The sequence below is a fragment of the Diadema antillarum genome, unplaced genomic scaffold (genome assembly GCF_040938485.1).
Source record: "Diadema antillarum isolate AM-2024a unplaced genomic scaffold, OU_Dant_1.0 scf00000200, whole genome shotgun sequence".
Lineage (NCBI taxonomy): Eukaryota > Metazoa > Echinodermata > Echinoidea > Diadematoida > Diadematidae > Diadema > Diadema antillarum.
The window spans coordinates 287,463-395,202 of NW_027271089.1; the positions used below are offsets into that span (position 1 = coordinate 287,463).

Here is a 107,740-nt window from a genome sequence, read left to right on the forward strand (position 1 = left end):
ACCTAATCTAGCTGATGTTCATTTTGTGGGCAATTTATAGTGACTGGCAACAAAGCAATCTACCAGAAGTAAAATGCCGGGAATGCCGAGTGGTCAGTCTTTTTGAGTGCATTAATGCACACGTTGTTCTGTCAGACATACTTCTGGTCACCATGATTATTGTGTATTTACGAAGCACAAAGTGCACCTGTGACTACCATGAACTTGGCAGTCTGTTGAGACAGAAAGCCAGTTGGTTTCCTGCAAGGCTGTGGAAGTTTTGTTGTGTCTATTTCATTGTTATTATATTCTAGTTTTTCTCACAGGATGCTATTCAGTATGGTGACATTCTCTCCCGCTTTGATAATACTCCGGAAGTGATATTCACCTTGATGTACAGGATACATGGGAATTCTATGTGTGAGTGCTACAGTGTAGCTCTGTAATATACTTCAGTTGTCATAAACTTCTATCATCCTCCACCACCCTTTTTTTAATCAGAGATGATGAAACATGTTTATTATACTTATCTCTTGCTGCACTATTTAAGTAATTTGTAAGCGTGATAATGTCTCTGTATAGTCTTACAAATGTATCTTTATTGCAGGTATACTTGTACTCTGTTCCCACAACAATTCACTGAAGTTGAGAACAAGTGTCTTATGTGAACAGAGCAAAGCACTAATGTATGAGTCATGAGGTGCAGTTGCAAGTCACAAGGAAGTGTGAAGAATTCTGTTTTTGGCTTGCCGTGGCATGGTGCATGAATGCATGCCATCAACTTTCTTGTTTATTCTGTTAGTGCTCACTGGGATAGATTTCCTTTTGAAAGTCAATATTAATATAATATGGACTGGCCATAAGGGGGATATGACATCTATTGCCTGAACTAGAATTGTTTGGCCCAAGTCGAAGAGGAGGGCAATACGATTCTAGTAAGGGCAATTAATGTCATTTCCCCCGAAAGTAGCCAGTCCACATTATTATTAACCAAGTCAGACATCTAGAGCAAACTTAAAAATATTGACAATGACTACACTGATAATCTCTTCTTCAATTGCATTTCAAAGAGGGGAAAACAGAGACATTACGGCCGTTCTCATTGCAAATTTTTCAAAATTTGGGTCTTTTTGATTCAGCCATCTGGAAAGCTGATTTTATCATTAAGATGAGACATCCTGCATGGTCAAGACTTTGTATTGTTCCAAGTAGTTATGAGTAAGGCACAATATAACAGGCAAACCCTGTAATGACAAGACACGTACGTATTACTGTACGAGCTGAAATTTTCGCGTACAGATATTTTCGCAAATTGCTACTTGGAGGACATTTTCGGGTGTTTTTAATTTCGCGGTTGCAAGGGTCTAACTGAACTTACTTGAACTCTCACAAAAAAAAAAACTATAGTTGTCTAAACTAAAAGTACCTTACACGTGTAAGTACTAGTACTTTCTCAATTTGAAAGTAAAACAAATATCAAAAAGAAATACTTTACAAGGACTTTCAAAATTTGTGCCGGACATCGACAGGCGAACACCAAGAATGCAGCTGCAAGAGAAGACTGAACGCACTTTAAACAGCTATAGCTAGCTGTACTGTGCGACGTGCGTGCACAGTCGACAAGTTGAAGGCTAGCTAGGCGCAGAGCAGGACGGGATATATTACATGTTTGCAAGTGGACATTAAAATAACACGCACGATGAAAATAGATACGTGCTTATAATGCTTATAAAACAAAATTATTATGGTCTACTTACTTTTCTGTTACATGGTAAGAGGATGCATCACGCCAGCATGCTGTTGTAAACCATGCAATGATAATCCACACTGCCTCGGCTTTGCATACGTAGCTTGGTCACTCCTCCTACAGTAGCTGTGTGCTGGATCTGCATATGTAGCTAGCTACGAGTACTAGTAGTGTACTGTACAGCACTATAATTTTGGCGCGATCCTGCAGCACATGGCATGGCTTGATTTTCATTTCCCTGTGTTGTTTTCGCGCGTTTTTGTTTTCGCGCGTTATTTTCGCGTGTTGTTATTTTCGCGGTTCTAAGGCGATTCACGAAATTCACGAAAATAAAACCACCACAAAAATTTCAGCTCGTACAGTAAAACACATCTTGTCAAAATGGAAACCCATAGGATGCTATTATAGATGCAAAATGTGTAGAGATTTTGGCTACACAGCAATTCCCACTTGCAAGGTAAAGTTGTCTTGTTGGCTAGATGTTTGTGTCAAATAAAGAGTATTTCTGTAAGTAGCACACCTGGTTGCGAATCCTTGAAGTGTGTAGTACAGTCGACTCCTGTTATAACAATGTCCTCGAGACCAGCACTTTTCTTTTATGTATCAAAATTTCTTAGTGGAAAAATGAGCAAAGAAAATGGGATTTCATCAGGATTCGAACCCGAGACCTCCGGATTGCTAGCCCGGTGCTCTACCGACTGCTCTATAGAAAGCCCTAGTACAGTGTTTGTCCCAGAAACCCTTAATTCTCAATGCTTGAATGGTCAGAAGCCATTAATAGCAGTGTGTATGTGTGTGACACTCACGCACACACTTGAACCTGACATAAACCCGAAGGATAATTCAACATGGGGATAAATGCAAGGGATCACCGAAGTGATGCAGCTTTTTGAGCATGTAACAAACGCAAACAGTAGGAAACTGACCAGAAATGAATATAATTCATTATTGGAAAAATGAGCAAAAAAATGGGATTCCATCGGGATTCGAACCCGAGACCTCCGGATTGCTAGCCCGGTGCTCTACTGACTGAGCTACAGTTGTATAGAAAGCCCAAGTACAGTAACAAAATTTCGTTACAGCCGAACGAATAAAAAACGTAAAGCAGAGAATGTTGAGGCCTGAATTTTTACTTCGCTATAACCAGAATTTTGTTAAAACTGTGTTCATTATAACGGGAGTGCACTGTAAAGGGAAGCTGGTCATTTTCCCCTTTGTCTCTCTTAAGTGATATGTGACTTTGTGTTTCTGTGCTTGTCTTCCATGATGTGGTATGTGGTTAATGCACTGATTTGGAATGTAACATATGCCTGGACAGTATGATTATATACCAGACAGCAAGTGCTACCCTCTAAAAGACTTCATGACACACAAAGTATTTTGTTAATTTGTTTTCAAATAAAGATATAACCTTGAATCATGCTACTGTGTCTCATTTATTTAAGTCCAAGGTTTTGCTGCTCATTTCCATCGTGTAACGTACATTATAGTACATTGTTTTTGAAATATGCTAGTACTTTGTCACTTATACTGCCCTACTTTGGCAAAAGGAAGCAAGTGACATTTTTATGAATATTGACTTTTTTTTATTGATTTGGCATATTTGAGGCATGCTCTATTCAACTGAAAATCCTAAAGTTACAATTTTGGCCCATTTCTGAGATATTTAGGTGGCAAAAGGAAGCAAGAGCACAAAATTGTATTTAAAAAAATTGGCAAAAGGAAGCAAGTAACAACCCTGTGATATGATTGTCACTTGCTTCCCTTTGCCAAATCATTTATATTTACACACAATCTAAAATACTTTGGCAAAAGGGAGCAAGTAACATCCTTATATGATTGTCACTTGCTTCCTTTTGCCATTTTTTAATGTTTGCTACAAATCTTTAATACTTTGGCAAAAGGAAGCAAGTAACATTCTCATGATGATTGATTATCACTTGCTTTTACCAGATTTGTCATGTTTGCTAAAAATCTGAAATACTTTGGCAAAAGGAAGAAAGTTACAACCTCATGATATGATTGTCACTTGCTTCCTTTTGCCAAATTATTTATACTGTATTTGCACATAATCTAAAATACTTTGGCAAAAGGAAGCAAGTAACATACTCATGATATGATTGTCACATGCTTCCTTTTGCCAGATTTTTCATGTTTGCTACAAATCTATAATACTTTGGCAAAAGGAAGCAAGTTACGTAATGAGTTTCTATGGGAATATCAAAATTCTTCGAATTGTCATAAATGCATCACCATATGACTTGCACGAATACAGACATTATTTCTCATCACAAATTTCCATGTTGAAGGACCTACCCAAAAACATATTTTCTTCATTTGTAGCATTTGTACTCGATGTCACTTGCTTCCTTTTGCCAAAATAGGGCAGTATAGGCCCTGTGTGTAATATAATACACGGTGTAGTAGTTAAGTGTATTTACAACAATATATGTGATTGGTCAAAACTGTACCACACATGAAATTCATGGATTTCATTATAGTTCACGGTGGTGAACTTTACTTTTTGATTCTTGCACGGGGAATCCCCTGTGACACAAATACACTTGTCTTGTAGTATGTAACAAATCAATGTTATAAATACACCTTATTTTCCATTACAATGGATACATGCTCTTTTATGCACTATTCCACTCACTATACACTCCAAATGCATAATTAGCATTAATTATGCATTTGTTGTGCATATAATCTAGTACAGTACAATACATCCAAGATGTACATATTGACAGATAGGAAGGTAGCTTTGGGGAAGTGTTATGTATTGTGTGTTTGTGGTTTTGTTGTGTATATGTTTTCTTTATGTAATGATAAGCCAACAAGGAGTTGCAAAATGAGGATATCAGGTTTTTCAATTTTTCATAAAGTTACCAACAAAAAACAAAACTGCTGCTTGAAGAAGAGACTCTTACGCCAAGAAACACCAAAGAAAGATCACTCAGACGTACTGTTATTTGTGATGTAACACTTTCGTTTAATTAAATGACATGACACGATACTCCCTATGAGAAATCTCTCTCAGAATCAGATCTACAACACAGACCTACATAGTCCTACCTGTACACACTCGACTAGTCCAATGATTTAAAGAAACATAGTTAAATTCTGAGGTACGAATCACATGAACAGTCATAAAAATCAGAATACTAACTCTACATATACAATATGAATTTCCTTCTGCAAGATAGCTATATTATTCAAAGAAAAATAATACAAGAGGGAAATAGGAAAAAAGGGAGACAGAAAAACAGAGGGGAGAAAAAGAAGCGAAGGAGTTCACATGAAAGTAATGAATATAATCATAAGTGCATCAGGTTAAAAGATGATTCTGTACAAAACCCCTGGAGTTGCAGCAACACACAAGCTGCATTCAGTGTGCACAAACATGGGTGCACATACATACCTGTACATACATACATATACATATACATATACATAATACATACATACATACATACATAGGAAACACACATATAAAGCTAGAATAGAGCTGGGGTCATTGCCGCTAAAGCGCAAGATTTGCCTGAGGTAGTCCAACAACACAGAGCCCTGGTCACGACAAAGCGCTGCTTTCCTGGCGATGCGTAACGAAAAAGGTTAGCATTTCACTTCAAGTCTGTTTTGCATTTGCAAGCTTTACATGCTGTGGAGTCCTGGTAACTGAAGCAAAAAAATAATAATGATAATAATACATAAACAAACAAAAATAACCAATCCTTTTTCCTGTATTTTAATTGTGCCTTTATTTCTAGTTTTGCAAACATGATCAACTCTATCAAACGGACCAGATGCACGCACAAGAACAAGACATGGACACATTGGCTAAAACATCAGCGTCAATCTGGACTCTAGGGGGCCCCACAGCATACAAGTCTAAAATGCATGTCTGAAAACTCGCTCTCTGCTGGACATTTTTATGAAGAAAATGTATAGATTGTAGGTGGGGACGGGCTCCATGTTCCTGGCAGTTTTGCGTCTTCGTCTGCATGGCAGTTTTATTCTTTTTCATGAAATGACCATTACCACTGTCCCGCATACCACTCGGGGCACTGTCGCCATCCTTTCATATAAAATCGCAGACAAGCAGTCTAATAACAATCATGATTTCTATCGAGAGAAATAATTGCATCTCAAGTATATGTTATACATAGACTCTATCAATAATTTAGAATAGGATTATCTGTAGATGTCACATCTCAATCTATTTGCTCTTAAAGTCACATGCGACTTCTTTGAGTCGGCACTTCGTAGCTCCGTGGCGTGGAGCCGATTCTCCGCTCCACAGTGACCCCCTCTCCAAGGTTGCCTCTCCTACCCTACATTTCATGTTAGGATCATCTTTGGCGTGTAGAAATGCATGTGTCAATTATGTGTGGTTATCTCAATGGGCCTGCCTATAGGCTTTCAGAGCAAAGAATTATATCGGAACTGTATCGACACTTCTACCTCAACTGCCCGGCGCATATTTTGGTCACCGGGGGATGAATTATTCGCATGAATATTATGCATACACGTATGTAAATGACTAGAATACTGTGGTGGTCATTCACAAAACGGCGAGTTATTCTACACACCCAGCCCCTGTTTTCACTTTGTTTTATGCTTCCCTTGTTCAAATAAACAATGATTTTGCGGTGCATGAAAGTGACTACCAGTTCAAGAGCATAAACACTGTTTGAGCATAGTCGATTAACTTCTGGCGCCTTTGGAACGACAGACAATGAATACACTTTAAAAAATATGTACGGGGTCTTTCCACCAGCACTTGTGTGGTGTATATACCCTGGAACAGGAATTGACTGTCCCTATAACTTTTCAGCAGTTTGAGCATGTGACATTGTTAACGTCCCAATAGTTCTACATTTATACGTGCCACTTGAACAATGGCTACACCGAGATGTCTTACTCTCACTTGAAGCATGATAGTTTGGTTCGGAGCAAAATAAACAATGGCATAAATATTGAAACTGCTTTCCAGATCTTGATAATGGGGCGTGAATATGCGACCGTGGAATGTCACCCAACGGCGAATCCCCAAACTGCTCATACATGCACAGTGACACCCTGATTTACTGGTGTGACTATAGAGGTCAGCAAGGGAAGCTTTGCATTATTAATACAAGCAGAAGAAATTCACTATTTGCGGACGCAAACAAACAGAGATCTTTGCCTTGCTAAATGGCTTTGGTCAAGGGTGACAAAAAAAGTGACGAGGAGCAGCAGCATCTAAGAAAGACGGTACGGCGTAGACTGGACATGTTGCCATTCGATAGGTTCAAAGATTACAAGCAGCACTGGATCCAATTCTACGGACACACACTAGCACGTATATAATTTACTTTGCATGCATGCAAAATTATTTGCAAATCACTAATAACCGGGTATGCAACATTATTATAATCAGGTTTTTTTTTTGTTTTTTTGTTTTTTTGTTCCGCCATCCTAGTAGATTCCTGCAGAAATGTTCTTACGACGTCGTGAGGTAGTATTTCTTTCTGCTAGAGATCAATTTACAAGCTTGCATAAACATGCTATGTACATGTAAAACGTGACGCAATATTACTAGACACGCCTACTGTGATAGAAGCACACGTGCATGCGCTACTCTTGTAGAGCATATTACATTTGTATAATTCATTCGCTCACTCTTTCCGAGCAAAACACAGTGACTACTTCAATCATGTACAACACCTGGTAAAAACACACAAGGTGAGAAATGAAAATGAGTTCCCTCTCTTCTGTGCACGCTATCTTCCTACAGTCACTGATGACGGCAAATTATATATATATGTACACACACACACACACACACATAACTTTTGCTCAACAGAAGAAAACAAGAAAGAATATCACACCAAATATGAGATACAAGAGCTAAAAATGAAAGGTAATCTGGGCATTTTGAATGTCTCACCAGAGATGGGTGCCGCGTGTAACATACTGCAGCAAAGCGCAGACGACAGAGTGAGAGAGAAGTTTGTGTCTAACCATGATATCAGATAGAGAGCACCTTACATCACAATTACTGGCTACAGTGGACTGTGCCACATGATTAGATTTTGAGCTGGTAACATAACGATTGATAATGGGGGGAAAAAAAGAATAAAAGTATTCGCCAAACGATAGAGCAGGGTCCAGACGATCACACATGTTGGCCAATTGATGTGCTCAGAGTGGCTCAAACAAAACTAAATGATGCAATAATGAAAATTAACCACCCCACCCCCAACCCTCATTTGGTCATCAGTATCATGGCAAGTAGGACATTCAAAGTTTGCAAGCAAAAAAGTTAAAAGAGCCCTTTTATACCAACAATTGTGTCCCCACTATTAAAGTACGGGTAAGTTCTTGAGCCAGCAACTACATACAATGTATTGCATAATATGCAGCAACAGTCTTCGAAGGCATCTAAATATTACACCCAACTATTCATCGAGAGTACGGAACAATTACAATACCTTCTTTCACGCCAGAACAAAAAGACAACAGACTAATGATACTGGTAGGTACCGATTTACATGATCTGGGGCACATTCGTAAAAGAGCTGTGGATCAATGTTGTAAGCATGGTATGTATACATATGTATGGCAAGTACAACCTTCCCCTTCTTCCGTACAAGAAAAGGGAGGAAATAAAATGGTGTAATCAGGTGTGCCCCATCATTGGACAAGCTTTCAATGCTTCCTTTAGTCTTTCACCCCTCTAGTGGTTCTTGCAACCTAAAACAAGTATGATATGTTGGGACAAGTGCAGTAAATAAAGTACAGGAAGAGACCCGACTGCATCACTATGTAGTGGTGGGGGCCCTTTAGGACACATAGCATAGCCATACACCAAGACATTATGGATATACTGCACTTGGTTAAGGCTGATCTTAAATACACCATCCTGTAAGCATGACAGTTGTACAGTAGCATTTAGACCCACTGTATAATTATACCTCTTAGAGGCGCAGGCTCAGCTATATCTATCAGGTGCTAAATCTTTTGTGTGGTGTAGACATGGGGGGGGGGGGGGGGGTGTTGTATGTCTCTATGAGGGCCTCGAGTACCAGTCTAATCAACTCGGTGCACACTGTAGCGTAAGTAAACCCTCCCTACTCACGCGACGCATCGATACAAAAGCCTCTGGCCATGGAAGAGAGTCCCACGAATGAAGATATGATCTGATCACACAAAACACAGTTAGAATTATCTTCTTCATCTTACAACGTACACTCGTGCATGTATCGCTGTGTGAACAATCATGCTAAGAAATGTGTATTTATGATGTGTATACATGTATGTTGACACCAACATGAATACCGGTTCATTGGTCAGCATGGGGGGGGGGGGGCAGAAAAATGCGGAATAAACTATTGTTTTCTCTTTTCGACTCACTGCACAGAGAGCCCCAACATAACATACCATAATAAGATGCTTAGCAAGGCTATGAGAGTTGGCAATTTAAATTCTCACACTGCATACACACATTCCTTTGTAGTTCTCATTCCCATGTCAGTATCGTTTTTGTGCAACTGCATGGTTTTGCTGGTTTTTGTGCAACTGGTTGGCAGTTTGGGTAATGGAATAACTGAACTTCTTTTTTTTTTCACCCTTTTCTTTTACATACATGTCACCTGAGTTGGTATAAGTTAAAATGACCATAATTTAATTTTCTGGAATAAAAGGCAACTTTTGGATAAATAGTGAAATAAGAAGAGAGCTGATTAAGTCACACACCAATATAAATATGTGTACACAAATACATTGGCTTGCAGTGACCAGATGGCAAGCGACATATGAATATTCTGTCAATTGTGCCTGGTCCTCATTTGATATCAAAGTGTCAAGCTATACATTTTGTTCATATCAATCAGGATATTACTCCCAGATTTTCACAGTATTGCTCTCAAATTCGAGTAAGCGGGAATCTCGTTATAACAAGGACCTAAAACTCCATGACAATTACCTTGTTATATAATGTTTCTCGCTATATCAGGGTAGAAAAGCAAAGAAATAGAGAGAGTTGGGACCTGAGAAATCACCTTGTTGTTAGAGGGTTTTGATATATTCCGCCTCTTTATGACGAGTACACAGTATAAATCTGATTTAGTTGAAGGGGGGGGGGGGGGGAGGAGTAGAGGATCATACATTAAGAGCATCAGACACACTTGGCCATGGATACACAAAGAAAGATCAACTGAATTTTGATCTCAATGTGGAAATGTTTCCCTCTTGTCCACATATTGTCTTTTGAAACAAATGCAATAAATTTATGAGCTTTATGAAGCACTTCAAATGCAGATCTTTGGGTGGGGGGGGGGGGGGGTGGGGGAACTGATTTTGAAGCATGATTCCACATAAACCAAAAGAGAGACAATTCTCATCCAATAATTTGTTTTTTCTCCTTCACAATAACAGCAATAAAATACATGAGTTACAATTGTATACAAATTGTACCTGAACTCAGGCTGTGATTTCTTTTTCATCCTTCCCTCTGCTGAGAAAAAGAAACAGAATAACAAACTGGTACCAAGGTAATGATAACAATAATAATAAGAACAAAAATCTGCTGTTTTTTTTTTCAACTCATAAATTTAGAAACCCATACCTACACATACCATCAAATGAGAGATAGAGGGGGAAAAAATTATAAGGAAATGCAAGTCTTCGAGTACCCGGTATACAAAATAAATCAGTTGCATTACAGTCATATAAACTGAAAGCTGCTCTTGAACTGTTCTCAACAGCTCGTATGTGAAATTTAATCTTCAGCTGGTATGTGAAATTTAATCTTGTCGGTTATCTAGGGCTCGCAGGAATAGCCGATGCTCGAGATAAACCGACACATGTGAGTTGATTGAGGAGGAGGAGGTAGGAAGACGCAAAACGGGATGTACCCCGTGCACTAGATCACCCCTGAAGCCGCTATTCCTGAGGTAATCACACTTCCAGGTGTACGTGGGCAACCACCACAAGGATATTGAGCGTAATGAAAGATAGGGGGTCGTTGTGACATATTAAAACAAAAAAATAATCTTCTGGTGCTCTGTTGCTTCAAAATATACAGTTCTGAGCATCAGCGCTCCTTCAGCCTGAGGGAATCAACATTCTAAAGATTGTTTTCAAAAAGAAACAAAGAAGAAGAGTAAGATAGAACACAGCAAGAGACTCCGTGGTCCAGATAACCTTTACACCAGTACCACCCTCACATAGCCAAACGACTTTCAATCGAGTTCAGTTCATCATAGCTAACTTTCTACAGCACGCTCTGTCAAAGAGGATACTGGTATCACTGAGCCTCAGATATGGACCTCAACCGCTGCTGCTCATGGTTCATGTCAGCATGGTTGCTACATAGAAACCAGTATGTCACGTAAAACATCGCAGACACGAGGCCGACCAGTCATTGGTTTTGTGTTGGCAAACAAAAAGAAAAGAAAATCATATATATGTATGTCGACCGTTGCCAACTGCGGTTCAATGACATCAGATGGATGTTCCCGTGATCAAGCTTAATTACTAAAAATATACCCATCTCAAAGACTCACAACAGAGCTACATGTACATTGTAGCATTCCTTACCCCTTGCTAATCAAAACTTTAAACCAACACGTGAAAACAGCAGAAACAACCCTCCCACTTTTACCACCAGTATAACCACAGCTCTCATACTGATTGGATTCAGTATTACAGCAGTGTATAGATATACCAAGATGCAAGGGGAACCCGACACAGAATGCCCAATCACATTGGATTATAGACTACAAGCATGAGAGCACTGGCTGAGAATGACCTATGAGAGCAATTCAATAAAGGGAGAATATCGAAATCCATACGAACACTGATTGCCAAAACCATCCTATTCAAATGAAATTTAGTACATCATGTATGCCGATGATGCAAAACCTTTTCTCGTCTCAAAATGGCTTGGTGCAAGTTTGCTCTAGGTTCATTTCAATAAGGTGAACAGAGCAAAGAAAAGGAACTCTCTTATTCTATCATTCTTGGGGGGGGGGGGGGGGGGGGGGGGGGGGGGCAGCCCTGGATCTGCAATTAACAAACTTGGAACTAAAGTCATCAATGTACAAACTCATGATATTAACTTTGCTTTATCATTTCTGGTTCTAGAGCAGAAGATTTTAAATATTCCTTAATGTGGGGGGAGGGGTGGGCCCCCTAGGGGCCCCCCAAGAGGGACATGGTGCCCATTTGAAGGAATTGAGATTCTATCCCCCTAGGGATGCTACCTGCCAAGTTTGGTGAAAATCGGTCATGGGGTTCTCAAGAAGAAGATGAAAATGTACAATTAAGGCTCCATTACAACTGTAGGACTTCTTCCCATCCCTCTCCTGGATCCCCAAGGGGGGGGGGGGGGGGAGTGGGCACCCCTGATTCCGCCATGAACAAACTTGAAACTATGTGTGTCATCAATGTACTAACTCATAGTATCATCCAAGCCCTATCACTTCTGGTTCTAGAGAAGATTTTTAAAGGTTCCTTAATTTTAGGGGGTTTGGGCCCCCTGGGGACCCCCCAGGTAGGCCATGGTGCCCATTTGAACAAATTGAGAATCTGTCCCCCTAGGGATGCTAACTACCAAGTTTGGTGAAAATCAGACATGGCAATCTCAAAGTGAAGATGAAAATGTACAATTTAGGCCCCATTAGAACCCCTCCCCACCCCCCCTCCCCTGGGTCCCAAGGGGGGCACCCCTGATTCCCCCATGAACAAACTTGAAACTACAGTCTTCAATGTACTTACTCATAGTATCATTTAAGCCCTATCACTTCTGGTTCTAGAGAAGAAGATTTTTAAAGATTCCTTAATTTTAGGGTGTTTGGGCCCCCCTGGGGCCCCCCAGGTGGGCCATGGTGCCCATTTGAACAAATTGAGATCCTATTCCCCTAGGGATGCTACCTGCCAAGTTTGGTGAAAATCGGTCATGGGGTTCTCAAGAAGAAGATGAAAATGTAAAAAGTTTACGCACGACGGACGACGGACGACGCTAAAAATTCAGAGGAAACATGCACACACATTTAAAAAAAAAAAAATTAAATAAGAGAACCTTCCTGTTTTTGTTTTTGTTTTCTCTTTCCAAAACTTGAAATTGGGGTTGACTACATATTGCACTGTTGGAAAATTGGAATAGAAGTCACCTTATCATCTCAGCAAATCCTAATTTTACATTGTGCCTGTTTATTGAATATCTCTATTAACAACTTTTAAAGTTTTTTTGTGGGCCCTTAAAATCTGGCATACTTCAGAATAAAAGAAGTACTCTGCATATTATGTATTTATGTGAAAATGAAAAATAAGGGCTTGGAATCTCAGCATATGTACATTATCAAAACACTTACGCCATTCTATTCTACGCGTACATTGCGTAAGCGCATCCTCAGCTAAACTTTGCTTATCTCTGTCAGAATTTGCCAAGCCATGTAAATGTCTGAAATTGAAATATTTGCTCAATGAGTAATCATACTCAACCAACAAGGAGAGTATGTTTGGTCCAGACTTCACACCTCCTCCCACCATCTCCCCCCCCCCCACCCCCCGTAACAAAATGCTGTCTATTCTACCAGCTGACAGGTAGACAATAATGCCAAATACCCTATGCAAATGTTATCTCACAGTTACATAGCAAACGGAACGGCATGTTCGCCAGACGAGCAAACATCTCACAAATCAACGATGCATCATGATGGGTGGGGTGAAGAGAACGGGGCAGTCTGCACGCAGACAAGGAAGTGGTGCACATCTCAAAATGTTTGCCCCACACTACCAACTGTTAGACCACACATAACGCAACAAGTTCGTAACTGCTGAGACGATCACTGATCAGGTGTTCTGTCGCCCAGAGGTTCAATCTCTTTGATGTCGCCACTGCGGCGCTATGTCATCACAATGTGCTTGCCGACGATGTGATGCACCCTGCGATCAACACTGTGAGAAAGTCACCCACGCATGACCTTAGGAGAATACTGGGAACGTCCAACTATTAAGAGCGGGACAGGAACAAAAGCACATCAATGCTGAAAACGAAAGACTTTGTCTACACACCAGTCGTCTGAAATGTACAGTATCTATAGTATACACGTACGGGCCTCACAAACTCAGAGCTGTATTCTCTTTACGTACCTTGCAGCATTTTACTCGAGGATATGCAAATAATAAAATGCATACCAAATACAAGGGCAATTTAAACTTGACCCCTACCTTTCTCATTTCTCACCAAGATGCCCTCCAACTCATGCGGGTTGGCTTCCCTGCATTTCTTCTACTTTCCAAAGTGACATACTCATACAGGATTATTTCTGCTACTGTTCATGCTACTGGCAAAACTCATATAACACTGACACATTCAATGCAGCAGAAATAGGGCATTTGCGAAATTTGTGCTACGTCTACACCCTTTTTGCCTCTTTGACATGTTACTGTACATCACCTTCCCCTGTAAACATGAGAACTATTTAAAATAAGTGGCAAAATGACTACATTTTCTTGCTTTTAAGCTTCCATAATGCCCTCATATAATGCTTTGTGACAGGTGAGCCACAATTAAATCCTCCAATCCATGGAAACATACCTTCATGCGAATTTTGTGATTTTTATCACGTTTTGCAGGAGCTTCATCTCCCCCTTTGAAGGAAAGGAGGAATGCCTACGGAGATCAGACCCACCTCAAATTCCCTTCTCCAGTGTGCTTTTGTTGTTGAGAATCTGTGCACATTGAGCCAAGACTAACTCCTCAGCTTAGTCAACAGCAGAGACCAAAAAAAAAAGAAAGGGATACACTGCAGAGTGTGAGAGAGAGAACAGGGGAGAGAGGAAAAGAGGGATAGACATAAAGAGAGAAGGAAAGATAGACAGAAAGAATGAAATGGAGCAGACTCAATTGAAGTCATTTATGCAGCATTCTATATGTTCTGAGTTCACCTCTTACATTGTACCCATGACTACCTATCCCCCCCCCAAAAAAAAAATAATAATAATAAACAACTATTCTGAAACATGCAGCATTTTTCTTGTTTAACTGTTTGCGTTGCTTCATAATGTTCAGCTTAATAATAGAAATAAAAAGAAAACAAGGTTTCGATATAATGACCGCAACGGCATGTACAAAATCAAGAATTACAGCAGGGTTCTATTTTCGTTACTTTCCTGAGAGGACATGATTTACTGTTTACTCTCCAAAAACCTCCTCCCTGTAGTCTTTGCATTCAAACTTTTGAACAGTCTTGCAAAAAACAAAACAAAACAAAACAAAAACAAGACAAAGAAAGTTAACAATCGGGTGCCACTGAACAAAAGACTACAGAAAATGTATCCTACAATCACTGCTACCTCAACAGCAACAGCCTGTTGGCTCTGCACAATACATCTATTGAAACCACAGTGGTTGTACTTATTGTAAGCTACTTGCATAGTAGGGCATCCACGCGACGAAGCCCTTGACTGCTAACACAGAGGACAACGGCAACATCTTAATCAAGACAAAAAGAAAAAAATATATATATACATCTACATTATACTCTAATATCCTGCAGCAAAGACAGCAACTATGCATTCCTCGAATGCTGGCAAAACAGAAACAGAGTTTGACATGTACACTTAAAAGGGAGAAGAAAAAAAAAGAAGACGGAAAAAAAAATGCAACAGGGACGTTAAAAGTTCTCTTGTGCACACAAAGCATCAATAATGAAATATACTCTCCTATGCCAAGGCAGCAATAAATAACTGCAGACAACAACGCTTACGTAGCATGAGCCACATAGCGCTGCAGCGCCTGCAGACACCATCTTGGGAAATCCTCTCAGAGGAATTCCCGTATTTACAAAACATAATCTTTGCAAAATCCTGCCGCTGCTCCCTCACGGAAAGCCTCGAGGAACATGTCCAAAGTATATCTTATCTCTTGGCGACAAACGTATCACGGAGATTGAAAGAGAAAGGAAGGGTGAGGGGGGAGGGTGCAATTAGGACAGAGTACATCCCATTTTACAGTTTATGATTTGGCCTTATGTCACAGTCACGCAACATTGTGCTACAACGCCCCAGCTGGCAGCTAAAGGGTTAAGTATTGGGGGTGGGGGCGCCTTTTGTCTTTGGCTCACTGAAGAGGTTGTGGGCTCTCCAACACGCCAGCCACACCTCTGGCTAGGATTGAGGGAGTGTCGTGGGTATCCTCCAAGCAGAAACGTGTCACGGTGAAAGGCCATTTCTGCGTTCAATGGCGGTGGCATCCACACCACGGCCATTTGGGGTCGCTCTCCGACGACATCGGCGCGCAGACGATGTCCGCCGCTGACCGCACAGAACTTGTGCTTCCCTCTGCATGGGTTGTCAGCTCCTTGTGCATTCTCGGCACGTTCCCGCCGACACCTCATCCACGTTGAGCAGCCCTCCTGGTTGGCATGATGATGAAGTTATTATATCCCGCAGTTTGTTGCTGCACCAACCTTGCGACGAAGATGGCCCATGCCCAACTGCCATTGTTGACCCTTGCCATTCAGTTTGTCAATTTTTTGTGTGTGTGTTTGTCTGTGTCCATCGTCGCAGAATTCCACACGGAGTGTGGGGACTGAAGTCACTTGCGAGCAGTTTCATCGAGTCTTATAAATTGGACTCCTTCGGTGGCGGCGAAGGCGAGTTCCTGTACAGTATAACATCCGTGCTCTCCGTCGTGTTGGTGTTCTCGAAGCTGGTGCTGTTGTGCAACGTCTGCATGATGAGCGGCGTCTGCGGCGAAGTGTGGTGGCCGTTCGTGTGGCAGTGGCTGAACTGGGCTATCCGCTCCTCCACGCATCCCGCCGAGAGGCGTGCCTCTGCATCTTGGTCCCAACACTCCTCCACCGTTTCGCATAGCAGCTCCAGGCCCTGGAAAAGTTGGGAGATGGAACAATGTAATTAGTACGGTTCCCATTCAGAGCACACACTGCAAAGATCCTTGTGTATAAGTACTAGCTTGTACAGACAACTTTGCAAATTTGGAAAAGCAAAGGCTCCAATAGGATACACACACCACTTGGCTCACAGAGAAGTTGCACTAAAACAGACAAAAATAAATGGAATGCAGAAGTGGTGTATTGAACAAGAACAACTATGCACATAAAGAAGGTGTTCCTTTCTTTCTTTCCATTTTTTCCCCCCTCAGCAACTAGAGTTTACCAAAACCGAGCCCAGCAATAAAACACCCTGTATTTAGTAGCAATGTCAACTTTTACATATAATTTTTGTGCTTGTTTTGTAATTACTTATTTGGGCCTTTGGTAGGCTTCCTCTGTGTGTGTTTATCTTTTTAGTAGTAATTATTTCAAACTCATTCTTTACCTCAGTATGCACTTAAACCCAAATATTCAGAAACATCTCTGGGTCCATGATTCTGAAAAAAATAAATAAATAAAAATTTATGTTTTGGTGGCATACATTCCCTATACATGCCTGACTCATTACATATGAACCTGAAGTTCTCCAATGGCCACCCAAATGGAAATTTGCGAGGTCCGATTACTCCATTAACAACTCACAGCTAATTCATTGCACCTGCTTCCAAGCCTGGTTCCCTACATGGACTGCACCTACACATGTATTTCCTCAGACTTACGGTGCCAGAATACATATTTTTCTCACTATTTTTCTTTGAGTAACTGAAATGACACCATGATTAAGAGGAGCCATGTGCCTTCACCCTAGATTAACTGGGTGTTTTCAATTTGACCCCCCCCCCCCCCCCGCCCCATCCTAATTTTGTGACTTTTCAGAAACAGCAACAGTTGTGAAGTTATCCATTCACGACTTTTTTCTTTGAAGTCTTGCACAAATTTTGGTACAAAATTTTTGAAGATCGGACTGAGCATTAGAAGGTCACATGACAATTAAGGGTGAAGATGTCTTCTCAGTCACTGAGATATCCCCATGACGTCTCCACATCGTCCCTGGTAGGTTACTATGGGTCTCTGCAAGGTCGCAAAGACATCCAGTTCTCCAATCCCTCCACTGTCTCCCCATACATCAATGTATCACCTTTAAAATCCTTCTTATTGTTTATAAGATATGTAATAATCTTGCCCCATCTTATCTTAAAAACTTGATTTCCTTCCACTCCTCCACTTCAACCTGTTATCTCCGTTCTTCCTCCAGTCTCCAATTATCACATGGTCCCGTCATCTGTACCCATTATGGCGATAGGGCTTTTTCTGTTATTTCTCCATCTCTTTCGAACAAACTCCCTCCCTATATTCGTAATGCTGAAAGTGTTGATAAGTTTAAATCATTGCTGAAAACTTATATATTTACTCAATCCTAATCTTTGTTGTTGTTGTTGTTATATCATATGTACATAGTGCTGTATTTTACTTCAATATTTTTTTTTTTCCGGATTAATGCGCTTAGAAACATCAGTATTAAGCGCTATATAAGTGTTATTCATTATCATTATCACTATTGTGGACAAAATTAGTCTCTGTGACTTTGCCATGACTACTGAGAGAGATTGAAAAAAGTCTCTGAAAAAACTGAACTTGCTGGATTCTCTCGCGACTGCCCAGAGACCAGGCTATAGTCTCCAGGAAACATCGCGGAGACGTCTTAGCGACCAGCAAGACTCGAGTTGCCACCAGTTCACCACCTAGTCTCCAAACAAATGAGATACCCACTTAATAAAACACTGCTATGCAATACCAGCAGCATAACACACTGCATGGCTAGCGGAGCAATCTCACCTTGTGCTTCAGCCAGTGGTTTTTGATGGCCGGACGTTTCCTCTTGACCACCACCCACTCTTGCATGTCCTCCAGCGAGGGTCCCTGGCCGAGCTCTTCTTCGAAAGGAAGCCGGTACTCCGGGATGGGACCTGGGTTGGTGGCAAACAGACACATTCGTCAAAGCACCCGTAAAGGGCAACCTGTTAGCATGTACAGTACACTGCAGGTTAATGAAAGGATGCACATAGAAGATTTTGACATCACAGAATTCAATTCACGGAAATATGTGACCGCCGATTTAGAATTTTACAATTGCATGTCTCCATGGCACCATGATGTAGAATTTTTTTTTAAGCGACATGATGATACCCTTGAGCTGCAATATTACGAATACATGTAACATTGTTTCAGTTTGACAAGATTGGAACCGTAGGGTCCTCAGCGATACCAGCGCAGCTGATATTGTGTACAAATAAAAGATGAGGAAATAAGAAACTAATTGTTCAATGACTCAAAACAACATTGAAATGATGTGAAGTGACTGCTGTATGACTGAGTGTTTTCTGATCCATTTCAGCAGCAACAGAAAATACGGCAATAGAGTTTGAAAACTCTTAAAACCACGATGGTGGTTTAAATTTTGACCATGCTTAACGCAAATTCCTTCTGCGTAAATATATAATTGACTGATTGCGAACGTCAACAGACGTCCAGTAACAAACGCATGTTGATACGCACATGCCAAAGGTATGCCTATTTCACATCTATTTTAGTCCATGGTCTATAATTCACACCACCTTCATGAATTTGGGTCTTATACTCTGGCCACCACATTGTCTGACATCAGAGTTTTCCAAACTTGCTTATGGCAATCACGTATCAACAAATTAATCTCTCCAGTTTAAACCCTTAAATCTAAGAGCCCGTTTACACCGCCTTTTGGGCCGGCCTAAAAGTCGGTGTAAACGCACGCTGGCCCAAATGCGGTACCAAATTTGGACCTGCATTTAGACAAGCTCCGGAGGTTGTCTCGGGCCGGCCCTGGGCCGACCTATTCTCGGTGTAAACGCGCACGCTGGCACAAATGCGGTACCAAATGCGAGTCCCACTTCCTTTCCGCAGCGATCGTGACGTAATTGCGTAATGTTATGAGTGCTTATATCGTGCATGCTGTCTTGTCTTGTCTTGAAGGAGCAGAGAATTCTGTCCTGCAATGTCTCACAATGTTTCATCTCTGTAATTTTTTTTTCCTCACTCCAGAAAATTTGTGCATAGGTAAGGATGGTGAAAAACTGTGAAATTGATTTTTGTTGGGTAGTGGCGGTGATGTGACGTTATTTGTGATTTGAATTATCCCAAAATCCATGCTCTGTCTCGCACAAAATAGTCATTACATCCCCAGGTATTCAGTTTCATGTCAGTAAAAGTAATTGTGACGAAGATGAAAATAATTTTGTGTAACGTTAGGCCTATGCTCCTGACCTGATTGAGGTTGGATGAAACCACGGCTAACAAACCATTGAAGGATTACGAATAGTGACATTTTAAAATTATGAAAAAAAATTGTATAGGTCTAGGTGCTATGCTAGAACGTCAGTGCTAAAATTGAGGATTGACTTTCCAAGCCACTCCATTCAATTTCAATAGATTTCAATGTAGACTAGAGTATATTTCTATTAGCAGTTAACCAATGGAAAATGAGAAGTTTTTCAGCAAAAAATAAATTAAATAATGAAATAAAATAAAAATAAATAAATTAAAATTCTATTGAGATGGAATGCTTTCATGCCCTTCCTTGACAGGCTAGGGCTAGATGAATACAGAAAACTGCATTCAGTCCTCACTGCAAATGATAATTTCATTCCAGCAGGAAGACCTCAGTCTAATAAAGTGTATGAATTCTTCATTAGGAATTCTTCATTTTAAGAAAATAGCGGTTTTTATGTTGTGCGTGTGTGTGTTGTCTTGTCTTGGTTGAGTCGGCATACGCAGAGTAGCTGTACTCACATGCAGAGCGCCGCTACCGTCAGAATATTTATATATAGGCCGGCCCAAATTCTCGGTTTTAACGCACACCGAGTACCGCAATTTGGGCCGGCCTAAAAGTGGTCAGGCGGTGTAAACGGGGTCTAAGACAAAAACCTATGTCATGAAAGACACATCTGATTCACAAGATGGAGTATGCCTCACATAAGCAAGAAAAAAAGGGGGTGGGGGGAAAACCCAAGAACTACAGTATGCAATCTCTGCCTTCCCATACATTACATTCTCTCATAAATATGGTTATAGTGTACAGGTGTTATGTGTTCATATTGCTGTGAAGTTCATTGCCCTGGAAGATAGGCCTTCAACCTCACTGCACAAAGGAACTATTTTTCAATTCATTTCTACCAATCTCTGAATGATATAATGGTTTAATAGACAATTGACTTTACATGCTAAATTTAGGTGACCTTTGACCTGGACTGTTTTCTTTTTTTTTTAATTCCATCATTTCTTGCACACAATATCATTCATTTCCATCCTTCCCTACAAAATGCCAGTACAACTGGACATTCAATAATTTCCATACATTCATTAAAGTACAGGTAACCTTTGACCTTTGCCTTTGCAATCATATAATTCTATATTAATAATTTGCCAACTTATCTTTATCCCTCCTCCCATATCATATCAGCATTGGACATTTCCAGCTGCAAACACGGACGGACAACAACATTTTTCATCAAAGTTCAGTGACTTGTGACCAGTAACTGTGAAGAGTTTGCCCAAAGTCATACCGGTCAGGCTTAACCTAACATGGCAACCCGAGTCATGACTTTCTGTCATGACATTCCATCAAATTTGTCTAAAACTGTATTTTTTAGATTTGGGGGGGGGGGGGGTGTGACATAGTAGATGGACAGACAGATTACATGAAAACATATTATTCATGGCAGGACTTTGACACTAAAATTTTTCTCTGGTGGGCCCATTTTAGCCACTAAAATCTTTTAATCTGAAAGTTTGGTGACCAGAAAATAAACAGAAACATAACAATCCATTTGATATCCTTAAGTGCCCGATCAGGGCCCTGTTTTATGAAGAGTTAAAATTGATTATAAAGTTGATTTCAACTGAAGTCTATGGCAGACTGTGTAGTAAGAAAATTTAAAATTGATTTTATCTTTTGATAAAACGGGGCCCAGGTCACCAAAAGATAGCCCTTTTGCAAATTTGGTGGCCAGACATCAATTTTAAGTGGCCCCAGGCCACCGGGCCATTGCTAATGTCCAGACCTGCCTAAATCGCCTTTCTCAGTAGAGGCAAAAACATTCAAACTCATTTCTTAAAAATTCATCTCTTTTCAGACATTCACCTTGTGGCACAGAACTGGAAAAACAGCACTGATAATCCTTAACTCTCAATACCACTAAGATTATGTGATAAAGGGCAAAGCTGATAATGGTACCATTGTTGCTCATCATGTGTCTGAGAACCGAACTGATAAGCGATTATAATCAAGAGTAGCGATGACTAAAATCACAAGTAGTATGATTAATTTCTTTCTTTTCAGGATGCTAACAGTTTTGAAAACAGTGCAGGAATATTTTATGTCATTTAATTTCATTTTACTTTCAGTTGAAATCCTAAATAATGCGATTAATGCTGGTGATTCAAAGAATGGTGTCAAAGGCAAGTGTGGAGCTTTTCTTTTGGGAATGGCAATGAAAAAGCTGTTATATTCCAACCTACAATAAATGTTTAATCAGTCTGATTCCTTATCCATGTATAATGTATATATTTTGTGCATTCATTTGCAGGGTAAATCATTGCCATATGGGTGTCATAATTCAAAGTTGTTTTCTGACCAAAACGAAAAAGTAGTTAAAAAGTATGTATATATTGAGAGCATATGTACACTAGTAGCAATTTGAAAAATGTGCAAGTATTTATGACTCTCACGCTCAATGAGCAGAATACAAATATCCCTCACACTTAGTAGATTGCTTGCTCAACGCCAAAACAAGCATGAATCAGTTGAAACTATGTATATTGAAACTCCACCAACCAGCTTCTCTGAATTTCTTTCAATTTGTGACAAGTTATCAAACATGAAAAAGAAATTGGAAAATGCACTCATGCTTGCATTGGAATATCCACAGGTAGTTCTTATCAAAGTTACCAGTACATGTACACACACATTTGACACACATTTGTACATTAGTGTGAGCTGAATTTCTGTGGTTTTTACCTACAGCAGTAAATCAAATGTGGGTGTCTTTGGCAGGCGATTGTCACTCCCCAAGAAGTGGGATTGTTTGTTTGTTCATTTGTTTTGCTTTGTTTTGTTTTGTTTTGTTTTTGCAGCCGTCTGTTTATATGCATAATGTCATGTGTTATCTTCTGACCCTGTTCAACCCTTGATAATGGGCACGTACGAATACTAGTACAGATGTATAAGGCAATGTTTGCAACTACAGGTCATGTGACAGGCCTATCTTACAGCTACATCTGTGCACTTGATACCACTGTGGAGGGCCTGTAAGAGATAAACACTGTGGGAAGTTTTGACTTGTCTTGGCAACACTCTTTAAATTACATATTACACATTTCTCCTGAGCTACAAGAGAGGAACAAGTGCACAATTTTTTTTATCCAATGTGACAGATTTATTGATCAGCCACTAGGTTCTGTTGAATGATTAGAGAATACATCTAGTTGTCATTCCTTTGCAAGCGTTCCTCTTTTCAACTGAAATATTACATCACAATCCAAATCAACATCATCCTGCGCTCTACTTCAACTACTGCAAGGAAATATTTTCTTGGTTTACTGTTTGTTTACTGTAAATGCTCTAAAGGACAAATTCACCTTCATACAAATGTGGATTGAGCGAATTAGTAGAACACATCAGTGAAAGTTTGAGAAAAATCAGATAATCTGTTCAAAAGTTATGAATTTTTGATTTTCTGTACAGTCACTGCTGGATGAGAAGACTACAACAGTTTTTGATGTCACATGTGTAGAACAACATAGGGAAAAAATAAAGAGAATTTCACAAAATTTAATCTGAAAAAAATACATATTCTGACTTACTGTATCAGTGACAAATTCCCCCTGCCATCTGACTCTTTTATTATATATGAAAAAAGTGAAATTATGTTGAATTTTCTTTATGTTTTCTTTATATCGTTTGACATGTGACATCACAAAGGCAGACAGACATGAGCATCAGTTTTAGCTCTTATTTTATAGCATATACCATATTCATAAACAATTGCACTTCTAATTTGATGTCCTGTTTGAAAAAGCATTGATTTTAATTTTGATTTGCTACATGATCTTCCATCAACATTTCACAACCCTGCCACCCCCCCCCCCCCCGCAAGAAAATAAAAACAATTGAATCAATTCTTATAAACATGGGTGAAGTCCTTCGACACTTGTACATTCTCGAGCACATTACTTTCAACTACATTGTACCAATGTAACTGTCATTGCGTTCTGTCTGTCAAGCAATACCAACACGGGCTTCTGCCACTGAGATAAAGCTATTCACAGCAGAGTAACAACAAAATGGCAAGGAAACTTGCGTACCGTCTTGTATCGTACATCTCGTCACCAGCTCCCAGAGTACCAACGCAAAGGCGTACATGTCGATGCGCAGGAAGGCATCCCGCTTGAACTGAATGGCGCCTTCCAGGACCTCTGGTGCCATGTAACGTCTCGTTCCAACCTGAGGAGATAGCCAGCATTGAGGCCAGACATTTTAGTGGGGGTGTGCACCTTTTTTAGCACGATTGTTACCACATACCATCACACATACTCAAGATACACACTCAAACATACACGCATACATGCATACGTGTACACCCGTGTTTACACTGGATCCTACGTTGCAGGGACCGTCATCACAGATCTTATCTTTTTTATAACTGAGCGTCCACACTGCTATCTCGACTGTCCCCGCGCCGTAGGAGCAATCGGGGCTTGGGTGAGCCCTGCCAGTCGGAAACCAGACTTAACACACAACCACATTTAATGAATACAGCTGGGGGCTATCAATAACAGCCCAAGGTCACTCTCCTCTTCAAGTTCTGTCACCAGACTCGACTGGCTTCACAGGGAAAGGGGGAACAGGTCCCAGTGAGTGTCCACACTATGGTTTCAGAGGGGAAAGTCCTGCGGCTGCTTTCATCACTAGCATATCTGTACAAAGTAAATCCTGCCAAGATAGCGTGCTAATTTTTTGATTACTAGAGGAAAAGCGTTCATATCTCACTCAGTGTCCTAACATGCCTCTTACACACTGCATGAAACACGGGAATAACTTCAGAAACGATCAAAACTAGACTAATCAGTTGAGTGTACTATGCCAATTGCTAGCCAGTAAAAAGACACAGCTTACAAACAGACAAAAGGGTAAAACAAGATCAGACGAGTATATCTGTGTTATCATTTTAGGGAGAACAAGTGATTTGTTTTCTTTTTGATTTCTACTGAAAATTTAGATTACAGATGATGAGAAAGCGAATTTGGAATATGCCAGGACCAGCTGGAATGAGCTTTGCCAAGAAAAGGAAAAAATCTCACCCCAAATTAGCACCATCAAAAAAAGCTTATGAATGTTTGATGCATGCCACATGATTTTCAAGAAACATCCTTTCTATTGCACAGTACCTGGGTGCTATAAGCTCCGTCTATTTGATTTGTTAGGATGAAATGACTCGTTACGTGTAAATACTGTCGCTGATAAAATGCATTGTGTATCCATGATGGGAAACCTTCAGATAGCTCACAAAATGATCTTTTGTCAAATGTGACACATGCATGACATGAACAGCTTTTGATTGACTGGTCAACAAGAAAGGCACTATTCTATAACCGACGGTGTTGGCTTCTTACTTGTCCATGTGTATCTCCTGGATTCTTGCCCGCTTCAAATACGCAGGCCAAGCCAAAGTCTGCTATACACGCCGTCGTACCATTCTTTAGCAGCACATTTTTGCTCTTGAAATCGCGGTGGGCCACAGCAGGTTTGACGAAGGGTATGGCTGTGGTGGGAGGGATGTCTTCGTGGAGGTAGGCTAGCCCCTTGGCCATGGAGAGCGCGATGCCACACAGCTCTTTCCAGGAGATGACGTTGGCTTTGAGGTAGTCGCACAGGGAGCCGAGATGGTGGAACTCCGTGATCAGCCACAGTTCTTGGTCCAGGCCCTCACCCCGCTTCTCCGTGGCGATGAAGCGGAGGATGTTCTCGTGGTTCATGTGGGGGAGGTTGTAGATCTCGCGCTCGTTGGCCCAGGAGTTGCGATCCTGGATGGGGAACACCTTGACGGCCACAATGTCGTTGAGGCAAGAGCCCTTCCAGACCGCCCCAAAACGACCCCGAGCTTTAATCTCGATGAGCTGGATGGGAGGTAGAGTGGTGAGAGGGGACGGCGTGGGCTCCACAGTAGGGATGGCAATGAGGGAATGGTAACGGTGCCGTCTGCACATCCAGTACAGCATGATGATGACAAACGTTACCGTGGTGATTGGTACAATGGAATACAAGATGGTTTTGGTCAGCATCTCATTCTTCTTCATCCTTTCGACAGGCTCCCCAGACCCTATATTAACACACACACACACAAAAAAAAAAGAACAAAAACAAAAAACAAATATGGAGTGTACGATGTAGTGCCCAATCATGTGTGTAATCCCCATACACTTTCCAGGGAATTGTGTACAAATACTGAGAATACCACAAATATTTTATGTATATTAAGGTAAATCTCATCAGAACCAACATCCTCTGATCTATCTATTCCACAACAGAGGATTGATTCACATAATGAAAAATATCAATTTTATCTACTTTCTTCCAACAGGGAATCGGGGGGGGGGGGGGGGGGGGGAGGGGAGGAGAGTTGGAATCGTGAAGAATTCAAGAGTGGCACTACAGTCTGGTTATCGCCACCTGCATTCTGTATGGTAAACACTGTAGCTGAAAGCCTTGTGTGCGAACCTCCTTTCTATACTTTTCTCCAGCTGATACAATAGGTGTGCTGCCTTTAATGGGGAATTCCAACCTAATTAAAAGTTAGTCTGAAAAGAAATGGTAATATTCAATAAGTAGAACAGTGAAACTTTGATCAAAATTGGATAAAAAAGTATTAAAAGATATAAAATTGTGAACTTATGCTTATTTTGGACAAACAGTTCTTCAACAGTTAATATGAATATATGCATACAACTGTATGAGCGAGCTGATGATGGCACCACCTCACAATTTTCCACTAATTGTATTTTTTTTAAAAATGACAAAAATTAAATTTCTCCGCTATGAAGTTGTATTATAACCATATTCCTAGCTGATTAACTTCAGAATAATGATCAGTCAGATATATTAGGATTTGAGACTGGGCACAAATGTGTTTGAACATAAAAGGCAAATTTCAAAACTTTCGTGTAAAAACTGTATGGCAACGTTGTGAGAGCATGACATCATTAACTCACTCATTGCATAGTCATATTGACTGTTCCCAAAGTGTTACGTGAAAATAAGTTAAGCTTCATAATTTCCTCCATCCTTATCCAATATTGATCAAATTTTCACTGTTGTGCCTATGGATATTCACTCTTTCTACTCGGACTAACTTGTAACAGGACTGGAATTCATCTTTAAATCTTCTTTAGGGCAATTCTTCGGTTAGTAACGTTACATTTGAGCAAATTTAGATATTTGTTTTTACTACTAAATTACCCTTTATTCATTTCAAGCCAAAATTATGTCAAAAACATGTTCATCATTCCCAGGTTTATGATACAGAAAAGAATGAATACAATCCAAGAAATAATAGTATTGCTATGGCAACTTAAAGGGCTGGTTAGTAACGTTACGAAAAAAGGACATGACAAAAAAATCAATGTCTTGTAACAAAAAGTGTGCAAAAATTCAAGTTACTTCAAACAAAGTGTTGCATTAATTTCAATTATTGCATCATGACAAATGTTCACACAATGTTTTTTAGCAGTTCGACAAATAATTTCTAAGCTAGACCCCCAAAACCATGGTTAGTAACGTTACGGTTAGTAACGTTACATTTGTCCGGAGTAATTCCGCAGGTCATTTCACCCTTTTGTAATTGACAAAATGTCACATGACTTCTGGAGTATTTAAATGTATTTATCTTTTACCCTTTAGCAAAACTTTGAGGAAAAGATTTCAAAGGAACCCACTGTAATTTGCATTTAAGTGAATTTCAGCATCCCCAGTCCCACATGTACATTTTAAATGATGGTTTTAGATCTCACGAAATCAATCAATACAAAAGATAAAATCTACTGAATTTGAAAGACCTTAATGATTGGTGAACATCCACGGCATTAGTTGATACCTAGATTAAAGAGTAAGATAAAGAGGCACATTTCTTTTATCCATGTCATGTCCACCTAACTGCGGAATTGCCCTTTATCTCAACACCACCCTCATTGGCAAAAAAGAAAGAATGAGAACAAAAATTGAAAGAAGCGTGATTCTACGACTACATGTAGGATATTCTATCTAGTGGGGTAGATATGTGAATAAGATGCTCGTATTCGGCGGAGAGTATGAAATTTTGCATACATAGGGGTATTTGGGGCGCTGATTTAAAAAATTGCCGGATCCAAGAGATCTGACCACTGGGTCGGCAACCATTTTGAATTCCAATATGGCCACCATTACAAAACATTTAAAGTTCTGTATCTTCAGTTCTGAATGACACAGGCCATTGAAATTTGATACATAAAAGCATGGTAATATGATGACTTCAATAACAGATTCATTTGACATGTCTGACAAGTTGCTAGGCAGTCAATTTCATTTTTTCTTTATGGTTGCCATGTTGGAGTGTTAAAAATCTCTATCTCTGGTTTATTAATTAGGCTACCTAATTGAGAGCGCATTTGTAACTGATTGAGTGCGCGCCGCTGTATGTACATTGTGACGTCAGTGAAAGTGCATTATGCTTTATTTTTGCTGCACTTTTTTCGCATGCCCGTGAATGTTAGTCATGATGTTGGTCTTGGCAGCCATACTGGAATTAAAAATGGGGGGCATAGCGTTTGTCAGACACGTCACATTATTCCATTTTTTAACCCAGCATGTTAAAATACCTATTTGCACCAAGCTTCAGCATCACTTGTCATTTAGAACTCACAATAGTTATGTTAAACATTTCGTCCAGGCAGCCATATTGGAATTCAAAATGGCTGCCATTCGATGCTTGTCGGATACTTCAAATTAATCCGTCACTGAATTAAACACATCAAAACGTTCTTCTGTACTAAATTTTGGTGCCACAGGTTATTTAGAATACAAGATATGGTTTTTCAAATATTTTGTGATGCTGGTCATATTGGAAATTCAAAATGGCGGCCGACCAAGTAGTCAGTTGTCTTGGATCCGGTAATTTTCAAAATCAGCGTCCCAAAATACCCCTATTTCTATGCAAAATTTCATACTCTAGGCCGGATGTAAGCATTTTGACCAATTTTTGCTATACTCTAATCCTGCATGATCCCTCTACATGCATCTCAAGCAACAGTATGCAAGAATCTGTGAAGTATGTCAACAAACAAAATTGCAGATGCCTACATGACAATTAAAGTTGCCGTGTCTGTATATGGAAGCAATCAATGTAAAAGTACTAGTACTGTAAACGCAGAAATTGGCTGCGAAGACAGGACAACTTTTACAGAAGATGAAAAGCCTCACCTGTTGTGGGAGTTGGAGAGAGCGTCGTCTGCGGCTCCGGCGTCGGAAAGAACGAGAAGTCCATGTTGCACAGGTTGCCTATGCAGCAGCAGAAGTAGAGGTTCTGGTCAGCAGGCCGTGAGCTCATGCAGTAGTTAGTATCCAGGCAGTCGTCATGGTTCTGCCAGCAGCCTCTCATCATTACCTGCGCAGACAAGAACACCAAAGTGCTGTGCAATATACTGTTGTGGGTCTAACCCTCCTACAAGCAATTCCTCCTACCCAATACAGTGATCGTACAAAACAGGGGGGGAAAATGCAAGTAGAAATTCTGAAATGAGATCTTTGACAAAAGCATGCACAAATCAAACTAACATCATGACAACAATGGGCAGATCAATGCAGTATTCTTCCACAAAGGCAACCTAAATTAGCCCTTCATGAATACAGGAGAATTCAACTTCAAAGCAACAGCCATTTCCGATGAAATGTCTGGAGTCAAATCCACATGTATGTACAGTGTATACATTGTACACTGTACCAGTGAAGTTCTGAGCAATATCACACATGTATAAAATTCCAACATACAATTAGATGTCAATCGGTCATCGAATGTGACAGCATAACCAGCTCTTGGAATACTCAGACGTAGCTGTCATTGCAGGCAAAATCCAAATGCTACAGTTTACAGTAATGTAAATGCACAAGCTCTCCATGAATAGTAGCTTGAGGATACTTGCTATTTCAGAGTACCCACAAATTACCATGGTTGATCATCTGTTTCAGAGGGTCACCTGTATCTTGATAAAAAAATTTCCGCTTGATTCATCAATCACAAGCCTAGCACATCTTTAATTCTGTCCAAATTCATGTGTGGAATGACTACAGCACAATGTAATATACAATTTGTACATATTATCAGTAGGCCTACCCTCTCTCAATCCTTATCTAATGTCCCGTCCTCCTCCTTACCCCTCCCCCTCTATCTCCCCTCCCCCTCTATCTCCCCTCTCCCTCTACCTCCCCCTCCCCCTCTACCTCCCCCCCACCCCCCCCCCCCCACCCCTACCCCTCACCCTTACACCTCCTCCCTCCCCCCCTCCCATTCCAGGAATCAGCCAAATAAAGTTGGCTCATCTCAAGCAGCACTACTATGGCACTATCATGGATGGATACTAGCTGTCCTCCAGGACTAGAGTGCAGGTGATCCCAAACTTTGCTTCACACAAAATTTGAAGGCGGGACGTGTGTTACCACACAAACAGGATGCACTATGCCACAGCTCCTGGTCCCATCCAAACCATGTTAAACTAAGTTACGCATTTCAATGATGATGGCAATACCCGAGCAAAACATGATGTATTAAAGATATTTCTTTTGCCTGGAGCACCTAAACATTGATTAAAAACAAATATGTTTCATATGTTGAGAAAGAATCCAGTAAATCAGATGCATGGAGTGTGCTATTGAAGAATATTTTCAGTGTCACAGAAAGATATCAAAATCTATCAGATAAAGCATGACAGGGACGTATGAATCACTGGACAGAATAATAGTGTTTACGGGAAGGAACACAAAGAAATACAAAACTTTGTAGGTTGTTTATGTGGTTTCTTCTGTTTCCTGGGACAGAGCCATCATTTCAAGTACTCTGATGATGACAACAACGGAGGTGTAGGATTTACAGTAGATCCACTGAATATCGAATCTGTATGATGTACACAATTTGAAGATGTTCAGACAATAGGCAGGCTGTCACTGCAATTCAATGAGCTCTCAAAATCAGTTACATAATTTATGTATCTGGCTTGCAAACTGTTTTAGATGTCACGTTATACTATACCGTTGCACATGGTATTTCCCAAAATCACAGGAAATTTATGCTTGCATGCACATACTTTGTACCTAGTCAATATGGTCAATTCACATGTATAGTGTACATTGTATGTAGCTACATTGTATACACCTATGAGTGGGTGTCACCAAGGAGAGCATGGAGCCACTTTGCAAAAAGCTCATGTGCAAACCACATGTATTTTTTTCTTGAGAGTATAGGCTGTATGAAAGCATGATCAACAGGAGTTCATTCCCCAGCTCCCAATTTACATGTATAGTATAACAGCCATGGTAGAAACAAAACAAACGGAACTTTAAGGAATATCTCTGGCAACTGGAGAAAATGTTTCCTGTGCCTAAACATTACAATTGTAGCTTGCTTGTTTGTTTGTTTGTTTGTTTGTTTGTTTTTTCTGAGATAAAAAAAGGTACTCGTAATGTTGAGGTCAAGCAAAGGTCATCAAGAGAGCCTGTAACGGAAGGTCTTTTGTTATACTGTAAAAGTGGATATTTTCGCGCGACTAATTTTTCGTGCTTGGCCGGGTAAGAAGAGTTTTGTGTGTTTTTAATTCCGCGGAATCAAGACATCACGCACAGGAACATATGGCAAGTAAAAATATTCGCGTGCTTTTATTTTCGCACCAGTTTCTGGTTGCGCGAAATGCGCGAAAATTTCAACACCACGAAAATTTCCACTTTTACAGTGTACCTACAACTTGTGTTGTAAGTAAACATCAACCTACGGTACCATATTCCCACACCCATCTTTGTGTTGAAGAACCAATAAAGGATGTGGTATAAATACACTCATACAGCTGTACCAAGGAATTAAAGGAAGTCATAGAAACTCAGGGAATTAAATCAATGCACAGATAGTTCTCAAAGGGACTAGATGTTATTTAAATGCAAGTGTATTGTACATGTTAATTCATGATACCCTCAACATCACTCACACGTATGTTGTGAAACAAGTATCTAGGTCCATTCCATATGTTTCATGATCATTTTTTTACTATTTTTCTTCAGATTACATATAATGGATACACCCAAAAAAAACCTTGCAAACCAATATTCTCCTTGTGACTCATCTGTCAATCACTGCTAAAGTACTAATGTCTAAACAAAAGACATTGGAACGCACCTTCCACTCGACTGAGCATAACTAGCATGCTTCCGTGTTACTATGAATGTGAATAGAGAAGACATCGCAGGGGAACATGCCAGTTATAAATGCTCTATCTCAGGGAAGATGCATTCCAATGCTTTTTGTTAGTATCATAGCAGTACTTTAGCAAATGATTGACAGATGAGGTCACAAGCAGAATATTGGTTTGGAAGGGGTTTTTTTGTGGGCGTATCCAAGTAATTTCACCAAATAGAGTAGAAATATTATGAAATATATGAAATCTTTTACATTCGTTTTGCCACAGAAGTGTTGTTGAGGGTATCATGAATCAACACAAGTCAACATGCATTTTGCGCATATAATGTAGTTTCACTCATGGTGACTGGTTATACAGGTTAGTTCAAGTGAGGTGTTTTTCACACAGAACCACTTCAATTCATTGAAGGGATTTTCTCTTTTGCCTTTTTTTTTACCATTTGGTGATTAACATGCAAAAAAAAAACAACAACAACAAAATGAAAGGAACATATAAGCCTAATATGCAAAATAGATTGTTTCTCCTTTTTTTCATCGAAAGAGAAGTTTAAAATCTATATCTGTAGACGCTAACTACCACCACAAGGGCACAAATCGGGTCACTCCATCAGTACAATGGACAGGCCATACTCAATACGACAAGTGCAAACTACTGATTTCTTATTGCACCCTGACCATTCTCCATCTCCCTCCTTGACGAGACACGACGAGAATTGACAGCAATGAACATGGGGTTCGAGCCGACATCTTACCTCCACCCCGCCCCCTATGGACGTTTCGTTCTTCCAGAGGACGTAGCACGAGGGCACATCCACTTCGCTGCTGTTGCACTCCTCCGTGGTGTTGCCGCACTTGGTGCCCTCCATCTCGCACTCCTGCTTGCTGTAGTGGTAGCACTTGGTGTTTCCAAGCGGCAGGTTGACACTGGCCCCTTCTACCCCAGCAGACACTGCAAGATCACAGACGGACAAGGAACAGAAATTTAAGGATGTCATTCATTTGTTTGTTTGTTATTGTGCTATTTTACCAGTACAAGCTTACTTTGAATAGAATGGCCAAAACAGCACTTGACTGTTAACAGGAAGTGACTGTAAAACCACAAATATTCGCATGCATGAAAATTTCATGAATTTTGCAAGGAGCCAAGATTCATGAAAGTAAAATGCACATGAAAATTTTGGTCTGCACATTTCTGTCTCCACCATGAAAGTTTTTGTCTACACAAAGCACTGATTGCCAGTACAATGCTGTACACCATCATAGCCAGCAACTTGTGAAAGTTTCATGTTCCGAAAAAAAGGCTGCCTACTCCAATTCAAAGTTTGATGCTGCGAATGTTCCTGGTTTTTGAGTACTTACAATGTATGTCACAATACGTACCGGTAATGGTAAGTTTATAAAGATATAGTACATATCATGAGATTTAATAGAGTACAGTGATAACATCCCATTGACTTGTGTTTCAGTACAGAAACATACACACATACAGTAGATAACCATTTTCTAGCTGAGTGAAAATTTTTGAGTGGCAAATCCATCTTACAAATCCAATTGTGAATAGTTCATGACATTGTTGGGTGCAGGGCACCGTCAGGGTATTGACACTGATATAAACTGCACTCGACACAGAGTGCCTGGTGCAATCTGCATCAACGCTCGTACCTCAACAATTGTGTTGGGCACGCTGCTACAATGTACTCATACAAGATGTGCACTATGCCTATGTACGGTATTTGTATACCAACCCATGGACAGTGTATAGCATCTGTGAGCAGGGAGGTCGTGCCCATTTAAGTACATTGCACTACTAATACTAACTTCACATTTCATGCTTATCAGTGTAAGTGGAATGACAGCGTAGGGGCTAAATGGCGTGCTGTAGAGGCTCGATTAGCCGCTCATCACTTTGTGTGTAGCAACCCTGTTTTGGCCAGTTTAATTTGCCACTGATTCAGTATTGAATATTAGCAAGATTTCCCCAGCCTTACATAGCTTGTGGAAATTTCCACGCATACATGTAGTTGTTTGACCTTAAATTCTAGTTCTGACCGGTTCACGGTCATGTTATGTAGCACATGTTTCATAGATTTATTATTCATCATACAGCGTTAATCCAATCACTGTAGATTTAAGTGTGTAACCTATGTTTCTTTTGACCTATCACGACCGTTATTCGCACGTCACCCATCATAGCACATGCGAGGTGTCACAGGACCCTTCGCGGCATCAAATCACTCCCCCTTCAACTACCCTAGAGGTACGACCTCCGGATCACCTGCGGTAGAGTCACCCTTCACCTCTGTGTTTTATGGGCCCGCTGGCTGTTTAAAGTTTCTACCCGGCAGCTGTCCTCTCTGCGCACCGTACCAGAGATTCGGGAATGGAGCTTCGCAGTTTTGTTGTCTCCTGCACAGAACTTTCATTTATTCATCCTATGACATGTTCTCATTGTCGTCGAGTGACCGCACATCATTCATCGCTCTCGCCATGGACGACCCCACTGTCTGGCTGAGCAACTACATCCATCTCGTTCCAGGCGACTCACTGTCCTGTTGAACTTATTTTCTTCAGCCTCCCGCCGACTCACCGCGTTGGTAGAGAGCTGCATTTCATCTTTCTCTAACCTCCGTTATGGCTCTTCAGCCCCGTACGACGGAGTGTCGCATCACTTCAAGTCTCCGAACGATCCCCGCATCGAGCTCTTCATCGCATCTTCCCATCCGCTCAGCTCCGCAGGATCCCGTTCGTTGAGCCCCTTTTCTGTCACCGAGTCCAGTCCTTCAATTTGGTCTTCTACGACAGCAATTCGCTTACCTTCACCAGTCGGCACGATAAAATCGCTTTGTTTAATAGACCGCGGACTGTGGACACTTAATTCACCAAACACTTGCCTTTATTGCATGGACTTCAAGTTGATTTCCATTAGTTGGTATGTCCTCATTTCACTTTGTATTTTGTAGCGCTACATTCTACATGTTAACCCTCCACATTTTGAGTGTCTTACAATGTCAGTTTATTATTACACTCTCCTCACATATCTTAAATTGGTGCAATATTTTATTTCAAACATACCACAGTTATTTCTATAATAAATACAGAAAAGGGAATATTTTGACTCATCTTGCTTATTTGTGTGAACTTCTTTCCAGGTAAATCATAAAGTTAAAAAAGGGAGATTGATTGTGTGAACACGCATTTTGTTTAGTGTGATTGAAGATGCAATTTTTAACTTGCCAAACAACACTCTCATATTGCCAGAATCCTTTATCAATTTTCCCACAACAGCATGGTTGCCAAACTTCAAGACAAGGTCAATTGCCAAAACAAAGCATAGAGTTAGGAAAGCATGAATGTCACTTGGCAGAGTCATAGTGCTCGCTGATACATGCTGTATCAGCTGTTTTTGTTTTTATCTTTGTTTTTTGTTTTGTTTTGTGTGGTTTGTTTGGTTTTTTTTTGGTGCACAGGTGATACAAACATGTCATGCAAAGTCTTATTTGCACACACTAGTTTTTAAGAATACATTATAGAGATTTTTGGCTGTTGTTGGTTTTTTCTTTTCTTATTGTTCTTCGTAAATAAGATTGTAAGCTTGATCGATACTATCATGAACACCAAGGGAAAAAAACAGGGGATGGGACTAGATCGCTCATCACCTACATGTATGCACTGGGGATGTCAAACTGGCTTAACTTTGAGATCATTTTGTGAAGTATACTCGTCCATTCACAGTGGCGGCCAAACTTCTCAAAGTTTCCGTTCTTGTCAATGAGTTCTTGACATTTGGGTCACAAGTGCACATGTGCAACAAAGCCAAAAGCAGAGACTCCAACTCTCCCGTTTTCGACGGGAGATCTCCCGCCGAAAACCCATTTTGGCAAAATCTCCCGTTCTCCCGCTTGAGATTTAATTTCTCCCGCCCTGGCTCTGTGTCTCCCGTTGGAAAGGATTTCTTACTTATTGCTATTGTATGTTGAGAAATATAAGCTTTAGATAGCACCAGAGAGCATCTAGAACCCTAGGAACTTCGCACACATCAACTTGGAGTCTCCCGTTTGCAAGGGGTTTCAGGCGGGAGAATCTCCAGATCAGACGGTGCTTAGGGTTGGACTCTCTGCAAAAGTGTGCGTCGTCTGACAGCTTCAGAGATACCGCAGACAGGAAGTGGACTTGTCACATGACAAACTTCGCTAAGTTTCAGCTACCTATGTTCAGACTGCGCAAACTTAAAGAAGATTTGCAGAGGTTCGGGAAATTTTCCTACATAATAGCTTTAGTGGGAGGTATTTAATAGCAAGAAGTCTCGCGACAAGTTTTCGGGAAGTTTACGTTCAGATAGGCCAAGCTTTAAGAAGTTTTGCTAGTATGATTATGACTTACACTGTATGGCAGAGTTTTTGTCTTGCTTCTCAGGCAAGTTGTTCAGACATGTACAATGACTTTATAATTGCACATGAGGTACAGTGTGTACATAAACAGTAGCATATGAAACAAGAAAGTGAGCTTTCTTCCAAACTAGCATTCTTGGATTTTGCATGTTCTACTGCAAATAGGCTGCCCTTATGGGGAGAGTGGGGTTTTTACATTTTCACAACCTACTTCTTTTCTATCCAATTTCACATACATACTGTACTCTGCCAAACACGTCACTTCATTGTGTGATAATCGTATCAGTTTCTCTTTAAAGTATAATGTAACACCACAAGACGATGCACATCATCTGACAGTACCAGCAATATCACATTGATTCACATACTAATCAAGAAATAATAATACAAGAAATGTATAGAATGTACAATTACAGCTGTGGGTCATTAAATGCCTCACCTACTGTACTGATTATGCTCAAAGTCACTTTGCATAAGTAATAGTTGAATCCGTCTGATCTGACTGGCCCATGCATCCCTTGCTTTCTCATAAACGAGAGTTCAATATTTGAACCACTTCCCTAGCAGGTTCATAAGAAAAGTATGCCAGAAGTCATTCTTTTCATTTCTACTCTTTCAGCAGGAAAAAGGTTATGCAAAATTGATTCTTTTGTCTCTCTCCTCCCTTTAGCATGGCATACCAGTACACTTGGGCCTCATATCCTGTATTATACAACACATGTATTATAGATCCTTGCCATCTGATTGGAGGAATACAGGTCACATGACATTCAGGAGAATCAGCTATCCCACGTTCATTCTCAATGGCAGTGCAATAGTCTACTATTGAATGGTAAATCAAAGAGCCAGCAGTACAATAGATCCTACAATTGTAGGACACCCTGAACTTCCCTTGTGTATCGTAAAAGCATTTTACTGCATGCAGGGATCTCGCCAGCGTATATCACCCTTGTCGGCCCCGACAAGCGTGCGGTTTGAAGAAGCAATTGCCGACAAGGGTAAAACTTGCCGACAAGGGTAACACCACGCGTGAACTTGCCGACAAGGGTAACTTGTTTGACGAGCTAAGTTCGGACCAATTTCTCGCCTTTTTCAGTCTTTATTATCTGGCTAGAAAAGAAGCTAGATGTTGAAAGCAGCGGCAGTTTACATACTTATACAAGCGCAAAAATTTACCCACGCAGTCACCGCACCGATCACAACAACGCGGCTCAACAGAGCGACGTACTACCTCCCTGCAGATACACACCACATCACACACTTGCTCACCACATGCGCTCTGATTTGGGATCCACACACACATGCACAAGCACCCAGCCGGCCACTTTTATCCAGCCGCGTGCGTGTACAACGCTACAGTGTATTGTGAGAGGGAGAGAGAGGACGGGAAGAGAGGGTCGGAGGCCGAGGGAGGCTGAGGAAGGCTGACACGTGCTCGCTTGTTGTCACGCTTGTTGTCGGGTTACGCAAAAACAAACGATATGAAATGCATGCCCCCCTCCGCCAAAGGTTGTATTTTTTTTTTTTTTTTGGCTGCTTTGGTTTGTTTGTTAGTTTGTCTGCCTGTCTGTCTCTCTATTTGCAAAATAAGTCAAAATTTGGGAACAGATTAGGATGAAATTTTCAGGAACAGTTGGTTGGTAAAATGGTGCAAGGAACAGATGATTAAATTTTGATAGTGAGTAGGATTTATAATACCACCGAAATTCACCGCCAGGATCCAGGATCTTTAGACTTTGTTTCGTATATTTGAAAGGATTCGTATCAATTCTTTAGGAAGCTGGCCATCGGCAATGACGCAAAATTAGATGCGTTCAAAGCATTGCCGCAGAGAGAAAATTAACTCCATTTTTCGTTAAAAAAAAAGAAAAGAAAAAAGAACGTGCGATGGAGTAAGCAAATGCAAATTGTTATTTAGGTTTTGGTAGTTTCAGTGGGTTATTTTTTTTTTAATCTAAAAAGCCATGCGTTCCATTTTAGCCTTTTCAATTTCTATGGATTTGTAAACGTCATTCGTGAATATTCCATTTTCCTTCTCCGGGCCGAAATTTATAGTAATTCTGTCATGATGGTCTTTCAAGTTAACGTATACGTAATGCTCCACGTGCTTCTGGCTTGGTTTGTTAAAAGGTGGGTTAGGGGGCCTTCATGGGCAGAAAATAAATGATGATCATTCATCAATGTTCCCAGTTGGTTTACATGCTATGTACACGCTGTTTACGACCACTGAAGCAAGGTGGCAGTACGCGCGACATTCTTTATCTGACACCTGGCTTTCGTGGAAATATCGTGGAAATTTCCACAAGCCATGATATCAAGTTTCCCCACTGCTTGAGGTCGTGCTTTTTTTTTATTCTTCATTACGAACATCAATTTGTTCAACTTGAAAAGTGTATATAGATAATTTGCTTTGAGGACGTGTTTCTTTCTTTCTTTTTTTTTCATTGCAGCATCGGTAACATTTTGTTTTGTTCATCGTCCCTGCATGGCAGGGGTTCATGGGAGGAGAACGATAGGAATGACTGGGGAGAAAATAAACTGAAAGAAGGAAGCATCTTTTGAGCGAGCTGTCTTTGTTTTTCTCTACACCAGCATCAGTTATCGCCACCAAGATTCATTTTTTTTTTCGTTACTCCGACAGATTAATGATAAAATGATGCTAGATTCTTTATTCTGAAGGTTCGTTAATCCAAAAATGATTAAGAAAAAATGTCCGTTCATTTCACGACGAAATCAGTTTTGTTATTTCGAACGTTCTGCCAGTGAAATTTCGGAATAAAACGACGGTACAAAACAGCGTGTTTTCGTACTCTAAGGGTCTCTTATTCCGACAGAAGTAGTAATGATGAAATAATAAATTGTAGATTCTTTATTCTGAAGGTTCGTTAACCGAAAATTGAATAAAGAAAAATGTCCGTAAATTTCAAAACGAAATCAGTGCGTCATTTCAAACGTTTTGCCAGTGAAATTTTGGAGTAAAACGACTGCCCCAAAATAGTTGCAGTTTTCTTGCTCTGAGGGTTCGTTACTCCGACAGATTAATGATAAAATAATGCTAGATTCCCTATTCTGAAGGTTCGTTAATCCAAAAAAATGATTAAGAAAAAACGTCCGTTCATTTCACAACGAAATCAATTTTGTTATTTCGAACGTTTCTGTCAGTGAAATTTCGGAATAAAACGACGGCACAAAACAGCGTGTTTTCGTACTCTATAAGGGTCTGTTATTCCGACAGAAGTAGTAATGATGTAATAACAATAGATTCTTTATTCTGAAGGTTCGTTAACCGAAAATTGAATAAAGAAAAATGTCCGTAAATTTCAAAACGAAATCAGTGCGTCATTTCGAACGCTTTGCCAGTGAAATTTGGAATAAAACTGCCCCAAAAACAGTTGCACTTTTCTTACTCTTAGGGTTCGTTACTCCGACAGATTAATGAAAAAATAATGCTCTATTCCTTATTCTGAAGGTTCGTTAATCCAAAAATGATTTTAAAAAAATGTCCGTTCATTTCACAACGAAATCAGTTTTGTTATTTCGAAATTTCAGAATAAAACGACGGCCCCAAACGGTTACAGTTTTCTTTTACTCTGAAGGTTCGTTACTGCGAAAGAATAACGATATAATATACTTTAGATTGTTAATTCTGAACGATCGTTAATCGGAAAACGATAAAGAAGAAATGAAAACGGTTACAGTTTTCTTACCCTCAGGGTTCGTTACTCCGAAAGAATAATGGCAAAATAATACTCTACATTCTTAATTCTGAATGATCGTTAATAGAAAAATTATAAAGGAGAAAATATTCGTTTATATCCAAACGAAATCAGTTTTGTTATTTCGAATGTTCTGCCAGTATAATTTCGGAATACAACAACGGCCCCAAAAGGGTGTTTTCTTATTCAGAAGGTTTGTTTTTCTGAAGCAATAACGATGATAGATGATAGATTCCTTTCTGAAGGTTCGTTGATCGGAAAATAATAAAGAAAAAATGCTTGTTAATCTTCGAACGAAATCAGTTTTATTTTGAACATTCATCTGTATAGTACCGACCTTTGGTGTTGTTGTTGTTTCCGATTACAAACCTTCGAAGTACTCAGTAATGAATCGTTTCATTTTATGATTAAACAAACCTTCGGAATAATGACCATCATTACATTTTTGTATGATATCTCTTTGATGTCACGGCCAAACTACCGCAGTATACCCAGAAAGGAAAGTGCAACGATGTCCCGAAAGTTCTCGATCGCTTCTCGCGCATCTGCATGCAATAGGCCTACCACGTGGTCGAGCAGACGGCGAGAAAGCAACACGGCGCGCGTTGTTGCGATGCATGCAGAGGTGGCTAATTATTGCAACAGTGAAACAGGAAAGGCCTAAAAGAAATCGGAACCTCCACCATCGGCACCTACTTCTCTTTCATTTATTATTTAGGAACTGCCGCTAACAAAAGGTATGGAGTTTCTGCATTGTTTCTGTGAGAATATGCCCCTCACAACGTTCATTACATCTCCGTGAAAATGTCGCATTTAGTGGCATTTTAGCGGCGATTTATCTGTGTTGTATTGAGCATTAGCGAAGGCCCGTACCCACCCCCAGAACAGCGCGCATAAATGCCGACAAGCGTGAAGAAATTCCTGGCGAGAACCCTGTGCATATGCGCACACCTGTTTGTGCTCCAGCAAGACCTATACAAATGTAGAGCCAGATCTAGATCTAGGGGTGCGTTCGAGCGCTCTCCTAAAGCGCACTGTACCGTACCCGCACCAGAGGAGCGCTCGAACGCTCCTAAAGTGTACCGTACTGTACTGTACCGAGCCAAAAGTGGACCACTTCCCGATGTGCTTCAAAAGCGTACCAAAAGTTCGCTGTAAAGCATGCGTGTATCATGCGCATATGTCACAATGGAAAGACATCATTCTCTTTGTTCGGGACAGGTGCAAGTAGTTCAAGCGCCAGGTGGATGACATTCTTGCTACAAAATGCATGACCTTTTCTAAAAATAACTCGCGAGGTACGCTTCCTCAACAGAGCGCTCGAACGCTTCAAATCTGGCACAGTTCGGTACGGTACGCTTTGGTTCAGTTCGCTCTGGTTCGCTTTAGAGCGCTCGAACGCACCCTAGGCCTATAACTGTTAGTCCTCCTCCTACCAGGCCTATATTGTGTGTTGTATAAAACAAATATTCAATGTTTTATCATTTGCACAATGGTTTGAATGTTACATTCTGTGCAAGTAACCGTTCTATTCAACTCTGCTTCACGTGGTTGAATACTGTAGAATGGTTAAACTTGCACGCTCATGTACATACGTACATGGTTGTAATATCTGGAGCCATCGCACACATAAACATTGAATATCCGTAGAATGATTTACATTGCGGAGTAAATTATGCTCACATAAAAGCTTTCCTTTCAATAGGGCTGTTTTTGTTGGTCTTGATATTTTTGTGTTGTTTTTTTGTCCTTGTCATCCCAGCTCATTTCTTCTCTGGATGAACAATGTCTATAGCATGTTACTACCCATGGTGGTTTTCACTAGCGCACAGTTCGATTTTGGATTTATAGGAGACATTTAATAGGCAATAGCAGGCCCATTTTTACTGCTACATATTGCGACACTAAAAATTGCTATTCACCACTGTACATTTGAGCTCTCCATTCATACAGCAACTACACTGTAAAAATCACATATATTCAGAAATGTTGGGTTTTTTTCTGCAATCATAATAACCTTCACATGCAACAATAACTTTTGTGGCTTGAATGTAGTGATACATGTAGGACTTTAGGGCTTTTTACTGCAAATTTTTGCTTATTCCCATATACCAACAGTGGGGCTAAGGGGGGGGGGGGGGGGGGGGCCTTAGCCCCACCGTTGGTACCGGACTTTCCTTAGCCCACTTTCTGTTTAAACTTGTTTTTGCCAAAGTGGGCTAGCCCCATCGATAATCCCGTACTATCTGGCCCTGCAAAATAGCAGGGTTAGCACCACAATTGCGGTGCTAACCCCGCAACTGCGGTGCTAACCCCGCAACTGCGGTGCCAAGCAAGCGAGTGTAAACAAAACGAAAAAATTATCCAGTGCTAAGCGACAGAGACGAAGTCCGACCCCCCACTGACCACAGCGTAATCATGAATATTCATGTGGTTTGGAAAGTATGGGGCTAAGAAATATGAGTGTAAAAAGGTAAGTTTTCTCCTTAGCCCAGGACAAGAGCTTACATGTAGTACGGGATTTATTGGCGAGTGTAAAAAGCCGAAAAAAATTGGTACGGGACTAACGATAGTCCTGGGTCAGAGAAAGTACGGGGTTAAGAAACACTAGTGTAAAAAGGGCTTTAGTAGTATGTGACAAAAGGGACAAATCAAAACAGCAAGAGCAAACCATGCTTGTGACCAATATATCAACTTGCCTCATGATTTTTGTATGGTGAGCAAACATTTATGGTGTGAAACTTTTGCGAATGGCCCCTGACATTCAATGCATTCTCTTGAAAAATACTTTCATGTGCATATTACCATCACGAATCTTGCAAAATTTGTGAACATTTCTGTTTTTGTATGTGTAAAAATTGTACTTCTGCCAAAGTATGTGTGTGCATCTACATATACATTGTATATTACCCAGGCCTGTTTGAATACGCATATAATGTACATTATCTATTCAATAGAATTGTGTATTCGACTAGCAGGCCAGAGTTTACATGCAGCTGTTATACAAAATAAAATGAAATTTGCGTACAAAAAAAAAAATGCAGTCACAAAGGATACTTAGTTTGTATTCCCGGTGTTTCTGAACGACTCTTGTTGCCATGCATGCCTACATGATGTACCTGTACCACATGTTTGAAAATCATTATGATAAAAAAGATATGTTTTTTGGTCTGAAATCCATTCTTTTCTGGGAAAAAAAAAAACTTTAGCAAATCTTCTCACTGTATGAACACTTGCATTCAGTGTATTCCAGTGTGAAAGGTATACAATTACACTAAATGTACATTGTACATGTATGACAACTGCTGATGACTCATTCAACACAGCTTCACTTGGAAAAGATAGGATAACTGTGCCTAATGTAAACCTTGGAATGGTTTGAAACAGGAAAGCATGTGCACGCAATTTACAGAAGAATTCATTGCCCCCTACATTTCCTTTGGACACTGACAATGGTAAAGCATGAAGACAAAACTGGCCACAAACAAGCCAAACCTGAGGGAAAATGCAGTCACATGTACTGTATACGCAATACATTTCACAGGGTTTTTGCTTTTCACAAATCATGCGAGATGGGTGCTCATCACAAATCATAACAACACACGAAAATATTAAATCTGATCCCAACATGAATGTGACGTGCATGCATACATTTCGTCGTTTATTACTGTAGGTTTACTCCATAATCGCGAAATTTTCGGGAAATTTTGATTCGTGAAAAATTAGATTTCCTACATGTACGTAAATAGGGCCTATATGGTGAAGGCCTATGCAGCAGTGGGGCAATGTGTGTACTATAGCTGTATGACATACATTGTACATACAAATACAATGTAGGGCCTACCATGTACATGCAATGAAATCGGAGATCAACTTCCAGATTATGTGAAGACATTGTAGGCTAATGTCAAATGTACAAAGGGTCTAATAACACACCTTAAGTAACCTAACATACTATGTAGAAGTGTCTTGCATACTCACTGTATATGATCCTACACACCTGATTTATAACTTTATCACTCTTTCATATTTGATATAGCATGATGCATTTTAGCAAGTTACAGTAAGACAGTGTCGGACCTACACTGTATAGCACGTCATTATAAATTATCTTAAATCATGTTCATCTTAAAATGATCTACATTGTACAAGCATAAATCTTGGCTACATGGCTCAGATATCAATTGGAGTACATAAATGAATACATACGTACAAAGTGTATTGTATACAATTATGCACAAATTGTATAATTTTATAGATTTGCTTTTTAATCAAATAGTAGTATTGTACAACGAGTGCAATTTCGTATACAATTGTATGTACACACAACACATAGTACAATAAAAATATATGATTTTGAAAACCTTTTCAGAAGCATCAACTTGACCAATTATTAGATCAGTCCCATCCATATCAAAGACTATTGCTAACAAGTAGGCTTACACAGTGAATATAGAGTAACATGCACCATCATAAGGCACAGGATTAAAAGCAGTGTGTTCTATATGTTTTGCAAGCTATATATTTGTCGGGTACTCTGAGGACACCTTGTTGAATGTAATTGCAAATTAAAAGATACAAATTTTGTTAAATTCTGCAAAATTTAACTCCATTTGTTATAGTAAAGTCTGTTTCCTTTCTACAATATAGTGCCGTTTTCTACCAACAACTTCATTATCTGAATACCCTTTCATCTTAAAGCCATCCAGTGGTGCATTGTGTTGTTGGACATAAAACAAAATACACGCACACGTACACCGCATGCACACAGATGTAATATACTATTCCTCCCCATGACAGCTTCTTGTGATGAAGGCAACTGCAGCAATGCTGCTGAGAAGAGGAAAGAAACCTCTGACCTCAAGTGGAAGACATGTTTTCACTCATCCCAGTGGCCTTGGCATCCCAACACCACAGGCATGGGATAGACCATCCTTCACATTACAAGAGGGCCAGTAGCCTGATGCCTTGGTTAGAAGAACATTCATGCCCCTTTACATTCTGTGCTACCCTGAGAATACCATAGAAACACACACACACATTGTATACACACAACACTCTCTCCCTCTCTCATCATCCCCACCCCCTCTCTTTCACACACACACACACACACACACATACACACAATACATGTACATGTACACACACAACTCAAAAGCCCTGGCTCTTGTTATAGTAAAGCATCTTTCGTTCTGTATTCATAATAAATGAGCAGACATGCATAATGGCTCTCTCCCCATGAGTTGGGGTACTGCGGGGACTGTGTGTGTATCTTTGTGTATGTCTTTGCGTGTATGTTTTATAGTGTATGGTGGGTGCATGTGTTCCCAAAGGCAAGCAGTAAAAACACACACACATATACACGAGCATGCACACGCGCACACACACACAAACACTCACACAATGCATAAACACACCCTCACAAAAACACACACACACACCCATACACACACACACACAAACACAGGAGTGTGGGCCACTACTTTACCCATGGCATACCTAACTGCCCAAGTGTGCTGAATGGAATCGCTTTGTGAACAATAGGATTTCTCGATTTACTGGGAAGTAGGCATTGCTCAGGCCCAGTAGGGGGAAATGGAATAATTCAGAGTTAATCCAATGCAACCACTGTGCAAGGTTACAGAAGCATTGTGAATGGAGCCAGGCAATTAAACTCTACTGAAGGGAAACAGCAAATGGCAAATGGTTTTTGATTGGAAACTCAGTAATACAACATACTGTACCACTAATGGCCCGAATGGCACCGGCCAAAGCTTTAGACAACATGAGGCCTGCAGATGCATTTAAAGCCTACATTGTAGCTGATCTACACTGCCACATCTGTGATCTATGGAACGCCATTAGGGAAACAATACAAAATTCATTTCACTCCAGCCAATATTCATTTCACTTTTAACAAATACATTTCACTCACCAATATTTATTTCACTTTTTACAAAAATACATTTCACTTTTAGATAGAAATTCATTTCACTTTTCACAAAAATACATTTCACTTTTAGATAAAAATACATTTCACTTTTAAATAAAAATCAATTTCACTTTTCACAAAAATACATTTCACTTTTCACAAAAATACATTTCACTTTCCACAAAAATACATTTCACTTTCAAATAAAAATTCATTTCACTCTTCACAAAATGTATTTCACTTTTTAACCAAAAACATTTGACTTTTCACAAAATTCATTTCACTTTTCAAGAAAAAAAAAATAGATCATTTCATTTTTCCGTAAAAAAAAAATCATTTTACTTTGGCGTACCGTATCACTCTGACGAAACCATTTCACTGCACTAAAACCATTTCACTGCACTAAAACCATTTCACTCTGATAAAAACATTTCACTCTGATCAAAAAAATACGTTCCTCTCTTTTCCCGGCCAAAAGGTGGCGCCAGTCTGAGAGGAGTCACAGTGCTATGCGCTATGGCACTTTGTTAGCACCAAAGAGCGTACAATGGCAGCTTTGCGTAGTGTCCTGTTCGCTCTTTCTACCCCGACAAATTGCTGAATTTCTCCTTTGATGACATCCGTGCGATCTTGGGAGTGTTCACATACCGGTAAAAAAAGGTGTCATTTTTCGTTTGTTCAGTTGCTCGTTTGGTTTTCTCGAGGTTTTGCCATTTGTTTCGATCCTTCACAGCGGTCACTCTCTTGCAGAGGCTACTGTACATTGCAGATTGTAACTTTCCACGTATTTTGCCATAGACGCAGACTCGCCAGCGAAAGAAAGCAGTCTATTGTATCAATATCACAGTCCCATATACGCCTATCTATGTCTGAATACTCTGATATAGTATTCTGCCAACGTGGTGCTGAAGCCTTGAAGTCTAACAGAGTAACCCGCTAGATCTAGAACTAGTACTAGGTCCAGTAGGAGCACTCCTACTGTCCGACTAAAAATAGTCCCACACGTACTAATGACCAGTAATGAGATGGGTCCATAAATGGGGAGGACTTCTCATATGATAAATGGACCACAATATGGTCGATTGTATCATGTTGTATAGCGGTGGCAGGCGGTAACGCTAGGGCCTAACATTCGTAACAACATCCTCATTAGAAAAAAAAAAAAGGTTACGTAGACGTATGCAACCTATTTATAATAAGCTTCTTAGTAGACTAGACTAGACACTCTAACGTTAGATATATTTGATATCATAGAGTACTACTTGGTATTTTTGATTTATTTCTAATAAAATTAAAATAATGCAGGCCCTGCCTAGGGAAAATTTTGGAATTTGAAGTTTCTAAAGTAATTCATAAGTAACATTTTGGCATAAATTAATACAGGGAAAAAATGATCAATGGTAAACGGCAAATAGATTCAAATAAAAACAACAACAGAAACACCTAGCCTCTATCTAGGCCTGATACTCTGACTGTAGTGTTAACGTTAAGGCCATGTCACACCATAATGCGGGCTTGTGGCGAGGAGGTAGTTTCCAGCACGTAGAAGATTTTCAGCGGGCGAACAAGAATGTTTGCAATTTTCATTCATGCCTTGTCATACCGTACGGGGGAACTTCTGCGGCTTGACTTGCGGGGAAACAAATTTACTCCAAGGAGCTCTCCGCAGTTGGTCCGGACCTGACAGTATCTAGCGCGTAGTTGCCCGGAGGTGCTCACGCAAGTCCGATTTAACCGCAGCCAAGTTTTGAGCATGACCAAAACTTTTTCCGGGTGAGTCGCAGGAATGCCCATAGAGGTCCACGCAGAACGCCAGTAGTAGGAGACCCTTAGCGGCAGTACTTCCCAGGCAATTCCCACGCAGGTACTTCGCAGTCCCGTATGCAGCCAAGATAATGAAATTCTGTGAGATTTCAGCCATTCCATTAGAGAAATTCCTTCACTAAGTTGTCAGCCCCCACGCGACTGGTACAAAGGTCACACAGTATACTCGCAAGTATAACGCTTCCAGCAAGTAAGACACATGCGCTGACTCGCACAAATCCTTTTCCGCCCTCAGGAATGTCCGGTATGCTAGAAAATCCCTACACGTAACAAGCCCGAGTAGCTTGCCCGGAAAGGTGTGACAGGGCCTACACGGTTGCGGGTGAAAAAATATGCGTGCGCACCTCCGGGCGACTGCTTTTGAGATACATGCTAGGTACTGTCATGTGCGGATATCTACAGGGACCTCCAGGTAGTCAAAATTGTTCTTTGCAAGTCGCACGCAAGGCTGGTGTGACACGGCCTTTAGACATAATTCTAGACTCTAGTCTAACAGAGTTTCTAGACCTAACGCGCGTTAGGCCCTAAAAGGTATGTTCTGGGTATTGACTCTGCCTCTATACAGGCCCAGCCTAGATCTAGTTCACGTACTACATAGTTGTTGTTTTTTGTACTGCCATACTGTCACTGCACTGGTATAAATGCATGATAACCACAACTTTGTCCATTGACATTGGCATGACAAAGCCGATCTACTTGAATTTACTCGCGTTCAGTCTCGTATCATCAGACAGGCAGTGAAGTAGGACTGATTTGTCTTGTTAGAAAGTGAATCAAATCCTCTCAGGCTGAGTCTGACCAAGTTAAGGGTAATGTTTTAAAATCACTTTAACTGTAACTGTACTGTAGCTGGTAAGCATGTGCATTATCTTGTCTTGCCTTTCCAAAGATGCCCACATTTCCCACAATTAATAGACTTGGACGGTTTCTTCAATGTGTGGTAAGGGTACCAGCTATCGGCAGGGTACATCGACACCCTGCGTATCATGGCTGTTTGTGCGTATAGAACAAAAAGGTACGCGTGGGATTAAGTGCCATTTTACAGCTATGAAAACAGTAACAAAGAAACGAAAATCAAGCCAACAAAACAAACTAAACACGTTTCAATTACATATCCACTCAGTAACAATGCATTACTATGAAATTCACTTGTATTACCTATGGAGGGAAGGGGTGCAGATCGTGAGGTACCCTTTTTCAGCCACACGAAGAAAAATTGCATAATTTTACAATGGAGATTCAGAATCAACAGAACAGTCACGAGATTTGAACTGCAGTATTTACAGCTTATTTTGAGGAAAAACTTAGGCAAATTTGTTTTATACTTTTGTAATAAACGAGCTGCAAATTCATAGGGTGCCGATAGGTGGTACCCTCAATCACAAAAATGCCCAGTGATGCAGTGGTTGGTTAATTGCTGACCCTTGACATATTGTATCAAGGGTTGAAGCAGCCACTACTTCTTCTAAGAGGCTGTGCCAGTCCTTTGTGTTCCTTGGTAGGAAAGATGAACCTCTGTATTGTGTTCTGCAGGTAATTCAGTGTGTTAATTCATGTTGGTAGCAATACCAAATGTATATTTTCATGAATAGTTTCATTGATATAAGCACTTGGCATTTTAGTAGCACTTACACTGTACTGCAAAATGAGCAATTTAAGAGCAAAAATCAGATACCAAAAGTTCAGGCAATCAATTCCTGCATGTGGTGTTGGTTATTGGAGTGAAGGGCTAAGGTGCTTTTTAAAAGAGACTCGTTTTACAAATGTATTACATTTTCTTTGTGCTGAGTAAAAAGCTCCCCCTATTCATATAAGGAAATAATGTAATAATGCATTGTATAACACATCATTTGTATAACACCTCACTTGTATGAATATTATTTACCCTCAGGTAAACAGTTATTGAATCTGCTTCCCTCCTATTCAGCGAATGCGGAAAGACCATGCATAAGGAGGCTGCATCCCTGACCACGCTTTGATTCAAGCTCACTCATTGACTGGAAAGCTGTGAGTTTCAGCTTTCAGGATTTACTGAAAGTGCATTATTCAATAGATTGACATTCTAGGTACATTTATACCATAACCATTGTTCACAACTTGACCTTACTCCTGTGGGAGGAAAAAAAAAACAACTTTTTTTTTGGAAGTGATGGTACATGTATTGTACCGTACCAGATAATTCTAATGACAACACATGTACATATTTTGTATGTCACCTAGAACTAAAGAGTGAACTTAAGAGTGAAATTTCTGTGAAGGCACATCTTATAATCTTTACCCTGCCCTTTCATTCCAAGGAAATGTACATGTATGTAGATTCTTCTCTTTCTTTATAATGTATAGTGACTATGGCAACAGCCCATACATTTGACAGGTATCACAATATGCAGCGTGGACCAATCAATCATTTTAATAGTGTGTATTATAGTGTACCATAGGTGCCTAGGTCTAGTAATTGGCCCGTACTGATACCAATTTAATCAGTTTCGGAGGACATGAAAATGCAAGTCAAATGTAACTTTGAATGAAGAATTGTCTGTCACTGATATATATTTTTCTTTTTTTTTGGGGGGGGGGGGGTTGGTCAAAAAAATTGACTTTAGACAAAGTTACACTTCTTTGCAAAGATAGTTCTGGTTTGTAATTAAGCTAGACATGGGAAAAAACAAACAAACAAACAAACAGATAGCACCATGAAGGCCAGAATTGTGTGAATTGTTCTGTTGTGATCTATAGCTTTCTTACAGGCCTGTACTACCTCCCCATTCCCTTCTGAAACAAGTTTTCCCTCTGTTTCCAGATATCATGTTTGACTCACTCCTGTATGTGCATAGTAGATCTTCAGCTTTGAAGAATGACCTTCTGATCTTGGTCATTCTTGCTTCTAGTTTGCTGGAGTTGCTAGTAAATATATGATACAAAATTACTGGAAATATCATGTGTATGAAGGCATAAGAAAATAGTGCACATCAATATGTCTTCAAAATGTTTACACGCTGTTTCCATATATGCTTGCCTTTTTCATTCTTCCAGGAAGGACTGTTTTAACTGCTCATACGTGGTCGACACAGAACATCCGCATTCACAGCCCTTCATCCTCCTTATTGGAGAAAGCAAATTATACCCTCTTCAGGTACATGTATCTGCAGTTGTAGAGCACAGGGCACAGTCCTCAAGGCGTTGTGGGTGCAGCTGATCTTGTCTTCAAGTTGATCTTCGTTCTAAATCGCGACTGCTGGCCACATTGTATGGCAGTGAGACCATTTTAAAAGGGACTCCTGTACAAACAAGGAGGATTTGAAACTTTGGCATCCATCCCTTATTTTCTAAATTTGCTGAGTCAACCATAATGCAACCATTTATTTGTCATCTCCACCCTTCCTGTATCAAGTCTGCATAATAAAACAGCATTTGCTTGAGAAGTACTTACAATGTTATAGGGAAATAGGCACTGACCTTTAATTGTGGTCTCCTCATAACAGTGGCCATGTTATTTTACAAGCCATTTGCCATATGATGGATATTGTTGTATTTTGACTATACACCTGTACCATGTATGAATGATAAGGTACATTTATATTGATACTATTAGTGGTCAATGCTTCTTTGAAACATGTATTCACTTTTCAAGGAGTTAGTTTTACTTATGATAATGTAGACAAGTATCGAATATGTGAAAAGCTGCTAATACCATTATTACACACCACACCCACATATAGTGTGTACAAGTTGACAAGGGATGTATAGAGCACCAAACTGTGACATCGCCATGGAAACTAGTTCTAAATGACCTCACATGGCCCAAATATCTGTCAACACTATTGTTGCTTGCACCTGGTTCCAACCCAAGTTACAACAACTCTCTTGCTTTTTTAGGAGTTGACCTAGAACTTGGCATATGTGGCCACTATTACAGGTAAATGTGGTATGTAATTAATGTGTTTCCATGGTAATGAAAAAAAAAATCTATAGAAAATTTAACCAAAATATTGCGGATCAAACTACTTTCAATCTTTATAATGTGAATGGTAATTTGAAAACACAAGATATAATTGTCTTCAACTGGCATCCTTCATGTATCACTTGAGTAGTGTACCCCAAGCAATTTCATCTATGCTCGTAAGAAGTAATCAAGTTCTTCATGATTATCATACAAGGCAGGCTATTGTGTATCACTTCGCAGTTAGAACTCGACTCAGGAGAAATGTGATAGCATATACATGTACAGGCCCACAACACAAGAATTCTGTGCATTGCTCCCAGGTAGGCCAGTAGCCAACATACTACATATTCAAAAATGTGATGAAATTCCACCTTTTCATTATGCACCTACATAGTACCTGTCACATGTGTGTATTTGACTTTGGAGTATGGATGCAATATTGTATTATGCTGCATTGCAATGAGTAAAATAATTAGCAGTAGAACAAGCACTTTATAGTGTACCTGAAGCATGTTACTACAGATTTTTGAAAGCTTCAAATTTATCTTGGAAACCCAAATCTATAAAGTTGACATGGCATCGAATATTATTTTCATTACATGTATAATTTTGAACACTCAGTTTGTACTTTCCTTGCATTAAATTAGTATTTGATGTCAGATAACTCACAACGGGTCATTGCATTATATGCGGAATATGTTGCTATTCTGTTTGCTACTTGATTTTGTTATCTGACTAGCTAAATTGAACCATGTAAGCACCTAGGTGCCCATTTTTGTTGTATTCCTTTGCTTATCCTGATTTTCTTGTGTTTGTGTTTGTAACTTCAATACATGTCCATATCATTGTAAATCTCAAGCCTCATCCACCCCTATGTATCCGCTCTTTCTTGCTCACTTCATTTGATGAACTCTGTACTGCTCTTTTCTCTCAATCCTATTCTCTCCTATATTTTTCCTGTCCTACATGTATGTACATGCGTATCCGAGCAATTGCCCCAGAGGGCAATTACCCCCTGGCTAAATACTGCGTAGTGGTAAGGTAAGAGTAAAGATTAGGGTTAGGATTAGGATTAGAACCAGGGGAAGGGTCCGGGGTAATTGCCCAGGGGGTAATTGCCCTAGACCCATGTACATGTAATACAAGTACTTTTTGTTTCTTATTACTTAGAAAGATTGGTCCTTATGAGGTTTGAAAGTGAAATGTAAACAACTGATTTGTTTTATGTTGTAAAGTATGCATTTCTGCTAGGAATTTGCACTGAATTAATTCTTTTTTTTTTCAGATGTAGGAGATGAGAATAATATGCTTATTTTATAGAAAATTGGTCCAAGATACAAATTACATTGGTGTTAATTATCACACATGTACTTCAATCACTCATAAAATCCAGTACCATACTACCATTACTGTATTGTTTTGACAACTCATGTGTATCCATTCAGATTTACAAAGTTGCTCATACAGTGTCAGATCTTGTGAATTTTCATTTTACATGTGAATGTGCTATTACTTCCCTTCGCAAATGTTAACAGTATACCACTGTACTTTATTTCTGCAACAGACTGCCATATTAGATCACATCAAATGAGATTGTATGTTGGAACAATTGTCCTGAATTGGTGTCTCAAGTGCTAAATTTGACATGTGTGGTTTGTATTAGTGTATGTACATTGTTTGATGTGTATTTCGAGTGATGTTTGTCATTTACCGACATAAGTTGGTTAAAATTCCTGTTAACTAATGTTTTCATTCGGGGGTTAAATTTCGAAGAAAAGATTTAGTGCAATTCCACAAAACTTGCTTAAGATAAAACCGACCTCAGTTGGCTTTTGGTAATCACTTTACCCAACAGTTATGTGGTTCACTTGGAAATCGACTGTCTGTTAAAATGCTATCCAGATTTCTGAAAGCATAGATTTGATGGTGTAATGCAGATGTGTGAATTTGAAATCCAAACTGACATTGTGTGTGTGTGTGTGTGGGTGGGTGTGTGTGTGTGTGTGTGCGTGTGTGTAGTTTTTGTTTTTGTTTGTTTGTTTGTTTTTTCTAAGAGGATGCAAAATTGCCATTAATTTCTCCCCCATGCATAATATAAAACACATGTTGTGGAGAGTGAAAATGCTACTCTTGTTTTTCCATAGCTGGGAGTACAGTATGTGGGTGAGTTTATTATGGGCCGTTTGTGGATTACATTATACTCTACATACATACAGTAGATCTAGTAGGTTTGAGTAGGAGAGTGAATGGTAGGCATATTCTCTAAAACATCCCCTCACCTTTGTAACTACACTTCCAAAAAGAGCATGAACTGTGACAGAAGTCAAATCAAACATTAACATTTCATTCATATAGAGTTAATAGGTAATAATGATAATAATAATACAGTATACGTTTAATGTGCCAATTTCACATGACTAACGTGCTCAAGGCGCAGTAGGAAAAGTGAGTTATGAAGTACAAAAATCATTACACAAACATGCACATGAAAATGACACAATCATGATGATCTATATATATATATATATATATATATATATATATATATATATATATCATAATACCGGTATACTATTCTATGGTAAAAGATTGGAATAACAAGTAAAGAAGTATGTTGCTGGTTTTTCTTTTCTTTTTTTTTTTAAAGAGCTCATCTTTCATACAGTTGACGACTTTACCGACACCAGAAAAAAAAAAAATACTAGTCATTTTCTCATTAACATGAAACAAGATAAGATATCATTGCTTTGGATGCTGACTAATTTTGTAAAAAAAAAATAAAATAAAATAAAACAAGAACAAGGATAATGTGACATTCGCAGATCATAATTTGAGATATTGAGGTGTTGGATGTACACATTTTATGTACCACCTTCTCAGTATATATGGCAGTGGTCCGATGCAATAATTTCTGCGTGCATACCAATATCAGTAACACAAGGAATATTTTGCAGTTTCATTGAACAGTCTGTGTTGAAAGTATTCTTTTTTTTAAAGCAAAAAGTTGAAAAGTTGAGATTCCAGTACTGATTGTCCAATAGTCTTCTTGCATGTTACGCATCCTTGATTTCCTTTATTGTTGGTTTCGTTTTGGAAAAGTGATTTTGTAAATTCTCAGATCCATGGGGAATGTATTCACAGTATACATGTGCATGATAATTATGTAAGAGATTACTAGTAAACTGCAGGTGCCCAAGGGCAACAATCTAATTTGCATATTACGTGCGGCAAACCGCTCCAGTGTGCACAGCGTGCCGCTGCGGTAGAGTTTAGCGGCAAACCACCGCCGCTGCCGCTGCCGCAAAACCGCTCCAATGTAGGGTTGTAGTAGTAGTAGTAGTAGTAGTAGTTTATTCTTTAAAAATCACACCCGTCACACGGACGGCCGGCCTAAAAAGGCCTATGAGTGATACATGTATACATCAAACATTATAAGTAATACAAAATATATAAATGAATCATGTAAGACATACAGACAATAAAAAATAATTTAACATAACAAAAGAGAGAATATGGTGGGCTAAATAATACATAAAAGAGATATTCAGCTGTGGGAATATAATAAATTGTTACGGCACGTTAAAATAAGGTTGGCAAAACTGGCTACTTGACAGCACAGTGACTTTGATGACATTAAAAAAAGGAATTGTTGGTAAATAGGTAACTGAGGGAAGGTGGGATCTCTTTCTGATATAATACTGAATAATTGTGATCTGAAATCATCGTATGCCGAACAAATCATAAAACAATGAAACTCATCTTCTACATCACCAGAATTACAGATTATACAAAATCTTTCATTGTGTGGGACATTTTTATAACGTCCGGTTTTAAGGGCAATAGGGGCACAACCACTTCTAAACAGAGCTAATGCTCGCCTGTTAGATCTATTCTGACACTGCATAACATAATTAGAAGTATTCATAGAATGTTTAAAATTACGATATGTTCTGAGTTTGTTTCTGGATTGGGGAACTCTCCTTTTATCATCAAACCGTGAACATTTCCACTTATTTTCAACAAATAATTTACATGCTTTGGATACGGTGCTCACCTGTATGTGTACTAACAATCTCAGCCAATGGTTCAACATGCATACACTGCAGTTTTGCAAATAATTGTTTAACCTTATAACACCAATTCTTAATACCATGATTTGCCAGGGACTTTGACCACAAGAAAAATTTTCCAGGGTAATGGTCACTAGTATACTTACTCAGGTTACACCAAAGCCTAGCAATTGATTGACACTGACAAAAAAAAGGGGGATCCCAACCCATATCACCCATAACTGCATCATTAGGGGTATATTTCCCCACTCCAAGGTAGAAACGACATGTTCTATAAAAAACACTATTAATGGCTGAATATTCTTCTAAGCCCCAAATACCGCTTGCATATTGCAATATGGGCAAAATCATAGCATCATACAACTTTTTATAGGTCATAAACAGAGAACCACCGATCAATTTAAATTTACTAATAACCACTCCGAGGGCTCTAGTTGCAGATTGAGCCAATATCTTGGTTCCTTTTTGTAAACTTAAAAATTCATCAAACCACAATCCAAGATATTTATAGGAGTCAACAATATCAAGCTTTTGACCATTACAATAAAATAAAGATGTGGCTTTTGCTTGGGCTTTTCTCCTGAAATGTACAATTTGAGTTTTTAAAGTATTAAATTCGATCCTCCACTTCTGAGCCCACAAACATATACAGTTGTACTATCAAGCTTCAACTGAAGGTCATTTTCATTGTCAGCAATTACCACAATGTCATCTGCATACATAAGCATATCAATGTTTGTATCTAACACCTGGATACCTCTGTTACACAGCCTCACACTATCAACTATATCATTAATGAAAATATTTAACAGGACTGGGGACAAAAGACAACCTTGTTTTACCCCTAGATCCACATTAAAAAAATCAGTAAGGTTACCATTCACATTTACAGTACATTTGGTATCTTGATAAAGAGCCTTTATGGAGTTATACAACTTGCCACGAACACCAATAGACCTCAGCTTGTACCATAACAAAATCCTATTAACAATAACATGATCAAATGCTTTTTTTGCATCAATAAAGCAAACAAAAGTATCTTTTTTACACAGCTTTCTGTTTTCAATTATAGAATAGAGGCTATATAAGTGCTCAAGACAACTCCTTTTCTTTCGAAACCCGTACTGTTCCTCATTAATAACACCTTCTTTTTCAAGGAAATTAATCAATCTTTCTTTTATGATATCACAACAAATCTTACAAATCACAGATATCAATGTAATACCTCTGTAACTTAAAGGTTCACATTCATCCATACCAGGTTTAAGAATTGGATGAATAATACCTTTTTGCCATATCTGTGGGGAAATACCATGTTCAAAACAAAAAGAGTATAAAGCATGCAGGAACTGAATAGAAACTTTATTTTTTACTACCTCAGCAATAAAACCATCTATTCCTGCTGCTTTATCTAATTTTGCTCTGTTTACTGCTGAAGTTACCTCTGATAATCCAATAGGATGATTCAGATCATCTCCCCGTGAATCAATTTCCTGAACATTTAATTCCAACTCCAATAATTTCTTTTTTATACCAAACAAAAAATCATTGTCAAAACCAGCATCATTATCAGTAAAAAGAGAGGAGAAATCATTTTGCCATTGTACTCAATACAATATCAAAATTCTCCGTTATTTCTCCATCACTATTGACTACCTCCACAGGAATTTTATAACACCTGTTACTTTCATCTGAGCCAATCTTCCCTATCTCCTTCCAAAAACTACTAGAGTCTTTATTAACCATTGCATCCAATGCATTAATTTTTCTATGCTGATATGCTCTTTTTGCTTGACGTACAGCTTTATCAAAATTTCTATGTACAGCTTTATAATCATCAAACTTCATCTTTCTACCATAAGCATTTTTACATTTCAACCATTCTTTTTGTTTACATTTCACTCTATTCCACAAGGATTGGAGATTTTCATCCCACCATGCTTTAGGAGTGTGAGGGAGACCTTTTACGGGTCTATTGGTTTTCTTTTTCCTACAATGCCTGTGTACTGCATTTTGCAGAACTTTTTCAAATTCACCATATACTTCATCCAAATGCTCTTGTGATGGTACACCATCTGCTAATCTTCTCAAAAGAGAATCTACTGCATTTTTACTTTCCTCATCACACATAAATCTATCATTTATATCATTTAAATGATACAGTTTAGACAGATTTTGAGGACTAGAATTAACAGGCTCTGTACATTTGGCTCTATCACCTGCAGGATTTCTGTCGAGTGACCAGCATAGAATAGAATGGTCAGGAATTGAACCTAACACTGGAATAGAATGCTTGTCAATTAACTCTGCAACGAGCAGAACATAAAAATTGGAGTATAGGTTTAAATCATGGTAGGGTACTATACAGTAATCCACAACTGAACCTCCTTTATAAGACACACAAGTAAAATTATCATTTGTATATCTACCATTTAGGCAGCACAAATTTGACGAAACACAAAAATCCATTTCTTCCTTGAGAGTTTGTTTCAAAGTCAATAGTCTTTCTTTGTCTAATGCAATCTATGCCTTCGATAATATCTGATAAATCTCCATTTCTCGCATTAAAATCTCCACAGATTTGAATTTTACCACAATCTTTGTATTTGTATACTCTGGAAAGTAGCTTATCAAAAAATTCTTCACCATGTCCCCCTCTGCTTGAGTTTTCTGGGGGTAAGTAACAGACGCAACATATCCTTTCCTTGCTTGTCTTTCAACTGCAGCCATAATATCCCCTCATATGATTTCTCCAAACATTTAACCGAGCAATACTGAAGCACGCGACGATGTATCAAGCAGCCGACTCCTCCAGATCCTTTCCTTGCATTTTTGTGCAATTGTAACCGGTTTATGCCCAAACCAAATGTAGTTGCTAACTTGAATTGATTGACTTTCAAGAAGATGAGTTTCCACCAAACAAATAATATCAAAATCACACTTCGCTAAAATGGTTTTCCTCAATGAACATGAATCAGACCAACCACCAACATTCCAGCAGCCGATGTTTAACTGACAAGAGCCGTCGCTATCCTACGCTATCTCCTTGGTGGCTCCTTCCACTTCCGCTTGGGGGCCAGCGTTTGGCTTTTTGTATTCTACTCCGTCAATGAAAAGTTTGTCGTGCCGGAAGAACATTTTCTTTCCTGCTTTGAAGGCCTCAGAAGCTACAAATTTCAGTTGCTGCTTCGCTTTACGATCAGACAAGGTCTCATCCTGCCTGATGTACAACTGTGACTTTGCCTCACGAAGTTTGCCTTTGGCCCGTAGGATCCTATCTCTCACCTCGATTGAGCTGACTTTGAAGATGATAGGTCTGGCAGCCCCATCACTCCTTCTTTTTCCAACTCTGTGGGCTACTTCCACCGTTGCATCAATGCCTAGCTCGCCTTTCAAGACACTGTTGACTATTGCGGCAGGGATCTCATCCTTTTTCTCTGGACCATGGTTGCAGAGAAGCAGGTTACATCTGCGAGAGTGACGCTCTAGGTTGTTATTGACGACCTGCAGATTGTCAATTTTTTTTTCATGCATGCAGACATGTTCTTTGTGAGAGCCTTTACTAATTTTTCTCAACTTCATCGCTTCTTGCTGCTTCGAAGTCAATCGAGTCTTTCAGCTCAGCTTGTGTAGTTTTAAGTTCCTGGATACACTGCTTCATTGATTCCTGGCCATCTAAATTGGATCTAAGTGCCTGTCTGACATATGATTTGAAGTCAGAATCGTCCGCTACATTGCCCGCGCTCATATGTCGTGGCTTTGCTTTATCCCTACTGCCGCCAGCGCCGCCGGCGGAGCGATCACGCAGCTCCACACTGGACCCGAATACTGGCTCCCACAGTAACACAAGACGCAATACGTCGGACTGGGCGAGCTGTTTTCACCGAAGACACGTTTGTGGCGCAACAACAACTCTAGTGAATTCGTCAGTTAATAGGGATTCATAAAAGTTACAGACTGAACAAACGAAAAATGACACCTTTTTTTACCGATATGTGAACACTCCCAAGATCGCACGGATGTCATCAACAGGAGAAATTCAGCAATTTGTCGGGGTAGAAAGAGCGGACAGGACACTATGCAAAGCCGCCATTGTACGCTCTTTGATGCTACTAAGTAAGTGCCATAGCACTGTGACTCCTCTCAGACTGGCGCCACCTTTTGGCCGGGAAAAGAGAGGAACGTATTTTTTTGATCGAAGTGAAATGGTTTTATCAGAGTGAAATGGTTTTATCAGAGTGAAATGGTTTTAGTGCAGTGAAATGGTTTCGTCAGAGTGATATGGTACGCCAAAGTGAAATGATTCTTTTTACGGAAAAAAGAAATGATTTATTTTTTTCTTGAAAAGTGAAATGAATTTTTGTGAAAAGTCAAATGTTTTTGGTTAAAAAGTGAAATACATTTTGTGAAGAGTGAAATGAATTTTTATTTTAAAGTGAAATGTATTTTTGTGAAAAGTGAAATGTATTTTTATTTAAAAGTGAAATGCATTTTTGTGAAAAGTGAAATGAATTTTTATTTATAAGTGAAATGTATTTTTATTTAAAAGTGAAATGTATTTTTGTGAAAAGTGAAATGAATTTCTATCTAAAAGTGAAATGTATTTTTGTAAAAAGTGAAATAAATATTGGTGAGTGAAATGTATTTGTTAAAAGTGAAATGAATATTGGCTGGAGTGAAATGAATTTTGTATTGTTTCCCTAATGGCGTTCCATAGTGATCGTATACAGCACACCTTTTTTCAAAGACACAAAATTTGCAAATATCTTAGTAAAAAGTCACTGGTAAATACCCCAACCTGCAGGTAGTAGTTCAAATCTTACAAGCCAATGCTCTGGAAACATCTTGTGATATAGGCCTACAATGTATGATCAGCTAAATGAGGCCTAGCCAACATGTACGGTGTACAAGTGTAGATCTTGGAGAGTGTTTCTACTGGGGACACTTCACATCACCTCGTATCACCTTGCATCACCACAAATTTTTGTCCCTCACATCACCTCGTATTTTATGACTACCCGAACTGTTTCTACTGATCGATAAATATGCGGAGATGCGCAGTGATGCAGGGAGATGCAAGAGAACTTGTTGTGAATAGGGAGTCGCGTATTTTACAGATGTGGTTGTAAGTCGCGCGGTACATGAAGGTAAACATCAATCAATTTTGAAAATTTTTTTTGAATGAAAAAGTGCACATTTCCTCGACTTGCCACTGACGTATTAAAGGTAATATTATTCACCCTGCCTTCTGAAAGAGAAAAGTCAAACGTTCTTTTATTATGCGAGAAAAGTGAAAATATGTTGAATTTTCTTTGTTTTCTTTATATCGTCGTACACATATGACATCCAGGGTTCGAAATTAGCAATGGTCCGCTGGCCATTGGCCACCCAAAATCACGATGGACTAGCTAAAAATCTTAAAATTCTGAAGTTACTAGTCCGTCTGGCTAGCCAAAATATTGTTTCAGTGTCAAAATTGATTCTAAGTAGTCCGCCTGGCTAGTTTCAAAAAAAGTTAAGTGCGACCCCTGGACATCACAGGCTGTAGTAGTCTTCTCATCCAGCAGTGACTGAGCAGAAACTTCAAAAAATTCATAACTTTTTAACAGGTTGTCCAATTTTCCTTAACCCCTCACTGAAGTGTTCAACTAATATTGCTGCATTCACTCAATCCACATGTCTACGAAGGTGGACTTGTCCTTTAATACACAAGATGCACCAGCGCAGTGAATGCAGAGCATGTGTGTGACCATTTGAACAACGCGAGCAAAATCTCCCAATAGTTCGAGACTTCTGGTACACCACGAATTTCGTTACCCACTGTGTCTCTACTGAAAATCGTTCCTCGCATCACCGTGCACTGACCACCTCAAAAGATGGACGACGGGGCACCTTGCATCACCGCGCATCGGCCACTACCCGATGTGTTTCTCCTGAGGAAAAATTTGAGATGTCACTGCGCATCGCCGCACATCACCACGTATCACCACGAATCACCTGGCATCGCCTCAAATATATATCGCTCAGTAGAAACACCCTCTTTGGTGTAGGCCTATGTAAAATAGCCTGATATAATTCTGATGATGATGCCATACTTTCCTAAAACAAATTTCCAAATGATCTGAATGACTGTTGGATTTATAGTAAACTCACCAATGTAGAAGCCCTTAATACAGTTTGAAGGATTGGTATCAAGGATTCACCAAAGAAAATCAAATAAACACAGACTTGTTGAAAACCACTTGCTCATCTAATCGAAACTAGAAATGTCGCTACGGCGACTGGTGTATGCCTCCGCCATAATGCATGGTTCTCCTAATAGGTCTATAGTACAATGTCTTGACAGTGTGTGAGGACAGTTTCACACAATTGGCAAAATATTAAAATGACAGGTTTGCCACAAATGTGCTGAATGTTCACTTTCCTAGAACTAGGTTCAATTGGATGAATGATTAAAACGTCAGAGTGCAGGTATTTGGGGGAACTGATGATTTTTACTTGACTTTTGACCCTTTTATAAGTTTATGCATTGAGTAATTTTCAAGGTATTGAGAAAAAGTATAATTTCAGTATCAAATGGTAAAATAGTATTATCTAAACCTGGCCTTGACCTTTGACCTCACAGTTCCAAAGAGAATCACTGTTAGGTAGAACATGCATAAATATGTAAGTTTCATGATAATACCTTGAGTTACTTTTGAGATATGGAGGAAGAAGTGCAATTTAGCACTTTCACTTGACCTTTGACCTTTTGACCTTTGACCTTTTGGCTAGAAACTTCCCACAGAATATATATTGGGTTATACATGCATACATCAAGTTTTAAAAAAATCCTTCAGGCACTGTATAAATATAAGGAAAGTAGTGATATTTTGAGGAGTTGACCTTGACCTTTGACCCCTGACCTTTGACCCATGACCCCCAACTTCCCTAGATAATCACTGCCCATTGGTACATGCATATATACTAAGTTCCATGAAGATACCTTGAACCATTTGCGAGATATGGAGAAAAACATGAAATTTCAACCTTTTTTTCACAAAATAACCTGTGACCTTTGACCTTTGACCCCGTGACACTAAAATCCAAACAAAGTATCATCCCCCCAGGATATACCCTCATACCAAGTTTGATGCAAAACCACCTCACGGTTCTTGAGATATCGTCAAAAACAAAACGGGACGGACGTACAGACGTACGGACGACCCGAAAACATAATGCCTCTGGCCACTTCGTTGGTGGAGGCATAAAAACAAATATGGTCCTGAGAAACATGTACATGTAATGTGAGTGAAACAACTCGTTCCTGTCAGTCTGTAAGGAGTACTACATTTCATCCACATATATGCAAGCAAAGAAGTGAATGAAATATGAAGAAGCCTTTCTATTGTGTGTATTCAGATCAGTGATACCTCATCTTAATACACGGGTGAGCACGCTGCTGCGCCTCAAGCGCAGGCTCAGTGTATGTATAGCAAACCTCAAATATGCTCAGCTTGAACTCCCTCGTTTGTTAGCCCTATAATTGCCAATGATAATCCTTCCAAAAACAAAAACAAAATCAGAGTATCATAGAACCAGATGGTTACCTGTCTCACTACCAACATTTAATCACCTGTTCCTTGTGCCATTATCAACTTTTCCTGTAAGCCTCATCTATACATGTACTTTCACAATGTTTTGACTTATTTTGCGAACAGACAGACAAACAAACCAACACCAACAAAAACATAACCTCCTTGGCGGGGGTAATAGGGACTTTTCAATTTCACGTCCTGGACATGGACGTTGAGGTAATGACGTTATTTTATGGAACTGTGCACGCTACAGGTTCTCCAGCATGTCCAAAACCATAATAATGCGTTTTCCAAGGATTTCAGGGCCACAATAGTTTCAGCGTATGAGTGATGTCATCGCTTGGCATACCAATTGCCAGCCCGCTGGAGAGGACAGGGCCATGATGTCACAGCAGTACAATGTGAACGGCGTGCACTGAAAATCGAAATAGGTGATAACACCGCAGACGTGACGAGTAGACTGCAGCAATAAGCCAGTTTGTAATTAGCTCATGTACACATCGGTACAAATGACTTTTCTTTTTTCTCAGTTACAATTTATGTAGTTAGGCACTTCACTCATTTTCAAAGTGGCATAATGCATAAGCTTGCCCGACGTAACAATTTATGGAATTCATGTTCAAACAAAGAATGAACTTGCGTTGAGATCAGGTGATCAGAATACTCCATCAGTTGACAATCTTAATAGCACAGATCCATTTCATTGTTTTGTATTGAATGCCATAGCAGCCTTTTTCTTTTTATATAGCAAAATACCATTCTTGCTGTCAGGTGGATGTGCTGGCAAGCACCATGTACAAAAGGATCACATGAATAATCATCGCATCACAGATCCTCAGTGAGTTTACAAACCGATATGCCTATTGGCACAAATTACCTTTTTCTGCTCATGCGCAATGTGGAATTACGAACTGGTCTATTTTGAACCACTCCTGTATATGAGAAAGGCAGCCACGTCCACACAATCGAAAAGTCCCTACACAATAATAATGCCTCAGGAATCCCCTGGGAATGAGGCACAGTGTAGAAAAATAATCAAATGCACACTACAAAAACCAAAACTATAATCAACAAATGTTCTGCAAAATGTTCACTATACTTGCAATCGCTAAATGTGGCACACAAAAAAGAGAACGCAGGGTGCATCAACTCACTTCTAGAATTAGAAGTAGAATTAAAGGGACTGTACAGTTCTGGTTGAGATGAGGATTTAGCTTTTCACATTTTGCGAGATATTCAGAACCCACTTTATGAGATGTCAAACAGTATACAATTCTAAGGGGAATCAAAAGTTTATTTGATGAAAATCGGTTTTGAAATGACTGAGATATCCAAAAACAAAGTGTAACAAAGAGATCCTAATAAAAGCGTGGCCTACATGTAGTATTATTATCGCTTTTTTGGACATCTCGGCCATTTGAGAACCAATTTTCATTGCCAAACATTGAATACTTCTTAAAATTACATGCTCTTCCATACTTAAAGGACAAGTCCACCTTTATATACGTGTACATGTGGATTGAGTGAATGCAGCAATATTAGTAGAACACATCAGTGATAGTTTGGGGAAAATTGGACAGTCCATTCAAAAGTTATGAATTTTTCAAGTACATATCTGCGTAGTCACTGCTGGATGAGAAGACTACTACAGTGTATGATGTCATGCGTACAACCATAGAAAGAAAATAAAAAGAGAATTTCACAAAACTTTACTTTTTGAATAAAGTGCACATTTCTTCGACTTGTTACTGACATATGTTAAGGGTAATATTATTCCCCCTGCCTTCTGAGAGAGAGAAGGCAAGTGTTCTTTTGTTATGCGAGAAAAGTGAAAATATGTTGAATTTTCTTTATTCTTTCTTTATATCGTTGTACTCATGTGACATCACAAGCTATAGTAGTCTTCTCACCCAGCCTTGAGTGAGCAGAAACTTCAAAAATTCATAACTTTTGAACAGATTGTCCGATTTTCCTCAAACTCTCAATGATGTGCTCGACTAGTATTGCTGCATTCACTCAACCCACATGTCTATGAAGGTGAACTTGTCCTTTAAGAGGTTTCTCATTATCTCACTTAGGAATGTTATAAACCTGAATCCTCACCTCAACCAGTACTGTACAGTCCCTTTAAGGTTTCCAAACAACTTTCAGGGAGATTTGGACAGATGAGCAGAAGGCTGTTTTGATTATGGGGTCAGAAACACCCTTCTGAAACACAGAAAAGGTGAGCCAGAGATGATCATTTCAAAGCTGCTTTGAAGTGTGTTCATAGCTTGGACATGCCCACACCAAATCCATCTCCGCTCCTCAGGTCAATCTGAGCAAAGGAGCTGTGCAGTGACCAGAGATGTACACAACAACTCCAAAAACATGTTCCAAGAAGCCTTTGCAATACTGTATACGCCAATATTTTCGCGTACAGATATGGCCATTTTTACAATCAGTGGTGTAAAACACAGTGTTGGCACTAATTGGTGTATAACTTTCTTATACACTGACAGATATGCATTATTTTTTCTCATAAACTTACCACCCACAGTGTCTACCTTGGGTACCTTAATGAACTTTCCTCTCTTTTTCTTTCAGATGTGGCAGGCACTTACATGCTTGAAATCCAACACATTTGGTGTACTCACTCTGACATAGTATTTTTGTCAGAGCTAGCATATTAAATTGTTTATTCCTTTTCATTATTTTTGTTGCTGTTGTGATAGACAGGTATTCAACATTAAGAACTATTATGTTTACCAGGTTCTGCTTTGTCTTCTTTAAATACTGAAATTGTCCAAACTTTATGTTTCGGAGGTGACATTTTCCGTTAACAATTAACCCCTCTTTTGAGTTAGCTCTTGTTCACAATTATAAAATTCAACTTTGCTAATTTCCATCAAAACAGAATAGTAATCAATCTGACTTAACTTTGATCCAAAGATTATCTAATTCAAATAACTAATCATTTTTTGGTGAGCGTTTATAAATTTATGTAACTTTTCCGTTAACATTTCTGTCACCTCCGAGACAACGGATTTATGTATTTAATTTTTTTATTCTTGACATCAGTTATACATTACATTTGCAAAAATGTAACATATCCCCTCACATTATCTCTGAAGGAAGGTAGTAGAAATATAGCCTGTTGTTTTCATTTCGGAGCAATTTACAATTTTCCGTTAACACTTGTCACCTCCGAAACACTTGTCACCTCCGAAACAACAAGCATATTATATTTGATAATTTCTTGAAGACAAAGCAATTTTGTTTGATTCTGCCCAATTGACAGGAATCTCTTTTGGATGACAATAGTAATATGGCAACAGGAAGTGAGAATTTTCTAGGGATTAAAAAAAGATCCAATAAAAACTAAAAATTACTGTTTCGGAGGTGACAAAACACTGTTAACAAGATTTTTTGTTCATTTCTGTTGAAGAGAAACCATATCATGTACACCAATGGTTTCATTTATTTTAGTAACATAAGTCTCAAAGTGAAGAAATCAACTACCACACTCTCACTCTTTTTTTTATTGCTAGACTGTACGTTTTAGGGCAAATTTAAATTTTTTCACTTTTTTTAACAATGAGAATGCACAAAATACACCCTTCTGTTGTATATATAATATTGTAATCAAGATCATTTCTCCTGCTTTAGTTAAGTAAACATATAGATGCTTTCATCTTAGAAGCTTGATATCCAACAAGCAATTTAGTTGTGAAGATTTATCAATCACAGCTTTCCATGTAGGTTGCTTTTTCTTGTGTTTCGGAGGTGACATTGTTTGTTAACACCATATTGTTATGTGATAGTGAAAGGCAAGACTTCAGTTCCTTTTCACTATCTATTAACATTTTCTAATACTTTTAATATCTACAAAATCCTCACAACAGAAGTGACTTGTTTATACATAGCTCACCCTTGATACCAAAGTGATACATGTGGCAGTTCATGCATGCCCTAGTCCACAATCATTAAAAAAAAGAATGTAAAAAAAAAAAAAAAAATCATCAAATAATCAAACTTCACAAAAAGGCCACATGCCTATAGCTGGTGCACAACTTGTTCTTGAATTCTTAGTTGTTGTTTTTCCACGTACAATGTGGTAATCATAAACAAAAGTATGTGATTTTTTTTTTTAATATGACAATAATTATTGCATTTTCCAAGTTGAACCAACTGTTTATGACATTGTATTTTTTTAAGATTATTCAAGTTATGTGACAACTAAAGTGAACAGAGGAACAAGTCCCGAGGACTGGAAAGGGAAAGATAAAAAAACAAGATTTGTAGTTCTATTTCAGTATAATTTTGATGAGGTGTTTACCTTGTTTTGTTATTATGTTTTATCTCAGAATTTGGCTTTAAGTACTGGAATTTCAAGGAAAAGAAAATGGTTTCTTAAAGGACAAGTCCACTTTCATATACATGTGGATTGAGTGAATGCAACAACATTAGTATAACATATCATTGAAAGTTTGGGAGAAATTGGACAATCCATTCAAAAGTTATGGGTTTTTTAAATATCTGCGCAATCACTGCTGGATGAGACGACTACGACAGTGTATGATGTCACATGCATACAACAATATAAGGAAAATATAAGTGAATTTCACAAAACTTTACTTTTTGAAAAAAGTGCACATTTTTTCAACTTGCTCTGATGTATTTTAGGGCAATATTATTCACCCTGCCTTCCAAAAGAGAGAAGTCATGTGTTCTTTTGTTATAAATGCAAGAAAAGTGAAAATACAGAATGTTGAATTTTCTTGATACTTTCTCTATATCCTTGTACACATGTGACATCACAAGCTATAGAAGTCTTCTCATTCAGCTTTGACTGAGCAGAAACTTTAAAAATCCATAACTCTGGAACGGATTGCCTTACTTTCCTCAAACTCTCACTGATGGGTAAATATTGCTATATTTACTCAACCCTCATGTCTATTGAGGTGAACTTGTCCTTTTCCAGTTTCGGTCCCTTATAGGTTTATTTGAGACCAGTTTGTGTCCGGGACCTTCTGTGAAGTTGATGGGGAAAATTACTGAACAAACACAAATTTTCCCCTCAAGTTCACAGAAAAGCATTATGCTGCTCTCTTCAGCTGGGAAACACAAACTGTTGTCTTAAGGGCAAGTCCAAGATAAGGTCCCCTCAGAAGGCAAAATTTCATCTTTGCTCAATATTGACATGTTTGGTATCATTTTTAAGCTTATGAGTTGAAGTTTTGATTTCCATGGAGGAAAAAATTATATTACATAAATTTATGCAAATTTCAAGGGCTTCATTTGCATAAATGTGAAACACAGCGTTACGTATGGGACATTTATAAAAATTCATATCAATTCAAAGGAAAGCAAATGATATTTGATTAATATGTGGACATAAGAAGTTCATCAAATAGTTTAACTTGGTATGAAAATTTAGGGATTATGCAAATGATTATGCAAATTAGCTCGTGTCCTATCATGAGATGTCCCATACGTAACAAATTGAGGTCATTTTTTAAGGTTTTTTCTGAAATTGCTAAGGTTATATTAATGCCCTTTTGGAAAGTTCTAATTTATTGTTTAGAGAAATTAAATACCATAGAAAAAAGAAAAAACAGTAAAAGGAATATTTTTTATTAGGCATTGAAATAATGTTACGTATGGGACAAATGCGTTACGTATGGGACATCCTCATACATAATGCATGTGAATGCATGTAGCTAGCTGGGAAGGTCTCTCAGTACACAAATGGTCAATCATCCTGAAGAAAGCATCCCAACATTGTAGCTACTTTTTGAGTTATAGACACTTTAAACAATACATGTACTTGACTGAACAATTTTCAGAAAGGGGGAGGGGAAAGTGGCAAAATACACAATGAAAAATCAGCATTAAAGGGATGGTATAGTTTTTTGCAGAAATGGGGATTCAGTTTTCAACATTTAATGAGATGATTGGAAACCAATTATATGAATTACTAAAGAGCATACAAGCCTAAGACTAGAGGAATTCAAAGTTTAGTGATGGAGATCCAATTTGAAATGGTTGTGATATAAATATTTTAAAAAAAATATAAAGTAAAATGATTTTTTTTTTATTGCAAGTGATACACAAATTGTCCTTATTCAGGTTTCAATAATAGCCACGACAAAATTCATGGGTATACATACTGAGGTGTGACTCGAATCAATGACCTGACTGCTAGACAGACATCATATATCTACTCGATCACTGGGGTTCCACGCAGCAGGTATTGCTTATTTATAAAAATTAATATTTCTTGTGACAAGTTGTTTTTTATTGAAACGAAATGGCCAACTGCCCTTCATCAATGGAAGTAAACACTTTAAACTATTCAATTTTTCAGTAGTAACTATCCTGATAAAAATAGGGCATACATACTCAGGTCGGTCATAAAAATATAGAATATGATTAAATATGATTATGATGGTAAATATTTGGGGAATATTGTTCCCTTGTCAATCTGGATAAGTATTTGGGTAGTTTCAACTTATTCAATTTCAATAATTATGCAAAAATTTGTTTATGGGTATTTTGCAAAAGTGCTTTGCAAAATACCCATAAACATGTCTCTCCACACACTAAACGAATGGGGGACAAAGGGCATGCATACTCAGGTTGGTCACAAAAATATCAAAATATGATTGAATATGATTAGGATGGTGAATATTTGGGGAATATTGTTTCCTTGACAATCTGCATCAGTATTTGAGTAGTTTCAACTGATTTTACTTCAATAATTATGCAAAATACCCATAAACATGGTTCTTCACACACTAAATGAATGGGGGACAAACTGTCCCATACGTAACTGTCCCATACGTAACACGTCATGTCTGTCTTTAATTAGAACCTGTAATTAGAGCTTTTTGCCTAATGACACGAAACTTACCTGTGATAATCTTGAGTGTTGTGACTTTCATCACAGTGAGTTACAAGTTGTAGAATGAAATACTTTCAGAGAGTTTTGAGGTTGAAAAAAATGTTCAAAAAAACAAAATTTTTCTGGTCCCATACGTAACAGCACACATTTTCTCTTCTAGAATATAATTGTGAAGGTCATTTTTCTCCATTTTTTGCATGATTATACTTCTCCTAGATATCAATCACCATGATAAAGTTTAGTATGATCAAAAGCCATTAACACTATTTTTCAGGTCATAAAAGTCTCTGAATGTCCCATACGTAACGCGCGTGTTATCTTGGACTTGCCCTTAACCAAACTGTAAAAACCTGTGAAAGATTAGTATGAATTACAATCTCAAACAAAATATGAGCTGGTATCTATTATCATGAAAGAGAATAAACAAACAAAATAACAAGTAAGAACTGAAAGAAAGAGCTTATATTTTTTGAAAATTAAAGCCATGAGGAAAGACATGAATGTTCACTAAATAGTTAACACCTGAGAAGTTGGGTTGTCTCTGTGTTGTGTCACCCCAAAAACAATAAAATGGTTTTTCTTATACTTTTTACTCTCAAAAATGACTGCTAAATATGCATGATTTGCAGGTAATTTTCAATCAATTCAAAATGATATGTAAAATATATTTTAGTAATGTCAACAGTTTAAATGAATCTGGTGTATAGAAAATTTATCCCAGATGAACCAAACACCTTTCACCAGTGACATTTGTATGGTGGCTATCAAGGATGATGAAGAATTCATGAACATCCTTGAATTAATCTATTTATAAAACTATGTGCAAACAAAAACGTACACAAGTCAAATAAGAATTTTTGCTTTGGTATTCATACCGTATGTCCCCGCCAAAAAATTACAGTGGTATCCTCCTCCGCAATGATAACTTTAAAGATAGTGAATCAATCTAAAATACAATGTGAGGGATTGAAACTTTAACTCATTGCCCACACCTTACAGAAAACCCCATTCAATTTGCTTCAAAGGTCAAAGAGAATTTAGGATTTTTGTAGAGCATGTGAGGAATCCCTTCCCTCCAAGTTCTGCAAGTGTTTACACATTAACATGCAGTTCCAAGAGCATCCAAGTGCTAAACTTGGAAGAATCAGACTCCTGACATCCTTTATAACAATCCACATTTCTTTGAGACCACGTAACCAAATTGACTGGGGCATTCTGCAAAATAGAGCTAAGATGTTATGATTTAAGACCCCAAAGTAGAATTTAGCTGGTTTAATCATATTGGGTGCTATCAATGCAAAAGTCTAATTGCAAATTTTTTTGGGGGGACATACTATATGAATACATGAACACAATGTTAACATTGAATGTCACCTCCGAAACAAAGTTATTCTTCCCTGGTGCTGCGGAATAAAATATTCTGAGAGTAAAGAAACATTACTGAAATGATCTTACACCCTCATTTCAATTTAAGGTAGAAAATGGAATGCCATGTCTCTTTGGGTTACAATATCTAGTTTATGTCCGTTATATTCTTACTGTAAATTAATATTTTAAAACAATGTTAACATTGAATGTCACCTCCGAAACGAAGTGATTCTTCCTTGGTGTTCTGGAATAAAATGTTCTGAGAGCAAAGAAACATTACTAAAATGATCTCACACCCTCATCTCAAGTTAAGGTAGAAAATGGAATGCCATGTTTCTTAAGATTTCAATATTTAGCTTACATCCTTCGTCCAATTGGAAGGCAAACTACCGGTACCCGTGCTAATTAATGAAGTGTAAAAAAACACTTGTTCTGTGTGGTTTATCTGCTTGAAACAGGAGTTAATTTCTTGTTCTCGAGTTATAATTATTAGAAACATTGATAAAAAGAAGAAGTTTTTGTGTTATTCTCACTTATTCTCAAAAAAAGTGAGTGTTAATATTAATGTCACCTCCGAAACATTCTAATATGTTAACTGTCACCTCCGAAACATCCATGTGTGAAAAATCCAAGTTTTAAAGAAATGATTGGAATTTCATTTAACCTACATAGGAAGGTAGCCCTTCTTAAAGACTTGTCATAGTAAGAGTTTGACCTGGCCTGCCCTCCAATAAATAGTTGAAATCTTAAAAATTACATGTCAATTGGTATTTTTAGCAAAAATTTATAAATCTCATGTATTTTTTTTTAATTCACTTTTTATTCAACCCCCAAATAGTTTTGATTCACAAACTATATATTGTTGTTAACCATATAAACTTTGCATGGTGAAGTTTGACTACAGAGTTTTGTCAATATGGTGCAATTCATGAAAGCAAAATTTTGCTTAAATTTACTTCAGGTACCAGGGTTTTCCTTAAATTACACCAATAACCCTTCAGCTTTAAGGTCTGAAATGTTATTTTTTCAAAAATTTGAATACTTTCAAACAGGAATCAAACAGAATAATGAAAAAATATTTTGTTTGAAATTTTGACCCTCCGAGTACAAAAGTTACACCACTGATCGTAAAAAAGGCCATATTTTCGCGAATCACAGTATCAGTGGCATTTTCACGTGTTGTTAAATTCGCGATTGATACTAGTAGTAGTAGGGTCTACTGACAAGCCCGAGAAACACGTTCAAACACTTGCCAACGTACTCGTAATGTTTTTCCATTTGCATTGTGACTTCCCAAACATGACAATAGAAGAGACACAGTAGAAGATTTATAGAATGAGACAATTACGGGAACTTGCAATGAGACACTCACACACGGCATTCACAAGTACCTACCAAATGCAACAAATAGATGTAGACGACAAAGTTTCAGAGCTGCGCTAGCGCTAGCGAAAGTTTTAAATGCATCCCTTGGCCTCACCGGTGCTCGGAGCCGGTGTTCGTTCGCGTAGGGTAACTAGCACCTGTAACTGCAACCAGCAGCCCCATGCGCATAGCGTATAATGGGGCTGCGGACTGTGGCATTCAGGATCATGGCAGAGTAGTATCGCAGACAAATATCAACTTGAAATCTAAAAATTTCTTCCATTTGAAGACTTACCAGTAAAGGTGAAGTATTGACAACAGGGGTCTGTTCGAATTGATGACTTAATGTGACTCGGTCCAGAGGAACCTGGGAGAGCTACACTGAATTGACGGCCAGCGCATGCTCACATAGACATAAATCCAGTCAATGGATTTGAAATTTGTGCGCATGTGATATGTGCACATGCGCTGGTCGTCAATTCAGTGTGGCTCTCAAGCTCTCCCAGGTTCCTCTTGACTGAGTCACATTAAGTCATCAATTCGAACAGAAAGGGACTATTGGTAGAACCAAACGTTGCACGAACCCTGTTGTCAATACTTCAACTTCCCTGGTAAGTCTTCAAATTGAAGAAATTTTTCGATTTTAAGTTGATATTTGTCTGCGATACTACCCTGTCATGATCCTAAATGCTACAGTCCGCTGCCCCATTACGCTATGCATATGGGGCTGCTGCGCTGGTCGCAGTTACGTAGCACTGAGATTGCACATGTTTAGCATCGTACCGGGTACTGCACTTCCACAATCGGTCGCACTTACTGTAGCGTACGTACTAGTAGGATAGTATGTGTACGTACTGGCCGGTGTAACAGCCACGTTGGTCCGGCCAGCGTTGGATGCATTTTGTCATCAATTTGTACATAAGGTCTGAGGGGGTAATATTTTCGCGTGTTTTTAATTTCGCGATCAACCTGAAACTTGCGAAATTCGCGAAAATAAATACAGTATTTAAATGCGTTTAGATACAAACTGTAGTGGGTATTGGAACATGTTTCAAACATGGGAGAGATGATAAATGCAGCCAAAGTCATTCTTTCTTTCTGCTGCTTTACTCCCCTTGAGTCGTGATGTGTACAGATAATCAAATCAGTCTAGCTAAGACTTGCCAAGACATCATTCCCAACAACCATCCAAAGAACAATGCAAACTCTGGACAGAGATGTGGGTATTGTTTACAACCATTTATTTTGCTTATGTCTGAGAACAGAAATCATTTAGTCTCCATGACTTGTACAATACTTGATAAAATCATTATGGTTCAGCCTTAACGATGGCAGGAGAGGAGGAGAAAAACAAATGCAAGGGAGGGGGAACCCTGATTTTAGGGAAATACGAGTGTACAAATGTAGGCCTGTGCATCATTTCGAATACAGAATTAGCCTGCTAGTATTTCAATAAAATGCTGAGAAGTTTGCTGTTGTTGTTTTTTGGAGGAAGTTGGAACTGAAAAATGCTGTTCTACTGAACTTTCACTGCTCTCCCCCCCCCCCCCCCCTTAGAAATCACTGTAGGTCCTACTGGTTATTTGATAACGTGAATAACTTTGGCTTAAGCAATATAATTATCAGCAAGGAAAGGCTGCTGTTGTTGAGTGTCTGAATTCTAAACTACAATCCAGCATGACATCGGAGTTAAGTTGAAAGCTGAACGGCAGGAAGTACTTTCCCCCGTTTGCCTGACAGCTTGATATGCCCTCTGCCTTACAGCAGGGACAGTTTGTCTAGACCTGGAGACTACTCTCACTACACAGAAGATTATTAGTCTCACACTACAGTCTTTTGCAAACAGTTGTCAGTCAGGACTGCAGCTTGTGACTAAGCTCGCATACATTGAGTTACGTCATGGCACTTGATGTTACAAGCCCATGAATGAAAACACTACAAGAGCATTAACTGTACAGAGTATCTCTCGCAGAGTGTTTTTTAACCTGTTGAGGACGGACTCATTTTGCTACAACACGCATTTCCCATAGACGCTTGCCCGAGTATATTCGGGACTCGTCCTCAATGGTTTAAAAGACACCACACAAACCCAGCTCATGCACTACACACACTTACAGTATGTTCCCAGCTTCCACATCAGAGCGGCATCTCTTCTCATTTGAACCTGTCTAGATGTAAAATCTGCACTGCCTACAATGTACATTCCACACCAAAAAGTACACATCAATGTTCTCTAGAGCACTGTAAAGTCATAGATATCAACATCACATCCACGAGGTAGCATACTGCTTTAAGGCCTATATGACTAAATGCCCCCAATCTCAACATAAATCCTGGAGTGCCAGAAAAATACAAAAGTGCAAATTGTTTTAGATACATTATATCACATTTGAATGCAAACTATTCTTTTCCTTTCAACTCTACTGTAATATCCACCCCGTCCCCCTTTTTTTTATTCTTTCTGCAAGTGAAAAGTATTGGTAATTTGTAAGAGGTGGCTGTTTTCTGAGCCTAGCTCACAGGGATGGAACCAGCTTCATTAATACCCCTAAGTAAAGGAATGATGAGCGCACAGAGCCCAAGATGGCTGCTACCCATAATCCTGCGAGACATGCTGCGAGATGGAGTTTCATGCCCCTCTCCTCTCTTGATGGGGTAAAAATTTGTATTGCGGCATCCAGTGGCAATGAGTGACTCAATTACACGTAAATCAGTCTCAAGACACTGTATGTTGGCTGACATCTATATCAATTAGGATACAAACAAGGAGAAGGTTCAGGGCTAGCAAATTTTAAGTGTCATGGGCTCCATGAAAATTTCACATTTTACGCCAATCTCGACACAACAAATGGGGATCATCAAAAAACAACTGAATATTTTTTCGAGTCATTCTATCTTTCCACTGGTACAGAGAAACAGTATATTGCATATTTGTGCATAAAGACAATTCTTAAATTAAACTGGGCAATTGCTGTGTCCTGCTCAGGACACAAATTTTAAGGATGTCACTTTTGCAGAGAGGTGAATGACTTCAGGGTCATTCTAACTAGTAAATACTGAGATTTGTAAATTTGATATGATGTTTGATACCTACATAATATATCAGGCCTCGAAATAGGATTTTGGAGGGGCAAGGCCATTTAGAAAAGGGCACTTTTTCCAAGAGGCCAGGGCACTTAGGTCAGTCAGAGGGGCACCAAGGCCACATTCGAAAGGGCATGTTGGGTGTTTATACGTGATGTGAATGCCCCATAGAGCTGTATGCTATCGACCGTGCTGCTACACTCCAGCAGCGCATGCACGCATAAGATCTCTCCGCAGCAGACGACGTTAGGCAGTAGGCCATACGCAATACTAGTACGATGTAGGTTCTGTAATACAGTACGTTCTCAACGCAAACGCCGCGCTCGCTTTGGAGCACTTCAGGCGCCATTTTGCTTTGAGCATGCGGCGCGGGTTGGGCAAGCGGCGATGAATGCGGATATGCAGAGCGAGAGAGATGGCAATGCTCGCAGCCGTCCGACAGGCCTGGCATTTTTTAGCATGGCTTGCGACCACTTGCTCCGGTTCGCCGCCGCTGCCTAGCTAGTAACTCTATGGCCGCTGCGCTGCGGAGGCAGTCAGGACGGTAAAAGCCGGTCGGGTGTAGACACATGTACGTACACGTCGTCTCGTATCTCGGAAAGATACTTTGAGTTTGATTCAGATATTATTGGGACGCGAGTGAACTGAAGGTATGATATTTGAGTAGACTTTGAGAAAGGGCATATTATACGTCATACATAATAACTTTCATTCTAAGAGGGCACCACTGCCACAAGAAAAAGGGCACATTTTTTTTTGGCCGTAACTTTGATCAAGGAAAGAAAGGCATTGCGGCCAACGAGAGGGGCACCGACGGCCATGGCCGTCGGTGGCCGTCGGTTAATTCGTGGCCTGATATATTCTATTAAAAGTCCACACTTATTCACACTATCACAATGCTTTGAATTCTTTATCAAATTTACAAAATGCATTCCCCTGCGTGGCACTTTGAACTACATGTATATGGCAAAGGGCATGATGGGTGACATGGGGTGCGTTTATGCTCATTTGGGAAGGCAGGATTACAGTTTTGAAAAGTTGATCCAAAACACTGTTTCAAAATGCCCTTCAGGGAGGTACTGTTTCTGTTTAATATTGTGAAAAACGATTGGAATTACAATTCAAATCACTCTCCGCAATTCCAGTTTGCATTCACACGGCAATCACAATTCTAGTGACGCATCATTACAATCATGTTGCAAAGTAAAAGCACTCTCCACTATGTGAAAACAAGGTTGGACTGTTTTCATGATCTGAAAACAAAACTGGAATCACGATTCAAATCACACTCTACCATTCCAGTTTGCATTCACACAGCAAAAAATGCATAATTTGAATCACAATTCCACTGAAGCATCATTACAATCGTGTTTTAAATAATGCACTCTCGGGAATATGGTTTAACAGGGAGATGAGAGGAAATTTCTCCTCTCACCTCCATGGTTTTAAGCACTCTTGGTGAACTGAAGAGAGGCACTGCAGTCGCTACCTCATATTGAGAATTACTGAAGGACAACCACATACTGTTTAACATGATATATTCGCGGCATGAAATTTTCGCGAATTGGAGCCGACAGCCCTTTTCGTGGCATGAAATTTTCACGAATTGCCACTGGTGTTCAATGCATGTAGTGTAGACAAAAACTTTCGCGTGGATTTTAATTTCGCGAATTTTGGCGCTCGCAAAATTCGCGAAATTAAAATGCACGCGAAAATTCCTCGTTTTACAGTAATAGATACATAATGGATGCACCACACACGAAACAGTTGTTACTGCAGGGAAATGCACTCCATAGTATAAACATGCTGGTAAAATGTGATCATATGCCTGTACGCAAGACTTGTTCCCCAATCACACTTTTACTGTACTTTACTCAAAACCTTCATTTAATTTTCACTCTTGCAAGTCAAAGCCCTATAATGGTCAGTGCTGGTGACTTCCTAAACAGCAACGCAAATTTGTTGGTGTCACTATACAAATGTTGTGTCTCAGGCTCTACTCTCTGCATACACATTGTATGTATCGACATGTACTATCCATACCAGTACTAACTAGAAATGTCGCTGGTATGCCTCCGCCATAATGCATGATTCTCCTACGTTTAGGTCTATAGTACATGTGGACAATGTGTGATTACATTTTCACAAAATTGGCAAAATATTGAAATGACATGTTTGTCACAAATGTATCGAATGTTCACCTACCTTGACCTACAATGTATGTTTAATTGGATGAATAGGAGAGCATGTACTTTAACTTCGACTTTGACCCTTTCATAAGTTTACGCACTTGAGTAATTTTCAAGGTACGGAGAAAAAGTGCAATTTCTGTATTGAACAGTAAATTGTTATCATTTTCATCTGGCCTTTGATTCATAAGAGAATCACTGTCAGGCAGAACATACATAAATATGTACTAAGTTTAAAGATTACTTGAGCCGCTTCCGAGATATGGAGAAATAAGTAAGTTCAGCACTTTCCCTTGATCTTTGACCTTTTGACCTTTGACCTTCTTGGCAAAAAAAAAAAAAATCCCAGAGAATCTCTAGTGGGTTATACATGCATACATTAAGTTAAAAAAAAAAAATAATCCTGCTGGCATTGCATAAATGTATGGAAAATAGTAAAATTTTGAAGTATTGCCCTTGACCTTTGACCCCTGACTTTTGACCCCATGAACCCCAAATTCCCTAGATAACTACTGCCAGTCAGTACAGGCATGTATACTTTGTTCTATAAAGATACCTTGAACAATTTCCAAGATCGGAGAAAAAAGTGAAATTTTAACATTTTACTTGACCTTTTGACCTTTGACCTTTTGACCTCATGACCCCAAACTTTCACCAGAGAATCTTAATTGGGTAATACATGTATACACTAAGTTTCAAGAAAATATCTTCAGGCATTGCATAGATATGGGGGAAATAGTGCAATTTTAAGCATTTGACCTTGACCTTTTGACCTTTGAAATTGAGCATGTGCACCCAAAAGTTGAAAGGCACAACTTCACCCCCTAATACACATACATGCCAAGTTTCATTAGGATACCTCAAAAGGTTTTGATAGTTAATGCCCTGTCCACAAAGTTCATTACGGACGGACGGAAGGACGGACGGACGGAAGGACGGACGGACGGACAACCCGAAAACATAATGCCTCCGGCACCACTTCGAGGCGGAGGCATAAAAATGAAGAGTTTTAGGTTCTAGCATTTGAAGAATTTGACTAAGAATGAACATTTTGGTACCAGAAACTACTGATTCAACTCCAGTATACATGTAAACCCAGGCTACAAAGAGTATTTTGGAGGATTTTTCTGCCAAGCACCAAACAGTTTCAAATGCATGGAGTCCTTCAAAAAAGAACAAAAACTAGAAATGTCGCTTTGGCGACTGGTATGCCTCCGCCATAATGCATGATTTTCCCAATAGGTCTAGATAGTACATGTGGACAATGTGTGATTACATTTTCACAAAATTGGCAAAATATTGAAATGACAAGTTTGTCACAAATGTGTTGAATGTTCACCTTCCTTGACCTAGGTTTAATTGGATGAATAGGAGAGCATGTATCTAGGGATTTAAAGACTTTAACTTGACTTTGACCCATTCATACATTTAGGCATTGAGTAATTTTCAAGGTACAGGTGTGGAGAAAAAGTGCAATTTCTGAATTGAATAGTAAATTGTTACCATTTTCATCTGGCCCTTGACCCTCAAATTCATAAGATAATCACTTTCAGGTAGAACATGCATAATATGTACTAAGTTTCAAGATAACTTGAGCCACTTCCGTGATATGGAGGAAAAAGTTAGCTCAGCACTTTCACTTGATCTTTGACCTTTTGACCTTTGAGGCAAAAAAAGAAGAAAAAAAAATTTCCAGAGAATTTCTATTAGGTTACACATGCATACACCAAGTGTAAAAAAAAAAGTAACCCTGCTGGCATTGCATAAATATGAGGGAAATAGTAAAATTTTGAAGTGTTGCACTTGACCTTTGACCCCTGACCTTTGACCCCATGAACCCTACATTCTCTAGATAATCACTTCCAGGTAGTACATGTATATGTTCCATGAAGATACCTTGAACAATTTTCCAAGGTACGGAGAAAAAAAAAGAAGTTTTAATATTTTTACTCGACCTTTTGACCTTTGACCTTTGACATCATGACCCAAACTTTCACCAGAGAATCTTAATTGGGTAATACATGTATACACTAAGTTTCAAGAAAATATCTTCAGGCATTCAATAGATATGGTGGAAATAGTGAAATTTTACGTATTTGACCCTGACCTTTTGACCTTTGACCTCATGACCCAAACTTTCACCAGAGAATCTTAATTGGGTAATACATGTATACACTAAGTTTCAAGAAAATATATTCAGGCATTCAATAGATATGGTGGAAATAGTGAAATTTTATGTATTTGACCTTGACCTTTTGACCTTTGACCTTGAGCATGTGCACCCAAAAGTTGATAGGCACAACTTCACCCCCTAATACACATACATGCCAAGTTTCATTAGGATACTTCAACAGGTTTTGATAGTTACCTTGTCCACAAAATTCATTACGGACGGACGGAAGGACGGACAGACGGACGGACAACCCGAAAACATAATGCCTCCGGCACCACTTCGTGGCGGAGGCATAAAAAAAAATCACTAATGCAATAACCTACACTGTAGTTTGTTTACACTTGGATACCATCTAAAAGAAATGTCATGTGAGTAAAATGTTTTAATTGGAAAGACGTACAATGTGCACAGCATATCAAGAACTGCCTCCAAGGTGGAAATCGAACTTTGATTCTTTTCTTAAAGGACAAGTTCACCTTCATAAACATGGTTAAAGGATTGAGAAAATGCAACAATATTAGTAGAACACATCAGTGAAAGTTTGAGGAAAATTGCACAATCGATGCAAAAGTTATGAATTTTTAAAATTTTTGTGTTTGAACCGCTGGATGAGGAGACTACTACAGCTTGTGAGTCATATGCGTACAACAGTATAAAGAAAATGTAAAAGAAAATTCAACATATTTTCACTTTTTTGGCATAATAAAAGTGCACTTGACTTGCCTCTTTCTAAAGGCAGGGGGAATAATATTACCCATAACATTTGTCGGTAACGAGTCAGGGGAATGTGTACTTTTTTCAAAAGATGGAATTTTGTGAAATTCTCTTTATATTTTCCTTATATTGTTGTACGCATGTGACATCGAAGTTATTCATACACTGCAGTAGTCTTCTCATCCAGCGGGTACTGCACAAAAACTTCAAAAATTCATAACTTTTGAACGGATTGTCTGATTTTCCTCAAACTTTCAATGATGTGTTCTACTGATATCGCTACATTCTCTCAATCCTTATGTTTATGAAGGTGAACTTGTCCTTTAAGTTTGTCCCCAAGATCTCTGAGCCTGTTGAAAGGAAACAGATTTCAATGTGTCACAGCAGTGCTTTACAGAAGACCTGAAACCGTGTTTGCTCTGGCCTATGTAAATGCCTAATTTCATATCACAAACAAGAAACATGTACATGTAGTGTGATATGATAGTAAATTGCCCATTAAGATGCAATATAGAGTGCAAATTTCTGAACAAAACTATTCCCCTCATCAAAATGTGGTACTGTCAACAAAGATAATTTCTGCAACACAACAGCTGACCATCTAAAAATGATTTTAAACTAGAAAAGCACTCTGAGAGCGCAGACCTCCGCCAAGCAGCTACTTTTCACCGATGATCTTGCTCTTCCCAAAGATATTTTTCTCCTCTCCATCGCTGGGGAAAAGCTCTTTGAGCTCTTCCATAGAGATCAGTGATTAATTTTCCACCCATAGGTACATGTACATGCTGAAAAATCGCCCAATTTCCCAATATAGAAGCCTTTATTATGTCATAAACCCTCAGCTGCGCGGTGCGCCTCGCCCTAGCAGAAACTAGAGCACGCACTTTAGTGCGCGTTTGAAAACCTCAAAAATGCGCAGCTTGAACTCCCAAGTTCAATGACCCTACCCGTCAAAATATAAAAAATCCTTCATAAAATCCCCCAAAATTCTTGGATCACTACCAAAATTGTGTCACTTGTGTCATTCTCAACCTTTCCTGTAAGTTTCATCCAAATCCGTTAACTACTTTTTGAGTTATTTTGCACACAGACAAACAAACAAACAAACTAACTAAGAAACAAACCAACCAACAAACCAACAAACCAACTGTAACAAAAACATAACCTCCTCCCTTGGCGGAGGAAAAAAAATGTCAAGTTCTAATTGTACAGTACAGCACAGCTACAGTGTACCCAACATACTCCCAAACCAATAATCTGAACTTTTTTCTGTTTTAATCCAACTTGTACTTTCCATAACATGCAGGGAAGAAAACCCTGCTTAATTAGCTGGAAATGGAGAAGGGGTCTCCAGTCTCGCGCCTTGAGAGGTTGCATGTGGCGATATTTCTCAATCATCAAGAAGTGAATCAGCCCCAACAAGCCAGACAGCAGTAAAAAGGAGCGGAACTTCAGGTCTGCCTGCCAAAAGGGAAGGGTCCAATGGGCAGTGGTGTGGTATAAAGTACATGTAAACACACACATACACTGTATATCGCAAGACTGAATAGAAAAGGACATCCAATGACCTCTATACTATGGGCATGTCTCAACTCAGACTCGGACAAGACCGGGTATTTAACATCAACGAAACTGTCAAGCAAACCACATGTTTCCATTCTTCATACCTAAAATCTGACACAATTTCTATATATTGCATGATTTTCACTGGCTTGCATATTCATGAAAAATACCCTTTTCTCTCACTACTAGTAGGGAAAACTGTACAAAGCTATTCAAATCAAATTGCTTTCTTGCTAGCTTTTTTGACTGGTTTAGCTACATTTCGCAAAGGCAAGCCACTGACTACACCCTGGCTAGTACCCATTTCATAGCAAACAATGCCTTTGTAAAATACGGTAGGAGATGACTTTTGCTTTTTAGTTTTAATAGCACTGCACATGTGTAGGTAGACCAGTGCCACATGTTTCAAGTAAAACTTCCCTGCACAGCCATTTCCATTTCACCTTCAGAAATTTTATCTTCGCAAATTTCACGAATTGTCTATGAACTGCAAAATAACAATGTTTAGGTGAATAAAAAAATGTGTGAAATTTGCAATGTGCGAAAATGCTAAATTACTTTATAAAAAATCAAGCTACATTTGCATGCCGGCGCTGGATCACACACAAGTATATTGTAAATAGTAACTGCTGTACAAGGGTGAACACACGTACGATTGTACAAGTGTACGTGTACCTGTACATGCTATCGCAGGTCTAGCAGTAGCATGCTGCGTGAGCCATGACGCAGCGATATCTCAGACATAATAACACATTAATACAGTACATGTACTTTGAATGTAGAAAACATTAACCAAGTGTACGGTACTTGTGAATGTTTACATACAGGGAATCACTGAGTAAAAAACATTCGGTACTAGGGTTGTTGCTTGTTACTCATTTTATTTCCTGAGAAGTGAAGTAATGCTTACTAGACCCCCCGCAACCACAAAATAAACAACACATGAAAATGTCTGACAAGTGGCAATTCAAAAAGATATCTGAGCAAAGAAAAAAAAATTCAGCTCGTACAATAGATGCAAACCGCATGAGGTGATAATGATGTTCTATGACATCACAATACTGATCTCTTCACATGTCTCCCACATCTCACACTTTACTAGTGCAATACTCACTCAAACACAAGTCTCAATCAAATATCTCCCTTTTCTTGATTGAAACTAGAAATGTCGCTACAGCGACTGGTTATACCCCCGCCAAACAACATTTCATAAGCTTTGGTCAAAACAACATTTCATAAGCTTTGGTCAAAAAACTGAGGAAGTAGTTAAATCCGCAAGATCTTTCCTTGATCTTCTGCCATTAATATGCCGTTACCATGGCAACGTACTTTCGGGTACTGTCGAAAAATGCGTCTTGCACATCTACAACCAAAGGCACACATCTGTACCAAGTTTCATGGAAATTGGGCAAAAACTGAGGAAGTAGTTTGCAACACAAAATTTTCCATCATTTTGGCTCATAATATGTGAGCTGTTACCATGGCAACATACTTTTTGTCACTGTCAAGAAATGTGTCATGCTGACCTATATCCTAAGACAAACATTCAATATGAATTCCATGAGAATTGGAAGAACACTGATGAAGCAGTTTTGCCATGAAGCATTTTGCCCTATATTTTACCAATAACATGCCGTTACCATGGCAACGCACTTTTTGCCACTGCGGAAATATGTGTCTTGCACATTAACATATTCAGATGAACATCTGTACCTAATTTCATAAAAATTGATCAAAAACTGTGGGAGGAGTTCGCGACGCAAGATTTGTACCCATTTTTGCCCGTAATATGCCGTTACCATGGCAACGTACTTTTGGGTACTGTCAAAAAATACGTCTTGCACATCTACAACCCAAGGCACACATCTGTGCCAAGTTTTATGGGAATCGGTTGAAAACTGAGGAAGTAGTTCGCGACGCAAGATTTGCAACGGACCGACCGCCCAACCGACCGCCCGACCGTCCGCTGATTCCTATATATACTTGGGTGACCCGCACCTCGTCATAGTTAATGTTTGCGCATATTTGAATCACATTTCGCCACTGAAATTCTTTGAAATCCAACTCACATACAGGAAAAATGCTGAAAATTCCAATGGAATCACAAGCTCACTGATCGATATCGAAAATTTGCAGCTATCGTCGTTAAACGCGAACGATGCGAAATAGCTGTGCGCTAAGGAAGGGGCCCGCAACTCGTCACCCGCGCTCCCATAGACAAAGCACGTAAAAGACGTGTGCGGGTGACCGTGATGCTCCCATAGACATACACGTAAAAGATGCGTGCGGGGACAGTTGTGATACTTATAACACGTAGGGTCCTATTCCGATTAAAATTTCCGATTTTCGCGAAAAACTGTTCGGTTTTCACCAAAATTTGCTTGGCCATGCCAAGTTTCAAGCATACTGAACACAGTCCCGGGCATAAATTTTTGTTTAGTGCGCTTAAAACAATTTTAAGCGGGGTGACGGTATTCGGGCCCCTGACGAGGTGCGGGTACCTCGCTATACCCCCTTCAAACTTCGTTTGGCGGGGGTATAATAAAAGAATAACAAGATACATGTTGTACATTATACAAGTTTTTGTTGAATAGGCTGTACAACTGTATCAAACTGTACCAACAGTGAAATGATATTGCATACCCTATCTGTACTCTATTCATGAAAGAACATCACAATTTTGAAGAGAAACTTGTATAATTTGATTTTTCTTTTCAGCACATAATTAAAATCTACTACTACTGTAGGTTTGCAGGATTCTACTCTTTTCATCAGAGTCAATGCTCGTATAGAGTAGAGTAAAATGACATACAGTACGTTTAGGGATACTTACAATATCTCTCTGTAGGCCGACTTATTTCAAAGGATACAGTAACTCATACTTGTACAATGTAACAGCACATCTATAGCAGAAAGCCTGAATTACATGTAGGCACCTTGCAGATTTTGCATTAGTACCACTACTGTTCACATTCTCACATGCCTACACGTTCGGCAGCTTGTAGACTTCACATCAGTTGCCTGCTACTGTAAAGTTATTTTGATGCCATGTCATTGTCAAGCAGAGAGAAAGTGCAAAACACAATACCATGTACACTGTATGCTCCATTCACAATGCAAGTGCCCAGCGGGCAGCAATGCAATATCAGAATCAAAATATCTTGTGCCTGTGCTGAATGTATATTTGGCACAATTTCTATGCAAAACCTAGCAATGTACCACCAAAACAATTTGTGTCCCATTGAGCTAATTATTAGGCAATGCAAAGACCCTAATCCATACACACAATAATGGTTGAGGTAAGAGACTTGTAACAATCTGTCATTAATTCTGTCCTTCAAAACACAGAGGGTACAATTGCACATTGACATGAATTACAAACTACGCTACTGGTACTTCCGCTAGTGGTTTTGTTTAGATAACAAATACCGGTACCATTAATGTCTCAACTTCTATCTTTTTTTTCTTTTTTCTTTTTCCCCAAGGCTCCTCTTCATCTCATAACTAAATGTACCAGCACCTTTGAGAAGTATGACAGAACCTGGTACTTCAATTTCAAGAGAGGAAATTGAACATTCCAGCACTCAATCTCATGGCACTCACTTGAATAAATCTTTCTTGCAATAATCTTTACGAATCACTATTGCAATCATATTTTTAGTAACCTTTCAGAGGCTTCAATGTAAAAAAAAAAAGAAAAAGAAAAAAGAACTCTTTCAGATGACAGAATATTTTCTTGTGTAATCATGTCTATTGAATTGTGTTTTTTATCTTGTTTCATATTTTGGAAATACATTGTACATGTACAAGCTTACTGGCCAGTCAATCAAACTCACAAAGCACATGCTTTACTAGCGCAGTGCACGCAGATCTTGTTAAATTTCATGCGGTCTGTGGGCGCAAAGTATCGTATGTGCTATGTATGTAGAGTAAAGCTCAGCTCCGCCTCCTCATTCATGTTTTAGAGGTCAAGCCTTTCCGACAGGAAGTGTGCACCCCTCATCACGCAAACCAAGATTTGAAAATATCTTTGAATAAGACCTCCATTTGCTAATCCAGATTCTAGAATCATTATTAGAATAATTTGCTTTCAGATGCAAGAAAAATCTTGATTACAATCGCCATTCTTTTATTACACTGTAGAAATCATAAAAGTGATTACGCAAGAGATTTGGCTATCGTCTGAAAGGGAAAAGAATAGACTGGTACAGTAATCACCATTTGGACAATCAAATTTTCAGTTAATGTCATTAAATGTTAAGTAGGACTCTATTTTATCAAAGTTCAGTGACCTTGCCCGCGCCTCCCCTTCCCACATTAAAAAGTGTTCCAAAGCCTATTCTCTGAAACTGGGAATACAGAGCTGTATATAGGCACCTACGATTGTACATCACACTAGACTGTAAACACCTCAACTATTAACAGCAATATGAATAAATCAGCATTATGTATCATAAGCTGTGTTCCGAAGGTCAATTTTCGGCCTGCTAGCAATGCTCAGTATACAATTGTACGTGTAAAAACAATCAGTGGTATGTGTATTAAAGTCCAGTTTTCATATTTTTTCCCTCTCCAAATAACACTCACAACCAGATGCTTAAATAATAACTGTAGCAGATTCTGTTCCATTTAACAAAACACAGATACAATTTGTAGATGGCATTGTCCAATTAGAGCATTTCTACAATCTCCCAAGGATAAAACATATTGCACGAGTGCACTGTACAATTTGTACATGTGCACATTTCTACAATCATGCTACTGTATAAGCCCTTCAAACTGATTTCATTGTTTGTTATTACTTGCCCATACATTGTAGGACACATACAGCACATTTAGAAAAGCAGAAAAAAAATGAATTAAATTGAGCTGACAGCCAGTGCTCTTCATTGGCTTGTCCTTTGTGGTATTATATACAAATGCATGGGGGGGGGGGGGCGGCTGTTAAATAGAGAAACTGAATTTATAAACTTATACTTGTTAAAAGATGATCTCATTAATTACAACATTAGACCACACTGCTCAACTACATGTAACTCAACTGGAAATGAGCTTTGTTTGTGCACATCCCAACATGGAGGACTGACATTGTTTGACAAACAAAAAAATGTCACATTTACCATACGCGTGTGTACACGTACAGTACATTGTAGCTGGATACAGTGTACAATGAGCCACCAAAGAGAGTCACCGATATTGAATACTCTTTTTTATTAAAAGTTTAGGCCTACTGATATAAAATACAAACAAGCTGACTGCATAACTCAACAAAAAAAGGTACAGTAAAACCTGCAAACCATCTTTCACATGATAAAATGCTTTGGCACGTGATGTCATTATGAAGACTACTGAATGCTACCGAAACTTGCATACTGTGGTTGAAAGAGCTCAGCAGTTTTACTGATGAAAGCAATATGAAGGAGCCTTTGGCACTCATGAGAAGTGACAACTGTGCTTTAAAAACCCCATTACTCATCCCCATAATGACTGTCATTCCTACTGGCCAATACACATTGTACAATCACTGTACACACGGCCACTGCACATTGTATATGCCTACATTTGAACGTACAATGTACATACATGTATGTGTGCAAATTATGTATAGTCAAGGGGGGAGATGTTCCCCACAGAAGGGTCAGAGTAGGCAGAAGATAAAAGCTGTATGTCCCTGACTCACAAAGAAAGCATTAGGACCCACATGAATCTTCCCTCAACTGAATCTGTTTTACAGTGTAGTGTAGATGCCCTCTGCAGAAACTACAGTGACAGCACCAGTGTACAATTTGTACATACAGGAACCTGTAGAGTTAAAAACATCATTTCAAACATTCTATCATCTCTGAAGTTCACGGAATCAAACACTATTGAAATACTGTAAAACATGATATATTCGCGGCACGAAATTTTCGTGAATTGGAGCTGACGGCCTTTTTCATGGCAATTGGCATGAAATTTTCGCGAATTGCCACTTGCGTTCAATACATGTAGTGTAAACAAGAAATTTTGCATGCATTTTAATTTTGCGAATCTTGGCGCTCGCGAAATTCGCGAAATTAAAATGCATGCAAACATTCCTCATTTTACAGTGTCCATCAAGGAAATCAAAAGCTACTCTTGGTGACAGGGCATTCTTGTATGCTGCACTGAGATTATGGAATAATCTCCCTTTGTTTGTAAGGGAGATTATGGAATAATCTCCCTTTGTTTGTAAGGCAAGCAGCTACAATTAATGAGTTTAAGGTCAGGTAAAGTCATCTTTTGAACAAAAAATAATGCATTCTATGTTTGAATTATGTATGTTGTGATTATTACTCTGTAATGCACAGTATCAGAGCTACCAAGTCTCACGCATTCTGCGTGAGACTCAAGTATTTAGGGGCCATCTCACGATCCCAAGCATGACACCCATTTTTCTCACGCATCGGGCGAAGTCTGCAACTTGGGCCTATAGTAATGAGCATAGCTCCAAAGATTAAAGTGATAGTTGCAATTGAAGGTATATTTCCATTTTGTCTTTCAAAATAAGTATAAGATAGTCACTTAAGTATGCACCTGATCGCACTATTTATAATAAATAAAGAGCTAAAAATTGAAAAAGCTCCCTACCGTGGGAGGCCACAGGGGGGAAAAACCCCTCCCACACCCTCGCTCACGCGCACATTCGCATGCCGAGATGCCGAGTCATGAAAATCTCACTCATAAAATTTTTTTTGAACTTGGCATCCCTGCAGTATAGTATACTATTATAGTAGCTGCACAATATAAATGTTCTCTATTATTATTATTATGAAAAATAAACCAAACATACTGTACTCTGCAAATCTCAGTGGAATGAGCTGCAGTTTCTATTGTGCAAGTTTCCATATGTACAATGTAGTACAGCAAAACATTTTTTTTCAAGCAGTAATGCACTCTGTATTTAAACAGTGTGTAAATTTATTCAACACTGGTACGCACACATGTACATTTGGCGATTAAGAATTTGGATTGGGCAACTTTCAAGGTCATGAACCATTTATAGTTCATTTTGTAATATTTATCTTTATCATTCCATCAGTTTCAATCTGTTCTACAAAAGCTCTTCCCAGAGACTCCAACCCCAAGCACCTTCTGATCTGGAGATTCTCCCGCCTGAAACCCAGCTAGCAAACAGGAGACTCCAACTTGATAGGCGCAAAGCGCACATTACGAGTGCGAAGCGCGAATTTTCTTGCGGCCAGGTTTCATGGCCCTAAGAGGGCCCTGGAAGCTCTAGGGTTCTACAGTAGATGGTATCTCGTGGTATCTAAGGCTTATTTTTCGATACACGATGATACTATTAAAGTAAAATATCATTTCAAGCAGGAGACACTGAGCCAGGGCGGGAGAAATTGAATCTCAAGCAAGAGAACAGGAGATTTTGCAAAAATGGGCTTTTGGCGGGAGATCTCCCGTCGAAAACGGGAGAGTTGGAGTCTCTGTCTTCCAATGTATGCTTGTAATACTAGACTGAGTTCAGGCTGCTAACATTCACAACATCAAAATCAGGGATAGTTCAAAGAGCTTTCAGGGAGATGCGCAATTTGTACCATGCATCAGTGTACAAGCAATAAATGCCCAGTATTTACAGTTCGAATGAGGCTTTTAGTTTTTCACTTGGACACAGAATCATGGAAACTTGCCAACACTGAGTACAATTTATTATGCAGGTATTTTTCACAAGTACACTTTATTTTTTCTGATTGCTTCAATTTCTCTTTTCTCTTGGATCATACCACTGTATCTTATTATCAGTATCTGTACAATAGTAACCTGAAACTGAGAGACTAAAATCAGTCCTTCTCCTTCTCTTTTGTTTCGTTGCCAAGGGATTCCGATTTCAAAATTAAAACGAGTAGTGCAATGTACACGGTACATTGTTAACGCACATACAGTGTACATGTACACATGTACAAGTATACAAATGTGTACATGTACTTCCAAAATGTGCACATCCTGCTTCAACAGATTTGTGACGGACCAATCAAAAATCTTGCCCTGATAAAATAATCTACATTACCAGGTAAACAAAGAACATGAAACAAAATACATTGAAAAAAACATTGTACAGTACTTCAGTGTTGTACAATGTACATGGTCAACTAATGTTTAAATATTTGGCGACTACAATAATTTGAAATGCATATCCACAAATTTTACATGTTAAAATTTGAACTATAAGTATGACCGATTCTTTTTTTATTTTTTTTAATTATTTTTAGGTACAGCTGTACAGAGTACATGTACATGGTACAGAACTTTGTAGGAATGTATTGATTGTTTGTTGTAGAGAGTGCCAATGATCATGAAGTTCACACTTGTGTGTGTGTGTGTGTGTGTGTGTCCCATACAATAGGTGGGACTGTTAAATTTTGATATTATCAACCGGTGCCAGTTTGCACCAGTTGCACAGTTTCTCCACACGATACACATGTGGAGTTTCTACATATGTAGGCCTACATTGTACACCTGTACGTTGTACAATTGTCCAGATGTACAATGTACACTTGTACTTTAGGGAAAGGAGGAGGACTGAGTATAGTAAAACCAGAAATTTTTGTGCACATGAAACTCTCATGAATTTTGAGAGCTAAGACTCACAAAAGTAAAATGCATACAAAATTTGTTGTTATTTTTTCTGTCTTCACAAACCATGTGACAGGGAGAAACAGTTGGGCTTAAAAGTTAAAGCCATTTATACACAGATCAGGCCTACCTGTTTCTGCATCGCAATGCGGAAATAAATATCATTCATCACCATTCATACACACTAATACATACACACAAAATCACTATACCTGTAGCTGCAAATGGAGCACTTTGAATCTCCAGACAGCACATGCCATAATAAACACTAGAGTGTAAACCCTGGACATCTCTTACCCTTTTCAGTAACTCTCTTGACTTGGGCCAGGCCCAAGCTAAGTTGTAAAATTTTGAGTTTATGAATGGGTTGGGCTATAGTGGCCCGCACCAGGCTCAGACTACATGTATTTTGGCCGTGCTGTAAAGTAGCACCAGGCGCGAGTCAGGCTCGGGCCTGACGCCGATTGAAGAGTTTATGAACGATAGCAGTGCCAGGCTTGGGCCAAAATCCCTGGCCATGCCTCTGCCGGAGCGCGCATCCAGTTACCATGGTAGTCATCGCTACATGCAATGTGGCCAAGTTCATGAATCAGTCATCGTAAAAGCAGCACAGCTCTGCTATACTTGTAGTTACTGAACGCAATTTTTACTGCTTAGTATGGGGTAATTTAGCTCGGGCCAAGAGCTGGAAAAAAAATGCATGAGTTACTGAAAGGGATTAAAGAGTACAGACCTACACACACGTAGTATAGCAAGTTGCATGATACATGTTATAATTTTAAAAATCAATGGTTTCTTCACATATCATATGCTACATCTACAAGAGCAAATTATCACAGGAGTTTAAAAAAAAAAATCAAACTGGTGGAGTGAGTTTTACATTGCAATACATTGCATATCACAATATTTTTCATTTTGGCAAGACTTCCTTTAATGTCCCCCTCCCCCTACCTTACCACTTGCCAAATACGAGTGTACACATACATCTTTGCGAAAGTTAACAAGGGTAGGATAGTATAGAGTGTAAAATGTAATGGCAAAATTAATGGGGGGGGGGGGACATAAGGAAGAATTTCTACGGAGCCAACTGGGAAGGTGATATGCTGTATATTGAGTCAACATGGTGGGCTGTCAAGCGCACCCACACAGAGCATTTATAAGCTCTAGCACCAGCAATTTAATAATTAAGTGATTGTTTTCTACTAGTCTCACCTAAATTGCCATCATTTTCTAGTTGTCTACATGAATTCGGACTATCCTCAGCTCCTAAAAGTAAAAACGCGAGTATACATCGTAAATTTGGGGAAATTTAAACGACTAGTCTAGACGAGGATTGTAAGAATCTAGTAGAACTACAATAGGTCAGTCCGGGAAACCCGCTCATGAGGCCTGCTCCCCCATACGAGCACTCCTCCGCCTCATGAGGCCTCCGGAGAGCCTCATGACGCCCCCGGGGAGAGAGACTCATGAAGCTCCCTGTTCACTTTTTATTCATCTCACATCTGACGTATAAATTGTAGCAACTTTGCACAGTGATTTTTTATTACACACACATGTCCACTATCCATGATGAAAAGAAGAAAAAATTCTGTCTGCTTTTTTTACAACAATCAAGTTTTAATCAACCAATGCACAGCAACCCATCAAAACACGGGCGCCAGCAGGTTCGCTCAATGCAAGGCTGCCGCACCTAGCGGCCTGATCCAACTATATATTTGGTGCTTTTTTTCTGCGGCTCTCGCATCTCTTCGCGCACAAAGCAGCCTTGTGAAGCTGAAGTCTGACATCCTTTTACAATAATTCATACGAGAAAACTAAAATCAGTACTAGCCTGATCTTGTGCATATATTCCAAATTACTATTCCACAATGATAGAGTAGGTGGGTACTCCAGTTTGTTAGCAAACAAATCACTTTGTAAGGTATGACAGGTTCACTTTCTTCGTCAATTCCGCCATCTGCTAACCTTTGGGCGCTTTTTCTGGAATCCTGCGACGCGACGTCACATCACATCACAAATCCAGCACATACAGACAGCGCGCAAGCTGTAAGATTTTCAGAGCGAGCTTGCGCAAGCTCGCTCTGAAAATCTCACAGCTTGCATGCTCCTCCGGTGCGTGCACAAGCTCGCTCTGAAAATCTCACAGCTTGCGCGCTGTCTGTATGTGCTGGATCTGGATGCGTGATGTGATGAGACGTCGCGTCGCGGGATGATTCCAGAAAAAGTACCCAAAGGTTTGCCAACGGCAGAATTGACGAAGAAAGTGAACCCGTCATACCTACAAAGTGATTAGTTTGCTAACAAACTGGAGTGCCCACCTACACTGTACTCTATCATTGTGGAATAGTAATTTGGAATATATGCACAAGATCAGGTTAGTACTGATTTTATTTTTCTCATTACAAATTTTTAAAAAAAGATGTCAAACTTCAGCTTCATGAGGCTGATTCATGCGCGGAGAGGTGAGAGCCACAGAAAAAAGCACCAAAGATATATAGTCAGATCAGGCCGCTAGGTGTGGCAGCCTTGCATTGAGTGAACCCACTGGCGCCCATGTTTCGATGGGCCGCTGTGCATCGGTTGATTAAAACTCAATTCATGATTGCTGTAAAAAAAACAGACAGAATTTTTTCTTCTTTTCATCATGGATAGTGGACATGAGTATGTAACAAAAAATCACTGTGCAAAGTTGTGACAATTTATATGTCAGATGTGAGATGAATAAAAAGTGAACGGGGAGCCTCATGATTCTCTCTCCCCGGGGGCATCATGAGGCTCTCCGGAGGCCTCTTGAGGCAGAGGAGTGCTCATACGGGGGCAGGCCTCATGAGCGGGTTTCCCGGAATGAGGTGTACAATTTGTAGGTCTACAACTGTATGTAGTTGCTATCGGGGGTCACCCCCAAAACCCCCGAGAAGCGAGAACCACATATGAAGCACCACACTCTCACGCACAGATCAAAGAAAACACACACAAAACAAATGCAATCGTCGACAGCCGAATCACGGACCATATCGCAGATCGGATCAATATTTTGGACGGTCGCTATCGCCATCGGCAAGCATCATTAATATAACGCTCTTTTTAGAGCGATTTTGCTCTTTCCGTGATTGGCTGCCGGTATTCTGTATAAAATTTACCCAAAGCCAAGAATCTTCTTTTGAAATGTTTTCTGGTCACCATTGTTGTCCACTCCAACTGAGCAGCGTGCGACCATACAAACGTGCATTGCCATCTAGAAGTAGAACGGTATTTGAGAATTGAGAGCCTGAGTCAGGGGCGGGGGCATTTCATGAAGCATTTTGTCCGACAAAGTTGTCGCACAAATTTGCTCTCACTCAGCCAATCAGATGGAAGCTCTTCAGTAGCTTCTAACAGTTTGTCAGACAAAATATCTGACAAAACGCTCATAAAGCATTTTGTCAGATATTTCGTCTGACAAACTGTTAAGAGCTACAGAAATCCTTGCATCTGGATTGGCTCAGCCTGAGAGCAAATTTGTGCGACAAAGTTGTCGGACAAAATGCTTCATGAAATGCCCTCCTTTCAGTAGACTAGTTGGTTGCATGGTTTGAAAAATATCCGACTAAAAACGCTTCATGAAATGCCCCCCTGCCCTGGCCTACCATCCAGGCCATGTACCCATCCCAGTAATATTATTGTTGGCACTCGTAGTGTCGTACTCGAGTCGTAGACTACAACAACAGTCAGTATATGGCAGTAAATTCCCTAGCTGGCCTAAGCTAAGCTACATACTGTGCACGATGCATTCACATTGCACTGTGTGTATTGACCATCGCTTTGAGAATTGCGTGCTGAAGGCCCCTTGATATGAGATTGTTGGAGAGACATCGCATGCAACTCACCAATTAGGCAGAGGCCCCACACCATAAAGAACCGCTTCAAAAGCTCCTCAACGGCCATGTTGCTTGGTTGTGTCTTGTCCCAGAATATATACTATTTGGCCTATTGGTGTGATGTCTTAAATCGTGCTTGAAGCCACTAAAACCAGTGATGGAAACAAAGCAATTCAGCAGCGAAACGCAAATAAATTGGTCCACGCTATTCTCGTTCCCACTGCACTGCAGGGTTCGTCAGCACCCGCACGTCCTCTCATACAGATGCATTGATTTACTGTGTACACAAACAGAGCCTATTTGGTTGAATCGCGAGCCTGAACTCCCTGGTGGAAATATTAACGATGTCACGCTCTAAATTTGTCCATGCGAGATGATATTCCCTGGTAGCTCCAATGTCAAAAACAAATGGTAAATAGTCAGCTGATTAAACTGTCGCTTGTAGTCAGTATCTCTCGCTGGAGCGTTCTTCCACATATCGCTAAATAATCTTGTTGTGGTTTACCTTTTCTAAGCAATTTCACAGTCGGGCATCTGCTGCACACAACAGTTCACACAACTGCTGCTTAGCATGCATTTGCTCTGTGTAGTTTTTGCTAGGGTCCGGTAGTCGTCAGCTGCTGCGTGGACGTCCTCCATACACACACACACGGTACACGTACACACACATCTCCCAATGCTGCCGCGGCTAGGCTGCGTGAACGGCACGACATGGGTACCGCGGCTCCGCTCCGGTTGTCTGGCGTACGTACGCGCTGCTGGTATGGTGCAGAGTCAGAACATGGCTTCTGCCTAGCGCTAGCGCCCAGCCTGTGTGTTGTATGCAAATTACGAGTACTCAGTACACTGTGCTCCGGCAAGCCGGCGAATAATACATGCATTATAATGCAAGCAAGCTCACGCAGAAAGCTCCTGCCAAACGTCAGATACGCGCACGCTCCAAGCATGTACTGTCCTTCAATGTAGTACTCAACTAGAATACGAGCACCATTCCATATCCCGGATGTTATATTTCTCTCTCTCTCTCTCTCTCCCTCTCTCTCTCTCGGTTTTATGTTTTGTCAACAAAACGGCATGTGTATGATAATAATGACATGCAAGCGTAAGAACCGCGCTTGAGAGAAAACTAAAGATGTTCTATCATATACCTGCAGTCAACTGTTTTCGAATGACATATGGGTGTCTAATGACAATAGATTACGTGTGTCGCTAGTGTATGTATCATTACCTCCGCTAAGGAAGGAGGTTATGTTGTCATCGGCGTTCGTTTGTTGTTTGTTCGTTGGTTGGTTGTTTGGTTTAATTGTTTGTTTGTCTAGCTATGTGCAAAATAACTCAAATAGCTGTGGACGGGTATAGATGAAACTTGCGGAAAAAGTTGATAATGACACAGGGAACAGATGATTAAATTTTGGTAGTAATCCGTAATTTTTTATGGATTTTTTAAAGGATTTTTGACATTTTTGTAGATAGGGCCAAAGAACTTGGTAGTTCAAGCTGCGCGTATTTGAGGTTTGCATTAAAGCGCGCCGGTGCTCCGCTCGGGCGAGGCACCGCGCAGCTGGAAGCTGATGACGTGAACAAAAGGCTTCTATATTGGGACGATTTTCAGCATGTGTGTATGGATGGAAATTACCGGTCTGCCTCCTCAGAGTGCTTTTCTAAATTTTGTCGAGCCCACCGGAAAGAGGGGAGACTAAGGGATCGCCTGCGCGGTCTGTCCGTCCGTCGTCCGTCTGTAACGCTACAATTCTCAAAAACTTAATTACTTTGTACTGAGTGCTTCAATGTCAATCAAACTTGGAGTGAAGAGTGTTTATGCAAAGTTACACATGTTACCAAACAGGAAGGTCACCTTAAGGTCAAAGGTCATAAGCAGGGGTCAACGAACTTTAAGGGCCAATGTTAAAGGGAAGATAAACCCCAAGAGCAATGTGGATTGAGTGAAAGCAGCAACATTAGTAGAACACATCAGTGAAAGTTTGAAGAAAATCGGACAATCGATGCAAAAGTTATGAATTTTTAAAGTTTTGGTGTTTGAACCGCTGGATGAGGAGACTACTAGAGGTTATGACGTATGAGTGGACAACAATACCAAGAAAATATAAAGAAAATTCTACAAAAATCCATTTTCCATGAAAATTACAAATTCCATCAACTTGATATTGACATATGTTAAGGGTAGTAATTATTCCCCCTGCTTTCTGAAAGCGGTTGGTCCATTGCTCTTTCATAATTCTAGAAAAGTGAATTTTTGTTGAAATTCCTTTATATTTTCCTTGTATTGTTGTCCACTCATACGTCATATCCTCTAGTAGTCTCCTCATCCAGCAGTTCCAACACCAAAACTTTAAAAATTCATAACTTTTGCATCGATTGTCCGATTTTCCTCAAACTTTCACTGATGTGTTCTACTAATGTTGCTGCTGTCACTCAATCCATTGCTCTTGGGGTTTACCTTCCCTTTAAGTTTTTATGGTGCGTTTCGATTATGGCTCATAACTTTTGATTGGTATGTCGATTTGTGACCAAACTTAGATGTAGGTGTCCCTTGGGGAGTTGAAGGTCATCACAAGGTCAAAGGTCACAGTATTGGGTCAACAAACTTTTAGGGGCCAATGTTAAGCTTTTACAGTGCGTTTCAATTATGGCTCATAACTTTTGATTGGTATGTCCGTTTGTGACCAAACTTAAATGGTAGGTGTCCTTTGGGGAGTTGAAGGTCACCACAAGGTCAAAGGTCACAAACAGGGGTCATCGAACTTTTAGGGGTCAATGTTCAATTTTTACGGCGCGCTTCGATTATGGCTTATAATTTTTGCTCGGTAGGATTGTTTGCGACAAAACTTTGGCGGTAGATGTCTCTTGGGGAGTTGAAGATCACCACAAGGTCAAAGGTCACAAACAGGCGTCAACGAACTTGTAGGGGCCAATGTTAAGTTACAAAGATCTTACTGTACTAACACTTTGCCTTGATTCCACTTTATAACAATCAAAAGTTAGATTTTTACAAATGTGTTGTGGTATGCATTTGTTGGCGTGACACATTTCGGCACTTGTCTTGTGTTTTGTTTTGGATTGTTATGTTGTTCCACTTTTTGCCTTGCAATCAAAGACCAGAAAGACAACAGGTTTGAGTAAGGGGATTGAAAGTTCAATGCAACTTAACTTTATATTTCATCATGGTAAAATCAAACAGACAGAATGGTACAAGTTTTAATCGAATGAAAACAGAAAGTAAAGTTTTGCATTTTGAACGAAAACAGGTGTCATTTGTTACGACTGCTCGAGGCAAATTAATTTGAACTTGACAGATTTTGTCATAGAAATCATATTTTAATTCTCAATGAATCGGCGATCAGTCCCTACACCATCATCCCTTGTTGCAGTCTTCGAATGATGTATATCTGTTGTCTGTTTCCCAACCAGGAAATCACAGTGTGAATGGCCTAAATCATTCCATTCGATTTCATTTCCAAATTAGAGGAGAATCAGAGAAGAGTCTGCGGACATGCATGTCACTGGAGCCTTTAAATTATGTCTACATCATCTCGTCAATGTTTGTGACCACACATACTCAAATTACTGTTTCATGAATCACATCAGATTCCAGAAGTTTCCTAATAGGGGCCTATCCTATGTCGGATTTTCATGAAACTCTAATATTTCACCTGTTTTATTCTATAGCAATCAAAGCTACCTTTAAAAATTAATTGATGTTTCATTTTATGTTCTATAACAGGAGACAAACGTCTGGTTAATACCCATATACCCCCCCCCCCCATCCCCTCCCCTTGGGGCCCCCGATAAAATATTATCGAATAATCGCTGATCAAAATGAAGAGCTGCCACTGTTGTCTTTATTTTTCCGATGTTTTCAGCCAGAATTATGGAATTTTCGATATCACAAATAAATGAAGTACTAATAGATCATTCTGATGTTGACTATATACTACACTTCAGAGAGATAAATGTATAGAAAAGAAAGAGTTTGAAGATAGAAATGTAAGCAAAAGAAAAAGAGGAAGAAGAAAATAACGAAAAGAGACGCCTATACTGAGACACCAATGGCAGCTTCCGGGAAGTTATGATACTCTATATCTTTATATTCTTATTTGTTTCAGTCACATCGAGTTTTTTTTTTTCATTTGTGTGTGTGTGCGTGAGTGTGTTTTGGAACAAACTTCACAGAAAAAAAAATGACACAGTATAATATCAATACACACACGGATGTTAGGTTTAGGTCTACTGCAAACAAGAATGTTTGTCTAAACCCTCACACATTGGTTAGCGTTGGAACAAGTTCGGATGATATATATGTACAACACATTTCTGTACAAGGAAATATATCCTTTGATAGACAGTAAAAATCTGTTCCACTAGGTCATCCAGAACGCGATAGCTCTATCCACGCGTGTATGTAGGAAGGACAATTTCCTACCGTAAATTACGTGTTCTGGTGCATTTTGAATGTTTGTTTTATTTGTTGTTGTTGTTGTTGTGGTGGTGGTTTATTTATTCTGATAAAGTAACAAGATTGTCCCAAAATGTGACTTTTTGGTTGGTGAATTTTTTTTTCTGCCTGTTTTTTTTTTCTTTTCATTTGTGAGGCGTGAGAAAAAGCTCGGTTTCAGACGGGTGATTAACAGAAAGAAAGAAAGACCCCTTAGATATTGACACCCCCCCCCCCCATTGTAAGTACAATTAATTTTGTAGTAAACTTCACAGCAAAGTGTAAAAAAGCGCATTGCGTTGCGCTTCGAATCTGTGCTCTTCTTTTCAGTGCCCATCAGTGCCCACGAGTGAATGTCGCCCTCTGTTGTCTTCGGCAACTGCACTCCTCTGTCACGAAAAACAGCTACTGTTTAGTGTACATGGATATAGATAACGGTAAATAAATTAATCACTCACACGCAGAGCAATCAATATGTCATTCATTCGTGGATCGACATTGTGTTTTTAGGCATCTCTTTGATTGTTAGAAACTATATAGACATATAACGGCTCTAACCGTGTACGTGACCTGTATGAATAGGACATTACTTCCCATTGTATAGGCCTAATGACTTGTATGAATGCACTATACTATTTTTTCTTTCAAAATAACTGCTTCATGATGTTTTACGGAGAAATGCGTTGAAACTTTCCTTCTATTTCTTCTCACCTTTGTATAAAGCCTCGGTGCAGCGTTTGAAAGAAAGAAAAATGGCTTATACGGTTTTGAGACGTACGAAAACAGTTACTAACAGCGTTATTATTTTAATAATGCGTGAAGGGGACGCGCGAAAGAGATTCCTGTATTTATGATCAAGATTCAATGTGACTAGGCATGTAATACCCGACAAGCTAAAACAAAAATTTCCTCTGTTTAAAAAACAAACAAACATATGGGTATTAGACAATGAATCTCGTTTTCCCTGTTCGCATTCAACAGATTTATACTGACCTAACGCATTGGAAATCAGTTGCTTTAACATAATGATCATAATATTATATGGAATATTAATTCTACGCTTCACAACACCGAGGGAACAATGAATAATGGTTATGATTGGCAGAGCAGTCGATTAGTTTGTTGTCCATGTTGTTGTTGTTGTTGTTGTTGTTATTGTTTTTAATGTTGTTGTTCTACGCGGTAACTTATACTGCATGTAGCATAAACGGACCAACGACATCGCTGTCAAATCAAAAATCTCATACTTTGGCTTTTGCGTTAGAGTGGGTTCCCATCAGCATTCAAAGAGCCTTTTGCTTACATGTAGTTGATATTATTGAAAACAAAAAGAAAGGAACAAAGGATTCTCGAGAAACTTGCTTTGATTACGAATTCCATTTTTTTTTTACTTTTCTCTGTATAGTCAGGAGCATTCTCTCGATCCTTATTTGTCTTGTCACAGCACTTACAGAAAATCCATGTGAGGACATGATGACGTATTATAAGCCATTCTATCGCGGAGGTTATAAGCCTAGTTTTTTTGCATCCGCGTGGCTCTCGTCTTCGACGATAAAGTTTCATTGTCCTTAGCTGAACTCTACCACCACAAATTATATCTGGATTAAAAGTCACTCAATTCCATCAAAATCATCGAAAGTGGAAAAATGTAGACCGCTATCGTCAATCAGGGTTTGATTATTATGTTTGTATAACAATTATATCTGTTGTATCAATTGATTCACTTTGTTTTCTTTTGTTTTGTTTTGCTTTGTTTTGTTTTTGGCCCATATAATCATAGGCGCGGTCAGACTGGCAAAACATCCAGAAGTTAAAGATCACGATCTTTAAGATCTCGAAGTTTTACCAGTCTGACCGCAAACACCGCCGCGCCGGCGGAACGTTTTCAAAAGTGTGTGTGTGTGTGTGGGGGGGGGGGGGCACTTCCGGGTTTCATGAGCTAACAAGCAAAAAAAAACAAAACAAAACAACAGCAACAACAACAACAAAAACCCAACCTGATGTCACTCAGGGTTTCTTCAGCTGACAAGCAAAAAAAAAAAAAAAAAAAAAAAAAAGGTTGTTGGGGGAGGGGGGCTCAAAGCGGTGACACCTTAATGTATTCCCTTATGGCGCAAAGGGTCCCCCCACCCCACCCCACCCGATTACGCCGGCCATGGCAAACTTCCCGCGAAACTTCTCGGGAAACTTCCCACTCCAACTATACTATAGGGATTTTCCCCCCACCCCCTCCAAACTTCAGGATCTTAATTGCCAGAGTGACCCGAGAAACTGGAACTTCGCGATCTTTGTCACGTGACCAGTCAACCACCTGTCCGCTGACAAGTGCCTCCGAATTGATTTGTAGTTTCATTTTCCATCTTTTTCGCACATACATATGTCTCACTAGGCGTTTTCACATCAGCCCGATAAAAATCCATGCTCGAGGTATTTTTTCATTTCCCAAGTCAGAAAAATAGCGCGCTATTTCGAAACGTTGGGCTGATGTGAAAACGCCTACTATTAGACAAGGTTGTATGTGTGAGCGATAGCGAGTCTGTAATTTCCAAGCAAATGACACGAAATTAGCTTTGTTCTGACGTTTGCTGCTTCTCATAATTGGCGCTTATTAAAAGACGTTTCCGCCTGAAAAGGTGCATCAGCTAAATAAGGCCGGAATTCGGGGAAACAGTTCCTTTGTCAGTGACGATGCATGATTACGCAATCATCATTTTCGAGACTCCTGTATGTATTCGTTGAGATGCGCATAGTCAGGTGGCGACGGATCTCGTATAGTATACTTCAAAGTGGTTGTTGGAGTCGTTAAAGTCCATCATGGGCGTCACCAGGGGGGGTGCGTTGGGTGCGAACGCACCCCCTAAAAAAAACAAAACAAAAAACAAACAAACAAACAAAAAAAAAAAAACTTCAGTCTGCGAGCGACCTCAACGCCGGACGCTAAATAATTATTCTTTTCTATTTTTTTTAATATTTTGCACCAGGGGAAAAAAAAAGAAAAAAAAATCGTGGGCAAAAACAATTCGCACCCCTGGTTCTGGCAGCAATGATTTTTTTATACATATCTACTAGTATTCTATCCAGTGTTTACTATTTATCAACCGTACTGTACATCCGCACGATACGGAGCACGTACGTGTACGTATGCTACTTACAAGTATGTAGGGTCTATACGTTACTTCTGACCAATCCATATTGCCAGCCCAAGAGTGCGCCTTAGCCTCCATAATTCCAGAAACGAGAAGATTTTCTTACCTTTTTTTTGACAGAAAAACAAAAAGTTACCCTCATGAAAATATTGGAGGGGCAAGCATATTTTAATTTTGCCCCCCCCCCCTTGTTAATGATTCCCGAAATGAGAAGATTTTCTTGCTTTTGAAAGAAAACAAAATGTTGTCCCCATAAAAATATTGGAAGGCAAGCGCACCATTTGCCCCACCCCACATAATCATAATTAACGCGATGAAAAGATTTTCTTGCTTTTTTGTTAGAAATCTGTCCAATTATTTCACCCAAAAGCAGTGGCATAACTACGGAGGGTGCGTCACCCCCCCCCCCCATCCGCTGGTTTAAAAAAAAGACTTACCAAAATAGTAATTCAAGGGTTAGTAAACTGCTTTAGGATGAAAGGGTCATCAAGAAATAAGATATTTTTCTATGATTTCTTTTAACCATAATAAAATAGGTATATAGTGTGAAACATTGTTCAAAAAGCCCGGACCCGACAAAAGATTGTGAATCAGCGTGATTCCTGGTTGGCATTCTGCATATAAGCAGGATGTGCGCAGTGTACTCAGAACATCCGAACGGCAAAAAGAGTCGCTACAATGTTGCAAAGAGTCGCTACAATGTTGCGCAATGTGATGTATGTACACCTTTGTACCTTACGCTTCGTTATATCAAAGCTAGATCATTGATTTTGCAGTGTTGCTTTACATAGTAGTCTGTATAAAAATGTCTTGCATTGCCAATAAAAAGACTTGACCTGGGCTAATTCCTAACTTTTCCATGTATATAATACATACACACAAACAAACACGCACCGATGGGATGCTCTAAAGTGCAGATCTTGGACATCCTTCCCCCGCTTGGTCACTTCGACGCCACCTCGCTGGTCATACCTCCCCCAGTCATGAACATAAACCGACACCCTTGACTACCAGTGGCGGATCAAGGGGGAGGGGGCGCACCAGGCTTCCCCACCCCCCCCCCTCTTAATTTCCAAAGCGAAAAAATATAGCTTCAAACGGCAGTTTTTGCAGACCGTAAAATGTCAAAATTTTCAAGCTCGCTCGCTCCGCTCGCTCGCATTTAGTCGTAAAGTTGCTGCCAGTAGTTGCCGCCAGTTGCGCCCGGTGCGCCCCCCCTTAATTTCCAAAGCGAAAAAATATAGCTACAAACGGCAGTTTGGGGACTGTCAAATGTCACAATTTTCAAGCTCGCTTGCTAAGCTCGCTCGCATTTAAATTCTCCTGATATTGCTGCCAGTAATTGCCAACAATTGCGCCCGATGCGCCCCCCTTAATTTCGAAAGCAAAAAAAAAAAAGATCTTTCTATAGCTTTAAACGGCAGTTTTTGGACTGTAACATGTCAAAATTTTCAAGCTCTCTCGCATTTAATATTTATGCAATTCTTCTGATGTTACTGCCAGTAATTGTCAGCAGTTGCGCCCCGGGTGCGCCCCCCCCCCCTTAATTTCCAAAGCGAAAAAATATAGCTACAAACGGCAGGTTTTTTTACTGTAAAATGTCAAATTTTTCAAGCTCGCTCTCTTCGCTCGCTCGCATTTAATCGCTATGCAATTCACCTGATGTTGCTGCCAGTAATTGCCAGCAGTTGCGCCCGGTGTCCCCCCCCCCTAATTTCCAAAGCGAAAAAATATAGCTACAAACGGCAGTTTGGGGACTGTCAAATGTCACAATTTTTAAGCTCGCTTGCTAAGCTCGCTCGCATTTAAATTCTCCTGATATTGCTGCCAGTAATTGCCAACAGTTGCGCACGGTGCGCCCCCTTAATTTCGAAAGTAAAAAAAAAAAAGATCTTTCTATAGCTTCAAACGGCAGTTTTTGGACTGTAAAATGTCAAAATTTTCAAACTCTCTCGCATTTAATCTTTATGCAATTCTTCTGATGTTACTGCCAGTAATTGTCAGCAGTTGCGCCCCGGGTGCGCCCCCCCCCTTAATTTCCAAAGCGAAAAAATATAGCTACAAACGGCAGGTTTTTTTACTGTAAAATGTCAAATTTTTCAAGCTCGCTCTCTTCGCTCGCTCGCATTTAATCGCTATGCAATTCACCTGATGTTGCTGCCAGTAATTGCCAGCAGTTGCGCCCGGTGTCCCCCCCCCCCCTAATTTCCAAAGCGAAAAAATATAGCTACAAACGGCAGTTTGGGGACTGTCAAATGTCACAATTTTTAAGCTCGCTTGCTAAGCTCGCTCGCATTTAAATTCTCCTGATATTGCTGCCAGTAATTGCCAACAGTTGCGCACGGTGCGCCCCCCTTAATTTCGAAAGCAAAAAAAAAAAAAAAAAAGATCTTTCTATAGCTTCAAACGGCAGTTTTTGGACTGTAAAATGTCAAAATTTTCAAACTCTCTCGCATTTAATCTTTATGCAATTCTTCTGATGTTACTGCCAGTAATTGTCAGCAGTTGCGCCCCGGGTGCGCCCCCCCCCTTAATTTCCAAAGCGAAAAAATATAGCTACAAACGGCAGGTTTTTTTACTGTAAAATGTCAAATTTTTCAAGCTCGCTCTCTTCGCTCGCTCGCATTTAATCGCTATGCAATTCACCTGATGTTGCTGCCAGTAATTGCCAGCAGTTGCGCCCGGTGTCCCCCCCCCCCCCCCTAATTTCCAAAGCGAAAAAATATAGCTACAAACGGCAGTTTGGGGACTGTCAAATGTCACAATTTTTAAGCTCGCTTGCTAAGCTCGCTCGCATTTAAATTCTCCTGATATTGCTGCCAGTAATTGCCAACAGTTGCGCACGGTGCGCCCCCCTTAATTTCGAAAGCAAAAAAAAAAAAAAAAAAAGATCTTTCTATAGCTTCAAACGGCAGTTTTTGGACTGTAAAATGTCAAAATTTTCAAACTCTCTCGCATTTAATCTTTATGCAATTCTTCTGATGTTACTGCCAGTAATTGTCAGCAGTTGCGCCCCGGGTGCGCCCCCCCCCCTTAATTTCCAAAGCGAAAAAATATAGCTACAAACGGCAGGTTTTTTTACTGTAAAATGTCAAATTTTTCAAGCTCGTTCTCTTCGCTCGCTCGCATTTAATCGCTATGCAATTCACCTGATGTTGCTGCCAGTAATTGCCAGCAGTTGCGCCCGGTGTCCCCCCCCCCCCCTTAATTTCCAAAGCGAAAAAATATGGCTATAACGGCAGTTTTTGGACTGTAAAATGTAAAATTTTCAAGCTCGCTCGTTCCGCTCGCTCGCATGTAATCGTTATGCTCTCCTGATATTGCTGCCAGTAAATGCCAGCAGTTGCGCACGATGCGCCCCCCTTAAATTCCAAAGCGAAAAAAATATAGCTACAAACGGCAGGTTTTTTTTTACTGTAAAATGTCAAAATTTTCAAGCTCGCTCGCTCCGCTCGCTCGCATTTAATTGTTATGCCATTCACCTGATGTTGCTGCCAGTAATTGCCAGCAGTTGCGCCCGGTGCGCCCCCCCCCCCTTAATTTCCAAAGCAAAAAATATGGCTATAAACGGCTGTTTTTGGACTGTAAAATGTCAAAATTTTCATGCTCGCTCGCTCCGCTCGCTCGCATGTAGTCGTTATGCCTTTCTCCTGATATTGCTGCCAGTAATTTGTTCAACAACAATTTCCATCAAAATGTACTGCTACCTTAAACAAGTGTGACACGCAAAAAGCCTGCATCAAATTGCACCATTTACAACATCAAAATGCAAAAAGTTCTCACCGTGGGAGGAGGGGGGGGGGGGGGGGGACAACAGGCACTTCCACACCCTCCCCCCCCCCCTCGCATACTAACACCCCCCCCCCCTCCAAGATGAAATCCTAGATACGCCGGTGCCCTTTCCCCGCTTGGTTTCCCTCAAAAAAAAACACACAAAAAAAACAGTTAAAGTCTAGGGATTGAGAGCTTCCTATATTCCAAATGTCTGTCAAAAAAAAAAAAAAAAATCTCGTTACATTTAGTGTCAAAACGCACCCCCCTTGAAAAAAAGCTGGTGACGCCCCTGTCCATTCATATACAGGTCCATGTTCTGACCGCGCCTAATGTTGATCAATTTTCTCAAATCAAGACTGGCGCTTGATCCATTAGTACTTGGCCTACTGTATTTCCTTCCAGTAGCCCAGCTGGATTGTGATGATTAAAGGTGTTTTGTCAGGTGCATGCGACTTGCGTAGGTCCTAATATAGCTCGCCAAATTTTAAGCAAAAACGTAACTCCATTCTTGTCAATCTAATATTTGCGATTAACCTGCTAAGAATAGAAAATGATAAGAAAATATGAGACATTAATTCTTCTCATAACTTGAAGAATGTTCCCTGTTATGCAACATGCAAATAAGGCATCATTGAAGAGGTTTTATTTTGCACCATCAATCTGATGATATAGACTGACTTTAAAATGGTTAAAGATGGCGCTTAATCCCTTCTGCAAATCAAAGTCTTCATTTCTTAGCTCGTTTTAAAACATTTTCCCAGCTTTCCAAAGCTTTTAAAAACCTTCCTGGTTGAACATTGGAAACAGCTGTCTCGAGCATGCGCAGAACATCATTTTGGTTTTGTTTTGTTTTGTTTGTTTGTTTGTTTGTCTTTTTAAGCCTTATAACGTCGTCTTTAGCTTTCGCGTCGCGGATCAAGCTCGCTACGTAGGGCCTACTATACTTTGTTGTGTAAGCCCACATGTGTTTCCCGGG

At 39.4% G+C, this 107,740-nt stretch overlaps 1 protein-coding gene and 1 long non-coding RNA gene across 2 annotated transcripts; one reads left to right on the forward strand and one right to left on the reverse strand.

Annotated features, from left to right (window-relative positions):
* Positions 1 to 13,287: 13,287 nt before the first annotated feature.
* LOC139723792 (activin receptor type-2A-like) lies at positions 13,288 to 96,108 on the reverse strand. The gene is made up of 7 exons (XM_071635000.1): positions 95,401 to 96,108; positions 32,888 to 33,084; positions 29,159 to 29,342; positions 25,321 to 26,027; positions 24,013 to 24,151; positions 18,451 to 18,581; positions 13,288 to 16,606 (listed from the first exon to the last, which is right to left on the reverse strand). Exons 1-7 carry the CDS (start codon positions 95,456 to 95,458, stop codon positions 16,343 to 16,345), a joined length of 1,680 nt encoding a protein of 559 aa, XP_071491101.1. The 5' UTR covers positions 95,459 to 96,108; the 3' UTR covers positions 13,288 to 16,342.
* LOC139723791 (uncharacterized) lies at positions 46,739 to 53,123 on the forward strand. The gene is made up of 3 exons (XR_011710382.1): positions 46,739 to 46,821; positions 49,923 to 50,002; positions 51,029 to 53,123. It is a non-coding gene; the product is annotated as an uncharacterized lncRNA (long non-coding RNA).
* Positions 96,109 to 107,740: the final 11,632 nt, after the last annotated feature.

Coding starts and splice junctions, on each gene's coding strand:
- LOC139723792 (XM_071635000.1), bottom strand. CDS start 95,458: ATGGCCGTTGAGGAGCTTTTGAAGCGGTTCTTTATGGTGTGGGGCCTC. Junction 33,085..95,400: donor GTGGGGCCTCTGCCTAATTG/GTGAGTTGCATG, acceptor GTGATCTTGCAG/TGTCTGCTGGGGTAGAAGGG. Junction 29,343..32,887: donor CCATAGGGGGCGGGGTGGAG/GTAAGATGTCGG, acceptor TTGTCTGCGCAG/GTAATGATGAGAGGCTGCTG.